Consider the following 102910-nt stretch of genomic DNA (forward strand, 5'->3'; position numbering starts at 1 on the left):
TTACAGTACAGGTTTTAAGGATATGCATGCTTGAGTCAAGATTGCTATATCAAATTGACCAAGGCGCTAATTAGGTCACGTGTGTTCAAGCATGGATATCCTTAAAACCTGAACTGTAATGGTGGAGTATGGGATCCAACAGAGAACAGGTAGACAGTGCTACCTATCCAACAGTGCTACCAGTGTCCCAAACATAATCAGCCCTCATGTACAAGTCTCCCAAGCCGTCTTAACCAGTCCTATGTACAAGTCTCCCAAATCCTAATGAGCCCCCATGTACAAGTCTCCCAATTCCTCCTAATCAGATCACATGTACTACAAGACTTTCAAGCCCTCCTAATAACCCCCCATGTACAAATCTCCCAATTCCTCCTAATAACCCCCCCCTTTGTATAAATCTCCCAAGCCTTTCTAGTCAGCCCCCATTTACAAGTCTCCGTCTTCCTCCTAATCAGCCACCATTTACAAGTCTCCCAAGTCCTGCTAATCAGCCACCATGTATAAGTTTCCAGACCCTTCAACATGAACGAGGCTGAAGTTGGCTTCTTATTCATTTCTTATTCACTTATTCAAGCTCCAGCTTCTTATTCACTTATTCATTTTCCAGCTTCTTATTCAGAAAATGTTATATTAAAACATTTAAATAAAGTTAGATCACTAAACTAACACAATGTAAACAAAGATGTGTGTCCCTCACACAGTTTTCAATTATTATTTTGCTGGCACAATAAGGATTTAGCATGACTAGGGCAGTAAAGCGGGCACAGGCACCACATTTTGTCATTTTGAATAAGAAGCTGTAGTTGTGCAGGGGTTAACTAGCTTCGGTCATCAAATGTTACACTTGAAACTCACAGAGGGTGGTCTGGTACATATGACCCACTTGCCATTTCCCTTGACCAACAAGGATTTTGGCATGAATAGGGCAGTAAAGCGGGCACAGGCACCACATTTTGTCATTTTGAATAAGAAGCTGTAGCTGTGCAGGGGTTAACTAGCTTTGGTCATCAAATGTTACACTTGAAACCCACAGAGGGTGGTCTGGTACATATGACCCACTTGCCATTTTCATTGACCAACAAGGATTTTGGCATGAATAGGGCAGTAAAGCGGGCACAGGCACCAGATTATCTCATTTTGAATAAGTAGCTGTAGTTGTGCAGGGGTAAATATCCTTGGTAAACAAATTTGACTCTTGGAACCCACAGAGGGTGGTCTGGTACACATGACCCACTTGCCATTTCCCTTGACCAACAAGGATTTTGGCATAAATAATTTGGGCAATGGACAAATGATCTGTATCTTGGTACCTGCACATAAACACAAAACAACAGCCACCTACACGGCTTCTCTATACTGACTTCTGTCTTTAGTGTTTACCACACACACTGGCATTGTGGAGCTTAGGGTGAAAGTTCACAGTTGCGCTCCCTCCCCCCTAAAAAAAACCCCAACTTTTTGTAGAAGACGTTCTGTGTGCGCTGAATGCGCACATGATTCCAGAAAGGGGGCGTGTCCTTGTGGATCACCCCCAATTCATCAAACTGTGGGGCATGCCCAGCACTTATGAAGGTGCTGGGCTGCCCCCAAGCTCTCCCCTCATGGTGAATAATTGCAATGTTTAGTAATGCGCCTTACACAGTATGTCTTACACAGTAATGCCCTTTATAAAACACATTATGCCACATGCAGTAATGTCCTGTATAACATATTATGCCACACGCAGTAATGCCCTGTATAACACATTATGCCACATGCAGTAATGCCCTGTATAACACATTATGCGACATACAGTAATGGCTTTTATAACACATTATGCCACATGCAGTAATGCCCTGTATAACACATTATGCCACACGCAGTAAGAACCTGTATAAAACATTATGCCACACGGCGTAATGCCCTGTATAATACATTATGTCACACGCAGTAATGCCCTGTATAATACATTAGGCCACACACAGTAATGGCCTCTATAATACAGTATCCCCAATTCAAATTACGCCACACATTAGTCCCTTATTCATGTTATGACACAGTGCCCCTTTTATACAATGCCCAGATTAGTGCCCCTTATACACAAGGCCCACAGTACTGAGTAGTAGTGCCCCTAATACAATGCCCACAGTAGTAGTGCCCCTAATACAATGCCCACAGTAGTGGTGCCCCTTATAGAATGCTCACAGCAGTGGTGTCTCTTACACAATGGCCCCTGTATTGGTGCCCCCCATGCAGTGCCCTCAGTAGTACTCACAGTGTTAATGCCCCCATTGGTAAAGTCCCCTATAGTAGTGCCCCCATTGGTAATGCCCCCAATAGTGGTGCCCACAGTAGGAGTGCCCACAGTAGACATGCCCCCAGTAGTAATGCCCCCTTATAGACATGCCCCCAGTAGTAATCCCCTTATAGACATGCCCCCAGTAGTAATGCCCCCTTGTAGACATGCCCCCAGTAGTAATGCCCCCTTATAGACATGCCCCCTTATAGATATGCGTCCAGTAGTAATGCCCCCATGCATCCCTTCTAACAAATAAAAAATACAAACACAATACTTACCTTAGGCCCCGCTCCTGCGTCCACTGCCGTCTGGTCCGACTGCGGCTCCACCACGGATCTATGAGAGAGACGTCATGACGTCCCTCCCACAGTGCTCTATGCGGGAGCCGGAGCTCTGGAGTGAACTTCGGCTGCCGCTGCAGAGAGGGAGCCTGGTGCCCGCTGATAACAAATATTAGTGGGCGCCGGCAACGCGGGGGGAGGGGGGGGTACCGGCGATGGGGTTTTTTTTTTTCTTATGGGATTATTTTTTTTTCCCTCCAGGGGACTCAGTGGCGCCCTCTAGGGGCCGGCGCTCTGGACAACGGCCCTGTTAGCCCGCCCCTAGAACCGCCACTGGGTGCGGTCCGCACTGGGTGACACCATCCGAAGGGTTTGACACCAAAATAACAGCTGTTCTGCTATTTTGGTGTCATCCCGTCAGATGGTGTCACCATGTTGCTAGGACGAGGAGAGAGGCAGGGAGAGACTGTCGGCTGCCCCAACAGCTGCAGGAGCACTGGGGAAGCCCACTGTGTGCCAAGAACGGGAGGCGGTAACGCAACCAAGATCGGCTCACATAAGGGGTGTTGCTTCACGGGCGAGGTCATGCCCCTTTCTGCGAAGCCACGCCCCTCCGGGAGCGCACGGCTATGGCGCGCAGGAGGACCAGGTGACACCAAGGTAGGTGACGCCTCTGACCACACACACCAACCTGACTACTCAGACATACACCAGCACCCTGCCAACAGCAATACAGGCTGGATGTAGTGCACTCCATATCACCATGCTACCCAACAATGTATCTACACCAATAATGCAATAATTGTTACAGGACAAGGGAATAATGCAGTTACAAAACATTACTACAGCCTGCCTTTTAATGGAGGCCTGATTGCAGTAGCTGATATGACGAGGTAACAAGGTTACAAACCACAATACATTCTTATCTATTGCCCACCTAACAATGGGTTAATGATGTGGATCCCAAGTTAACCCTATAGGGCCTAATGCCCCTTATACCTTGTGGGACTAGTGCCCTCTCTGGTTTAGGCTTATTGTCCGCTTAACAAAGGCCATACCTGCAGATTAGGGCTTAACGCCCACAGTGGCCACGGGCCTAATGCCTGACAATTAAAATAGCATGCAATCGAATTAAAATACAATGCAATTACATTTACCAGTCCAGTAGTCTTTGGCTGAACTAAGCCTAGTTCATCCACAATTACTATGTGTTCTTCACCCGAGGTGGGCCGACTCCCACGATCTCAGTGCTTCCAGTAGTCTTCACCTTGAGCTGGCAAACTCCCACTGCCACAGCAATCTTCACCCAGGTAGCAGTGACCAAGGGCCAGGGGCAGAACTATGGTGTTTGGTGCCCTGGGCAAGCTGAGAAGTTGGCACCTCGCTTATTTATGTGACCTGGGCCTATTGCCCAGGGTCAATTATAACTGTAGGAGCACAGGCCTAATGCCCGCCTATTTGTGCCACAGGCTTAAGGCCTGATGACCCCTATGTGCCTACTGCCTGACAACCTGGTGGTCTAGGAAGGGGTTAATGATGGTAAGGTCTCAAAGAGAGTCTACCTGTCCGGTGGGAGAGGATGCAGTGAGGATCTTCATTCGCTCTTTTACTTCCCAACCACTGCAGTACTCTCCGGTTCTCAGCCGCATTCTTCTGTCGCTGACCCATTCTAGCCAGTAGTGGCGTTGCCAGAGCTCTTCTCTATTGAGCCCAGTGTCTCCTAGCATCTTCTGCAGCCGCTGGAACTCTTCTCTTTTGAGCCCGGTGTCTTCTGGACTCTTCCACGGCCGCTGGAGCTCTTCACCCATTTCTGCCAAATTGACTCTTCCTCCCAGAGACATCTGACGCTAGACACCACAGGCGTAGCCAGCCATGACGTGGCTTACAACGATTGGCTCACTATGGCCGATTTCTATTGGCTGCTGGTGCACGCCGTGATTGGCTCAGATTGTGAAAATTGTCACCACTGTGATTGGCTCAAATTCAAATTGTCACCCCTCTTCAATGGCCGGCGGTCAATGAGCTGCACTCAGCTATTAGCTGGCGCCACATGTCAGGCGCTGCTGGGCCTTGACCGGCACTGAAAACAGACATACTGTCCCAGCATCGGACACTTATGTGTCCTGCTGGGGATACATCTCACCGGACTGCAGGACTAAGGCGCTGGGATCAAGCACTTGGTCACAGCACTGGCAGCGGCATAACTGGGGTATATGGAGCCCAGGACAAGTTTAAAAATGGAGCCCCCCCCTATGCGTGCGGCAAAAAATGGGCGCGGACACTTAAAAATGGGAGTGTCAACATGACACACATCCCTATCTCGTTACTCTGAACATTCCTTTCCATTCCATATGCACCTTAATGCAGTGCCCCTTATACAGTGCCCTCTGTAGTGATCCTCCCTATTCAGTGCCCCCAGTAGTGGTCCCCCCAGTAGCAGCCCCCCCCATGCAGTGCCCTCAAGTAGTGGTCCCCCGATGCAGTGCCCCAGTGGTAGTCCCCTCCCCAGTAGTGCCCCCAGTAATGGTCCCTCCCCCGATGCAGTGCCCCCAGTAGTAGTCCTCCAGTAGAGCTCCCCCGATGCAGTGCCCCCAATAGTAGTTACCTCCCTCCGTTAGCAGTAGTCCCTAGTAGAGGTCACCTCCCCCCCTGATGCAGTACCCCCATTAGACAAACACAAGTAAAAAAAAAAAATACCACTTACTTGAATCCCCACTCCTGCTCACGCTGCTGTCCGCACCACCGCAGTCCTCCCGGGCTGGCGCACTCTGCATTATGGGAGAGACGTTATGACATCTCTCCCATAACCCACTACAGGAGCTGGAATGCAGAGCTCATGAGTGAGCTCCAGCCCAGCTCTTGCAGTGTGCCCAGCAGCAGCAGACAATGAGAGTCTGTCTGACTCTCATTAGCTGCTGTAAATGCACTGGTGGCTCTATGGGCTAGCCTGAGCCCGCCTCCACACCCTTCGCCTGGCGCTATTAGGTAAGCCTCGGGGAGAAAAGGGGCGCGGCTGTGCAGCACAAGACAGTGCTGGGCGCAGGGAAGCCTAGCGCCAGTCCTGAGTAAATGCTGACCGCACTCAGGAGCTCATTCAGAGCCACTCGCGAGCGCACAACGCTTGCAAAAGGCTCGATGTTTGCGCATGCGCCGCTTCCAGCAGGTGCATGCGCGAGTCCAGCTGAGCGACTGAAGGTCAGTCGCTACGGGGCTCGCAACAAGACGGGACGGCTATCGATGTTGGCGTTCGCTGGCGTTTTTAGGAGGGGTTACTGACATCACTAGTGTCAGCTTTGCGAGCGGCCGGAGATAAAAAAAAACCACATGCAGAGCGAGCGGCCGCCAGCAGCGACCAACTCTGAATGAGCTCCTCACTGCGGTCGGCACTACACTGTTTAACTAGGATGGTCCAGTACCGTGGCTGGCGGTGCGGGGGCATTGCCGGCCACGGCGGCCCTGCCCTAGTAACGCTACTAAGCACTGGACATCGCCCTGGCCATCAGCTCCCCCCTCTGCCGGGCCTGTCAGATGGTGCCCAGGGCTATGTGCCCCACACGCACCTCCTTATAACGCCATTGTCGGTGTACCAGCTTTCCGAGAGATTCCAAAAATGTGCTGAATAGTTTGGGGCTGGTTAATGTGATGGCAGGAGGACACTACGCTAAGTGTGTCTCCCTGCTATATGTTACCCCCTTTCTCCCTATAACCAGCCTAGGGCTGGTTATCGGAATAAAAGGTGAACCCCACCCAGATTTTTTTCCTGTATTCCAATACCAGACCATTATCAGAGGTGTGGGGCTTTTAGGGAAAGACCCCAATTGTCAAATTTGTTGACCAAGGTTATTTAACCCTTGAAAAACTACAGGTACTTATTCAAAATTAAGAAATCTGGTGCATGTGCCCACATTACTGCCCTATTTATGCCCAAATCCTTCCTGGTCAAGGCAAATGAAAAGTGGGTCATATGTACCTGACCACCCTCTGTGGGTTTTAAGTGTAACATTTGATGACCGAAGCTAGTTAACCCCTGCACGACTACAGCTTCTTATTCAAAATGACAAAATGTGGTGCCTGTGCCCACTTTACTGCCCTATTCATGCCAAAATCCTTGTTGTTCAAGAGAAATGGCAAGTGGGTCATATGCATGTGACCACCCTCTGTGGGTTTCAAGTGTAACATTTGATGACAGAAGCTAGTTAACCCCTGCACAACTACAGCTTCTTATTCAAAATGTGGTGCCTATGCCCGCTTTACTGCCCTATTCATGCCCAAATCCTTGTTGGTCAAGGCAAATAACAAGTGGGTCATATGTACCAGACCACCCTCTGTGGGTTTCAAGTGTAACATTTGATGACTGAAGCTAGTTAACCCCTGCACAACTACAGCTTCTTATTCAAAATGAGATAATCTGGTGCCTGTGCCCACTTTACTGCCCTATTCATGCCAAAATCATTGTTGGTCAAGTGAAATGGCAAGTGGGTGATATGTACCAGACCACCCTCTGTGGGTTTCAAGTGTAACATTTGATGACCGAAGCTAGTTAACCCCTGCACAACTACAGCTTCTTATTCAAAATGACAAAATGTGGTGCCTGTGCCCGCTTTACTGCCCTATTCATGCCCAAATCCTTATTGTGCCAGTAAAATAATAATTGTAAACTGTGTGAGGGACACAAATCTTTGTTTACATTGTGTTAGTTTAGTGATCTAACTTTATTTAAATGTTTTAATGTAACATTTTCTGAATACGAAGCTGGAAAATGAATAAGAAGTGAATAAGAAGCTGGAGCTTGAATAAGAAGTGAATAAGAAGTGAATAAGAAATGAATAAGAAGTGAATAAGAAATGAATAAGAAGTGAATAAGAAATGAATAAGAAGTGAATAAGAAGTGAATAAGAAATGAATAAGAAATGAATAAGAAGCTGGCCGAATAAGAAGCCAACTTCAGCCTCGTCCAACATGACCCGTTACATCAGGTACAAAATGCTTTGCTCCTGGACTTCCCACTTTATTTATGATTGCAGTCAACTGTGTCAACAATACCCTTTTCATCAATTAACCTGTTGAGCATAGGTGACTGTAATTATAAAATAAATGAGAATCTCGGGAGCAGAGCACTTTGTACCTGGTGGAAGGGGTCATGTTGGAAGATCTGAGTTTCTCAAATACTCTTAAGGCGTTTATCCATTAGGCGATTTTAATGAGCAATTGAATGATTACGACATCGTAATCGTTCATTAATCGTGCACTATACTGTCGGAAACGACCAGCAATATGCCCTCTCGCTGGTCGTTTCCGACATCAATCATCGCCTGAACATGCCAGTCAATCTGCTGATAACAACAGATTGACCATGTTCAGGGATGAGGGGGGGGGTGCCTACACTGAACGACATATCATTCAGTGTAGGCACTACAGGGGATCAGGAATGACTACGATTACGATGTAAATGTACTGTCTTCCATAGTAGGGTAGTGGATTCGCACCTTTAATCAGCCCCGATTTACAAGTCTCCCAAATCCTCTTAATCAGCCCCATGTACAAGCACTCCTAATCAGTACCCATGTTCAAGTCCTCCCAACCAGCCCCAATGTACAAGTTTCCAAGTCTTTAAATTCAGCCCCATGTACAAGTCTACCAAGTGCTCCTAATCAGCCACCATTTACAAGTCTCCTAAATCCTTTTACTTAGTCCTCATGTACACGTCTACCAAATCTTTAAAATTAGACCCCATGTACAAGTTTCCCAAGTGCTCCTAATCAGCCGCCATGTACAAGTCTCCCAAATCCTCTTATAAGTCCCCATGTACTCCTAAGTCCTCCAAATCAGCTTCATGTACAAGTCTCCTAAGTCCTCCAAATCAGCTTCATGTACAAGTCTCCTAAGTCCTCCAAATCAGCTTCATGTACAAGTCTCCTAAGTCACCCAAATCAGCTTCATGTACAAGTCTCCTAAGTCACCCAAATCAGCTTCATGTACAAGTCTAATAAGTCCTCCAAATCAGCTCCATGTACAAGTCTCCCAGGTGCTCCTAATCACCCCCCATGTACATGTTTCCCAAGTACTGCTAATCAGCCCCTATGTACAAGTCTCTTAAGTCCTCTCAATAAGCCCCATGTACATGTCTCCCAAACCCTCCTAATCAGTCCCATGTACAAGTCTCTCAAGTCCTCCTAATCAGCCCCATGTACAATTATAACTAGCCCTCATGTACAAGTCTCCCAGATGCTCCTAATCAGCCCTCATGTACAAGTTTCCCAAATGCTCCTAATCAGCCGTCATGTACAAGTCTCCCAAGTACTAATCAGCACCATGATCGCAGTGCTTACATAAACATGGCTGCCTCCAACTCTCAAAAGCGCTGCACATTACACTAAATATTAAGAATGAAAATCAGTTCCAAAATGATCTGACTACAGTGCGCCTACATGACATCCTAAAATGCCCCACCATCCTTAAATGCCCCCACATTGCTCCCCAAAATTAAACCACATGCAACTCCCAACCACTTGCAACAAAATGACCCTATTGTACATGCACTGAGGGTCTCGCGCAGGACGCTCGCAAACGGGTCGATGGTACCCAAATGCGCATGCGCACGACGGAGGGAGCTCCGTCGTGCGCATGCGCGAGACCCTGCGAGCTCTATCAGAGCCAAAAGCACTCCCACTGACATCACTAGTGATGTCAGTGGGGCCAGCCCCAGACGGTAGGTGTTCCCATGGGAACGCCTCCATCTGGGCAGCCACGCCCCCGGCACGCCCACCAAAGGGGGCGTGCTGTCTATCACCGTCGACAGCACGCCCCCTTTGGTGCGAGACCCATAACGATGGCTTGGCCGTCGTTATTTGGGTCTTGCGCATGCACACGACGGAGCCGTCTCCGTCGTGCACATGCGCACTTGGGCAACATCGACCCGCTCGCGAGCGGGTCTGAATCAGGCCCATTGTACCATCAAAAAGAGCAAAGGTTGCATTATCTCAGGCATGCTAAAGAAAACCTCTGTATTTCGGAATATTTGGATATGGGAGACTCAACCTGTAGTTGGTATTTATTATGCTCCAAAATACAGGGAAGGGGCAACCATCTTGTCACCGGGCAACTAGGAAGAAGTTATATCTCTGTGTGGTTGAACTAGTACTGGTGGGGTTGGCAGAGAGATTAATTTGGAATCATATTATACACACTTGCTGCTGCCTGGACTGGTGGATTTGGGGACTCTGGCATTGCCAGAGATGTGATGCATATAATGAGGCATGAGGAGCCTCTGGTGTATAAAGGTTTATGCAGAGAAAAATATACACTGAACCATGAGTGCCACCAGGTTGCAATACTGTATGGAACTGTGGAACTGGGAGTGTGGATGAGGGAGGGAGCGCTAGGCTGAAGCTATGCCTAGGGTGCCAATAAACCTTGCACTGGCTCTGTGTGCATCTCCCCACATGTCGCTGGGTCTCCCCACATGTGCACCCTTTCACAGAAAAATAAAATGCTTATTTTCTCAGCTCTTACAAAAGGAGTGCACACAAAGGCTTCCTTCTCATCCTATCCGATGTGCTGCTACTTTTTCGTGCAGAGGAGCTCAGACAACACAAGAGCCAGTGGCTCGCTTTAAGATATTCTCTGCTAAGCTTTATAAGAAACAGCAATAGAAAGAAAGCTCTTGGTAGAGGGGCACTCGCCAAACAGTTTATTATCTATGACATAAATTTTACCTTTTTTATTGAAGATTTAAGTAAGATAGAGCTCAGTGGACTGTGTAACTAATTTAAACACAGTAAAATGTAAATTTTCTGAAAATTAGCAAATAGTTATACATAAATCTGCAGTTGAATAATTCAACATATGCAAAAGAAATGTAAATCACGTATATTATAAGCTAGCTGAAGTACTCTGTGTTGCCAGAGTTTAAATCTTCAAGTTATTAAGTTAGGTATCCCAGACCAATTGCCACCCCTCTGTGAAGTTTTTATCCAAATCCATCCAGTGAAAGGCCCAGAACAGGCTTCCCAGGTGAGTTCTGCCCAGCATACACCAATTGGAGGTCCGACGGGACCTAATCAAGTTATTGCCAGGCATCCCAGACCAATTGCCACCCCTCTGTGAAGTTTTCAATCAAATCCATCAAATGGAAGGCCCAGAACAGGCTTCCTGGGTCAAAGTTCTGCCCAGCGTACACCAACGGGAGGTCCAACTGGGACCTCAACACCTTAGTATGTCTTCTGGGATCCAATGTTACCACCAATGGGAGGTCCAACCGGGACCCTAACCCCCCTAAAATCTGGCCAGGATTCAACTGGACCACCTCGCATTGGTTTCATCCCAATTGGTGCAGGGGTGTCCGATTGCATAACCAGACAGACAAACAAGCAGATCAATTAATTTTATGTATAAGCTATAGGAAGATGAGGAAGTGTAGTGCAACTGTTTAACACAGACATAGGCCCCCATTTATCAACAAAGGAAAACACCAGCAGAATTTTTCGTTTATCACTGTGGTACAAACGAAAAAAATCCACTGGTATTTACCAATATTTACCCCTCCAGCGAAGTCCTCCTCGTCTACAAGATACTCTGCTGAGTTGCTGGCAGACTAACGCTGCCAGCGACGGGCTTCAGTGTAATGTGCATGCGCGATGGTCTGTCTGCGCATGTGCATGACACAAAGACCCGGCAGTGCAGAGACGGAAAGGCAGCGCCGCGTCCCCATTGCCATCAATGGGGACCGCATCGCTCTTGCCATCTAAAGTTGGCGAGAACGATGCTGTTACAAACAGCGGTGTATTATATATATATATATATATACATACACACACATTACCAGTCAAAAGTTTGGACACACCTCATTCAAGGTTTTTAGTTTATTTAAATTATTTTCAACATAGTAGCTTAATACTGAAGACATCAAAACTATGAAAGAACACATATGGAATTATGTTGTAAACAAAAAAAAGTGTTAAACAAATCAAAATATGTTTTAATTTTAGATTCCTCAAAGTAGACCCCTTTTGCTTTGATGACAGCTTTGCACACTCTTGGCATTCTCTCAATCAGCTTCATGAGGTAGTCTCCTGGAATGGTTTTGAATTAAAAGGTGTGCCTTGTCAAGAGGCACTCAACTCAGTAAAGAGAAACGACAGTCCATCATTACTTTAAGACATGAAGGTCAGTCGATATGGAAAATTTCAAGAACATTGAATGTATCCTCAAGTGCAGTTGCAAAAACCATCAAACGCTATGATGAAACTGGCTCTCACGAGGACCGCCCCAGGAAAGGAAGACCAAGAGTTACCTCTGCTGCAGAGGATAAGTTCAATAGAGTTACCAGCCTCAGAAACCGCTACTTAACAGCACCTCAGATTAGAGACCACATAAAGTCTTCACAAAGTTCAAGTAGCAGACAAAGCTCAACATCAACTGTTCAGAGGAGACTGCCTTCATGGTCAGATTGCTGCGAAGAAGCCACTACTGAGGATGAACAACAAGAAAAAGAGAATTGTTTGGGCCAAGAAACACAAGGAATGGACATTAGACCAGTGGAAATCTGTACTTTGGTCTGATGAGTCCAAATTTGAGATTTTTGGTTCCAACCACTGTGTCTTTGTGAGACGCAGAGAAGGTGAGCGGATGGTTTCTGCATGTGTGGTTCCCACTGTGAAGCATGGAGGAGGAGGTATGGGGGTGCATTGCTGGTGACACTGTTGATTTATTAAAAATTCAAGGCACACTTAACCAGTATGGCTACCACAGCATTCTGCAGCGCCATGCCATCCCATCTGGTTTGCACTTACTGGGACCATCATTTGTTTTTCAACAAAACTATGTAAGGTCTATGTGACCAAGAAGGAAAGTGATGGAGTGCTGCGTCAGATGACCTGGCCTCCACAATCACCCGACCTAAACCCACTTGAGCTGCTTTGGGATGAGTTGGACCGCAGAGTGAAGGAAAAGCAGCCAACAAGTGCTCAGCACCTCTGGGAACTCCTTCAAGACTGTTGGAAAACCATTCCAGGATATACCTAATGAAGCTGATTGAGAGAATGCCAAGAGTGTGCAAAGCTGTCATCCAAGCAAAAGGGGACTACTTTGAGGAATCTAAAATATAAAACATATTTTGATTTAACACTTTTTTGTTTACAACATAATTCCATATGTGTTCTTTCATAGTTTTGACGTCTTCAGTATTAATCTACTATGTTGAAAATAATTTAAATAAACAAACCATTGAATGAGAAGGTGTGTCCAAACTTTTGACCGGTACTGTAAATATATTATATATGTATTGTAACACGGGGTGAAGAAATGAGGATTCAAGATAGGCAGGTACTCCGTAAAGCGGTGTCTTTAATGGCAGCATACACTACACTTTAGCATACTTAGGCTTAGGCCTGGAAACACAGGTACATACAAAAAATAAACAAGTGAATTAAAAAAGTACTAGCACTCCACGTGCTTAGCAGTCAGCAGTGGCTTGCAGCCACAATCGGCCTTGCTCTCCCAGCATAACCCTTGGTCTCTGGCACTACAGTCACTTTGGCCTACTAACTGGCCTCTAACAGGCATCAGTGCAAAGAGCAACAGGCAGATGAGAGTTTTAAACTCTTCCTGTTCTCCAGTGATTATTCCAGGTGGGTTTGTGCAACTGTAAAAACCTGGAATTCTACATCTCCGCTGCTACTGCAGAATGCACAGGCATCACTCCAGGAGACAGCTGATCCCACAGGAATGTGGGCAATTCAGGTGAGAGACAACCTCTCTCACCACAATATATATATATATGTGTGTGTGTGTGTATCAGTGTGGGGTACACAGCCACAAGCTGGAGACTCGCCCGGTTGGCTGTTGCTCACCACATGTCTAAGAAGCGCAGAGTGACAGTTGCTCTGCCGCCTTTAATCACCATTGGAATAGTGCAGAATTTCCCAACTCTAATGTAGGACGTATTGCTTCAGAACTGCAAATGTTTACCAGTTACTCTTTTTTATGTTACTTAAAAAAAATTCCAAATAATTCATATAAAATTTGAAATGTGATATTTTTCAGACAGTGGTGAACAGCACATAGTTGTGGACTATGAAATGGGCATAACATCATCAACAGAAACTGTAATTTATTTTTTTATTTTTAATAAGTATTAATAATTTAAAATGTGCATTGCAATTCAAAATAGTCAACATCACCCAACAATTGGTTCTAAATCACCATGCAGCTTGAATATATTCAGACCTGGGAAGATAAAAACATTTTTCTTATGTGTTATATATATATATATATATATATATATATATATATATATATATATATATATATAAAGGATGTGCAGGCTCGGATAGGTTCGAGTTTGCACGTTGAGTTCGGATTTTTCCCTCCAAAAAAACAGAACTCAGAAAGAGGCAAAACGTCATCTTGCATGGACGAACATCATCATTCCTGGGACTATCAACTCAAAAGCTATTTCATGGACAGGTGTGGGCTATTCCCTCGCTATTTCATTATCAATTAAGCAGGTAAAAGGTCTGGAGTTGATTCTAGGTGTGACATTTGCATTTGGAATCAGTTGCTGTCGACTCTCAATATGAAATCCAAAGAGCTGTCATATATATACACACACACACACTGTATGTACCTTTATATAGAGAATATAATACTATTGCTGTGCTCCTCTTTCTTTTGGATGCTTGGTGTGCTAATTAGTGCAAGTGTGTGTGACAGGGTGCTGCCTGGGACAGATAGTTCTTTTTCCTCTTCCTAATGTTCTATAGTGAAAATAAGGGTTGTGTTTATCCCACTTAGTGCTCACCTGATTGTGTGAAAATATGTACCTATAAATGTTAAATGCGTAAAGCCACTGGAATAAAATATTTCAATTTCTTAAGTAAAAAATGTAGATCTTAGTTGTATAACTGTATGTAAAAAAAACAATACAAAATATATTCATAGAAATAAGTGATCATAAAAAGAAGACAATTTCTAATAGACAGTGATAAAAGACATATGCATATAAGAAGATAACAGCAAGTAAAACATGTATAAAATAGTTATAGTTTCAGTGAAGGGTTTGCTGCCTGAAACTTCTCCCATATTTGCAGTTCATTTGTTGTTATTAGTGAGAGCGTAACAGTAATTACAGGTCATGATAATGTATCAAATCCGTTCTGCGATTGCAGCAAGGTTTGTGTGAGCTTCTTCTCATGCAGTCCATATGGGGAAATAGTGTCTTTTTTCTTGCTTCTGTTCATATGCAGGCTACAAATGTACTGGTGCGATCTTATCGGTAAGATATCCGCCGTTTGTAGTGTATTGCACATGCGGTCCAGTTGCAGATGGATGTTGCTACTGTACCTCCTGCCACTGATGGGCTCCTTTCAGCGGTGTGCTAATTTCCTCCGTTAGGTCCGTGTCTTCCGGGGACCCCAGGGTCCAGGGTACAATGAGCGTTTCTCCCGGTCGTGCAGCTGGATGTTTGCAGGGGGAGCGGTATGTCAAACACGTTTCGCACGTGATCTCTGTACGTGCTTCGTCAGGGACTGTGTTTCTAGCAGTGGCATATCTAGACCAGGGCCACCGTGGCTCGTGCCCTGGGCGCCGTGGGACCAGCAGCGCGGGGGGGGCGCCGCCGGCCACGGTACAGGCCCGCCCTAGTAAGCTAATGTAGTGCAGACCGTAGTGAGTGTGGTCCGTACTACACTGTTACACACACACATCGCCGCCGGAGCTGGGTAGCACACTCGTACTACTCGGCGGCGATGTGTGTGTTTCAGCAGCCAATGAGAGTCAGACAGACTCTCATTGGCTGCTGCGCTCGCTGCCGGAGCCGGGCTGGAGCTCACTCATGAGCTCCACCTTCCGGCTCTTGCAGTGGGTGATGGGAGAGATGTCATGATGTTTCTCCCATAGTACCGAGCGGGACCCAGCGGGAGGACGGAAGAGCAGACAGTGGCAGGAGTGGGGGATTCAAGTAAGTCAAGTCAGTGTTATGTGTGTATGTGTACATATGTTTGTCTGCCTGTGTGTTTTATGCACTACAGAAGGCACTGTATAAGGGGCAACTCATAGGGCGGATCACTACTGTGCTGACGGCTGCTACAAACGGCTACTATTTGCCAACAGTGGGGGTTCATCATGCTCCCGAGCTATTGCCGGGTGGCTGGAGACACACGCGGCTTACACCACTGCCGCATTTGGAAGTTACAGGTCACACTGCTGGACATTGGATCGTTCCGGTTGGAGGTGAGAGCTTTACATATATATTCAGCATTCACCTCAAATGATCACCTGCTAATATTACCTGTGTGCCTGGCTTACCTGCACTATATTGGGATACTTGCCGTCCACAAGGATAAGCATTACAGGAGACCTCCTGAGGAGGGCAAAACGTTTAACATTCCAGCCTATACGGATTACTCCCTTTGGAAAATTCACCTATGAATCATTTATATGTTAGTCTTATCAGCTTTTCCAGCACTGGTTTCAGTTGTTATTTTGTATGCTCCTGCTTTTATTGAATTGCATTGAATTTGTATGCGCACATCATTGTTATAATTAATGCTAATTATTAAAACCAATTTTATTAATTAATTGTTGGTACTGAGCCTTTGCGCTGTGATCTTTCTACATATATCTTTATCAGTTCACTTGAACTCTATTGGGAGTTTTGACACTACTCCACACAGCTGCATTGACAGTACTTTATTAAGTACTTATTTATTTATAGGGTTTTTCTGGATTTCTGGGCTCCGAATACCCTAGCTACGCCACTGGTTTCTAGCTTCTCCGTGCTGTGTTTTAAGTTGGTTGCAGATTCCTCTCATTGGTTGGGGTATTTTGGGTGTGATTGAAGCTGTAAATCTTGTGTTGCTGTGCTTATCTATATGCGCACAGGGTTATACAACGTATACGCAAACAATGTATAAATGATCAAAAAATGTTGAATAAAAATACATTCATTTAATTAGTATACTAACAGGGGTATTCAATTTGGAGCAAAAAGTCCGTGCTGGACTTTTCGCTCCACATCGCTGATTTTCCTGGGATAAAATATCAGGCGTGCGCCCGCTTTATCCCCGTATTCAATTAAAAAGCTACGAAAACGGGAGCCGGCGAAATAGGATCAGTGGAAAAAAACGTGATTTAACTGGAATTGTAGGACCCCCCTAAAGCTGTCAAAACATGGGTGATCACTATGGGTACCCCGTTTTAGCCTGCAAATGAAAGTCGGGGTTTTAAATAGCTGCGGCAGGTGTTTTTTTTCCAACATGGAAGAAGTGATGCAGAAGAGCACTTAGGATATTTTTTTAAGTGGTCCCATCAAATTTGGGGTACATGAAAATGGGTACTAGCATATTTTTATGTTCCTAAAGTAATTTTTAAAAAATTCAGCAAAACTGCACCTGCCGCTAATAGCCTATTCTAGAAAACACCTGCCGCATACTTGCAGAATAGCCCAGAACCTATTTCCCTATTTTTAAACACTTTTTTCCAGTTGTTTTTTTTGCACCACAATTTTGAAATAATTTTTTTGGGGTGTCCCTAATTTTTTTTACTTTTTTGACACAATTTATTTTTAAATGACATTCCCAGGGTTGCAGGCTATTTTTTTTAAGCCTGCACCCCTAAACCCCATTTCTGCACTTTTTTTCGCCACCTATTCAGTGGTGAAAAGTTCTCCCCGTTTTTTTTCATAGACTTTTCGAACCTGCGAAAAGTCTTTGAAATTGAATACGGGGATAATTGAAATTGGCGAAAATTACGTCAACGGCGATAATTTATCGCCGATTCCAAAATTTTCCCTCCAAATTGAATACCCCTGTAAGTTTCTGTAATGGATTTCTTAGAATGTGTAATGCTTGCATTCTACAATGCAATTTTATCAGGAGGGTTTAGTGTGGGGGATTCCATGATTTTAGAGGCATCTGGTAAACTGCTAAAATGTATTTGATTCTTTATTCTAGTTTCCTATTCTTTTTCTCTCTCTATTTTTCTATCCTGATTATTATTTATTTACTAGGTGACAAAGTTTTTAAGTTGTATATCCAGCGACTTTCTGGATCGTGACCGTGTAATTTCCGAAATTGGTGAGACCACTTTCAGAAAATACATGGTCACGATCCAGAAAAACTGACATTTATGGCTATACAAAAAGTCAAACAACCCTGGTGGGAGGTCAATTATTTAGAGAGAATGTCACAGGAAGAAAGTCGCTGGATATACAACTTAAAAACTTTGTCACCTAATGGTCTAAAAATTGACTTCGAATTGGCAAGCTTCTTAAAAGAATAAAGTGGAGAATCATCGAAAAGGAAAAATTGCAGTGAAACCAGTATACATGGAGCTCCCAAGGGAATAATTACAATTAAAACCCCCCTAGTACGCCCAATCTCATCTGATCTTGGAAGCTAAGCAGGAGAGGGCCTGAGAAGTACTGAGGAGGGGGACCCCTCTGGAACATCAGGTATTGTATTAATTTTCCCTGGGGAAACTCAATGTGGACACTATCCTTCAAAGAAGACCTTGTGAGAGAATACCCTCTGAGAATATTGAAAGATATGAGTATATGAAGGATAACACACGAAAGGAAGAAGACAGAGAGAAAGAGAATGAAAAATGGAAAGTAAAAATAAAGAAGAAAATATAGAAAATCAGAAAATGAAAAAGGATAGATAAATAGAGAAAGAAAAAAGAATAGGAAACTAGAATAGAGAATCAAATAAATTTTACCATTTTACCAGATGCCTCTAAAATCCAAGACACCTTAAATAAATTTTGATTTTATATATAAAGAAATAATGGAATCTCCCACACTAAACCCCCCTGATAAAATTGCATTGTAGAATGCAAACATTACACATTCTAAGAAATATGAAGAATGTCCATTACAGAAACACACTGGTCTATTTACTAAGCAGTGTTAGGAGACAGAGTGAAAAGTGATAAGGTGCCAGCCAATCCGCTCCCAACTGTCATCTCACAGGCTGTGTTTTAAAAATGACAGTTGGGAGCTGATTGGCTGGCACCTTATCACTTTTCACTCTGTCTCCTAACACTGCTTAGTAAATAGACCCCTTAATATACTGATTAAATGAATGAAATTAATGTTATTCAGTATTTTTATTAAACATTTTTTGATCACTTATACACTGTTTGAGCATGCGCTGTAAAACCCTGTGTGGATATAGACAAGCACAGCAACACAAGATTGACAGCTTCAATTGTGCCCAAAATACCCCAACCAGCGAGAGGTATCTGCAACCGAATTAAAACACAGTCCCTGACAAAGCACGTACAGAGATCACGTGCGAAACGTGTTGGACATATCCCCTCTAACATCCAGCTACACGACCGGGAGAAACGCTCATTGTACCCGGGGTCCCCGGAAGACACGGATCTAACGGAGGAAATTAGCACACCGCTGAAAGGATTTCATCAGTGGCAGGAGGTACAGTAGCAACATCCATCTGCAAATGGACCGCAATACACTACAAACGGCGGATATCTTACCGATAAGATCGCACCAGTACATTTGTAGCCTGCATATGAACAGAAGCAAGGAAAAATACACTTTGTATTTCCCCATATAGGCCCGTATTCAATTTGAAGCGTTAAGTCCGGATCTGCGTTAAGTTACCGCCGATGATGTCATTTTCGCCTGTTTTAGTTTTCCTCCGTATTCAATTTGAAAGACTTTCCGCCTAGGCGGAAAGTCAATGCAATGTAATAGGCGGTAAAGTATCGCCTATGAATGGCAGGCGGAAAAAAGTGCAGAATTGGGGTTTTGGGGTGCAATGTTTTGGGAACCCCCCTGCAGCCTTCAGACAGCCCCCCAAAGGTAATCTGTGTAAAAAAATATAGTATGCCCCAAGTGTTTTTTTGATTGCAGGTGTTTGCGCCAGGTTGATTTTTCATGATTTTTCAACTTCACTTTAGCAACTTTTAAATATGCTGACCCCCATTTTCAAGTACCCCAAATTTGCTGGGATAAGTTATTTTCTGGAAAAAAATACTCCTAAATACTGTTCTGCATCAGGTATAGAAAAACGCTATTTAGCATCTATTGAGCCCATTTAAAAACACCAAATACCTTCAGCAAGCCAAATCGGGGGGTACCATAGTGTACCCCCATGTCAGAGCATCATTTGGGGGGTGACAGGCTGATTTCCCCAAAAATTACAGTACTTTCCGCTTGTTACAGTATCGCCGAGTGTCGTTTACATGTACCTTCAAATTGAATACGGGGTAAAGCGTGCATGCGCGCGATACTTTAACGCCTACAAAACAGGCGAAGTCAGCATTAAGTCCGGGCCGCGTTAAGTTAAAGCGGCTCCGCTCAAATTGAATACGGGCCATAGACTGCATGAGAAGAAGCTCACGCAAACTTTGCTGCAATCGCAGAAAGGATTTGATACATTATCACGACCTGTAATTACTGTTACGCTCTCACTAATAACAAATGAACTGCAAATATGGGAGAAGTTTCAGGCAGCAAACCCTTCACTGAAACTATAACTATTTTATAAATTTTTTACTTGCTGTTATCTTCTTATATGCATATGTCTTTTATCACTGTCTATTAGAAATTGTTTTCTCTTTATGATCACTTATTTCTATGAATATATTTTGTATTGGTTTTTTTTTTACATACACAGTTATACAACTAAGATCTACATTTTTTACTTAAAAAATTTAAATATTTTATTCTAGTGGCTTTACGTATTTAATATTTATAGATACCGGTACATATTTTCACACAATCAGGTGAGCGCTAAGTGGGATAAACACAACCCTTATTTTTACTATGTACCTAAATATGCCTGCGTGATTACAGAGCTTTCATTTTGGAAAGGTAACGCCCCCATTAGCCAGGGTTTGCTGCAGTTTCAAGAGACTCAATTTGGGCTTCTTATTCTGCCAAATAAACTTACAAAAAGCACTATAAACTTCTCATCCGCCGCAGCCAATAAGACCATCAGCATCTGGAGTGGGTAGAGGAATTTAGAGAACATAATCCTGCCCAAGTAGGATAGCAGTAAATGATTAAACTTTGAGAGTCCACAATCGTTTCTTTAATAGTTTTGGATATATTTAAACTATATATATATAATCTATCATAAATGTTTTTGGGTATATAGACTTCTAAATATTTTAAGAATCTAGAGACCCAAGAGATCCGAAGATCCCTACCCCAAGAGGGCTGCATGACCCAGGAGTAAAGCTTGTCGGTATTAATAGTGAAACCGCTTACGAAATCAAACTCAGCCAATTTAAGCAATATAGAGGATAAGGTGGATTCCGTGCGGGAAATATATAAAATCAGGTCATTGGCAAAGGCCATCAGCTTAACCTCCTGATCCCAAAACTGGAGAATTCTCAAAAGGGGGTCAAGGGCAATATTAAATAGCAAGAGAATTAAGGAGAATGCATACAAAATGTATTATAGATGGTACCTGTAACCCGCTTCATTAAACAAACTGTACAACTCCGTCTCATATGCTTGTGGGAGAGGTTACGGCGAGGTGGGCACTTACATGTTTGGTGCTCATACCCAAAGATAACCTAATTTTGGGATGAGGTTACCTGTCTCCTTTCAGAAGTTCTTCAGGTACCAATAAATAAGTTATCCTAGTCATCTCTCTTTGGTTGTCCATTAGAGGGCCTCAATAAGCATACTGATAAGCTTTCTTAATTGCCAGACAATGGTGTACTGACCCTCCTTCTCATCAGCAACTCATAAATAAAATTTGGCATTTGGCCACACATGGAGAAAATATCTGCTTATCGTCACAATACCTCCCCTAGGTTCCTCATGGTTTGGTGTGACTGGTTTATATACAATAACACCACAGCAAATTTAGCTCTTCCCACTGGCTTTTCAGACCTCCCACTGTAATGTTGCCAAGTTTCCCTCTTACGATTGTTGCTATTTGGGGAATTTTCACTTGGTTTCCCCTAGAATATAATGTAGACCCAGATTAATGTGTAGACTATTCACAGTGCAAAAACTCAGTACCCTCAATTCAATATATAAAAGATATTTTAATATCAATATAAAATGATATAATATAATTGAACATGTAAATACAATGAAAAGCAGATAAAAATATATAACCTGTAAAAAGATCAAGACCAAAAAAACAGTGCTGAGATAGCAAGTAGTGCTTGCATGCATAAATGAATAATGGGTCAATGAGTATAATCCGGGTAAGCTGGAGAGTTGGAGTTCTGCCCCCACTGGAGGTCTCCTGGATTACTTATCCCGGAATAACGGTATATCCCAATAAATGGTAAATGGGTCAGATGTATAGTGCTTGAAGCTGGACTTGCAATAGGAGAGTCCTGTAAGTTTGAAAAAGAGGGCTCTCACCTATATGATGAATGAATGTCCAGCAGCGTACCTGGTCTCCAATGACAACAACCTGGATAGCTGCGTGCATCTCCAGCTGACCGGCCGATGCTGGTAGCAAGTAACACCGGCGTGGCTGGGGTCCAGGTGCGGCAATAAATCAAGCCGTGATGGAATCCAGCTGGTTAGCAGCATAATGGCAGATGACAGCCTGGTAACCCAACAGCCAGTTGGATGAAGTAAGTCTATGCATGCAACAATACAGCAGTGTGAATCAATGGTCCCTAGGGAATGAAGAAATCCTGGCTGCCGGCAATAAAAAGCTGATATAAGTAGCCATCAGCACCCAGACCCAGATTAAGCCTCTTTCTCTCTTCCTATAACCCCCCCCCTTTCTTCTGCCCCCTCCTTCACTCTCTCACCTTCCCCCTCCCCTGGTCCCATGTTTCTCTTATGTTTCCATTCTGTGTTTGAACTGTTATTTTTGGCCTCCTCAGATGTGTGCCTTAGTATTGAGGGTTTCCTATCCCCCTGCACCTACCCCAGCTTAGCTCTTTACTAAAATTGTTCATAATAACACAGAAAGTCATGAACATCTGCACACATCAAAATATACAAAAACAACCCCCTATTTATTATATATATATGGTGGGGGGGTGCTGCCGAATGACACAGGGTATAGTACATTACAGAGCAGAAAGAGAAGATGTGCCTATCGTACGGCGCACAAAATTATTGATTAAAAGTTATCAATCTTTATTAGGTGTACATTAAAATGTCCCATTCAGGGTCTATTATTTTATTTCACATTTCTTATTATTTTTCATCACACTATTGACTTAATTTTTAACCTCTATTTCGCTGGTTATGACCCTGAATGGGACATTTTAATGTACACCTAATAAAGATAGATAACTTTTAATTAATACTGTTGTGCGCCGTACGATAGGCAGATCTTCTTTTTCTTCTCTGTAATTTACTAAAATTGTTCATCCATGTTTGTATGACATCTTATGTATTATGTTTTGTATACTATCAATGTTTTATTTGCCCATGCAACCAATATCTCTGTAGTTTCTTTAATCGTAACACCTTACATAAATACTTTTTTATATATATATATATATATATATATATATATATATATAGGTAAGGGAGATAGAGGGCAGTCTTGCCTCGTTCTCCTGGACATCAATATGGTGGCACTACACGTTCCATTTATAATTATAGAGGTGGTCGGTGAAGAGTAGATATCTAACAAATTGAGAGAATGTTAGTCCAAAAGCTCTAATTTCAAAGATTTTCAGTAAGTGGGTTCAAGACATCATGTCAAATGCCTTTTCAGCATTGAAGCTTAAAAGCAGATCAGGATTCAGGGCGCTCGCAAGCCGGCTCAGTCGTGTGCATGCGCGAGACCCGGATAGTGATGGGCAAGCCGTTGCTCCGGGTCTCGTACCAAAGGGGGCGTGCTGTCGATGGTGAGTGACAGCACGCCCCCTTTGGTGGGTGTGGCTGCCCAGATGGAGGCGTTCCCATGGGAACGCCTACCGCCTGGGGCTGGCCCCACAAGTGATGTCATAGTGGCCGGCCCCAGACGGCCACAAGTGATGTCAGAGGGAGTGATTTCGGCTCTGATAGAGCCGAAAGCACTCCAGGGCTTGCGGCAACGAGACCCTACCACAAGGGTCTCGTCGCAAGCCCGATGGTTGCGATGGTCTTGACCATCGCGACCATCTTCCTGGTCGCTCGCTATAGCTGTGGGTGGTCACCCACAGCTATACGAGTGCACAGCTGCCCCTTAAAATGTGCCAGCCCATGGTACCCCATAGAGTGCGCCGTGGCCCACAGTACTGAAAACAATGCATTAGAGAGAGCATTCACTTCCCCCTGGCTATGCCACAGTAGTTACACTAGATACTTCCAGGAAAATACATGCAGTCAGCTCTTTTATAGTGAGCATATATCATAGCAGTGAGGAGGATGGGTTGCGTCAGTTATGCCAGCACAAAGAGCCCTAGTATTCACAATATTGCACGGGCATGTCCCACACGCTTGGCAAGGCCCTGAATGAAAAGTTTTGAGGGGAAAAAAGAAGGAACTGCAACAACTTTATTAATTGTCCAACCATCTACTATATAATACAGTACACGCACACACCTTGTTGCTCTGTCACAGCACGCACATGATTAGGACCCTGCTTAATTGCACCATGATGACGAAATCAGACACACTCAATCTCCATTTTTTAATCTTCATTCAGCAAACAGGTATTATTGCCATATGTGTTATTAATGTCGTTTTCTAGAATTGGCTGAATACCGCTGTATACCTCTTACTCCACCCAACAGCACATAACTAAATAGCAATATCCCCTCTTGGTGGATTCAGCTATGCGGCTGACAATATAAATACATTTTAGCAACAGATCAAAATGTTGTGTGGATAATGGTGTTGCATTCTCTACCCATTATTTGCCTTACGTAGGGCATTTGAAAAAAATACCATAACACTTACTGGTGACAATTAATGAAACATAACTGGAGAAATCCAGACAGGTAACAGTAAAGATCATCAAAATCAGAAGTCCATTATAGCTGTCACCCCCAACTGCTCCCTGACACTTGGAGAGTGTTGTCCTATGGTGCTGGCAGTTATGTGGGGATGGTGGTTACACATTGCCTGCAGGAGATGGGCGCAGTTTGCATTTATCCACTCCAGAGCAGCCTTAAGATGATTTGTTCTTGGAATTGTATTTCTTGGTTAAATACTTGTTATATTACCTCTTTTGTGGTTTTCTCTGCCAAGTAAAGCGTTGTCCCACTGTGAGTTACAGTACTACTAGAGGCACACCCTACATATCTAGACAAAAGACCAATATATATCACACACACAATGTTCATTTTATTGCTAACTATAGAAGAGAAACATCCGAATGGCCATTTAAAAACTATATCTAATATTATTAATTATCCCAGGGGTGAGACTCCAGCTGCTGTGGAACTACACATACCAACATGCCATGTCATAGTTTTAGCATGCCATAACAGTAAACCTGTGGCAAGGCATGATGGGATGTGTAGTTCCACAGCATCTGGAGTGCCACAGGTTGCCTACCCATGAATTGACCAATCAAAATGTTAAACTTCATTTTTCCACACCTCCCTGCACATTCTGCTTCATAAGTCGGTGGTGCAGATATGGGTGGCTTAGCAGGGATTGGGAGGCCCACATGACCTAAATGATGGAGTACAAGTAACTCCTACTATTATTTCATTATTATAAAATAATAATGCTGCCTTTAATAAGCCTTCAGAAAACTTAAGACGGAAGGATACAATGGCCACTGGAGCCTCATAATGAGCTACAGGTCGTGGAATAATAAATGGAAACAGCAATATAGAGTCACTTATACCCTTTTCAAACAGAGAAAAGGAATTTGTCGTGGCAAGCCAGGTCCTTTTTCTGTGTGAAAGGGTCAGCCTAGGTGGAAATTTCCGGGACTTTGACCATGGTCCCTATCAGGGTTACTCCTGGGTCAAACCCGGGTAGCCTCCTGTGTGAAAGGCATGATTGGGGTCACGATGACCCGGTTCATGACTAAAACGAGCTGACTGGGGGGCACAGTGGGTGCTTGGAGATGACATCATCTCCAAGTGCCTACTGAGAGACAGAAGTGTACGGCAACGACCCGGGAATAACCCAGGTCCATCTGCCTGTGTGAAAGAGGGTAAGTACTGGAACCCCGGCTTCAACCCGAGTTCAGTATCCCGAGTTCCAGCCAGGTTAAAGCTAGTTTCTGTCTGAAAGTGGTACATGGGCCAACATGTGCAGTCAATATAGCCTGCATTTTCCATGGCATTTAAGTCTATATACAGCACCATTCTTCCATGTTACTCCACTGATGCCTGGTTGATACTGGTGGAAAACGCTGGCTCATGTATTGTCCTAGAGTCCAATGGTGGTGAACCCTGGCACTCCAGCTGCTGTGGGACTACATATCCCAGCATGCACTGCCAGAGTTTTGCTATTAGAGAATGCTAAAACTGTGGCAGGGCATGCTAGAATATGTAGTCCCACAACAGCTGGAGTGCCAGGGTTCGCCACCACTGTATAACCTAGACTATCCCATAAATGGCTTTAGATATGGAGCCTGAATAAGATCAGTGTCATGCTCATCAAACCATTGGGCTACCACAAATGCTCTGTGGATGGAGGCAACCAATGTGGTTATGTGGGATGAAGATTATTACTCATTTTCATTAAGTTGTGAATAATATTGGACCATGCTTTATAAGGGAACGACTGCATGAAAAACACGCCAGAGTAATCCACCCCCAATATTACAGAGCCAACTAGTCCCTTTACTTTTGGAAATTCATCCATGTGTCAACAATGGTGCAGGATGATTTATCACCAAATCATCTTCCTCCACTGTTTAGAAGTCTACTTCTTTTGCTTCTTTGTACCACTGAACTCGATAACAGACTCTGCCAGCTGTGATAAGCATTTTATGGACAGCAACCTGAATCTGATATCCGGAGTATATCATAAATGATGGGTTCATATATGGTGACTGAGAAGACCATAACAGATAATTAACATCAGTGCCATGGTAATCAAACCATTAAGAGACCACACATGCTCTGTGGATTTGGTCACGGTCATCCTGAAAGACAGCTGTCCCATAAGAAAATCAATGCTGTAACATGGGATGAAAAAGATTACTCAGTACCAATAAGCAGTGACATGGAATGGCTGCATCCAGGAAAATCCCCCACTCCCCAACATTACAGAACCACCTGGATTCTTCACTTTTGGGAGAAAGCTATCAGGCTGTAGAGTTCAATACGTTGCTGCCACATGTCCACACATTATTTACAAAAACATGGTGAAGAATGGATCATCTGACCTTATCACCGCACTCCACTACTCAACAGTCTATTGCCTGTGCCCTTTGCACCACTGTGTTCGCAACCGCCCATTGCAAGGTGTGATGGGCAGTTTGTACACATCAATCTGGATATGATATCCTGGTCTTTGCAGTTCTGATCAGATTGTTTTTTTAAACAAATTTTCTTTATTGAAGCATGGACAATAAATACAACAAAATTGATCAGATTGTTTTTGATAATTAAGTGGCTTTGTTGCAAGAGACAATGTAAAAGTGCATACACACTAGACCACAGGTTCTCAAACTCGTTCCTCAGGACCCCAAACAGTGCATGTTTTCTATGTATCCTTATTGAATCACAACTGAAATAATTAGCTCCACCTGTGGATCTTTTAAAATGTGTCAGTGAGTAACGAATACACTTGTGCACCTGCTGGGCGATCTGAAAAATGTGTACTGTGTGGCGTCCTGAGGACCGAGTTTGATAACCACTGCACTAGACGATATTTTGCACGATTTGCCCGATTTCGATGCATCAGAACGACAATTCGCATAAAGTGTCCACTCACGATTACGATGCTAATGCTCGTACCGGCGGGTCGTACTGCGCATCTTCAGTTATTGTCTACAGCAGGCAAGATCTGGCAATCTCGTACACGATCCGGCGGCATATCGTTCAGTGTTTATGCCTAAACGACATGTCGTTCGGATCCGTATACAATGCCGATGTCACTTGCATGCACGGATCAGGGAGATCCGTGATGCATGCATCTGTGTAAAATAAAATGAAGCACAGATGCATGGACGGATCAGTGAACTCAGTCTATGCATCTGTGTTAAAAATAATCAATACAAAGTGTATAAAAAAAAAAAAAAAAACAGCGTGCTTCCCCCCACCCCCCAAAGCACAACCAGCACCAGCCCTGGTTGCCAAAATACAGGGGACAAATGACGTAGGGGTCCCCTGTAGTTAGCGCAACCTGCACTGGGCTCTGATCTGGTCCTGGTTCAGGAAGTACAGGGGGAAAAATGAGTAGTGTTCCCCTGTATTTACCAGAACCAGCACTGGACTGTTTCTAGCAGGGGGGGGCGGTAATCACACAGCCAGGGAAACCTTTCACCGGGTCCCCCAGCCAAAGCATTACCCCTGTATTTAGCGCAGCCAGCAATGGGCTCTGATCCAGCCTGTAATGCCCCGCATGCTGGTACTTGTGGTTCTCCAAGTACCAGCATGCTGAGAAGGCTTGCTGGGACCTGTAGTTCCACAGCAAAAGACAATATTTTTAACTATTTAAAATGCACCACACTACATAATCAACCCTGCCCCCACCACTGGCCAAGGATAGCCCCAGGGCTATCAGCCTAGGCCTGGGCTGCCCTGGAGAGGGGGACCCCTTTATTGGGTTGGGTCCCCAACTCCCCAGGGATTTCCGGCCTGCGCTGACTAGTGGTCAGGGGTAATGCTTTGGCTGGGGGACCCGGCGAAAGGGTTTCCCTGGCTGTGGCATTACTCCTCCCTGCTAGAAACAGTCCAGTGCTGGTTCTTGTAAATAGAGGGGGACCCTACTCATTTTTTTCCCCTGTATTTCCAGAACTATGACCATATCAGAGCCCATTGCTGGTTGCGCTAAATACAGGGGACCCCTACATCGTTTGTCCCCTGTATTTTGGCAACCAGGGCTGGTTCTGAATAGCCTGGTGCTGGTTGTGCTTAATACAGGGGACCCCTATGTCGTTGTTTGTCCCCTGTATTTAGCACAACCAGTACTGGGTCTCCAAAGCCCGATGCTGGTTGTTCTTTTTTTTGGGGGGGGGGAAGGGGGCCCACGCCGTTTTTAAAAAAACATTTACACAGGTTATTCATTCTTTTAAACACAGCAGCAGACGGATTTCACTGATCCCGTCCGTGCATCTGTTTATTTTTTTTACACACAGATGCATGCATCACAGATCTCCCTGATGCGTGCAAGCATCTGTGTCTCTGCTATCGTGCAGGTCGGCAAATCGTTAGATCGTGCACGATAGATCTTGTGTCACATCGTGCAGCTTTTGCTGCACGTGTCCTGGAGTGCCGGGCAGCTGCCAGGGAGAGTTCTAGGGAAATCGCTCACTATATCGCATCGTGAGCACATTGTCTAGTATGTACGCACCTTAAGTCTTCTAGCAGCATGTCCTTTTCACTGTTAGGATTCATATGTGTATTACTTTTAGTGTATGCAGCAATAAGATGACTCTCTACACATCCTCTGCTTTAGAAAAATGGCTTCTAAATCATGACAGCACTACGTTCCATTGACTGATTCAACCAGTTCAATTTATTCTCAGCAGCATGAAAGGAAAAACAATCTTCCGTGATTCCTCAAAGGAAGTTAGGGGGAGGATGCTCTTGGGAGGGGGAGGGGGACAACACTTATCAATCTACTTATCATTGTACTGCAAGAAATAGCCAGGAACTTGAACTGTTTTTTTTTTGCTGGCTCCTCAAGTAGCAAAAAGATAAAGACAGAGCTTGGCATAAAGGAAGTCTGACATTTCATGTGCAAAATCCATCCTCTCCCTGTTTCTGCCTCACAAGCTTACACACACTTCCCCTGAGCTGCATCTCCAGTTTGCCAACGGGCATAGTCAATGTCATAAAATATATTGTCTAAGACATAGAGTTCATGGAATACGAATGGGATGTAATGGCTAAAGTTTACCTAGAAGGACAATAAAAGTATTATTACACTCCAATGAAAGTGAACGTTAGTTTCCCTGTGTAATGTTCCGAATTTACAACATCAGGGCTTCAGTAAAACCACAAAGGCGATGTAACCATCCAATTGCAGCAGTCATTTCACAAATGAAAGCTAACATTAGATTGGCTGATGTGGACTACAGCACATTTGTGCCTATTGTGTATGAGGTTTTACATGTGACTTTGCTATATCATCATACATATGTATAGGTAACACAGGGATGCGTTTGAGACTGCATATAGAAACAATATGTATTTTTCTTTAATACCACAGGGAAACTGACGTCCTGCCATTAGGGATTTCTGTATGGTGTCAAACCAATTTGCACTTCTCCATTCTGATGACCAGCTATCAAGGTCATTACAGTCGCAGCACAAGATCTGGTTTAGTTGAACTGTTCCTCTTGCCCAGTAACACACAAAGCCTGTGTGGCCCCGATCACGTCAAGCTTGTGAGGAAAGTGAGGAAAGTTTCACAAAGTTGGGATTTTTCTTGAGGTTAAAAAAAAAAAAGATATATATTATACGTATATAAAAAAAATCAATATAAGGAGTTCAGAATGTAAAAACCTAAAAGTGCTTTTTCTAGGGCGAGTGACCCCTTACACTGGAGGGGTTGGAGGAGACCGTAACATCCCACTTTGCTCTCCCACCCACTCAAAGTCCCTGGAGAGCGCGAGGGTGAGGTAAGGCTGCATGTGTCTGCGAGTCTCTGGGCACTGCTCCCCCCTCTGATGAAGCTCATAAGATGGTGCAGTAGTATAGGTAACTGGACCAGGAGGAGGGAGCTGAGGAGGAGTCAGATGTCAGAAGGTCACAGGCATTGCCGGCGAGCGGGGGACAGGGCTGCGGCGGGGGCAGCGCTGTGTCAGGAGTAATGCGTATAATGAGGCAGTGCGTGCACAGTGCCGTTTTGCTGTGCGGGCTGGCGGGAGGCCATGTATTCCATGTAACTGATTGTCACCTTCTCACTGCGGTACCTGTACCAGAAAACACAGTGTTACAATCCCAACAAGTGTACATATGATCATTAACAATTTTATTGTAGCTTAATATAACATTAGAGGGGGAATCGTCTGTACACGTCCAGTCACATGGATGCACCCATTTTATAGTTTATAGGCTGAACTAACATTCATGATAATGCATCCATCCATCAATTCACTAGGAATTTGTGACATCACTGTAGCAAAGTGTCTTGGCGATATCCCCAGTTCCTAGTGAATTGGTTGGCAGCAATTTCATGCATGTTGATTTAGTATAATACATGTCTGCAGAGCCGTAACTAGACTTTTTGGTGACCTGTGCCAGAGAGAGCATTGGCGCCTCCCCCCCCCCATTTTTTAAATAGGGACATAAGATAGTACACCTGAAAAAGGGCCAGGGCCTCATGGGGAAGGGCCAGGGAAGAGATAGGGGATGCCAGGAGATGCTGGGGATAAAAGAAGAGGAAGCTACAAGTGAGAATGCTAGTAAAAAAGAAAAACAACAGGCCCAAACAGCGCCCCCTGCCCTGCGGTGCCCTGTGCCATGGCACTGGTCGCACCACCCTAGTTACGGCCCTGCGTGCGTGTGTGTGTGTGTGTGTGTGTGTGTGTGTGTGTGTGTGTGGGCAAAGGGTGCCAATCAGCAGCTGAAGATTCACCCCTGCCGAAATGTTGTACCGTTTACACATATTCTGTACAATTAAAGAAATATGAGGACCATTTGCAGGTATTTATAAATACATATGCAACGTTTTAGGAGCATGGCTGCACCATCATGCTTGTTATCATACATTATTCACAGAAGAAAGCATTCTATACCTGGGCACCTGGGTGAGTGATCCTCCAGCTGAGATTACAGGTCCTGCTTATATAATAATTTTTTATGATAACTAGTAACTTATAGAATGTACTGTAGTTTAAAGGAGTGAGTAACCAAGCAGAAGGAATACGTGAGGAAATGCTTAGTATAAGCTATGTGTAGATCACAGAATTATACTTACAGACAAGAGAATAATGGATAGTACTAAAGTATGATTTTACAATTACAGACATTCTGTGACTAGGCGAACTGTATTAGTGCCTCATATAGGATGTAGTTACTATCTCGGTGCAGAAAATGCTGGTGGACAGAATCCTGGCACCGGAATCCCTACAGCAGTCAGAATTCTGGGTCCAGAATCCTGACGGCTGCGATCCCAATGGTGAGTATTAGGGTTAAAGTTAGGTTTAGGGGTTAGGCACTAAGGGGAGGATTAGATTTATGTTGCTGGAGGGGAGGGTTAGGCTCAGGGAGGACAGGAACAGTTAGGGTTAAGCTGCGGGAAATGTTGGTTAGGGGAAGGGTTAGAATACTTATCTGCAAGCGTCGGGATTTCCACCATCGGGATTACACTGCCGAGATTCTGACCACCGGCATTATCAGCACGGGATCGCATACCCAACCCCCTCATACACTATAGTATACTTTAATAAGGGATATTACTGGTGGATCAGAAGTTACTCACCTTGTGAGCTTGATGCTTTTTCTAAACTCATTAGTAATGGGAGCTTTGAAACCACCTTTCCTGAGCAGGGAGTCTATTGTCTGAATCTGATCCCAGTCTAAAATGAGATACATACATAGACAATCAGGCACATCAAGAGGTTTTATGCACTTTGTACTGAGGTTCCCCAGCACTTATTAAGCTGTAAGTATTATTATACAGAAAGTGGTCATTGTATACTATACAGTGTTTGTGTGTTCTGGTATACAATAATAATGATGATATTAACTTCAACACATATATGTAGTAGTTTTTGTGCATTTTGCATGTGAGTTTTCGTTGTTTCCATTTCAAAACATCCAAAGTAAAGATATGATCTTATATATACGCAACCAAGAAGATGGGATGATTAATAAGAGATTGACAGTCAGCAAATATAGAAATATAGATTTTCATGGATAACATGTTTGTTTCAGTGAGTTACTTTAATCACTTGACCAAACTAATTTAATTTTAGTTTTTTAACTGGTCAGAGTAAATTTTTTTACATTTAATTAAGGTTAAAACATTTTAAATATATATTTCAATATTTTCATGAAAATAAAAATATGCCATTGTGTCTATAGGACTCCATTGTAACTGTACCTCTCCCCCCCCCCCTCCCAATGTCAGTAGATCCCCCAGTGTTAATAGATACCCAGTGGCATTACCCTACCCCCTTCCTCTGCCACACACACACGAATCTCACATCAACACGCTCTCCAGATGTTTCTCATAGAAATCTATCATTTACGTCCTATTAGCTCACATAAATGGCCTGTTTAGACACATTCAATGGTTCAAGAAACCGCCTCACAAGCCATTACACTACAAAACCCCACTTTTGTTACATTTAATGTTAATAATTTTATTTTACATTTGCAAATATAGTTGTGCAACCATTCTTCATGTAAAGTGCTGTCCTTAATCATAATCAAAATTGTCCTTAGAGAAATGTATGAAAAAAAAGAAGAAGTTTGATGGGTTGTTTTTGTGAGTAATTTGGCAGATGTAGTGTAATGCATGTTATATATCTGTTAAATTTTGAAGTCAACCACAATTTTGATGTTAATATTTAAAAAAATAAAGTGTGTTCTATATGTTTTTTTCTTTAGCAAATGAAAGAATGAAAAATATGAGCATACATTTTGTTTAATTAAATGTAATATCCATCATCAAATCTACGCCAATACCCCACTGGAAAAAAAATGTCTACCTCGTATATCTTTGGTAGCCTTTTTACACGTTAGGTCGGGAAATTCCACCTGAAGTGCTTGACAACCCTCTCCTTATGGCTATGAGGAAAATTTGGTTGATATTAAAACATAAATCCAAACTAAACCCTAACTATTCTATCCACTTACCCTACAGAACCCAATATTTCAAAATGGTGAGGCCTCACATAATTTTGGGACAAGAAAGGGCTATTTATACAGTGGGTCAACTCATTGATCATTGGTCTCACAAGCCATTGTCACACTCTGAAGCTGTTACTAAATTTCCTTTTATAGGCACCTTTGGATTTTCTTACCTCCATAGTATGCGAGCAGAAGATCTAAATTAATTCTGGTTGGGGACTGGGACAGCTCTCTAGACACTTTATTATTGCAGCCTCCCTTAAGAGAGCTATTTCTTCATATTATAGATTCCTCAGGACCTGTTTGGGACACTCCTCTTTACATACGGGCATGGCCCAATGGTTGGAAAAGTTTTCCTCACGGACTACAGATGACCTCCTTGCCATGTACATTCTATTAATACTTTTCCGGCAGTCAAATATACCGAAATGTATCTTTATATTTTTCATCAGTCCTATATTTCTCCTCACAGGGGATTTTTTAATGGGTACATTAGACAGCTCTATTTGTCCCAAATGTAGTCAACCCTCTGCTGACCTCACTGTTTCCGCAATACTCTGTGGTAGGAAACTCGTATTTATTTAGGTGACCCTCCAGTATACTCTTAATGATTATGTATTGTTCGGCTCAGCTCCAAACTCTTCCTAATGTATGTATGATTTGATAATGTGAATTTGTTATCACTCCTGTCTCAAATATTTGATGATGTTATGGATACAGATTGAGTCTCCCATATCCAAATATTCTGAAATACGGCATTTTTTAGTTTGACTGAGACAGTGACACCTTTGCTTTTTGATGGTTCAAAGTACACAAACTTTATTTAAGGCACAAAAATATTAAAAATATTGTATAAAATTACCTTCAGGCTTTGTGTGTTTAAACACATAAAAACATAAATTAATTTAATGTATGTACAAAAACTTTGTTTGAGCCGCAAAATTATTGAAAATATTGTATAAAATTACCTGCAGGCTGTGAGTATAAGGTGTATATAAAATATAAATGCATTCTGTGTTTAGATTTGGGTCCCTTTCCCAAGATATCTCATGGTATGCAAATATTCCAAAATACTTAATATTCCTATATCCAAAATACCCCTGGTCCCAAGCATTTTGGATATGGGAGACTCAACCTGTACTGATTTTTCCATTTACACATTGCCATAATTGGATAATGTTATTGTACTGTGCTTCAATAAACAACATTATTATAAAAAGGAGACTTATGTCTTACCTGATAAGTCTCTTTCTTCGATTCCACAGGGGCAACTCTGGGTATAGCCTGGGGAGGAGAGTGTGGGCACCAAACAGTTAATGCAAAATACCCACAAGCCCAGATTCCTCTCCTCTATACCCCACTCCCAGGCATTGGACATCAGTTTTTGGTTTGCAAGCCCACGACAAGAGAGAGGCAGAGGAGAAGAGAAGGAAGGCCGGCATACATAGAGAACCATACATATCATGGAAATAAAGCCGGACCAGTCATCGAGGAAACACCCCCCGGCAGGCAGGTGCGCCAGGGTGGGTGCCCTGTGCCCCTTATGGAGTTGAAGAAAGAGACATAAAAGATAAGCCGTAAGTCTCCTTTTCTTCTCCCTCCATTAGGGGGCACAGGGACAACTCTGGGCCTACATAAATCTGTCCCCTATGGGCAGGGACGCTCCTTAGCAGCAGTGAGCACAGAACACCTGTATGCGGCGTTCAAGGATGCAAAAGTATCAAAAACGTAAAATGTGATAAAGGTATGAGCAGACGACCATGTGGCAGCCTTACAGAGCTGTTCTGCAGAAGCCCCACAGCGTGCTGCCCACGAAGTCCCCACTGACCAGGTGGAAAGGGCCATCACCACGGCAGGGGCAGGTAGGTTCACCAAGGACTAAGCTTGGCGAATGGTAAAACATAGCCACCGGGCTAAGGTCAGTTTTGCAGCTGGCCAGCCTTTCTTGTGAAAATCGTACAAGACAAATAGAGAGTCCAACTTACAAAATCTCTTAGTCCATTTCACATACAAACGGAAAGAGCCCTCATCACATCCAACGAAGCCTCAGGGTGAGATGGATCCGATGACTGAAATACAGGAACAACTATTTCCGGATTAATATGAAAACAGGACACTACCTTGAGAAGGTAGCCTAAGTGAGTCCTTAAGACAGCCCTGTCGGAATGGAACACAAGAGAAGGAGCGCAACACCAGGGAGCGCTCAAATCCGATAGCCTCCGAGCCAATGCAAAGGCTAATAGAAACACCGTTTTCCACATGAGTCAACACAAGTCGACTGACTGCAACGGCTCAAATGGAGCCGACTGGAGAGCACAGAGAACCACAGGAGCAACAAATGGTGGCTATACATAGAGAACTCCCTGGAAAAAAAATGCGCACCTCAGGAAGCAAAGCTATCTGTCTTTGAAAAAGGACAGACAAGGCCGAAACCTGGACCTTCAAAGAGGAGAGCCGAAGGTCCAAATCCAGACCTGTTTGCAAAAAAGAAAGGATACGAGAAAGGCAGAAACACGGTTAAAATCCCTAGTCGGACACCACGAAAAGTAGGTACGCCAAACTGGATGTTAGATACGACTCGAAGACTGTTTCCTTGCCTGCAGCATGCAACAACCCTCCTGGAGAAACCCTTCGCTCTTAATATGGATGTCTCAAGAGCCACCCTGTCAAAGTGAGACGAGCTAGATCCGAATAGAAACGGGACTGGAGACAGAAGATCTGGCCACAGTGGAAGGCCTGTTCATAGACGCAGTGGGGCATCTATGAACAGGCCCAGAAGATCTGCGTATCACACCCTACAGGGCCAATCCGGAGCCACCAGGATCAGAGTGCCTCCTTCCAATTTGAACTTGTAATGAACCCGAGGAAACATGGAGATCAGTGGGAAGATAAATCGGTGGAACGGTCCAGGGAACTACAAGTGCATCCACCACGAGAGCTTTCGGATCCCTATTGCAGGAACAAAACCTCGAAAGCTGATGGTTGTAGCGAGATACCGTCATGTCGATGTCTGGTAGGCCTCAGCGACTAACAGCTGGAAGAAGTCCAGATGCAACGTCCACTCACCTGCATGGATATCTTGACAACTTAGGAAGTCCGCTTCCCAATATTGGACACCCGGGATGAAAACTGCGGATCGTGCTGGAAGATGACGCTCCGCCCAGCGCAAAATCTTGCTGACCTCTTGCATGGCCCCTTGACTGCGAGTGCTGCCCTTGTGATTTATATAGGCCACCGCGGTTGTGTTGTCGGACTGTATCTTCACGGGCGACCCTGAAGTAGGTGCTGCACGAAGTTCCAGGACGCTAATGGATAGCTGGCTCTCCTGACTTGTCCAACGTCCCTGAAATGTTAGATGACAAGTTACAGCCCCCCACTCCCAAAGGCTCGGTGGCAAGATGGACCCAGTCCTGGATCTAAAATGGACGTTCCTTGTCTAGATGAGAACGATGGAGCCACCACAGTAGAGAGAGACGAACTTCCTGGAAGAGAATTAGAGTCTGAGCCTTGAGGTTCGGACTTGACTTGATTCAGCGCCTCAGAATGAGCCCTTGGAGAGGCGGGGAGTGAAACTGACCGTACTCCACCATTTCGAAAGTTGACAACAATTACCCCAGAATTTGCCTGCACAAGTGAATGACACTCGCCGCTGACTGAGAAATGTGCGAATTCTGGTTTGTAATGACACAATCTTGTCCGGAGGGAGGAATACTCTCTGAGCTCTGGAATTCAACAAGGCGTGGATTTTTTCCAAATGATGAGCCAAGAGAAGCAGGTCGTCCAGGTATGGTATGATTCTGATGCCCCTGCGGCGCAAATGTGCTGCCATGACCTTCGTGAACACCCGAGGGGCCATGGATAATCCAAAGGGTAACGCCTGAAATTGACTGTGTCTGGTTTGAACAGCAAACCTGAGAAAATGTTGATAATTGGTTCATAGGGATATGTAAATAGGCATCCTCTATATCCAAGTCCCCTGCTTCCAAAGCTAGAATGATAGACCGCAGGGATTCCATGCGGAATTTGGGAATCCGGAGAAATGCTTTAAATTGAGGATGGGTCGGCAAGAGCCGTCTGGCTTCTGAACTAGAAATAGATTGGCATAAAAACTGATTCCTATCTGGGATGGGGGAACAGGAATAATGACCCCTGAGGCCATGAGAGAGCGAATAGATGCCTCGAGAGCTCCTGCCTTTTCCGGCTGAGTAGGAAGGCCGGTGGAAAAGAGCCTTGAAGGTGGACGCTTACTAAAGATGAGAGCGTATCCCTGAGACACCACGCCCCTGACCCAAGCATCTGTTGTGGTCTGCATCCACACTGACGGAAAAACGAAGAAGCCGGCCTCCCACTCCAAGGTACCCAGAGAGGAGGCCCGCCCCATCATGCGGCTGGCTTGTCCGTTGGTTTTGAAGCTGGACCAGGGTTGTTTACCTTCTGGGCTTGGAACTTTTAGGAGCAGAACCCTAGGTTCTGGGGAATGGCTGACCTCTGGCCTGAGGGCAAGAGGATCGAGATGCTGAAGACCTGGGTCTTGTAGTGGTGACAGATGGTAAGAAAGCCGATTTGGATGCTGCCAACGTAGTCACAATCTTATCTAATTCAGGACCAAATAGAACGTCACCTGAAAAGGGAAGGGCTTCCAGAGCCTTTTTAGATTCTGTGTCCGGTTTCCAGGTGCGCAGCCAGAGAGCTCATCTGGCCGCCACTGCCGAAGCAGAAACTTTAGAGGTCAAAATCCTTGAATCTATAGATGCTTCGGACAGATAAGAAGCTTTGTATGTGCCAGAGGTGAGACCTTCTTCCAAAGTGTCTGCCCAGTGGCCCACAGCTTTAGCTACCCAAGCCGATGCCAGGACTGGACAAGCCAGAGCCCCTGCATTTACATAAATGGCAAATTGGAAAATTTCTTAAAGACCATCTGTAAGATCTTTAAGAGATGCCGTGTTAGGGATAGGTAGGAGGGATGACCGAATAGGTTGAGTAATGTAGACATCCACTGGGGGAGGAGACTCCCACTTGGCCTTATCCGCAGCCGGGAGAGGACTAAAGGTAGCTATAATGCTTACAAACTTGGAAGCGTCTGCTAGGGTGAGTCCACGTTTCCGCCAGTAGATCTTCTAGTTGTGCAGATGATGAAAATTCTGCTACTAACGTCTTCCGTCTTTTAAATACAGGTGTCGCGCGCCAGCCGGGGCGCGAACTCGCGATCTAGGAGGTTGTTTCAATTCCTCCACTAGCAGAATAGTCTTAACTGCTCTGATAAGAGCCATAGGGGTCTATTTACTAAGCAGTGTTAGGAGAAGTGAAAAGTGAAGAGTGAAAAGTGATAAGGTGCCAGCCAATCAGCTCCCAACTGCCATCTCACAGGCTGTGTTTGAAAAATGACAATTGGGAGCTGATTGGCTGGCATCTTATCACTTTTCACTCTTCACTTCTCCTAACATTGCTTAGTAAATAGACCCCTTAACGTCTACAGGAGACATAGCCTCTTCTGGGACAGAAGATGTTTTCACGAGGTAATGGAAGCGCTATCCACGCCTGAGGATATATCTGAATCTGAAGCTCCAGGGGATAATGGAGTGGAACTTTCACGTGGAGCAGGTCTATGCCTAGGAGCCTTATCTCTATCCAGCATCTGCTGAAAGGACGTGGACACCTGAGCTAACCCCTGGACAGACTGGAAAAAAGTTTGCATCCAGGGTGGCTCTGCCATGGGGCTGTGGCACAGCAACAGGGACAGGTGGCATTGGTACTGACATACAGTCTAACATCTGTGACATTACCTGAGTTAGCTGAGACGCCCAAGGCGGTTCTTGAGAAGAAGCCATAGGCGAAATGAACTGTTGCACGGCCGCAAAGCAATTGACACACAGACCGTCATGCTCCAGATCCTGAGGAGAAATGACACTAAGACATTGTTTGCAACAGCGCGATGCAGTAGTGCCAGCCTCCTTAGTAGCTTTATTTCTGGACATACTGTAAGTCGCAGAAAAAAAAATACACACAAAACAATTTAGTAAGGTGTAAGCAACCAGGGTCTTTTAGTGCTAGTATAAAGTGAATACACCTGTACTAGAAATATACCTGCTTTTCCTGTAGCAACTACCAGCTAGGTATACAACTTAAAATAGTACTCACCCCTGCAAGGGATGTACCCTCAGTGACCAGCCCCAGGAGCACAGATATGAGAAAGAAGACTTACATACACCATACACTCAGACCAATCGATGCAGTATACATGGGCGAAGCTCAACAAACCAGCGAAATGTAGCAGGAAGGAGAAGGAAAGTAGAGCAGATGCTGGGAGTAGGCTATCAGAGGAGACAGGAGCCCCTGCTGCACTCTCCAACGCTGAGACAGGCTATTGCTAAAATGGCCGCTCAGTGATCTGGTGGGGGAGGAGTGAAGGGAAAATGTGCCTGGGGCTTGCTGGCCTTAGAGATAAAGTGCACCCGAGGGAAGGGGCGAACAGGGAAGCGCCAGCCTTCCCTGCCTGGTCTAACCCCCAGGGAAATGGCCGCCGCTGCAATAAAGCAGCCCCTGCTCCAATACAAAGTCCCTGGTGGTCTAGTGGTGAGCACGGTCAGACCGGATGGCCCACAATACCAGCACCGCCGGAGGTCTCCTGCTGCGCCGCTGACAGCTGCTGACTCGCGGCGCCCTGCATACAGGGAGCCGTCTTACCTGCGTATCCCCCAATGCACGCCGGCTGTGACTGATGGCTCCTGCTGTGCGGGAGTCCGCGGCCAAATTCACTGACCCAGTCACCAGTGCTGCGGCCACCGGCGCTGGGTTGGTGGAGCGACAGTGGGGGCGTCCTATAAGACGCCTTACACTGCCCACTCAAATAAACTACAAAAAAGTAATAAAATAAAATAAATAAACAGTGGGGAACCACCTAAAGTAGCCCCCCTATAACCTGGTGCCCAGCTCCTGCCAGTGCTTGGGAGCAGGGTATAGAGGAGAGGAGCCTGGGCTTGTGGGTAATTTGCAGTTAACTGTTTGGTGCCCAGACTCTCCTCTCCAGGCTATACCCAGAGTTGTCCCTGTGCCCTTTAGTGGAGGAAGAAGAAATAAACTTAATATCCAAAAAATAATTTTAAATCACAACAGATTTACTGTTAATTATATTTTTTTCTTGTTTGTTCTGTATTTTCATACTGTAACTCGGAATAAGAACATGAGACTTTGAAATGCATGAAATGAGTCTGACATAATTGAAATGAACTACACTGAAGGCGCTGATTCTTACTTTCGTTTCCTTAACGTCTGTGACTTTTGAATATATTTATTCTTGAAGAGTCTAGCAGCCACCTTATCAATGAGAGAGTGTATTATTTATTGGATTTTCATTAATGTTTTTGAATAGACTATATTTATTGCACAGTATATATGTTTTTTGCACAGGACACTTTTGTAATAGTACAGTTGTGCTTTTTACATCCCTTATTTATTTATGTATCTGTGTGTAAACATATATCCACCTCCCTAATATTGTGTAGGTCTCTTTCATGCTGACAAAACAGCTCCCCCTCTGCACCCATCAAGGCATGGAATCCACAAAACTTCACTTGTCAGTGCATGTATGTATGTATGTATAAAATAACCCCCACTGCCCCCCTAGTACCAAAAGATCATCCCCCCCATTGCCCCCTCCCCTTTCTGCCCTCATCCTGCAGAGCACAGCAGAGCATGTCTCAGGGGGTACTGATCGTCAGTAACTATGTTGCCATCCTTGTTTTTTAGTTCTCTGTGCATGCTGATCGCAAGTCATTCTCAGGCATGATTTCGTTAGTGACTTTGGTGGTCAAAGGCCACCACATCACGGCCAGGTTCCGAAGCAGCAGGAGGAAGTCCATTCTGCTAAGATTTCCTCAGTTGTAGTGAGGGGACGGACACGGACGGTACAGTCGCATGGGATGCGAGCGCGTCAGCAAAAGCCCAGCTGGCTGTGGGCACAGCCCAAGCAACTGTGCCAGTTAAGTGGTTAACGAAATTTAATTATCTGGATATTGCTGCCATCATTTACTTAAATAATGGCCTCCCATGTTATTCCTACATTACATATTTTTTATATATATTTCAAAAACAATAAAAGGATTGTCGTTGCCTTAAGCTTTGTGGTGCCTCTAAGTTGCTGTTTTTGTGTATGTTAGGATAGTAGTGTAGTACTCAGGATTTTGCAAGTACTAATGTTTCAATCTCTAAAAAAACAAAACTATTCTTAGTAACAAAACCATTCCTAAATTACAGGAATGAAAAATTAAGTTTTAGCTGAGCTCATGTTAACAATATTTTTATTGTGTAACCTCAAACATCACACACTAACAATAAGGTGTTTCCGAATGTAACAGCTGACACTAACAATAAGGTGTTTCCGAATGTAATAGCTGACACTAACAATAAGGTGTTTCTGAATGTACGTCATAGAAAGATACATTTAATTTGTAAATCTTCTTAACATTCCTAGTTATGTACTGTAACAGAATAGAGAAAGACACACCTTGTTCCTTGGCTACTTCAGGCAGGTAGGTGGCTGTGCGTTTTACCCCCTTCTCATTTAGGAACTCAATCCGGATCCCATGAACTCCAACCTGAAAGAAGGGAACCAATGGATTTGTACATTTAATCTTCAGATTGGAAATAATAAGGGTGTGGTAAAATTTGGCGACATGGGCGGGAGGTTGAGATGTCACAAGTCACCAATCATAAATGTGGACATGTGGCATGCCAAGCTTGCGGCTGTCCAATCCGGAGGTGAGTTTGTTTGATCCTACCGCTAATCCTAATCGCAGCCAAACCCTAACATTGTTCAAAGATCGTCTATCTATATTCCATAGCCGAAAATCACAATGAATGTTGACATGATAATGCCGTGCTGACATTTTGTCATTGTCAACATACTGAATGTCAACATTCTTGTGTCGACATTATGAAAGTGTACCAATAATAATAATACATTTGTATGAAGCATGTGTCTTCACCAACTCGTATGATGTTATACATGTTGATGGGACCTGTCCCACTGGTCTCACGCATAGTCTCTATTTCCTCCAATGGTGTCACACAAAGGCTATAAAACAAAAGTATAGACTGAGACTGTCACCTCTACACAAATAAAATTGCAAAAACCATCCTTAGAATTATCCAAGTCTCATTGTATCTTCCAAACACTATAGAAAATCACAGTACATCCTCCATATACTACAGAGGAGCTCAACAGCATCCTCCAGGAACAATGCCGTTACATCCTTATAATACTACAGAGAAACTATTGATATTCTCTAGTTCACAGGTTCTCAAACTCGGTCCTCATTACCCCAAACAGTGCATGTTTTCCGGGTCTCCTCACAGAATCACAAGTGAGATAATTAGCTCCATCTGTGGATCTTTTAAAATGTGTCAGTGAATAATGAAAACACCTGTGCACCTGCCGGGTGACCTGGAAAACATGACCTGTGTGGGGTCCTGTGGACCGAGTTTGAGAACCACTTCTCTAGTTAATACAAAACGAGCGACTCAATTGTTATTGAAGCACCCTGCTGGGTGACAAAGTCCAGGAATGATGATGTTTGTCCATGCAAGATGACGTTTTGCCTCTTTCTGAGTTCCGTTTTTTTTGAGGGAAAAATCCGAACTCGGCGTGCAAACTCGAACCTATCCGAGCCTGCACATTCCTACTTCAAAACATCATCCTGATACAGCAGAGGAGCTCAATATATCCTCTTATTACCACACAGGATCTCACTACACCCTTTATTTACTATAGAGGATCATATTACAATCTTCAAATACAAAAGAGTATCACACTGCATCCTCCAAAAGCTGCGTCATCCAGATACTGCAGAGGACCTTCCTACATACACCACATCCCGATACTATAGGGAAATGTTTCAAACTCGGTCCTCATGAAAACCCCAAACAGTGCATGTTTTCAAGGTATCCTCATATTGTCAATTAACACACCTTTGCTCCAGCTAAATGATCTGGAAACATGCACTGAGGGTTCCTTGAGGACCGGATCTAACCCCATACCCCCACTGCTATAGGGGATCACACTACATATGCTACAAATGAGCTCACTACAGTCTTGTAGGATATGGATTTAGGCCTGGCCTGGATCATAAGGAGCTTCTTACCTCCCAGTCCAGGAAGTCACCTACGTCCTCAAAGTTGGTGAGCAGAGACACGGAGCAAGACAGCTTGGGCAGCTCCTCACGGGTTAGAGGAGGGAAGCGGCTGTCCTTAAGGGCACTGTAGGGTGACATATTATATACTAAGTGACATTTATACTGTGTATATGTGTGTACAGCCATGGCCAAAAGTTTTGAGAATGACACAAGTATTGGTTTTCACAAAGTTTGCTGCTTCAGTGTTTTTAGACCTTTTTGTCAGATGTTACTATGGTATACTGAAGTAAAATTACAAGCATTTCATAAGTGTCATAGGTTTTTATTGACAATTACACTAAGTTGCAGAGTCAATATTTGCAGTGTCGACCCTTCTTTTTCAAGACCTCTGCACTTCGCCCTGGCATGCTGTCAATCAACATCTGGGCCACATACTACTGACTGATGGCCGCCCATTCTTACCTAATCAATGCTTGGAGTTTGTTAGAATTTGTGGGTGGTTTTTTGGCCACCCAGTGGCGTCACAAGGGGGGTGTGGCCGGCAGCCGGGTGTCATTCGCCGAGGGGTGACACCAAGGTGCAGACTCCCTCTCAGTGACAGAAGCCTGGTGCTGCACTGTATAAATAAGTGCAGCACTTGGCTCCTGGCACTGTGAGGGAGCCGCCACTGCAAACAGGGCAGTAACTCCGCATCTCCCATTCCCCACTGTCTGCACACTGTCACTTACTGTAACTACGGGGGTTTGGGCCACAAGGCCCCGTCCCTTCCAGGGTGGGCCCGCCCCCGCCCCCGCCCCTGTCAACAAGTTCACGGCCCCTTTTTGTCATCACGAGGCTCCGCCACGCGCACAGCATCCCTCCCCGCACCAGGTGACACCGCGGGGAGGGATGCCACTGTGTCCACCCACCTCTTGCGGAGGTCACCAAACTGTTCATGGATGGTTGGGAGAAGTTGCTCTTGGAGGATGTTTTGGTACCATTCTTTATTCATGGCTGTGTTCTTAGGCAAAATTGTGAGTGATCCCACTCGCTTGGCTGAGAAGCATCCCCACACATGAATGGTCTCTGGATGCTTTACTGTTGGCATGACACATGACTGATGGTAGCGCTGACCTTTCCTTCTCTGGACAAGCGTTTTTCCAGATGCCCCAAACAATCTGATTCATCAGAGAAAATAACTTTACCTCAGCAGTCCAATCACTGTACCTTTTGAAGAAAATCAGTCTGTTCCTAATGTTTTTCCTGGAGAGAAGTGGCTTCTTTGCTGCCTTTCTTGACACCAGGCCATCCTCCAAAAGTCTTTGTCTTGTGTCATGCCAACAGCAAAGCATCCTGAGACCATTCATGTGTGGGGTTTGTCGAAACTGGATTATTGGCTGAGACAAGATCAGTTTAAAATTGAATCGCAGCGACACCATCTTGCGACTGGCCGCAAGACGCCGTTTTGCAAAATGGCCGCCTAAGCGCCATTTTAGATAAACTCACACTTTAGTACATGTGGCGATAATACTATTAGCATCATGCGAATGCATCTGTGACCATCGCCATAGGTTACAGCGATTCACCAAAAGCCCATTTCATTACTTTACGTATTATAAAGGATATATATTTCAGAAATGGCTTTACAGTATGCCAAAATTGATTGCATTAGCTGAATAAAGCAAATGACCAAGTGACAACTAGCTTGTGTAGATAAGCTTCCTGGAATAACGTCTGCTCCCACTCCAGGTGGTCCGGCTAGAATACACACCTTACATTAGCAAGCTTCCTGCAATGACATGATTTCAAAGACTAGAGTGTCATCTTAGGTCTGTCTCTTGTAGCTGGGCTATTTGCATTTCACACAAGAGACTGGGAGAATAAAGAGTTTTTTCTTTTGAAGTCTGGGACAGGTGGGGGGGCTGCTGACAGAGTGGGCATGTGGAACTATCTGGCTCAGCATGTCACACTGCTAAGATGTTCACTTAGTGAGAGTTAAGTGCACCCTTCTTCATACACACATTAATACGTCTTTATATCAAACCCCGAATACTCACACATTACATATTCACACATAAGGTTTAATAAGTTTTAAAGTATATGATTTAAGTTGGTTCAGTTAGTTTAAATGCTGAGAAATAAAGATATTTGATAACTAAGGTTCTATACATGTTAAGACAGCCGTGTTTGGTTTCGAACTGATGCGTACTCTTTCAACAGACTTCCGGTACTATCGGTGTGGAGATCGCATCAGGCATTCCAAACTTATGGACCGCAGAGACTACAAGCAACAAAATGTATATTTTGGGAACAACTGTTAGGATGCAGCATGGGGAGGAGGGAGGGAAAAGACCCTCAGTTGTTAGAGGCTGGGCGAGTCTATTTGAACCAGCCTGTTAAATGCACTGTAACATATGCTTCTCCCCTGGGAACCAATGGCATAAGCAAGAAACTTCTCTATTGTCCTGTCTATTCTGGGGGGGGTATAAACATGTGTGCTCAAACACTGGGTCTTTAGTCTTCTTTCTGAATGCTGATTGACGGAGGTTTTCTTTCTGAATGCCGGGATCTGGTCCAGAGGCGCTGCGTATGTATACTGTACTTGGGTCTTTATAATTCCTTTGCGCTAAATTGTACACAGATCATAGCGTGTAACTGACTGTACTTTTACTTGAATAATACTTTGTGCTTCGGAACCACATGTTCTGAGTCTGGAGTCTTTATTTATTGTATGACTGCGTACGCAAATTAGCTTAGAGGTTTATAGGAAGGATTTTAGAAGGTACAGGCAGGGGTATATAGAGGTTAATTTAAATATCGTCAGGTTGCTTCTCAACCAAGGGAGTGGGATCACTCACAATTTTGCCTAAGAACACAGCCATGAATAAAGAATGGTACCAAAACATCCTCCAAGAGCAACTTCTCCCAACCATCCATGAACAGTTTGGCGATGAATAATGCTTTTTCCAGCATGATGGAGCATCTTGCCATAAGGCAAAAGTGATAACTAAGTGGCTGGGGGGATCAAAACATCAAAATTTTGGGTCCATGGCCAGGAAAGTCCCCATATTCTAATCCCATTGAGAACTTGGGGTCAATCTTCAAGAGGCGGATGGACAAACAAAAACCCACAAATTCTGACAAACTCCAAGCATTGATTAGGCAAGAATGGGCGGCCATCAGTCAGTATGTGGCCCAGAAGTTTATTGACAGCATTCCAGGGCGAATTGCAGAGGTCTTGAAAAAGAAGGGTCAACAGCAAATATTGACTCTTTGCATAAACTTAATGTAATTGTCAATAAAAGCCTTTGACACTTATGAAATACTTGTAATCTAACTTCAGTATACCATAGTAACATCTGACAAACAGGTCTAAAAACACTGAAGCGGCAGACTTTGTGAAAACCAATACTTGTGTCATTCTCAAAACTTTTGGTCATGGCTGTACGCTGAATAGTCAACTATAAATGATCCAATTATAGTATAACTGTGAATATTCATTACACAATTACTATTTCATCATGTATGTCTTATTTTGACACACATTATCTAGTTACATATAGAATGAAGTCATGTTTGGAGCTATAAAACATATTAGACCCTCTGAACATCAGTCTTCAACATTTTTTGAGCTTGAAATAGTCAGTAATCAGAAGTGCTGGTCTGACGATAGCCTTACAGTAAGGAATAGGTAAGTATCTGCACTTAGCAAACGTACATATAGAATACTTATACAGTCTTGGTATGTGCTTAACATGCAGGATACATTTGCTGTCTGGGTACCTGGTTAAGGTGTATTCCCTGAGTCCTGAGTGTAGATTCATGGCAGAAAAGGTCCCAATACAGCCACGTAGACGTTTATCACGTCCAGCTTTCCATGTGACAAACAAAGGGCTGGAGATAAGAAAGGTGAACAAAATACCAAACTGAGATAAGACAATCAATAAATAACAAGCAGAATATGTATTGCTATGCACAGATACAGAACGAGCAGTGACTGCTGCAGCACTGACTCATCTGACTGCCATGTGCAGCATAGACACTACTGCCAGCATCGAATAAGAGGGGAGCAGCAAAGGACCTCGGAGAGACAGGATTCGTTTCTAAGGATAGGGAGCAGAGAGGGGTCTCTCCAGGTACTCCATGCTCCCCGGTAGATATTAGAAGCTGCCTGTAATGTCATTCATATGTAAAAAAGTTTTAATAATGTAAAAAAGTGAAAAATTTGAAACATATAATATAGATACTGTATAGCACATTCATTCTGGGCCAGGTATGTTATGACATCAGATTTAGCTTTATATATTAGGCTTGGTGCAAGATAAGGCTCTGCACATTAGTAATTGCACCAAGTATGGCTGTGTATATTAAACAGGAATAGACTCCATCAGAGCCTGCCTCCCTAGCTGTTTAATGCATCAGAGCTGAACCTGGAAGCTGCTGCAAAGACACATGCTGTCATCTCTGGTATAAATAGCATAGGTCACGTCAGGCACCACCAGTCAATGAGGGAAACAAGAGATGGCTACTATAACATTATAACGTACTAAGGGCCTACTTCAGACCCGCTCGCGAGCGGTCGATGTTGGCCAAGTGCGCATGCGCACGACGGAGGTGGCTCCGTCGTGCGCATGCGTGAGACCCGAATAACGACGGCCAAGCCGTCGTTATGGATCTCGCACCAAAGGGGGCGTGCTGTCGTTGGTGAGTGACAGCACGCCCCCTTTGGTGGGCGTGCCGGGGGCGTGGCTGGCCAGATAGAGGCGTTCCCCTACCGCAAGGGTCTCGTCGCAAGCCCGATGGTCGCGATGGTCTTGACCATCGCGACCATCATCATGGCCGCTCGCTATAGCTGTGGGTGGTCACCCACAGCTATGCGAGCGGCCAGGAGGCAGCTCTTAAATGCAGAGAGACGGCCCTGATTCAGAGCGAGCGCTCTGTCAGAGCGTCCGGCTCTGAATCAGGGCCTAAGATACATTATTATAATACAGTACACCCTCGCACCTCATTACACACTATTGCAGCTCAGACATGATAAGGACTCTGCTTACTAAGACTATGGCGATGTAAACAGTTATAACTATACCACGTTCTCCATTTTTTTATCTTTCATTCTGGAACTATTTTTGCGGTGTTATTAATGTAGTTTTCTGTAATGGGCTGCATAGCCCTGTATATAGCTCTTACTCCCCATCAGCAGCACATTATTACAATGCAAGGTGTCCCCTTGTAGATTCAGCTATGATAGGAAAGTGCATGTTACAAATGTTAGCAACAGAACAAAATGCTGTATGAATATAATGGATGACCTCTGTCTATGTAAGAAGCTATGACTAGAACCAGAACACTTACTAGGGATCATTGGTGAAACGTGGCAAACGTGGCTGTGGGAAACCATGCAAGTGGCAATAAAGGACATCAAAGCAGTAGCAGCCCATTTCAGCTGTCACCACCAACTGCTCCCTGCCGCTTGTGGTCCCGTTGGGGCGGGAGAGTGGGGTGAGGGCACCTGGACCCACCGTCTTGTCCTCAGGGGGCTGGCAATTATGTGGGACTGGGGGCTGAACACTGCCTGCAGGTGATGGACACAGTTTGGGTTTCTTCACTCCACAACAGCCAGAAGATGGCTTGTTCTCTGCAGTCGATACACAGCGTCTCTTCCCCATGCTGTGAGACAGCCTGTAAGTAACAACAAGGACCAACATTAATAGACATGATTGTTTCTTTCCTTTTATGTTTGCTGGCCTTTATTGACAGCAATAGTATGTTAGTCATTGGCTTTTGGCAGTACAATAATGTAGGCATAACTACATTAACTCCTCATAAGTTATACTAATTATATATAGAAAAGGATGCAATGTATCATGTCTTATCCTTGGATAAGAATGAAGGGAAAATCATATGTATCTAACTTAGTTAATATCTCCTCCTGCCACAGCCCAGCAGGGTCAGATTTCACAAAATAAGCTTACAATTTCAATGGAGCATTATAATGCACAGAATATTAACAGTGTGTTTAGCTACAGATACAAGGATACACTGCTGATACACATTGCGGCAAAACAGGTTCTATATACCAAATTATGTTTGTATCTTACTTGCCTACTTTTGAAAATGCATTTCAGGGAGATTGTGAAAGCAGCACCTATGAGCGTGGGCAGGGGCGTTTCTAGAGAGGAGGGGGCCCGTGTGCAGTCTCTGACACGGGCCCCCTCCTCTCCGCCCGGCGGCCGGCAGCGCATTGAGCTGTGCGCGGCCAGCGCCGGAGTTATAGACTCTGGGCACTAGAGTGTGCCCAGAGTCTATAGTGTATGCACAGGTCACCGGGAAAATGGCCGCAGCGGCCATTTTCCCTGTACTGCGCATGCGCAAACGACAGGAAAATGGCGCCGACGTGGGACTCCGGAGAGGTAAGTTTTATTATGAGTGCAGGGTGTGCGGTGCGGGGCCCCACTGGACCCAGGGGCCGTGTTCCGCACACCCTGAACCTATTGTAGATACGCCCCTGAGCGTGGCATTAAAGTGGACGTGTGCTGGTCCGTCTGAGAGGTGTGCCGTAAAACTGACTTACGTCCAAATGTAAACGAGCCCCAAAATTGTTAGTAAGATCTATTTGTTGATGAAAAACACACTGATACTTTCCTTGCTCATGTATTGAATTTTACAAGTGGTTCCATATAAGTGACCACAAGAAACCTTATATGAAAATGCATGTAACCATAGGGATCATTGTGCCTTATAACCAGTGCAGGGAAAGGGCACTGATTATACCATTTGAATAATAAAATATATATCTCTCATTTTTTTTTATTTTCCCCAAGTATATACCAGCTACATAATGGGGGTAAGGTGCCATCAGGGAGATTGTTAGTCTCTTCAGGGAGATTGCTGTTATTTCAGGGAGTCTCCTTGACAATCAGGGAGAGTTGGTAAGTATGGTTTGTATATTAACAGCTAATTATTTTATTTTTTTTATAGACTTGGGTAACGCTGTAGCTGTAGCAATGTAGAGATATGGAAATTTGCTAATCTTTAAAATGTATGGGTAGTACAGCTGCACAGCATGGGATCATGAGTTCAATTTTCAACTTATCTGTGTGGAGTGTGTATCTATTCTCAGTGTCTGTGTGTTTCGTCTGGGTGCTCCGATTGCCTCACACACTCCAAAAAGACACTGGTAGGTTACTCGGATTATAATAAAATGAACCTTATGTATGCGTCTATGAGCACTTGTGTGTTGGGAAATTTAGACTGTGAGCACCAATAAGACAGGCAGGGACTGATGTGAATGACATATACAATCTGTACAGTGCTATGTAAATTGGGGATATAAAAATAATAATAAAATGTAAATATGCATATTATCTGCATTTTTTCATGCAGTTTTTGCTAATGATTCCCTACTGATGATTTTACATGCCTTTTGGTAGAGCTCTTTTTTTTATACAAATTAAACAATGTTATACAATAACATACACCGCATAATCTTTAAAGGTCTGACATGAGCACAGCACAATTTTCTCCATATTCCTAAATTAATTTAGGTTTAAACTAAATTTTGTAATCATTATGACAAAAATATACATATAGTATTATAAGGATCATATCTAAGCTATTTATATTTTTTTTTAAAAAAAGGAAACTTATGTCTTACCTGTTATGTTTTTTTTTTTTTCCGACTCCATAGGGGGCACAGGGATGACTCTGGGTATAGCCTGGAGAGGAGAGTCTGGGCACCAAACGGTCAATGAAATTTACCAACAAGTCCATGCTCCTCTCCTTTATACCCCACCCCCAGCCACTGGGACCTCAGTTTAGTTTGCAAGTTCACGGCAGTGAGGCAGAGAAGAAGAAGGAAGGCCGGCATACATACAGAACCATACTTGCCATGGAAAGTACAGCCAGACGGTCACCAAGAAAACACCCCCCGGCAGACAGGTGTGTCAGGGCAGGCGCCCTGTGCCCCTTATGGAGTCGAAGAAAGAACTTAACAGGTAAGACATAAGTCTCCTTTTCTTCCTCCACTAGGGGGCTCAGGGACATCAGTGACATCCTAAAGCTGTCCCGCCCGAAGGCGGCGTCCGAGAGCGCAAAAGTATCAAATGCATACAACCTGATGAAGGTATGAGCAGAGGACCATGTGGCAGCCTTACAGAGCTGTTCAAAAGAAACCCCACAAAGTCCCCACTGACCAGGTGGAATGGGCCAGGGGTAGGTAGGATTGCCAAGGAGGAAGCTTGGCGAATGGTAAAGCGAAGAGAGCGGGCCAAGGTCTGCTTAGTAGCCAGCCAGCCACCCATATGATCATCATATAAGACAACAGAGAGTCCGACTTGCGGATCTCTCTGATCCTCCTGACATAAAGCCGGAGAGCCCTCACCACATCCAACGAAACCTCCGGTTGAGATGGATCCGTAGTCTGAAATGCAGGAACTACTATGTCTTGATCAATATGGAAGTGGTATACCACCTAGGGAAGGTAGCCCAGGCGAGTTCTCAATACAGCCATGCCAAAGGGAACACAAAAAATGGGAAGCAAGACGAGAGGGGGAGCTCAAATCCGACACCCTTCGGGTTGACGCGATGGCTAGTAGAAACAAAGTGTTCCACGTAAGCCAACGCAATTCCACAGTTTGTAACGGTTCAAATGGAGCTGAATGGAGAGCTCGAACAGGAGAAACGAATGGTGGCTGAACATGGAGAACCCCCAGAAAAAGTTTGCACTTCCAGCAGCAGAGCTATCTGGCTTTGAAAAAGGATAGACAAGCCGAAACCTGGACCTTGTAGTAGGAGAGACGAGGGCCCAAATCCGGACCTGACTGCAGAAAAGAAAGGATACGGGAAAGGCGGAAAGACCTGGGGTTTAAACCCCTAGTTGAACACCAAGAAAAATGGTGCGCCAAAATGATAAATACGTGCCAATAAAGGCTTCCTAGCCTGCAGCATGGTCTGAACAACCCTCCTGGTGAGTGCTTTTGGTCTTAGGATAGACATCTCAAGAGCCAACCCGTCAAAGCGAGATGAGCTACATCCAAATGGAAGCAGAGGCCCTGAGACAGAAGGTCCGGCCGTAGTGGAAGACGCAGAGGGGCATCTATGGAGAGGCCCAGCAGATCTGTATACCACACCTGCCAGGGCCAATCCGGAGCCACCAGGATTAGAGTGCCTCCTTCCAGTTTGAACTTGCGAAGGACCTGAGGAATCATTGAGATCAGAGGGAAGATATAAATTAGAGGGAAGGTCCAAGGAACCGCTAGTGCATCTACCAGGAGAGTTTCTGGATCCCTGGTGCGGGAGCAATAGCTCGGAAGCTGATGATAGTAGCGAGAAGCCATCATGCAAATATCCGGAAGGCCCCAGCAACGAACTAATAGCTGTAAGATGTCTATATGTAAGGCCCACTCGCCTGCATGGACGTCCAGATGACCTAGGAAGTTCACTTCCCAAGTTTGAATGCCTGGGATGAAGACTGCGGACAGTGCTGGAAGATGTCGCTCATTCCAGCTAAGAATTCTGCCGACTTCTTGCATGGCACCTTGACTGTCCGACTGTATCTTCATCAGACGTCCCCGAAGGAGGTGCTGTGCCTGACACAGAGCACTGTACACAGCACAAAGTTCCAGGATGTTGATGGAAAGCTGGCTCTTTAAATGCGTCCACTGGCCCTGAGAGGTTGGCTGACAAGTTACAGACCCCCCACCCCCGAAGGCTTGCATCGGTGGTGAGAAGGACCCAGTCCTGGATCCAAAAAGGATAGTAGGGAAAGCTTACTTACGTCCTGGGGAAGACTTTGTGCCTTGAGGTTTGGGCATGACTTGATCCAATGTTCCGAAATAATTCCCTGGAGAGGCCGGCAGAGAAACTAACCCTACTCCACCATGTCGAATGTCTAAACTAACTACCCCAGAATATGCATGCACGAGTGAATGGACACTCACCATTGACTGAGAAAGGTGCGATGTCTGGCTTGTAATGACAAGAGCTTGTTTAGAGAGAAGAAGACTCTGTGAGCACAGGAATCCAACAAGGCTCCAAGGTGGACATTCTCCTGGGATGGAGATAGCGTGGATTTCTTCCAATTGATTATCCATCTGTGTGACTGAAGAAGCTCTACCTTCAGATGAATGTGATCTCTGAGAACTGCTGGAGTTTTGCTTCTCTTAGCACAGTCGTCCAGGTACGGTAAAATTCTGATGCCCCTGCGGCACAGATGTGCTACCATGACTGCTGAGACCTTCGTGAACACACAAGGCGCTTGCGGACAGACCAACGCAGTGGTAGCCAACCCTGGTCCTCAAGAGCTACCAATGGTGCATGTTTTGCAGGTCTCCTCACAGAATCACAAGTGATATAATTAGCTCCACCTGCGGATCTTTTCAAATGTGTTAGTTAGTAATGAATACACCTGTGCACCTGCTAGGTGGTCTGGAAAACGTGAACTGTTGGTAGCTCACGGGGACCGAGATTGGCTACCCCTGGACCAACGGGTAACGTTGAAATTGGTAGTGGTTGGTTTGGATAGGGATATGCAAATAGGCATCCTGTATATCCAACGAGAGTACTGCTCTCTCCCTCTCTAAACAGTCATATTTCAAGATCCTCATCTCCTCTCAGTCCTCTAATCCCCAGCGTCTCTTCACCACTTTCAATTCCCTCCTTCGCCCACCCCCTCCCTCGTCTCCCCTCCTTGCTCTCTGTCCTTGACTTTGCTACCTACTTTACATCTAAAATTGATTCCATACATCAGGACATCATATCCAACCTGTCCCCCAGCTCTCCACCTCCTCCTTTCCCAGATCACCCCTCCCCATCAACTTTACCAACTCTAACATCCTTCTCCCCTGTATCTGGAGAGGAAGTCATGGCCCTCATCCGGTCCTACCCCCCTTCCACCTTGATCCTATCCCATCCCCGCCTCCTCCACTTCCTCTCTCTTTCTGCCTGCTCCCATCTTGCCCACCTCATTAACCTCTCCGTCTCATCAGGCACTGTTCCTTCTGTATTCAAGCATGCCCTTGTCTCCCCCATTTTTTAAAAATATACCCTTGTTCCTAACCTTCTTTCTAACTACCGACCCATCTCTCTCCTCCCTTTTGCCTCCTTGAGCGGATTGTCTACAACCGCCTTACCGCTTTTCTTTCCTCCCACTCCCTCCTTGACCCTTTTCAGTCTGGCTTCCGTTCTCTCCACTGAAACTGCCCTTACGAAAGTCAGCAATGACCTCCTTGCTGCCAAATCCAAAGGCCACTACTCTCTTCTCATTCTCCTTGATCTCTCTGCTGCTTTTGACACTGTGGACCACTCTCTCCTGCTGCATATCCTTCACTCCCTTGGTCTACGTGACACTGCCCTCTCCTGGCTGTCGTCCTACCTCTCTGACCGTTCTTTCTCAGTTTCCTCTCATGACTCCTCTTCCCCTCCACAGCCTCTTACAGTAGGTGTTCCCCAAGGTTCTGTTCTTGGACCTCTCCTATTCTCCCTCTATAATTCCTCTCTAGGTGAACTCATCAGCTCTTTTGACCTCCATTATCATCTCTATGCTGGTGATACTCAAATCTACCTTTCCTCCCCTGATCTCTCCCCCTCTCTTCTGACTCGTATCTCCAACTGTCTCTCTGCTATCTCTTCCTGGATGTCCCAGCGATTTCTTAAACTTAATATGTCTAAGACAGCTGATCGTCTTCCCACCCTCCCACATAACCTCACTTCCCACTATTTCTTTATCAAATGATGGAATAACTATCTCATCTAGTCCCAAGGTGTGCTGTCTTGGAGCTATCCTGGACTCATCCCTCTCCTTCAAACCACATATCCAGAACCTTTCACAGTCCTGTCGTTTCCATCTCAAAAGTATTTCTAAGATCAGACCCTATCTCACCCAAGATGCTACTAAAACCCTCATACACTCACTGGTCATCTCCAGATTGGACTACTGTAACCTCCTCCTATCTGGCCTCCCCAAATCCCATCTCTCTCCTCTCCAGTCTATCCTTAATGCTGCTGCACGGCTTATCTTCCTCTCTAAACACTCTACATCTGCCTCCCCTCTCCTACAAGCCCTCCACAGGCTCCCCTTCCCTTTTAGAACCCAATTTAAGGTTCTCATGCTCGCTTACAAAGCCCTCACCTAATCTTCTCCCATATACATCTCTGATCTCATCTCCCTTCACTCTCCTCTCCGCTCTCTTCGTTCAACTAATGCACGCCGTCTTTCATGCCAGCTGATTACTTCCTCCCACTCGTGCCTCCAAGATTTTGCCCGCACTGCTCCCGAACCTCTGGAACTCTCTCCCACTCCCCATCAGACTCTCCACCTCTTTGCAATCCTTCAAACAGGCTCTCAAGACCCACTACTTCATGAAAGTCTTCCAGCTATCATTCTAACTCCCTGCTACATGCTCCTTCCTCCCCATCTACCCCATCTGTGTCAAACCTGTTTGTCTTCCCCATCCTTTTAGAATGTAAGCTCTTCCGAGCGGGCCCTCTACCCTCTTGTGCTTCTCCCTACTTTAGTTTCATCTACTTCTTACTCACCACTAGTGCACCTAACACTTGGTTGCTTATGCTCTGTTGCTTATCTGGGTGTTATGGTCGCTAATGTAGCAATATATATTATCCATGTCCTGGCCCTGTATTGTATTGTTCTGTAAGTCGCTTGTCTACAATTTGTTTATGTACTGTGTACGGCGCTGCGGAACACTTGTGGCGCAATAAAAATAAATAATAATAATAGTAATAATAATAAAGGCCCTCATTCAGACCCGGTCGCAAGCGCTGAGCGCTCGCAACCGGGTCGATGTTAAGGCCCTGCTCACGCGCAGCGGCCACTGCACGTGCGCAAGCCCCGGAGCGAGTGAGAAATTCTCTCGCTCCGGAGCTCGCTACAAAAGGGGCGGCTATCGATGTTGATCGACAGCTCGCCCCGTTTTGTAGGCGGGGTGGGGGGGTGGCTACACAAATGGAGGCGTTCCTTAAGGAACGCCTGCCGTTTTGTGGGCGGTCGCACTGACAGCAGTGATGTCATTTGGGAGCTTCCTGCTTGATCAGAGCAGGAAGCCCCCTGGGGCTTGCGTTTGCAGAGACCCAACCTTAGGGTCTCATCGCAAGCCCCGATGGTCGCGATCATCTTGACCATCGCGACCATAAACCTGGTCGGTCGCTAAAGCTGTGGGTGTTAACCCACAGCTTAGCTAGTGACCAGGAGGCCGCACTTGAAACGTGAATCGGCCGCCCTCATTCAGAGAGAGCGCTCGCTTCTTGCGACCACCTCTGAATGAGGGCCAAAGTCCCCCGGTTCCAATGCTAGAATGAACGACTGAAGGGACTTCATGCGGGAAGAAATTTGTTTAGGGGTTTCAAATTGAGAATGGGTCAAAAAGAGCCATCCGGCTTCTGAAACAAAAATAAAAGCCTAACCCTCTCTGGAACGGGGGAACAGGAATAACGACCCCTGAAGCCAAGAGACAGAGCAAAGAGATGCCTTGAGAGCTTCCGCCTTTTCTGGCTGTGTAGGAAGGCCGGTGGAAAAAAAACCTAGAAAGCATTGAGGCACAACACCTCTGACCCAAGCATCTGTTGTGGTGTGCATCCATACTGCTGAAAAGTGAAGAGGCCTGCCTCACACTCCGAGGACCCTCGGGAGGCGGCCCGCCCCATTATGCGGCAGTCTTGTCCACTGGTTTGGCAGCCGGACATTTAATGGACCAGAGTTGCTTACTTCTGGGCTTGAGATTGTTAGGGGCCGAATCCTGGCTTCTGTGAAAAGACTGACCTCTGGAGCTCGTCTCCCCCGGCTGTGGGCGAAAGGAACGAGAGACAGAAGTCCTAGGACTCGGTGTGGCAACTTATCCAATTCCGGACCGAAAAGGAAGTCAATTGCAGAAGCCAAAATTTCTGAAGTTATAAATCCTGAATCTATGGCTTCTTCAGAGATGAGAAGCAGCCTCTCTAACATGTGCAAATCATAGAGGCCAGGACACCTCCGTGCATGCCAGAGGTAGGTCCTTCCTCCAAAGCATCTGCCCAGCGGCCGACAGCTTTAGCCACTCAAGGAGATGCGAGGGCTGGACGAGCCAGAGCACTTGCATTGACATAAATTGACTTTAAAAAACATAGGATCTTCAGAAATGCCGTGTTAGGGATAGGCAGGAGGGATGACCTAATAAGATGTTTAATATGGGCATCCACTGGGGGAGGAGACTCCCACTTTGCCCTCCGCCAGATAATCGAGAGGAGCTTTCACAAGGAGCCAGCCTACATCTAGGAGCCCTATGCTTATCTAGCATTTGCTGAACAAGTGTGCAATACTGCGGTGCCTACCTCCTTGGTAGATTTGTTTCTGGACATCCTGAGAGTCGCAGAAAAACGCCACACACACCAATAATAAGTGTTGGGCGCAAAGTCAAAAGGGTCTTTAGGCAGTGTCAGTATATATACAGATATATATAAGCTGTGCCCACCCCTGCCAGGGATGCTCCCTCAGTGACCAGTAACCACAACAGGTACAGGGACACAGGCAAGGTACACTTACTTTCAAACACACAGACCACTGAATGCAGAATATGGGCTAATGAAGCTCAACAAGCCAACCGTAAGTAGCAGGAAAGAGCAAATTAACTAGCTAGCTGCTGGGAGCAGACTATGAAAGGAGACTGGAGCCCACTTCACTCTCCAGCACTGAGGCAGGCATTGTGGTAAAATGGCTGCTCAGAGTCTGAGAGAGAAGATCTCCCTGGGGCTTGCTGCTGCGGGGGAAGAGCGCGTCCCAGGGTCAGGGTAGGGGTTACAGGAAAGAGCTCATCTCCCCCGGCTGATATAACCCCAGGGAAATGGCCGCCGCTGGTATTAAGCAGCCCCCTGCCCATATAATATTCCCTGGTGGTCAAGTGGGCAGCGCGGTCAGACCGGGAACCCCCACTGTCAGCACCACCAGAGGTCTCCTGCTCAGGCGGTGAAAGCCCTAACTCCCTGCATGCAGGGAGCCCCCCTAACTTCTTCCCGGTGAGCGCCGGCTGTGGCTTCCAGATGTGAAGGAGACCGCGGCCGAAGTCACTGACCCAGTCGCCAGTGCTGCGGCCACTGGCGCTGGAGCGGCAGAGGGGGTGTCCTATAGGACGCCTTACACTACTCACTCTAAGTAATAAAACACAATTAAAATGAAAGTAAATAAAATTAAATAAAATACGGAGGGACATCTAATACCCCCTGAAATGGTGCCCAGCTCCTACCTTGCCACCAAACTCAAAACGGATGTCCCAGTGGCTGGGGTATATAGGAGAGGAGCCTGGACTTGTGGGTAAATTTCATTAACCGTTTGGTGCCCAGGCTCCTCTCCAGTCTATACCCTGAGTCATCCCCTCTGCTACCCTAGAGGAGGAAGAAGAAATAAATCACCTTGGAAAGGAAAGACAAGAAATAGGAAAAACAAATTTCCTTTTGCCTCTCTTCCTTCATTTTATACAATTTAATAAGACTCTCTGTCTTATTAAATTGTATAAAATCTTAGAATCTTAGTGAGACGGAAAACCACTGCGTATAAATTCTGTGGAGCACACCAGGAGAGGTATGCCTTCTAAATGCGGTGATATGCTTTAACTGAAATAGGTTTCCTGGAGCAAAGAATAGTACTGACCACAGCATTTGAGACTCCTCTGGCCTTCAAGAGGGCTGTCTCAACAGCCACCCCGTCAAAGCCAGTCGTGGAAAATGACGGAGGAAAGGGCCCTGCAAGAGAACATCTGGCCAGAGAGGAAGCACCATGGGGGTGATGAGAATGATATATCACCAAGGAGAGATGGTAAGAGTATACCAATGAAAAGGCATTATAACAGAAAATAATGATAAATAAGAGGAACTGACATGGGGGCCAAATCATCTTCAGACGGCGCTTGCTCTCGTAGCCCTGCTCCTTCCTATGGGAAGGAGTTCCGGGGATGCAAATAAGAATCCCAGCGGATCCCTTTGCCGCCTTCCCCCTGGACTCCCTGGCAGCTTTGCGCATGCATGACCTCGGATCACGCATGCGTAGCTGGGATGACAGGGAAGAGGTAACACAGCTACACTTCTGTAGCTGCGATACTAACCGAAGGGACAGCTGCTTTTTTCAGCTGTCCCCGCATCGGAGCAATGTTGAATTGCTCCGGTGTAAACTATCCCCTGCTGCGAGTTGGATACTTAAGCATTAAGCCTCCAATGATGAATAGGCCCCATGGTCTGGTAGTGATAAGCAAATGGTGTGCCAATAACTGAGGTATAGTCCTAGTCATGATAAACTGGATTACAATAAGTGAAAAATAGGGACATTGTTTTAGTTTAATTAAATATCTTTCATTAACCAAACAAATGTGCCCAGAGACAAAACGACAATGAATGAGGAACAGTGTCATAAAGTGATAACTTAGAAAGACATGATTTTAATTCTTACCTGATATATACCAGCTATACCATGGGCTATACCATGGGGTATAGGTGTTGCTGGAGAAGTCTGGGCACTAAAACGGTATCTTTGAGACAGGTCAGGCTTCACCTAATCTGTAACGTGCCCCCTGCCCAGGGAAGGCAGTTTTCACTAGCAAAAGCCCAAAAGACAGAAAGAAGAGACGAAGAGGAGAACAAAACATGGCACACAAACACATCCTGAACTGGAGCACCACAACCCGAAACAAACACCCAAGCAAACCCGGGAGTAAATGGGAGGGCATCCAGTGTCCACCATGAGGACATCCCAAAGACAGTCCGCTAATGGAGGGAATGCTCCTGAGCTGTGCATAGGACCCTTCGTCTGAAACTACTGTCCCTGGAAGTATGGGTGTAAAAGTGGTAGAATCAGATAAAGGTGTGTGCTGAGGACCAAGTGGCAACTCTGTAAATCTGATCTGCCGAAACACTACCCCAAACCAATCAGGAAGTCCCCACCAGCCAAGTCAAATGAGCTGTCACCGATGCTGGTACCAGCATGTTAGCCAAAGAGTAAACCTGACAGATGACCTCCCAAATCCAATGGGCAATCATCTGTTTGGAGGCAGGCCGATCCTGTTTGACAATAGAATATAGCACAAACAAAGAGAGGGCGACTAAATTTTTTAGATCCAGACAAATGCGGAGAAGATTGTAAAGACGTAAAAGTCTTCCTTAGCAGGAAAGGAAGGGCCCACAATATCCTCATTAATATGAAAACAGGAGACCACCTTCAGAAGAAAAGCTTAAGTAGTCCACAGAACCGCCTGGTCCGGATGAAAAACCAGGAACGGAGATCTGTGAGACAATGCACTTAACTCTGAGACCTGAAAGGCCAAAGAAATCGCCGGGTGGAAATTGTTTTCCACATGAGCCATTTGAGTTCCCTGACTCCAAAGATTCAAAAGGAGGGTGTTGAAGAGCCCGGAGGACCAGAACCATGTCCCAGGGTGCAAACAGAGGGACAAAAGTTGGCTGGATATGGAGTATCCCTAGGAGAAAGGTCTGTACAGCAAGGACTGCTAATCATCGTTGAAAAAAAAAGCTGGAAGAGCAGAAACCTTTACTTTCAGAGAAGACAGAAGGAGGCCCAAATCGAACTCCACCTGTAGGAAGGAAAGGACAGAATCTTAGTGAGACGGAAAACCACTGCGTATAAATTCTGTGGAGCACACCAGGAGAGGTATGCCTTCTAAATGCGGTGATATGCTTTAAATAGGTTTCCTGGAGCAAAGAATAGTACTGACCACAGCATTTGAGACACCTCTGGCCTTCAAGAGGGCTGTCTCAACAGCCACCCCGTCAAAGCCAGTAATGGAAAATGACGGAGGAAAGGGCCCTGCGAGAGAACATCTGGCCAGAGAGGAAGCACCATGGGGGTGATGCCAACGGGCGCCTTAGGTCAGCATACCACGCCATGTAGGACCAATCTGGAACAACTAGGATGACAGTCCCACCTGCTTGCTTCAGCTTGATCCGAGGCAGTAGGGACATTGGAGAAAAGAGGTAAATTAGCTGAAAGGTCCAGGGAGCGAACGGTACATTTACTAGAAAAGCTACCAGGTCTTGGGTCCTGGAACAGTAATGGGTCAGCTTACGGTTCAGATGGGACGCTAACATGTCTATGGATGGGTGGCCCCAGAGTTGTTGGAATACTTCTGGGTGAAAAGATCATTCTCTGGGATGTACATCATGACAGCTAAAATAGTTGGCCTCCCAATTGTCGACTCCCGGAATGCACTTCTTGCATGGCTTGAATGATTGATGATTTATGTAGGTGTCAGCTGCCAAGTTGCCTGAGCTGACTTTGACCAGACAACCTTGGAGAAGATGTCTTGCTTGACACAAGGCATTGTAAATTGCCCGGAGCTCCAAGACACTGATGGTAAATTGGGATTCCTGGCCCATCCAGTAGCCCTGGAAGGTTGTTGCAGGAGTGACTGCACCCCATCCCTGATGCTGGCGTCCGTCATAAGTAAAGTCTACTCCTGAATGAGGAATGGATGTTCCTTGTCCAAGTGAGAGGTTTGAAGCCACCAGAGAAAAGAGTGATTGGTCCCCGGAGAGAACATTATCAACTGGGACTTGATCTGAAAGTGAGATCTGTTCCACCAGATCATAATATCCGATTGAAAAGTCCAGGAATGGAACTAGGCAAACTCTACCATGTTGAAGGTGGAGACCATTTTGTTGAGGACACGATTGTAGAGATGTAAACAGTGAAGGGATCGTACCAACGTCTGAAGGGAAACAATGTTGACCTAATGGAGAAAAAACCCTGGACTTGAGGGTCCCCAAATGTACCACTGGCTGAGAAGGCACTAGGCTGGATTTGCGCCAATTTAGGAACCACCCATGAGAACGAAGGGATTTGAATCATCAGTTTCGGATGCTCCTGCGAGATATCTGCCGACTGGGCTGCTAAGAGATGTTGAGATAAGGTATTATCCAGGTTCCTCGAAGCCCCAGGGTGGCTGCCATCACAGACATTACCTTGGTGAACACCCGCGGAGCTGTCGACATCCCAAAGGGCAAGGCCTGAAATTGGTAATGGTCCAATAGGACTGCAAAACATAGCAAACTTCGATCTATATCCCAGATCAGGATATGCAAATAAGCATCCATGGCATCCAGGGACATTATAAACTCTCCTGGTTCCAAGGAGTGCATAATGCAACCAGAGTGACTCCATTTTGAACTTGGGAACCCTGAGAGAAACAAACATTCAGATATTTCAGATAGAAGATGGGACGGAAGGAGCCATCCGGTTTTCCTACAAGGAATAGGTTGGAATAAAAATTGGTCCCTCTTTGATGTGGAGGCACAGGGGAAATGACGCCTGAAATCCAGAAGGGACTGTCGAAGCTGGATAATTGGCTGAGACAGAATCAGTTTAAAATTAGATTGGAACGACGCCATCTTGCGAATGGCCACAAGACACCATCTTATAAAATTAGATCTGCACAACACCATTTTGCGAATGGCTGCCCAGTGCCATTTTAGAGAAACTCACACTTAAGTACAGACATTAAATACACAATGTTGCGCTGTTAACATGACGCACATTAGCGAATGCATAATATCCTGCATGCGAACGCTGTCTAATATCTTCATGCGTACGCATCTTCCCTAAGTTAAAAGTCCTCACTATATAAATCTTACTAGCGTCTCTTCCCCAAACCCCTCATACTTACACACTGCACACTCACATAAAAGGTTCCATAGCTCCAAAGTGTAATATTCAAGGTTTATTCATTTCTTACTAATGTTGTGAAATAAAGACTATTTTGATATCTAAGATTTAGTACATGATAAGCAAACCGTGTTTGGTGTTGTACTGATCTACTCTGTCTCAACAGCTTTCCGGTATCATCGGTGAGAATATCGCAACATGCATTCTCAACTTATGGACTGTAGAGAGTTAAAACACTAAAATGTACTTTGTAATGTTAGCAGCTTAGATTTGCATGCGGTGGGAAAAAGGAGACAAAAGGCTGTCGGAGGCTGACCTGTGTCCATTTGAATCAACCTGTTAAATGTCCTGTAACAGAAGCACCGTGACTGGGAACCAATGGAACCATACCAAACTTGCCTATTGTGTTGCTTATCTCTGTAAGGGTATAAATGTGCGTACCGCCTCCAATCTGGAGTCTTCTTGCTGATGCTGTTGACGGAGGTTTCTTGTTGATGCCGGTAACTGGTTCCAGTGCGCGTGCATATGTATAACTGTACCTTGGGTCTGTATGATTTCTTTGCGCTTAATTGTCTTTAGATCACAGCGTGTAACCTACTGTTTTTATGTTGAATAATAACCTTTGTGCGTTGGAAACACATTTCAAAGTCTGAAGGTATTTATTTACTGTATGACTGCGTACGCAAATAGCGACAATTCTAGAAGGTATAGGCAGGATTTAGAAGGCATAGGCAGGAGCGTATAGAGGTTTAAATCCAGTATCCTTAGGACCTAAAGCAAACTTGCAAGGCCCTGGTCATGGAGGGGTTGTGAGGCAGACCTGTGGTAAAAAATTGTCTGGGAGTAAAGTCCTTGAAGCTTAGGGCTTAGCCCAATCTTCCAATGCCTTGTACACAATGTCCTCTAAGACCATTCTTCGCAAAATAACTGACATTGGCCTCCCACCGTGGGAGACCCCAAGAGGAAGTCCAGTATGTCATGTGGACTGTCAGTGTGTTTGCCACCTGTCCAGGACTGTCTCCCTTTTGTTTTACCACCTCGGGAGGAAGAACTTTGGCCACAAAAGGAAGGCTGAAACCAGGGCTGCTGTTGAAGCAATAATTTTGTCCAGTTCAGGACCGAAGAGCATCTCACCATTGAAGGGAAGAGATTCAAGGGCCTTTTTGTATCCTGTGTTGTCCCACCAGGTGCGGAGTCTGAGTGCACGCCTGGCTGACTCAACTGAAGCTAAAACTCTGGCCGAAAAAAGTCAAGAATCCAAGGCTGCCTTACCCAGAGCAGTTGCTGTTTCCTAGACGTTTTCAACTGTGGACAATAATTCAGAGTGGGATGCACCTGAACGAAGGCCATCATACAGGGAGTCCGCCCACCTTTCCAAGGCCTTGGAAACCCATGCCAAGGCTAGAGCTTGTCGCATGGATGTACTGGCTGCCAAGTGCTGTCCTGAGGAAGAGGATGCGTTCCCTGAAACGTCGATCACGTAAACACCCGAATTTGGATAAACTGTTTTTAAGTCTCTGAGTGCTGCCTATTGCTTGTGGACAATATGTTGGAGGGCACTGGCCCCCGAGGAAGGCACCAGAGCCAGCTACACGCATGATGTGAGAAGGTGATTGGAGTGCCGGGGCATTGTGGTGGTGGTATATATAACAATAATTACATGTCAGAAAATTAGATAATATACAATGCAAACAATTAATTTGCAGGATATAAGACAATATATAATTCAAAACAAACTACTTTGCAGAATATTAGGCAATATACAATGCAATAACAACCTCAATATATAATGCAATAGCACCTTGCAGTTCAGGCTGGTGACTAATAACAGTAATTGTGCAGTACAGATCCTGTGCATGCGCCAAAATTCTGACGTCGGAGTAGTACGCAAACCATCGGGTTTGCATACTACTCTGAATCAGACCCATTAAACTTTATTATTCTCACTTAAATATTATGTTGTACTTTAATTCCTGCAAGATCCATAGGTTAAAAAAAAAAAAAATTAAAATAAAGTTTGAGAAAGAATACAGAATGTTGAGAACAAGCGATTACAAAAGTTGCTCCTTAGGTACACTTCCTATATTCAACGCTTTGTTGTCTGCCTTATCCTTTTCTTATTTGTATATTTTAGGGGATGCTAGAGGCAGCATTCATTAAATCCTCCATATAATTATATGGCAGATAATATTCTTACATATTATTGTACACTTAGGGGCATACTGATCAAAAAAATATTTGCAGGTTATCCCAAGGATCCCCTGAATGTATGTACGGGGGACCATAGCAGATATCTCAAAATCCCCCGTTTGGATTGCAAAAGCAGCCCCGCTGAGTTTCTATGGGGGCTGCTAAAATGCTGAATTTACCAATGGTAAATGTTCCATTTCTTAGCAGCACTAACAAATTCTAATTATCGAGACCAAATCCCCATAATTAATAAATATGCCCCTAAGTAGTTTAAATGGTAAAACTCTCTAGTTATATTTGTCCTGAAATGAAGGTTCCGACACTGATGGGGCGATTCAATTGTAGCCCGCGCCCCCTGCTGTGTGTCTATGTGAATAGGCGTCTACCGGAGCAATTCAATTGTTGCTCTGTTCGATACCTAAAGCTGCCTGGGGGAAGGGGACGGACAACTCATTACTTCTTGCAGCCTGTTGAGGTGCGAGAAGAAATCTGTCTACAGTCCCGTTTTTTGGGCGGCCCGATGGTTGTTTGGGCGCCCAATCGGCTGTTTGATCACCCTAACCTCTTCTTTAGATGGGATAAGCCGCTATGCGCGGCTAAACCTGGTGCTTGTGGGCGCGGTAAATGCTAATGGGTGTCCGAACGGAGAAATAATTGAATTGCTTCGTTGGGCGCCTATTCGCATAGATGCCCAGTAGGAGACGCACGCCACAATTGAATTGCCCCCTATGTGTCAGCTATGCCTTCCTCTAATCTGGCAGCTCGAATATCAAATATTCATCCATGAATGGTAGCTAGATTTTGCATCATTACAGTACAGTTGTAAGTATTTTATACTGTGTGATGATGTTTCCTTGATAGATATGGCAGTGCTAGTATCTAATATTTACCATATACAAAACAGTCAAGTAATGAAGTTCCTACAGGAATTTAGTTGGATCCTCAATCCAGCAAAAACATCTGGTGCCTTCCCAAAGCTACAATTCTTGTTAGTCTGTCACATGCCAGAACTTCAGGTGCACTACTGACAAGAACTCAATGTGATGTGATGAATCCAATACAGTTAGTACGGTTTTACACTAACACTGACAATGGAGGCAAAGCTGGATTACCGGCAAGGCGGTAAAGGCCCACCCACCAATGGCATGCATCCAAGTTCTCTTTTTTACACTATTAGGCAGTAAATTTACTAAAGTAAGAGTTTTTAGAAGTGAGTTTTAGAAGAGATGTTGCCCATAGCAACCAATCAGATTCTACTTAACATTTAACTAGCACCTTCTAGAAGATAATAGCTAGAATCTGATTGGTTGCTATGGGCAACATCTCTTCCAAAACTCACTTCTAAAAACTTTCACTTTAGTAAATTTACCCCTTAGAGTGTGTCCGGCCAGACAGCTATTGTGCATGCAAGTGAGGTAGTGGTGGGCTCTTTGCAATTTGCCAGGAAGGATTATTTCATGTAGAGCATCCAGGGAGGTTATTGCAGCTCTCATAATGCTGAGTCAATCAAATGAGACGCTGCGCAGAGGAGATTGTGCTGAGCTCATCACATGCTCTTCTAACGAACTCAGGCCCTGATTCAGAGCCGGACGCTCTGACAGAGCGCTCACTCTGAATCAGAGCCGTCCTTCTGAATTTTTAGAGCGGCCTCCTGGCCGCTCGTATAGCTGTGGGTGACCACCCACAGCTATAGCGAGCGGCCAGGAAGATGGTCACGATGGTGAAGACCATCGCGACCTTCGGGCTTGCGAGGAGACCCTTGTGGTAGGGTCATGTTGCCGCAAGCCCTGGAATGCTTTTGGCTCTATCAGAGCTGAAAGCACTCCCACTGACATCACTTGTGATGTCAGTGGGGCCGGCTCCAGACGGTAGGCGTTCCCATGGAAACGCCTCCGTCTGGCTAGCCACGCCCCCGGCACGCCCACCAAAGGGGGCGTGCAGTCACTCACCAACGACAGCACGCCCGCTTTGTAGCTAGACCCATAGCGACGGCTTCCCCTTCGATATCCGGGTCTCGCGCATGCGCACGACGGAGCCGGGTACGTCATGCGCATGCGCACTGGGCCAACATTTACTCACTTGCAAGCGCTCAGCGCTCGCGAGCGGGTCTGAACCAGGCCCTCAGAGATCAGCAGCATGGTACTGATCTTATTCAGAAAAGGGAGACCACTGCCTTGGTAGTATTGTTTTCTATCATTATAGTTATTTTTTTTACATATAAAATTATATATAATATGTGTACACTGTACATTAAAGTTTAGGCATTAATAGGTCTCTTGCACTATTAATATAGGGCCTGATTCAGACCCACTCGCGAGCGGCTGTCCGCTCGCAAGTGGGTCGATGTTATGGACTGAGCATGCGCACGACGGAGGGAGCTCTGTCGTGCGCATGCGCCAGACGCGACGAGCGAAGGAAAGTCCTTCGCTCGTTGTGTCTGATGAAAGGGGGCGTGCTGTCGATGTTGATTGACAGCACGCCCCCTTTGGTAGGCGTGCCGGGGGCGTGCCTCCCTGACGGGAGCGTTCCCACGGGAACGCCTCCCGTCAGAAGCCGGCCCACTGACATCACTAGTGATGTCAGTGGGAGTGATTTTGGCTCTGATAGAGCCAAAATCACTCCAGAGCTTGCGGTTGAAAACCTCAACCGCAGGCTCCGGCTCGCAATTTCGATGGTCGCGATGGTCTCGACCATCGCGGCCATCAAAATGCACGCTCGTATAGCCTGTGGGTGGTGACCCACAGCTATACGAGCGGCCAGAAGGACGCTCCATTTTCATGGAGGCCGGCCCTCATTCAGAACGTGTGCTCTGCTCAGAGCGTACGGCTCTGAATGAGGGCCATAAACTGTAACGTCTGTGGTTAATTTAATGGACATACAAGTTGCTCTTTGAAATACTAAGATAGATCAAATAGTTTATTGTTATAACTAATAGAAAATTTAGCTATGCCACAAATGGGTTTATAGTCAAGAACTCTCTCTAAAGTCGTCTCTTAGAGGATCAATTTCTTACATGATAATTAGATTAGCTGTATTTGTTTTAATATGTTTTATATGGAGAAAAGGATATTAGGTGTGTTGATTAATTTATAATCATGATTTATTAAGTTAGTTAAACTCAAGAAGACTCAGAATAATCAGCTTTGATAAAGTCTAAAATACGCCAGGAGAACTATTGTGGTTGCTCTCTGCAAGTAGAGGGACATTTTAGTTGAAATGGAGGGGTAAATGTAATAGAGCGCGAGTTTGACATATGTGCGAAATTCCGGTGAAATTGGATTATCTGGGGTATATTTACTAAGGTGGGATATTTAGAAGTGGAGATGTTGCCCATAGCAACCAATCAGATTTGAGCTATTACGTTCAAGAAGGTGCTAGGCAAATGTTAAGCAGAATCTGATTGATTGCCAAGGGCAACATCTCAACTTCTAAAAACCCACACTTTAGTAAATATACCCCTCTGTATGTAATAGGATGTAAGTTCATGCTGACTGGGCTGAATCTCGCATCAACCATTCTCGCTGTGACACAACACGCCCTCCAGATGTTTCTAATGTTAAGCAGCTCGCTGGATGTGATAGGCAGCAAGTTGTAAACTCGCCAAATAATAGAGTGTCCTCACGCCAGTGAGATTGATGAAACCTTACATTTAAGTCCTATTAACTCACATTGGGCCATATTCAATTAGTTTCACATCGGCGAGAAAGTTCCGCCTGCCTGACCTTTCGCCGCCTTCGTGTGTTTCGGACGCAAAAACTTTTCGTGTGTGTTCCCGATTTACTCCGTATTCAATTGCCAAACAGGATCCAGTGAATGTGAAACAGGCGAAAAGTGCAGGTTGAATTGGGAAAATCACCCTGTACCCCTGAAAAAGATGGGCTGACTTCAGAAATCATTATGGTAGTTTAGTATTAGCCCTAACTGAACTAGTTAGGGTACTTAAGTGGTGGTAATTGCTTGCTATTAGCGTCTAGGTAAAAGTGGTGTAGAATGGCATAGAGCAGTGTTTTGTGGAGCAAATAAATAGTTCCATCAAATTTGGGGTGCTTGAAAATGGGTACCAGCATATTTTAATGTCTCTAAAGTGAAGTTTTAGAAAAATGAAATTCTTCCGTCATACAAGCACCTGCAATCCCCAAAACACTTAGCCCCTTCTTAGAGCACCCCAGAAGCTTATTTCGCGTTTTTTCAGTTGTCGCCCCACTTTTTTCATTTTTACCCCAAATTTCTAATGCGTTTTTTGGGGTGTTCCTGGAATTTATTTATTTTTTTGAATGAATTGTCCTTTAGGGGAGTGTACGAAGGGTTCTGAGTTGTTTCCCAACATGGGCAGCACAGACGGTGTGATAGTGGGTTCAATTCCCACTACGGCCCTAACTGTGTGGAGTTTGTATATTCTCCCTGTGCCTGCGTGGGTTTCCTCCGGGTGCTCCGGTTTCCTCCCACACTCCAAAAATATACTGGTAGGACGATTGGCTCCCTACAAAAAATAACCCTAGTGTGTATGTGTGTGAGCATGTGATAGGGAACATAGAATGTAAGCTCCACTGGGGCAGGGACTGATGTGAATGGCCAACTATTCTCTGTAAAGCGCTGCGGAATATGTGTGTGCTATATAAATAACTGGTAATAAATAAATAAATCTGCACCCCAAAATATAGATTTTGCACTTCTTTTCTCCTGCTATTCTGTGGAGAAGAAGTTTCACCTATTTCAGTTCATTGACTTTTCGCATAGGCGAAAATAGACTGGAATTGAATACGGAGATAAATTTTCAGGCAAAATTTTTGCCAAAAACCATGTGAGAACGGCTTTTCGCTCCAAATTGTATACGGCCCATAAGTGGCATATTTAAACACATTCAAAGGCTAAAAAAACTTTAACTACAAAAAGAAAATGTTATGTTTTAATGATAAGAATTTTATTTTAAATACATTTGCAAATATAGTTGTGCAACCATTCCTCATGTAAAGTGCTGTCTTTAATCATAATCAAAATTGTCCTTTGAGAAATGTCTGAAAAAAAGAAGTTTGATGGGTTAATGTTTTAGTAATTTGGCATATGTAGTGTAATGCATGTTATATATATATATATATATATATATATATGTATATATGTTACATTTTTAAGTCAACCACAATTTTGATGTTAATAATTAAAAATAACGTGTGTTATATATGGTTTTTAGCAACTTAAAGAATAAAAACATGTGAGCATGCACTTTAATGTTGAATAACACTAAAATGTAATATAAAAAAAAAACCTTAAATCACACAACACATTTAATTTTTGTTATTTGAATGCGCCTCAGCACCTGAACCTCTGCACAAACAAGGCTTATACATCAGAGCTCGACAAATCCCGGGCGCCATGGCGACCAAGATTTTAGTCCTGGCGACTAGGTTTTGCAGTAGAAGTAAAGCTAATTGAAAAAAAAAAAGCTCCTCCTGAGACGGTTACAGCAGGAGGCGTGTGCGTGCCTGCCACAGGAGGAGGCGTGTGCGTGCCCGTCACAGGAGGAGGCGTGTGCGTGCCCGTCACAGGAGGAGGCGTGTGCGTGCCTGTCACAGGAGGAGGCGTGTGCGTGCCTGTCACAGGAGGAGGCGTGTGCGTGCCTGTCACAGGAGGAGGCGTGTGCGTGCCTGTCACAGGAGGCGTGTGCGTGCCTGTCACAGGAGGAGGCGTGTGAGTGCCTGTCACAGGAGGAGGCGTGTGCGTGCCTGTCACAGGAGGAGGCGTGTGCGTGCCTGCCACAGGAGGAGGCGTGTGCGTGCCTGCCACAGGAGGAGGCGTGTGCGTGCCTGCCACAGGAGGAGGCGAGTGCGTGCCTGTCACAGGAGGAGGCGTGTGCGTGCCTGCCACAGGAGGAGGCGTGTGCGTGCCTGTCACAGGAGGAGGCGTGTGCGTGCCTGTCACAGGAGGAGGCGTGTGAGTGCCTGTCACAGGAGGAGGCGTGTGCGTGCCTGTCACAGGAGGAGGCGTGTGCGTGCCTGTCACAGGAGGAGGTGTGTGCGTGCCTGCCACAGGAGGAGGCGTGTGCGTGCCTGCCACAGGAGGAGGCGTGTGCGTGCCTGTCACATTTAGTCAGTGTGGCTCCGCCTCCTCCCTCCTGCAAGGCAGCGTGTGGTGTTAGAAGAAGCCAGAGCCGCCTCACTACAGCGTGTAAGTGGGGGGGGGGGGGGGACACAGACGGACGGAGAGACCGACCGCCTAACGGGTCATGTCACCGCGCTGTGACTGTCCACTAGAGTGGATGGAGCCCACCTGGTCTGACTGTTGCTGCAGGACTGGAGTAGTTCGCCGGCTGGATTGCAAGGTATTACGGATGTGCGAGAGGGGAAGTGGGCGTCTACATGTCAGTGAGAGTGCTTTGCGATTGCAATTATTAGCATACTTTCGCAGCAGAACTGTGTTTATGAATGTTACCGCATTGGCCCTACAAGTCCAAAGTTTGCAGCTCTCATCTACCTACAGAAGTAATACAAGGAGTCTGAACCCAATGGGTGGATGCTTTCTCTGTGCTTTCCTGATTAGATTCAATTTATATATTGTAACTCAGATACCTGGAACACAGAACACCTTTGTTCTTTCCACAGAAGAAAGAAAAGCTTGGAGCCAACTAAACAGACTCTCTTGATGAAACAGAGAACACATGTTCATCTATAAAAAAGACCAGATGTCCTCAAGGCACAAGCAACAAGGGACAGAGGGCCTGATTCAGACCCGCTCACAAGCAGGTCGACGGTGGCCCAGTGCACACGTGCGGGAGCCCCGGAGCGAGCGCAAATAGCACTCGCTCCGTGGCTCACTACAAAAGGGGCGGCTGTTGATGTTGATCGACAGCTCGCCCCGTTTTGTAGGCGTGGCGTGGGGGTGGCTTCACAAACGGAGGCGTTCCCATGCGAACGCCTGCCGTCTGTGGGAGGCCCCACTGACACCAGTGATGTCAGTGGGAGAGCTTCCGGCTCTATTAGAGCCAGAAGCTCTCTGGGGCTTGCGGCCACATGACCCTACCAGAAGGGTCTCGTCGCAAGCCCCGATGGTCGCGATGGTCTTGACCATCGCGACCGTCATCCTGGCCGCTCGCAATAGCTGTGGGTGGTCACCCACAGCTATGCGAGCAGCCAGGAGGCCGCACAAAAAAAAAAATGCCCAGATTCAGAGCGAACGCTCTTTCAGAGCGTCCGGCTCTGAATCAGGGCCAGTGTCAGCTCAGGTTCAGGTACTGGTGAAGGATCTCTGCAAGGCAGCAGCAGGGGCGACGATATAAAAAACATGTTTTGTTCATTTACAGTCAGGTCCATAAATATTGAGACATTGACAGAATTTTCAGATTTTGGCCTCTATTCACCACGACAATGGTTTTGAAATGAAACAAACAAGATGTGCTTTAACTGCAGACTTTCAGATTTAATTTGAGGGTAATTACATCCAAATCGGGTGAACGGTGTAGGAATTACAACAGTTTCAATATGTGCCTCCCACTTTTTAAGGGGCCAAAAGTAATGGGACTATCAACTCAAAAGCTATTTCATGTACAGGTGTGGGCTATTCCCTCGTTATTTCTTTATCAATTAAGCGGGTAAAAGGTCTGGAGTAGATTCTAGGTGTGACATTTGCATTTGGAATCAGTTGCTGTCAACTCTCAATATGAGATCCAAAGAGCTGTCACTATCAGTGAAGCAAGCCATCATTAGGCTGAAAAATCAAAACAAACCCATCAGAGAGATAGCAAAAACATTAGGTGTGGTCAAATCAACTGTTTGGAACATTCTTAAAAAGAAAGAATGCACCGGAGAGTTCAGCAACACCAAAAGACCCGGAAGACCATGGAAAACAACTGTGGTGGATGACAAAATAATTATTTCCCTGGTGAAGAAAAACCCCTTCACAACAGTTGGACAAATCAAGAACACTCTCCAGGAGGTAGATGTATATGTGTCAAAGTCAACAATCAAGAGAAGACTTCACAAGAGTGAATATAGAGGGTTCACCACAAGATGCAAACCATTGGTGAGCCACAAAAACAGGAAGACCAGATTAGAGTTTGCCAAACAACATCTAAAAAAGCCATTACAGTTCTGGAACAACATCCTATGGACAGATGAGACACAGATCAACTTGTACCAGAGTGATGGGAAGAGAAGAGTATGGAGAAGGAAAGGAACTGCTCATGATCCAAAACATACCACCTCATCATTGAAGCATGCTGGTGGTAGTGTCATGGCGTGGGCATGTATGGCTGCCAATGGAACTGGTTCCCTTGTGTTTATTGATGATGTGACTGCTGACAAAAGCAGCAGAATGAATTCTGAAGTGTTTCGGGCAATATTATATGCTCATATTCAGTCAAATGCTTCAGAACTCATTGGACGGCGCTTCACAGTGCAGATGGACAATGACCCGAAGCATACTGCAAAAGCAACCAAAGAGGTTTTTTTAAGGCTAAAAAGTGGAATGTTATGCAATGGCCAAGTCAATCCCCTGACCTGAATCCGATTGAGCATGCATTTCACTTGATGAAGACAAAACTGAAGGGAAAATGCCCCAAGAACAAGCAGGAACTGAAGACATTTGCAGTAGAGGCCTGGCAGAGCATCACCAGGGATGAAACCCAGCGTCTGGTGATGTCTATGCGTTCCAGACTTCAGGCTATAATTGCCTGCAAAGGATTTGCAACAAAGTATTAAAAAGTGAAAGTTAGATTTAGGATTGTTTAGTTTGTCCCATTACTTTTGGCCCCTTAAAAAGTGGGAGGCACATATAGAAACCGTTGTAATTCCTACACCGTTCACCTGATTTGGATGTAATTACCCTCAAATTAAATCTGAAAGTCTGCAGTTAAATCACATCTTGTTTGTTTCATTTCAAAGCCACTGTGGTGGTGAATAGAGGCCAAAATATGAAAATTCTGTCAATGTCCCAATATTTATGGACCTGACTGTACATAAGTATATACCTTGAAGTCTTTGTTTATTTATAGCCCTCCCTATTTATTGCTTGGATACATTCTATATTATAGCTGATATGGAGGACAGGACATAGTCTTATTTATAGCCCCCCCTATTTATTGCTGGGATACATTCCATATTATAGCTGACATGGAGGACTGGACATAGTCCTGGCTCTTTATTTATAGCCCTCCCTATTTATTACTTGGATACATTCCGTAGTATAGCTGACATGGAGGAATGACCAGTAATTCTGTTTCTTTGAAGTACTCCATGGCAGCCTGCAAATTACCACCCAGTTTGTTTTTTTCTATGAGAGATCTGGTTTAATCTAAGGGCCGTATTCAATTAGACATGAAAAGCCGCTTTCCGTGAAAAAGTATCGCGGATGACTTCATTTCGCCAGGCGGAAACTTATCTCCATATTAAATTCCAAAGACTTTTCGCATACGCGGAAAATCAATGCAATGTAACTGACGGAACAGATTCGCCTCTGAAAGCAGGCGGAAAAAAGTGCAGAATTGGGGTTTTGGGGTGCAAACATCGGGAAACCACTCAGCACCCTTGGGACAGTCCCCCAAAGTATAACTGTGTCAAAAAATCCCTAAAATAAATTGAGGAACACCCCATAAAAAGCACTTTGAAAAAGGGGGACAAAAAGTACAAAGATGGGGTACAAATATAAAAAGTAGCGAAATAGACTTTTGGGGGTCAGCAAGTATGGGGGGAGGTGTTTTTATGATTGCAGGTGCTTGCTGAAGGAGTGTTTTTCAAAACTTCACTTTAGCGGTTTTAAACCATGCTTGCACCCATTTTCAAGTACCCCAAATTTGACAGTACTACTTATTTTCTGCAAAAAAAAAAAATGCTTTATGCTATTCTTCACCACTTGTGCAAAGACGCTAATTAGAAGCAATTGACAGCACTAAAGTACCCTCAAATACCTTTATGGGGGCTATTCAGGGGTATCTATATTTATCCCCAATGTTAGTGCTTCTTTGGGGGGTGTCAGGCTGATTTCCCCATTTTTTACAGCACTTCCCGTCTGTTCAAGTATCGCCGGGACGCATTTTGTGTCCTTTGGAATTGAGTATGGTGGATAGTGGGGGTGCGCCCGATAAGTTTTCGCTTGTGAAACACGTGATGTAGGCGGAAAGTCGGACAGGCGAAACTTGTCCTACTTTTCGCGGCTAATTGAATAAAGCCCTAAGTCGGAAAAGACATGGGGTAAAGGGAGTCTATACAGAGGAAGTTGGCGATGTGATAATTTTCCCTGTCTCTATCCTGTGGGAAAGGGTTACTAATCCACAGCGAATCGGTATGTAATGCCTGCCGTCGGGATACCTCCTTTCAAAATACCGACAGTGGTATCTCAATGATTGGTATACTTACCCTTCCCCCTTCTTCCACCTAACCTGCACCCTAACACTCCCCGTTAGTGCCTAAACCTAACCTTCTCCCAGTGGTGCCTAATCCTAAACCTTCCCCCTAGGGGTGCCTAAGCCTTCCCCCCCCCCCTCCGGAGGCTAGCACAAAATGCACCCCGGATTTACCTCGTTCGGGCTGTCATCCTCCTGGATTCCAGCATCGGGATTAAGATAGGCATCAGTATTTCGACGCCTATCTTAAGTCCTGTGTCAGACTTTCAGTGTCAGGATTCAGAGGCATGACGTCCGCTGATCTGATAACTACATTCCATCCACAGTATGGCTGCCATGGAGTACATAGAACAGAATTAATGGTAAGACATCCTCTTTTACTTACCTTACATGCAGTGGCGTAACTACCGTGGGTGCAGGGGGTGCGGCTGCTATGGGGCCCGGGCTGCTTCCAGGGCCCACCGCTCCCCCTGCACCCAGTAGTCACGCACGGATTGGTCACCACTCACCTGTGAGTCCAAGGCACCCAGTCAGCCGGCCAGGGAATGAATAAGAGTAGCACTGGCACATGGGATTTGTAGTTTATCTTCCATAGTTCAGACTCTGAGCAGTTAAAAATTAACTACAAATCCCTTGAGGCTATGTGTAAGGGTCGGGCTAGGCAGCATCGGACCGTGGCCGCCGCACCATCATGCCGAACAGCATCTGTCATATGCTGTGCTCCGTGAAGGCAGTCGGGCGGGGGTGATCGTGGTGACTGAGCTGTCCGGCTGCCGCTGATTATCGGGGCTCCCTGCTTCTGCTGATTGGAAGGTATCCTGGACCCTGAGACCTGAGCCTCCATGCAGTGCCTCTGACTAAAGGTATGCCCTGCTCCCTCTATGAGTGCACCGCGACACACACACACACACATTCTTTGTGAGAAAAGAGTGCACTCACCAGGGACAGTAGTAAATATTGTATTTTTCAAAATTCACAGCATTGTAGTTTGGGGGAGAGGGGGGGCCCTGTCCGTGTTATTAATCAATATTTGTACACAAGAGGTGTTCCTTGAAATTCAGAAGGGATTTAAAAGACATGCAGGATGTTATCTAGCCAAGATATAACTAGAAGACGGAGCACAGCACCAGTTTCCTTTGGTCCTTTCATATATATTTTTTTGCAATTAAATATTAAACCGTTTTTATTCATTAAAGTATAGGACAAGACCAGATATCTGCCAATGCAGCTATCTTGCCTGCAAACTATATTCCCTAATGGAAATCTAGGTCACCTGTTCAACACAAGGTGCACTGTTGATATTGTGTGGTTTACACTGGTTAAATTACAGGCAAGCACACATTTTATGGGTGTGGATCATTAGATCGGCCGTGTCTAGATAGACAATAATCAGGTCGACCACGCTAGTTAGACAGGGAGTGTAGATCGACTTACCGTGGATCAATAGTAACATTAGACTGTAATATAGTCAAACTTGACAATAGATCAATATGTAATAGCAAATATCTAAGATTGACAGGTATATAAGGGCGACAGTACTTCGATCGACAACTAATAGTTAGACAATGTAAAGTCCGACAGTAACAATAGACCTATGCTTCCTAGATCGAAACTAAATAGGTCGACAGTTAATAGATCGACAAATAAATGATCGACACATTACAGTTAGACAATACTAAAAGGTATACATCCTAGATGCTGCCCTGCTAATAGCGCATCCCCGCCACTACAGGTCCCAGCAAGCCCTTTCAACCCTGCAAGTACTCCTGGCAATGCAAGCCCCAACATCCACCCAGCAGCCCTTGTCCCAAATTGCTGGGCACCCCCATGCTCTGCAGTGCAGCCCTTCATTAACCCCTTCCCCCCGTTATTCCTAGATGCCTGGACCTAGGCGCATCTTCACTCCGGCAATAATAAGTCGTCCAGCTTAAGACGCTGCCTGTTAATAGCGCATCCCCTGCCGCTACGTTCAACCATGGCACTACAGGTCCTAGCCAGCCCTTTTATCCCTGCAAGCGCTCCAGGCAATGAAAGCCCCAACATCCACCCTGCAGCCCTTGCCCCGGATTACTGGACACCCCCATGCTCTGCAGTGCACCCCTTCATTATTCCCCCCCCCGTCCCGATGTTAATAACACACAAATTTGCTTAAAATTATGACCAACGGTACTTAATGAATTGGTAGGCTGTCTTTGAATTAGGCTAATAATGGTTCAACTTACAAAATACAGGTACTGTTACATATTTTTAATGGCAAGAAATCAGAGCATTTTAATCACAAACTGTCTATTCAAATCTTGTTTAATTGATAGGACTCTCCATAGAGTAGGCAATGTGTCAGAATGTTACAAATGGGAAATACATTCCAAGTGTCAATTTGTTATTACTGGTCATAAAACATTTTCTTTATTTGTATTGGACTTTGTGTAGCTAATAAAAAAAATAATAATAATAATAAAAAAAATATATATATATATATCATCACATTAGAATATTACAAAGTGCTGCTTGGTGCCTTCAATGTGACACAAGTGCTTTGTGTTTCTTAAGTGACAGTGTCAATATTAAAATTAGGGAACCATTGTCTCTCCAAAAGCTGGGGAAGTGCCAGTATGTCCTCTCAGACAGGGATTGCTCAAGCAGGGCATACATACATGCTTGTCTCAAGCCATCATTTAGGAAGTAAATGCAAGGTAAAAGCATTGGATCAGATAGTTGCCCTTTTCAGGGAATATTTGACACACAAAACACACGAGTTACTGAGTTTAAAACCAAACAAAAGGTATCTCAGGGGTCATGGAATGCTTTACATACAGAATTATGAGCATGTATTGTAGCTGTGCGTCACAGATATTAACCTATTTGTCAGGGTAAGATAAGATATACAACATAGCCATGTGATGATTTATATGCTTATAGTAGTGGTCCTGATGGAGTGAAGTTACTATAAATGTTATCACCTGTCCACAGATTCTCCCCACTATACCCCTCGCCTGCTGGGAAGCCTTAGTTACATTTACAAAGTCCCACAGGACAGGATAAAGGAATGAACAAGGATGTGAAGAACACCAACCTCCTCTTAAAGTGCTAAACAAGAAACGTAACAAAGAACAAGAGTATAAAGGCTGTGCACCTAGTGTCCCCCAAAGGACTTTTCACATAAGTTTAAAAATACTCTTTTCTTAGTTATCCATTAGGGACACTGAATGAAGACAGTCTTCTTCTGGAGACGTTGCAAAGCTGGAGTAACAATATACTTCAAGGTTGTGGATAATCCGTGTGTGGGAAATCGGGCCAGGAGTGCTGTTTGCTGTGGCCAGGTATTGTTGCTGCAAGAAGGTCTCCGACACAAGTGTGATTCAAATCACTGCTGTATACTTTCTTATCTAGCCCCTGAAAGAACCCTGCAGCTGGCGCACAGCCCTGAACTTGGTGCCTGTGTGAACCTGATGATTCCAGGTGGGGAGGACCAAGGAGTAAAAGAAACCTTTTGGGGAATGTAACAAGTTTATTTTTGGTGAGTATCTTTCCATTAATCAGAAAGTGAAGGAACTCAATGGAATTTGCGTATTGAGGGGGAGCATTGAAGAAACCTTTGCAGTGAATGTCGTTCACCTATTTATAGTGAATTATATCCATATTGGAGTGGGAAGTGGAAAAGTTAAGAAAGAGAACAGAGTGCTGGACAGGATTGGAAAAGACTGTATAGAAGAAAGAACTTCAGTCGTATTAATTGAATAATTTTTATTGGGACAGCGCTTGTGGACTATTCCAATTTGTTTTGTCTTTCTTTCAGTGGATAAAGGTTGCGTGTACCTAGGAATAGGACAAAGCAGCACTTCTAGGGCGCAAGTTGCAGCTACTTTCAAACTGGTCATAACCAGGGTCAAGGACCAGAGATACACAACCCAGGTTGACCCTTTCACACCAAGCCAGGACCTGGTTGCCCCGGCGATATCCTGGGTCAGAGGCTCAGTGTGAAAGGGATAAACTCCACATCTGCTTCCTAGTACTTAATTCACAGACTTTAGTGTGCAAAGCCATTTAACATAGAAATTCTCACACTATCATGACCACCATCAAAAGTCACATCACCCACAACCTCCAATGCAATCCTGAGACAGTTCCACAAAGCTAAGCAACTCTGCCCTAGTTCTGTGAGCCCTCAGAGAGCGCTATACATTCATTTGTATAACACCTTAATCACTGATGTGGAAGCAAAAACAGGCCAAACTAAGGACACAATGGCAACAAAAATGGAATTAAGAAAGTCCTTCACCTCCCAATCTGTGCCATTTTTAAAGGAATGCATCCTTAAAGAATGGTGGTAGAACTGGACAACCACTGCTGACAAAAGGTCTAATTCTCAGATATGAGTGGAAGTCTGAATCAGGCGCCACTTAGCCCTCCGTATGGGTTGAAACATCAGATCCTAACTAATACAATGCCTGAAGCTCAGGCAGTCACTCATGCTTTCAGGAATTAGCCAGGACTTTCAAAGTATTTGGCAAGGAGGAATCAATCCCTGCCCAGATGAGGCAAACCTCAAACCAAGTCGGTTCTGCCTGAGCAGCTGCTAAGGTACCCAGATTCTCCTGGTCAACCAAACTTGGGGGAATAAAGACTGTAACTGAAGCCTCCCCTTGGATCAGCTGGGTCAAGGGAACCCACACTAAACTCCCAGGAGCTAAATACCAACTGTAAAAGATGAGCAATGGCATCAGCCATGGACTGGCCCAAGATGGTCCCATCAGCTTGGATGGATGCAGCACCCTCCTGTCATGGGCAACAGTTGATTCTCAGGTTAGCAGACTGCGCAAATACCAAAACACCTGATTATCCCGCCGGAAATAAGAGTGGTGACTGGGATGGTTAAATCCTGCAATAGAAGTTCCCCTCGCAGCCTATGTTCTCTTGTGACATGATGCAGCAGAAAATTAACTAACATTCATAGAACAACAAGAACACAACCAGAAAAATGATAGTGAACTTGCAAGAAAGCCCACAGGGGATGCGGTCAGAATCCTGACCGCTGGGATTCCGGCGGATCAGAATACCGGCGCAGGCATCTCGACTGCCGGAATCCCAAAGGTAAGTACTGGGGTTAGAGGGAGAGTTAGGGTAAAAGGTTAGGGTCAGGCTCTGGGGGGATGTTAGTTTTAGGGTGCAGGGAGGGAGGGTTAGGTTTAAGCACTATGGGGGAGGGAGGGGGGTTAGGAGTACTTACCTTTAGGTGTCGGAATATTAACCTGGTCAGGATGCCGGCGTCAGGATTATTATCGTTGGCATCCCGAGTGCCGGCATCCTGTACCCATCCAAGCCCACAGATCAAATTAAACTGAGGCAACTAACCAGTCTGAAAAAAACATACCCCCAAATCTGGTGACTCACTACAGACAGGGTATAAAAGGGGAGTGTTGGACCTCAGAATATGGCTGCTGCGTCTAGCATGCTTCTTCAGAGTGTAAGAGCCTGCCAAGGAGGAAGTGCATATATATGGAGAAAACACCTCCCACCAGGATCCAACCCCAAGATGGCAGCCTTCCAGAAGAAAGCTACCACCTGCCCATCTTAATCTCTATTGGGGTTTAACTGTTGTCAGTAAGTCCCAGTTGACCCAACCCCAGATACCCTGTGGTCTGTACCCTTAATAGGTACAGTCCCCTGGAACCCGAGCCAAACCCAAAAATAGACTGTTTTCCAGGTATGGGAGAGGGTGCACTTACCTAATAGTCATTCCTCCAGTGCATGGTGGTGTAGTAGTTGCCAGCAAGCAGATGGTACACATGAAACCCTGTCACTGCCCTCCATGGCAGCAGAGAAGGAAAGAGGTATGGTACCTCCAGCTGTGATCCCGTAAAATAAAGTTGAAAAAGGGAAAAGTACAGGGAGAAGGATTTATGGACACTCCACCAGGACCACCACTATACCCCAACGTTCCCAAATAGATCATTAATAATTAGAAAAGATGTACCGCTGCCAGTGAGTGAGCCATGAAGACAATGGGGCAAATTTACTAAAGGTCGATTTATATCGATCTAAATCGATGTTGTGTTTCTGGGGCTAAATCACACATTTTTTTTACTAACATTTAAAAAAAAATCTAAAATGGTCTGTTAGCAAATGTGTCATTTAGTCCCAGAAACACAACATTGATATGAAATCGATTAAACTCAACTTTTAGTAAATTTACCAAATGTATCCACCAGAGCGTGCACTTAACAATAGATTAAACAGGAAGCATACATTGGTGATTAGACAAAGAGAAGATTATTAGTATTGGGGGTATATTTACTAAAGTGCGGGTTTTTAGAAATGGAGATGTTGCCCATAACAACCAATCAGATTCTACTTAACATTTATCTAGCACCTTTTGATTGGTTACTATGGGCAACACCTCCACTACTAAAAACCTGCACTTTAGTAAATATACCTCCTAGTGTCAGTTAATGCGTGCTGAAAAAAAATTGGTCAGTGACAGGGAGTATGTGGCATACAAGGTAAGTGTCTGGGAATGTAAACCAATAAAAGGATAATCCATTACAGGGCGTATTAGATACATGGTGACTATTAGGGTGTGTATGGGACGATCAGTATCAGGGAGTGTAAGACAGGGATGACCAATAGTGTCAGGGAACATGTGACAGGGTTGGTTAGCGTCAGAGTGGGTGACGCAGGGAACGCCGGCGTCATGGAGTGTGTGACAGGAAAGATCAGCGTCAGGGAGAATGTGAAGCCGGGGCGGTCGGCGTCATGGAGAATGTGAAGCAGGGGCGGTCGGCGTCAGGGGGGGAGTGACGCAGCAGGGCGGTCGGCGTCAGGGGGGGAGTGACGCAGCAGGGCGGTCGGCGTCAGGGGGGGAGTGACGCAGCAGGGCGGTCGGCGTCAGGGGGGGAGTGACGCAGCAGGGCGGTCGGCGTCAGGGGGGGAGTGACGCAGCAGGGCGGTCGGCGTCAGGGGGGGAGTGACGCAGCAGGGCGGTCGGCGTCAGGGGGGGAGTGACGCAGCTGGGCGGTCGGCGTCAGGGGGGGGAGTGTCGCAGCTGGGCGGTCGGCGTCAGGGGGGGAGTGACGCAGCTGGGCGGTCGGCGTCAGGGGGGAGTGACGCAGCTGGGCGGTCGGCGTCAGGGAGGGAGTGACGCAGCTGGGCGGTCGGCGTCAGGGAGGGAGTGACGCAGCAGGGCGGTCGGCGTCAGGGAGGGAGTGACGCAGCAGGGCGGTCGGCGTCAGGGAGGGAGTGACGCAGCAGGGCGGTCGGCGTCAGGGAGGGAGTGACGCAGCAGGGCGGTCGGCGTCAGGGAGGGAGTGACGCAGCAGGGCGGTCGGCGTCAGGGAGGGAGTGACGCAGCAGGGCGGTCGGCGTCAGGGAGGGAGTGACGCAGCAGGGCGGTCGGCGTCAGGGAGGGAGTGACGCAGCAGGGCGGTCGGCGTCAGGGAGGGAGTGACGCAGCAGGGCGGTCGGCGTCAGGGAGGGAGTGACGCAGCAGGGCGGTCGGCGTCAGGGAGGGAGTGACGCAGCAGGGCGGTCGGCGTCAGGGAGGGAGTGACGCAGCAGGGCGGTCGGCGTCAGGGAGGGAGTGACGCAGCAGGGCGGTCGGCGTCAGGGAGGGAGTGACGCAGCAGGGCGGTCGGCGTCAGGGAGGGAGTGACGCAGCAGGGCGGTCGGCGTCAGGGAGGGAGTGACGCAGCAGGGCGGTCGGCGTCAGGGAGGGAGTGACGCAGCAGGGCGGTCGGCGTCAGGGAGGGAGTGACGCAGCAGGGCGGTCGGCGTCAGGGAGGGAGTGACGCAGCAGGGCGGTCGGCGTCAGGGAGGGAGTGACGCAGCAGGGCGGTCGGCGTCAGGGAGGGAGTGACGCAGCAGGGCGGTCGGCGTCAGGGAGGGAGTGACGCAGCAGGGCGGTCGGCGTCAGGGAGGGAGTGACGCAGCAGGGCGGTCGGCGTCAGGGAGGGAGTGACGCAGCAGGGCGGTCGGCGTCAGGGAGGGAGTGACGCAGCAGGGCGGTCGGCGTCAGGTATTGGATGACAAGGATGGTCAGGGAGTGGCTGACACAGGAATGTCAGTGAGTGTTTGACATGTCAGAGAGTGGGTGACACAGGATGGTCAGTGTCAGGTAGTGAATGACATAGGGATGGTCAGTGTCAGGTAGTGGGTAACACAGGGATGGACAGTGTCTGGGAGTGAATGACACAGGGATGGTCAGTGTCAGGGAGTGGGTGACAGGAATGGTCAGTGTCAGGGAGTGGGTGACACAGGGATGGCCAGTGCCAGGGAGTGAGTAATAGGAATGGCCAGCGTCAGGGAGTGGGTGACACAGCGATGGTCAGTGTCAGGGAGTGGGTGAGACAGGGATGGTCAGTGTCAGGGAGTGGGTGAGACAGGGATGGTCTGTGTCAGGGAGTGATTGAGACAGGGATGGTCAGTGTCAGAGAGTGTTTGAAATGTCAGAGAGTGGGTGACACAGGGGTGGTCAGTGTCAGGTAGTGGGTGACACAGGGGTGGTCAGTGTCTGGGAGTGAGTGACACAGGGATGGTCAGTGTCAGGGAGTGGGTGACAGGAATGGTCAGTGTCAGGGAGTGGGTGACACAGGGATGGCCAGCGTCAGGAATCGGATGACAAGGATTGTCAGTGCCAGGGAGTGGGTGACGGGACAGGGAGTGTCTGACACAGGAATGGTCAGCGTCAGGGAGTGGGTGACACAGGGATGGTCAGTGCCAGGGAGTAATAGGAATGGCCAGCATCAGGGAGTGGGTGACACAGGGATGGTCAGTGCCAGGGAGTGAGTAATAGGAATGGCCAGCGTCAGGGAGTGGGTGACACAGCGATGGTCAGTGCTAGGGAGTGGTTGACACAGGGATGGTCAGTGTCAGGGAGTGGGTGAGACAGGGATGGTCAGTGTCAGGGAGTGGGTGAGACAGGGATGGTCAGTGTCAGGGAGTGGGTGACACAGGGGTGGTCAGTGCCAGGGAGTGGCTAACACAAGGATGGTCAGTGCCAGGGAGTGGTTGACACAGGGATGGTCAGTGCCAGGGAGTGGTTGACACAGGGATGGTCAGTGTCAGGGAGTGGGTGAGACAGGGATGGTCAGTGTCAGGGAGTGGGTGAGACAGGGACGGTCAGTGTCAGGGAGTGGGTGAGACGTCCCTGTGGTTGACACAGGGATGGTCAGTGTCAGGGAGTGGGTGAGACAGGGACGGTCAGTGTCAGGGAGTGGGTGAGACAGGGACGGTCAGTGTCAGGGAGTGGGTGAGACAGGGACGGTCAGTGTCAGGGAGTGGGTGAGACAGGGACGGTCAGTGTCAGGGAGTGGGTGACACAGGGACGGTCAGTGTCAGAGAGTGGGTGACAGAGGGACGGTCAGTGCCAGAGAGTGGGTGACAGAGGGACGGTCAGTGCCAGAGAGTGGGTGACACAGGGACGGTCAGTGTCAGGGAGTGGGTGAGACAGGAATGGTCAGTGTCAGGGAGTGGGTGACACAGGGGTGGTCAGTGCCAGGGAGTGGGTGACACAGGGGTGGTCAGTGCCAGGGAGTGGGTGACACAGGGACGGTCAGTGCCAGAGAGTGGGTGACACAGGGACGGTCAGTGCCAGAGAGTGGGTGATACAGGGACAGTCAGTGCCAGAGAGTGGCTGAGACAGGAATGGTCAGTGTCAGGGAGTGGGTGACACAGGGGTGGTCAGTGCCAGGGAGTGGGTGACACAGGGGTGGTCAGTGCCAGGGAGTGGGTGACACAGGGGTGGTCAGTGCCAGGGAGTGGGTGACAAAGGGGTGGTCAGTGCCAGGGAGTGGGAGACACAGGGATGGTCAGTGTCAGGGAGTGGGTGACAGGAAAAGCCAGTGTCAGGGAGTGGGTGACACAGGGATGGTCAGTGCCAGGGAGTGAGTGACACAGGGATGGTCAGTGCCAGGGAGTGGGTGACACAGGGGTGGTCAGTGCCAGGGAGTGGGTGAGACAGGGGTGGTCAGTGCCAGGGAGTGGCTGACACAGGGGTGGTCAGTGCCAGGGAGTGAGTGAGACAGGGATGGTCAGTGTCAGAGAGTGGGTGACACAGGGATGGTCAGTGTCAGAGAGTGGGTGACAAAGGGGTGGTCAGTGCAAGGGAGTGGGTGACACAGGGGTGGTCAGTGCCAGGGAGTGGGTGATTCAAGGGTGGTCAGTGCCAGGGAGTGGGTGACACAAGGGTGGTCAGTGCCAGGGAGTGGGTGACAAGAGGGATGGTCAGTGTCAGGGACTGGGTGACACAGGGATGGTCAGTGCCAGGGAGTGGGTGACACAGGGGTGGTCAGTGCCAGGGAGTGGGTGACACAGGGGTGGTCAGTGCCAGGGAGTGGCTGACACAGGGGTGGTCAGTGCAGGGAGTGAGTGACAAGAATGGTCAGTGCCAGGGAGTGGGTGACACAGGGGTGGTCAGTGCAAGGGAGTGGGTGACACAGGGGTGGTCAGTGCCAGGGAGTGGCTGACACAGGGGTGGTCAGTGTCAGGGAGTGAGTGACACAGGGGTGGTCAGTGTCAGGGAGTGAGTGACAAGAATGGTCAGTGCCAGGGAGTGGGTGACACAAGGGTGGTCAGTGCCAGGGAGTGGGTGACAAGAGGGATGGTCAGTGTCAGGGAGTGGGTGACAGGAATGGCCAGTGTCAGGGAGTGGCTGACACAGGGGTGGTCAGTGTCAGGGAGTGAGTGATAGGAATGGTCAGTGTCAGGGAGTAAGTGACACAAGGGTGGTCAGTGTCAGGGAGTGAGTGACAGGAATGGTCCGTGTCAGGGACTGGGTGACACAGCGATGGTCAGTGTCAGGGAGTGGGCAACACAGGAGTGGTCAGTGGCTGACACAGAAGTAGTCAGTGTCAGGGAGTGAGCGACAGGAATGGGCAGTGTCAGGGTGTGAGTGACAGGAATAGTCAGTGCCAGGGAGTAGGTGACACAGGGGTGGTCAGTGCCAGGGAGTGGGAGACACAGGAATGGTCAGTGTCAGGGAGTGAGTGACAGGAATAGTCAGTGTCAGGGAGTGGCTGACACAGGGGTGGTCAGTGCCAGGGAGTGGGTGACACAGGGGTAGTCAGTGCCAGGGAGTGGGAGACACAGGAATGGTCAGTGTCAGGGAGTGAGTGACAGGAATGGTCAGTGTCAGGGAGTGGCTGATACAGGGGTGGTCAGTGCCAGGGAGTGGGTGAAACAGGGGTGGTCAGTGCCAGGGAGTGGCTAACACAGGGATAGTCAGTGTCAGGGAGTGAGCGACAGGAATGGTCAGTGTCAGTGTCAGGGAGTGACAAGAATAGTCAGTGCCAGGGAGTGGGTAACACAGGGGTGGTCAGTGCCAGGGTGTGGCTGACACAGGGGTGGTCAGTGTCAGGAGTGGGCGACACAGGGGTGGTCAGTGTCAGGGAGTGGCTGACACAGGGGTGGTCAGTGTCAGGGAGTGAGTGACACAAGGGTGGTCAGTGCAAGGGAGTGGGTGACACAGGGGTGGTCAGTGTCAGGGAGTGGGTGACACAGGGGGTACATTCTGTATATGTGATTGCTCCCCCTATACACCAATTACTGCTCTCTGTTATCAGTGGTGTGTGTGGCTGATGCATATTTCCTATAAGAACGGACATACACAATCTCACCCGCTCCACCCCGTGCTGGCTCCGGTTCCGGTCTTTTCCAGCACTCAGCCCGGACTCTGCCATCCGCAGCCGAACCGAACCGGGCCGTACCCAACCGGAACCGGAAAACAGCTGCCGGCTACGTCACCGCAGCGAAGGACCAATAGACAGCTTCTATGGTGTACTTGGATAACCTATCACAGGCAAACGTCGCTCTCCGTCGGCCAATCAGTGGCGCGGAGCGGGGCTCGACTCGTTCTGTAGGAATGTGGAGCAGGGATCGAATGCTGGCTGCTGGAATGTCCCGTGATCTGTACTCCCTGTATACATCCCGGGGTGTGAGCCGGCCTGGACCGGAGGTCTGTGCTCCTCCTCGGGCGGGGCTGTACCTCTAGCTGTAGAATACAACGCACCCCCAGGCTGCTCTTCTCTGCATTAGGTGCGCCTTATAGCTAAGGCTGTTTTCTTAAGCAAAACTGTGAGTGAGCCCACTCCCTTGGCTGAGAAGCAACCCACCAGGGGCGTAAATTCGTCCCAGACGCCCAGAGGCAAGTTATAATTTGATTCCCCCCCCCCATCACAGCCGCTGATACTGTAGCAATTCACATGCAGATATGGAGCTCTCCACTAGTGTATGGTGGCTTCTCAGGTGCCGGGAAGGGGTGCCATGTATTGGGCAGCCGAGATAGTACACGCCGGGTACATAGTTACAGCCCTAAGCAGGGTGAATATGTTGTGGACAATGGAAGAGGTGCCACTTCAGAGCTGGAGCCCGGCGGCAGGCGCCTCCATTGTCTCCCATAGTTCTTCCCCTGAACCCCACACATGAATGGTCTCAGGATGCTTTACGACATGACACAGGACTGATGGTAGCACTCATCTTTCCTTCTCCGGACAAGCGTTTTACAGGATGCCCCAAACTGAGAGGGGATTCGTCAGAGAAAATAACTTTACCTCAGCACAATCCCTGTACCATTTGCAGGATATCAGTCTGTCCCTGATGTTTGTCCTGGAGAGAAGTGGGTTCTTTGCTGCCCTTCTTGACACCTGACCATCCTCCAAAAGTCTTCGTCCTGTGTCCTGCCAACAGTAAAGCATCCTGAGACCATTCATGTGTGGGGTTGCTTCTCAGCCAAGGGAGTGGGGTCACTCACAATTTTGCCTAAGAACACAGCCATGAATAAAGAATTGTACAAAAACTTCCTCCAAGAGCAACTTCTCCCAACCATCCATGAACAGTTTTGGTGATGAACAATGCCTTTTCCACCACGATGGAGCACCTTGCCATAAGGCAAAAGTGATAACAAAGTGGCTCGGGGAACAGAACATCGAAATTTTGGGTCCATGGCCAGGAAACTCCCCAGACCTTAATCCCATTGAGAACTTGTGGTCAATCCTCAAGAGGCGGGTGGACAAACAAAAACCCTCAAATTCTGACAAACTCCAAGCATTGATTAGGCAAGAATGGGCGGCCATCATTCAGTATGTGGCCCAGAAGTTGATGCCAGGGCAAATTGCAGAGGTCTTGAAAAAGAAGGGTCAACACTGCAAATATTGACTTTTTGCATAAACTTAATGTAATCGTCAATAAATGCCTTTGACACTTATGAAATGCTTGTAATTATACTTCAGTATACCATAGTAACATCTGACAAACAGGTCTAAAAACACTGAAGCAGCAAACTTTGTGAAAAACAATACTTGTCGCATTCTCAAAACTTTTGGCCATGGTTGTACATAGAGGCCTATTAAATTATAAAAGGATCTCCTGGATGTACCATAACAGATTTCTTTGATATCTGCTGCTGTCCCTCCATTTCTGTCAGCAGATACAGCCCCCATAGTTTTCTTTACCAAGCTCTGGACTGCAAAGAATTTGGAAGCTAGACCCAGGCAGCTAATGCCATTAGCCTGTTGTAGTCTATGGGCTACATTCGTAAAATTAATCGGAAGAGGGATCCACATGTGCCATTGGTCAGTGATGCGTGGTGGCAGTTGGGATGCCGACCGTCGGCATCCCAACTGTTTAATCCTGGCAGGGGTCTAATGACAGGCGTCGAGATCGTGATGCCTGTCCTTTTACTTACGCCAGGAGCCCAACGCCCGGCATACCGATCGAAGATAAGGCGGGTGCGGACAGCCGTGTGGGGGGAGGGTTAGGCTAGGGGCTCCTGGGGGGGGGTTAGGCACCCCCCCTTCCCCCGAGAGGGTTAGGCTAGGGGAAGTGGGGGTTAGGCACCCCCGGGGCGGAGGTTAGGGTTAGGCAACCCCCTGGGAGACTTAGGCTGGGGAAGGAGGGGTTAGGGTTAGGCACTCCTAAGGGAGGGCTAGGTTAGTAAACAGTAAAAATACTTATGCTGTCGGTATTCCATACCGGTCCCGTCGATGTATGTGTAGCTGGCCAATGCAGAAAGTAAAGTGAACGCCGGAATGGGCTCCTATCCAGCCCCTGTTCCAGGGACTGAGGATTAATACATTCAGGCGAATAAGGATTCCTTACTGTGGCAAGTAGGAACTGGGACCACGGTCTGGGCACCTAAATAGGCACCATCAGGTCAATGGCTGTGTGGAAACCTGCGGGCAACCGTCCTGCCTATAATCAGTCCCTGTATCTGTATAACCGCATCACTGCTATAACATACACTTGTTTTTCTAGCTCACTTATACCAGCCCTATTCTTGGTGCTTGAAATGCCATGGAAAAGAGGCGTAGTAATGCTTGGTATGGCATGTAGCTATCACAAAGTAACCAGTCAGTGGTTTAACCATCAATTGTTATTTGGTGTTCATTCACAAAGGAGCTGTGTGGGGACACCGCTTCTGTGTTTATGCTGCTGAATTTGCTTAGATAAAATCAGATGAACCATCAGAGACCAGCATTATTCTGGAAACCATGGCAATCCTAGCATCGAATGAAAAAAATTTCCATCGATTTAGGAATATCGATGGTTGTGGTGTCCATCCCTCATTTATGCATACTCACAACTCTGCATAGCTCGTAATTTTAACTACATGCCCTCATTAAGTTTTAAGTAACTTTTTTCTTCCCATCGTTCTGATACAGGTTAATCATAGTTTCATCTGTCCAAAGAATGCTGCTCCAGATCTGGGCAAACACGGGTTGTGACAGAGGGTTAGTATACTTACCCAACCCCTGTCGGGATACCAAGCGTTGGCATTTTGACAGCAGGCATCCTGACTGCTGGTATTTCATACACAACCCGTCCATGATACAGCTTTTAAATCAATTGTCCAAATACTTTTGGTCCCTTGAAAAAAGGGGGCTACATATTATACAGTCGTAATTCCTAAACCTTTCCTCCAAATTGGATGTGAAAACCGTCATATTAAAGCTGATAGTCTGCATTTTAAACCATATTCATTATAGAACTGTAAATTGAATATGTTTTGGTAATCAACTAAAATAACAAAAAATTGTGTATTTATCCAAATATATATATATATATACAATCAGGTGCATAAATATTGGGACATTGACAGAATTTTCAGATTTTGGCCTCTATTCACCACCACAATGGCTTTAAAATGAAACAAACAAGATGTGCTTTAACTGCAGACTTTCAGATTTAATTTGAGGGTAATTACATCCAAATCAGGTGAATGGTGTAGGAATTACAACAGTTTCTAAATGTGCCTCCCACTTTTTAAGGGGCCAAAAGTAATGGGACTATCAACTCAAAAGCTATTTCATGGACAGGTGTGGGCTATTCCCTTGTTCTTTCATTATCAATTAAGCAGGTAAATGGTCTGGAGTTGATTCTAGGTGTGACATTTGCATTTGGAATCAGTTGCTGTCGACTCTCAAGATGAGATCCAAAGAGCTGTCACTATCAGTGAAGCAAGCCATCATTAGACTGAAAAATCAAAACAAACCCATCAGAGAGATAGCAAAAACATTAGGTGTGGCCAAATCAACTGTTTGGAACATTCTTAAAAAGAAAACGCACCGGAGAGCTCAGCAACACCAAAAGACCCGGAAGACCACGGAAAACAACTGTGGTGGATGACAGATGAATTATTTCCCTGGTGAAGAAAAACCCCTTCACAACAGTTGACCAAATCAAGAACATTCTCCAGGAGGTAGGTGTATATGTGTCAAAGTCAACAATCAAGAGAAGCCTTCACAAGAGTGAATATAGAGGGTTCACCACAAGATGTAAACCATAGGTGAGCCACAAAAACAGGAAGACCAGATTAGAGTTTGCCAAACAACATCTAAAAAGCCATTACAGTTCTGGAACAACATCCTATGGACAGATGAGACAAAGATCAACTTGTACCAGAGTGATGGGAAGAGAAGAGTATGGAGAAGGAAAGGAACTGCTCATGATCCAAAACATACCACCTCATCATTGAAGCATGGTGGTGGTAGTGTCATGGCGTGGGCATGTATGGCTGCCAATGGAACTGGTTCCCTTATATTTATTGATGATGTGACTGCTGACAAAAGCAGCAGAATGAATTCTGAAGTGTTTCGGGCAATATTTTATGCTCATATTCAGTCAAATGCTTCAGAACTCATTGGACGGCGCTTCACAGTGCAGATGGACAATGACCCGAAGCATACTGCAAAAGCAACTAAAGAGTATTTTAAGGCTAAAAAGTGGAATGTTATGCAATGGCCAAGTCAATCCCCTGACCTGAATCCGATTGAGCATGCATTTCACTTGATGAAGGCAAAACTGAAGGGAAAATGCCCCAAGAATAAGCAGGAACTGAAGGAGGGAGCTGAGGGAGGCTATGGTAGAGAGACACAGAGTGGGAGCTGAGGACCATGAAGATACATGGGGTAGGGGTAGCTGAGGCCATGAAGAGACACAGTAGGGTGGGGGAGCTGAGGGAGGCCATGGAGAGGCACAGGGTAGGAGCTGAGGGAGCACATGAAGAGACACGGGAGGAGAGCTGATGGAGACCATGGAGAGACACATGGGGTAGGGGAGAGCTGAGAGAAGCCATGGAGAGACAGTGCTCTGAGGTGGACAGTGAGTGAGTTGTGTAGGGGTCAGTGACTGCTGTGAGGTCAGTGTGTGCTGCAAGTGGCTCAGTGTTGTATGGAAGAATCTGGCAGTGAAATACAGCTATGGAGGGGGCAGTCAGGGAGAGCTGGTAGAAAAGCCGGGGACACTTCATTCCATTTTCCCCAAGGCTAAGAGTTGCCAGCCCCTGCATGGGGATATTATAGTTGGAGAGATCCAGGCATCAAACAGTTAAAGCTTCAGCTCCCAGGATGCCTCAGCTCCTCCATATATACCCAGCTCCTAGCCATAGGCCTTCAGTTCGTTTGGTGCAGCAGGATCAAGACGCACCTTTGTAAAGGGACTGCTCAGGCAGTCCTAAGCTTTTATCTTTTATTTTATTCCTATGTTTTTGGGTTGGCAGTACTAAGCGTCTGAATTAAGATGCATGTACTGCGACTCCATCTACCTCCGCCATTAACTGGGCTGGTGATTCCAGCCGGTCACGGCTCAGCTTGCTAGTAGCAATGCTGTGACCCGGACTGCAACCGGACTTACGAAGATGTCAGGTAAGACGGTTCCTCGCTTACAGGGAGTTGTGCGCAGCAGTCCTTGCTTCTGGTGTCAGAGACGCACCAGGAGCCGCTGCAGTCAGGGCCCGGGATTGTCCGCGTCCTCACTAGACCACTGGGGTGTTATCGTCTGACGCTGGGGATCGGCAGCAGGCGCTTCCGCTGCCACAAGGCCAGTGTACCCAACTGGTTGACGCAGCTTAGGGGAGGTAGGGTCTCCCCTCGGCAGCTCTAACCCAGACGCAGTCCCTACGAAGGGTTTTACACATCTGGGTTACTCCCCCTACCCTCCATGTGTATATGAGATGCTCACGGCCCACTATCAGTGCGCTGCTGTAGCTGTTGGTCTCAGGAGGGTTTGGGTCAGTCTCCTTGCATACCTCTCCTGTGGTTAAGATACTGTATATAGGGTTCTATATCCTACCATTCCTGGTGTTTGTGTAGTTGATTTAGAGTCCATTGTAATTATATTATATATGCATTGTATGTGACGGTTTGTTAGCTGCTATTGACACTGTCTTTTACTTCTGTCTGTCAATTATAACTATTACTATTTTTTTCTCTCTCCATCCTTTTGGGGTGGAGGTTTTTCTTTGAGTACTTCGCATTTATTTAAGCTTTTGTGAAGACTGTCACATAGCATTTCATTTTATTACCTTTATTAAACATGTCAAAAGATAAAGGGAAACAGGAGTGGGAGCCTGTGCTGGTTGCATGTAAATCATGTATGGCTTATGTGTCCTCTCAGGACATAAACAATGGTTTGTGTGTTGTCTGTTATAAAGAGCCACCTCACCAGTCCAGTTTGCCTGTCTCTGGACAAGAGCCATCTTGTCCCAGGTAATGAAGCAGTTTGTGGATCGTATGGCTGCTCCTATGATGCCTCCTTGAATGGGCTGTCCACAGCATGCTATGTTTGCACCTCCTAGGCATCCTTCCTGGAAGGATGTTTATGGTCATTCTAGTCAGTGAAGGGTACCATCTAATGTTGAAAACAGACAGGTAGTTACTAAGGCGCCTAAGCGCAAGTTATCTTTTTATTAGTCTGCTCAACATATGGATTCAGACGCATCATCAACGGAATCAGATGATGCACAGGGTTCCTCTCCAGGGTCTAGCTCGGGGTAGATGTTAAGGCTCAGGTCAGATAATTGGGTATTAGTCCCGCTATGGCCTTGAGGGCCGTATACCTTGGCTTGATGCGGCCGTGTAGCAGCCTTGAGGGCTGAAGATAACTGATTGGCTGTGGCCTGTGAGCCAGTAGGGTGAGGTGCGGCCTTTGGGCCAGAAGCAGACTTGAGGGCTGGAGGTGCCTGGTTTGCTGAGGCCTGTGAGCCAGTCAGATGAGATGCGGCCTTTGGGCCGGTAGCAGCCTGGGCTGGTTTTGGCCTGAGGGCCAATAGGGTGAGGTGCAGCCTTTGGGCTAGTAGCAGCCTCTGGGCTGGTTGTGGCCTGAGGGCCAGTAGGACGAGGTGCGGCATTTGGGCTGGTAGCAGCCTCTGGGCTGGTTGTGGTCTGAGGGCCAGTAAGATGAGATGCGGCCTTTGGGCTGGTAGAAGCCTGGGCTGGTTGTGGCCTGAGGGCCAATAGGGTGAGGTGCAAACTTTGGGCCAGTAGCAGCCTCTGGGCTGGTTGTGGCCTGAGGGCCAGTAGGATGAGGTGCGGTCTTTGAGCCGGTAGCAGCCTCTGGGCTGGTTGCGACCTGAGGGCCAGTACTAACAGTCACTAAAAGGAGTCTCAGCCTCCAGGCTGTGCAGCAGCCTTGAGGGCTGGATGAACTTGGCAAGGAGATGCTGGGGTGCACTGAGTGCCACCGGGATGACACCAGCGGTTGTACACTGGGTAGTGTACTCTGGACGCTGAAGTGCGCTTAGTGCTGCCGGGATGACACACAGGATTGCGTACTCAGGACGATGAAGTGCGCTTAGTGCCGCCAGGATGACGCCAGCGATTGTACACAAGATTGCGTACTCAGGACACTTAGGTGCACTTAGTGCCGCCGGAATGACACCAGCGATAGTATACAAGATTGCGTACTCAGGACGCTGAGGTGCGCCCGTGCCGCCTGGATGACACATACGGCAGGAGACAGGAATGCAGACCGAGCCGCCTAGATGACACAAGCGGCTGGTAAAATGGGGCTGACTGGACACAGGTAACTTGACTGAAAACAGGAGACTACACTGGAACCGGAAACACGTGGAAGGCTATCACCGTCATGGAATGAAAGGCTGGCTGGATTATAACAGAAACAGGGCCCAACCAGAGCAAGTCTCCCTAATGACAGATTATTGAGCACCTGGGCTGTGCTCAGACAGGAGAATCAATCAGTGTGCACCTGATAGTGCACATAGACAGGCAGTAATTAGTGCAGAGGCTCAGCAGCAACCAGGACTGGAACTGTAAACAATATGCTGCTAACCACAGATCCAAACAGGAGGAAGGAGGAGACTTCAGCAAACGCTTGCCCGGCGTTCACCCCACACAACATTGGCAGTGCGGCAGCTTGTGACAGTAGGAGGACCATCCGTCCACAGTGGATGTTCCTTCTTTGTTGAGGGTGGTTAATTCAGTGCTAGATATTCAGAATGATGAACCAGCTCATAGTAAGAAGGCTCCAATGAAAAAGAAGGTGGACAAAAATGGAGTTTCCTGTATCTGAACTGCTCACTGAGCTTATTGAAGAGACATGGGGTAACTCAGATAAACGATTTTATGTGAATAAAACATTGTTGTATCCTTTCCTAGCTTCTGTGTGTACTAAGAGGGAGGTACCTTCTACTGTGGATGCTCATGTGATGCATTTAATCAGAAATGCTACATTACCTATTCCGTCAGCATCTTCTCTGAGGGATTCCACAGATTGAAATATTGAAGTATGTCTTAAGGCAATATTTTCATCAGCTGGAGCTGTTACTCATCCAGCTATGGCTGCAGCCTGGGTAGCTAAAGCTGTTGGACAGGGGCATCTACCAGATGCTACCACAGAACAGATGATGTTTAACTCCCACATACGGGAAGCGACTTCCTATCTGGGAGGAGCTGCTGTAGATGCTGGAATTTTAGCTTCTAAAGCATCAGCAGCTTCAATAGTGGCACGCAGGGTCCTTTGGTTAAGATCCTGGAAGGCTAACACAGGATCAAAGAGGGTGCTGGAAGTCTTACCTTTCTATGAAAAGGTACTTTTTGGAGCAGAGTTAGATAAAATAATAGCTACTCTGGCAGCTTCAAATTCAGCTGGTCTGCCATCTACGGCAACTATAAAGTCTAGTCAGGTTTCTTTTCAGTCCTTCTGTCCCCAGGGACGAGTAAGGGAACAGTCTTCCTCTAGGCCGACTAATTTTTGCAATACAACAAGGCGACAAACTAAGAGGTCTGGCCTGGCAAGACGTCCAGCTTCTAAACTGGACGACAAACTGTCGGCCTGATGTGGCGGGCCTCCTCCTTGGGGATCCCAGGGTAGGAGGCTGACTTCTTCAGTTTGCTGATTATTGGCATCATACAACAACAGATGCCTGGGTCCGAGAAGTGGTCTTTCAGGGGTATGCCCTCAATCTCAGGAGGCATCCCCCCTCAAAAGTTTTGTTGCACACATCAGATACGATCAACACCTTGGCCTTTCAGGAAGCCATTCACTCCCTGCTGCAGGCGGGGATGATAGTCCTGGGTCCTGTGTCGCAAGAGAGATGGGGTTATTATTTGAATCTATTTCTGGTTCAGAAACCGAATGGGGCCTATAGCCCTATATTAAATCTAAAAACCCTCAACAGGTTTATCCATGTACCCAAGTTTCGTATGGAAACTCTCCGGTCAATTATTTTGGCAATGGAGCTAGGGGATTACATGGTTTCCTTGGATATTCAGGATACATATGTACATGTTCCTATTATACCATCCCACCAACAATTTTTAGTTTGCTGTCTGTCAGCAACATTACCAATTTCAGGCTTTACCCTTTGGACTATCTACGTCTCCCTGGGTATTTACCAAAATAATTGCAGTCATTACGGCCTATCTCAGGGGTCAGGACGTCAGAATTCTGCCATATCTGGATGATCTTCTGATATTGGCACAGACTCTGGTTGTTTTACAAAGCCATCTTCAACTGACCATAGCCTACCTACAAAAACACGGCTGGATAATCAATTGGAAGAAATCATCACTTTCTCCAACACAGCAGATGGTACATCTGGGAGCGTTGCTGGATTCTCAGGCACAAACAGTGTTTCTGCCAGAGGACAAGATTATGGCCCTGTCATTGCAAATACACAAGCTGCTTCGCAAGCAAAAGGTATCCATTCTGTTAGCAATGCAGGTCCTGGGATCAATGGTATCCACCTTCGACATGGTGGGGTATGCTCAGTTTCATTCCAGGCCTCTGTAAAACTTGATTTTCTCCAAGTGGAATGGATAGTATCATCTAATAAGGTCTCAGGATAATTCTCACTACAGAGGTTTGTCACTCTCTCCTGTGGTGGCTGAGAAAGGATCATCTGAACAAAGGGTGCCCATTCTGGATTTCAAATTGGGTGCTTCTCACCACAGACACCAGTCTTCACAGAGGGGGGGCAGTGACAGGTCATCACACCTTTCAGGGAAGAGGGACAAATCAGGAAAGTCATATGCCAATAAACATTCTGAAACTGCAAGCAGTATACAAGGCACTTATCATGGCACAGGACCTGCTCCAGGGCAGGACGGTCCAGAATCAGTTCAACAATGGCCTACCTCAATCATCATGGAGGCACGAGAAGTTACACAGCCATGAAGGAAGTCACACTTGACTTGGGCAGAACATCATCTTCCAGCCGTCTCGGCAATATTCAAACCGTGAGTAGTCCATTGGGAAGCAGACTTCCTAAGTCACCAGGACATACACGCCGGAGAGTGGGCTCTCCATCTGGCAGTGTTTCAGCTCCTAGCAAACAAATGGGGTCTACCAGAGATAGATCTCATGGCATCAGGTCACAACCACAAGGTCCCCAGGTCCAGAAACCCATCAGCAGCCTTCGTGGATGCTGGTTTCTCTCCTCCCAAGAGTTCTCAGGGAATTCAAGCAGGAAGGCAGAACTGGTGGCTCCGGCTTGGCCCAGACGTCATTGGTTCACTGAATATGTCCATAGACAGTCTGTATCCTCTTCCTCTATGGCAGGATCTGCTAACGCAGAGTTCCTGCCGGCATCCAGACTTACCTCGTCTGGCTTTGATGGCGTGGCTCTTGAATCTTCCATCCTAAGAGCAACAGGTTTTTACAGCTCTGTAATTCAGGCGATGCTTAGGGCACGGAAGCCTGCCTCTGCCCGCATCTATTACAGAGTTTGGCATTGTTTTGGTCAATGGTGTTCCCATAGGAAGTATGATCCTAAGGTGTTCAGGATTTTCCAGGGTACTGGATTTTCTTCAGGTGGGGTTAGACAGTGGTCTCCGCCTGGCCACTTTGAGAATGCACTGTCAGTCTGGTTCCAGAGGAAGATTGCCTCATTACCAGATGTTAGAATTGTTTTCCAAGGAGTTCTGCGAGTTCAGCCTCATTTTGTTCCACTGGTAGCACCATGGGATTTGTCTTTGGTTCCTAATGGGCTACATGCTCCCCCATTTGAACCTCTAGACTCTAGATTTGAAGTGGTTGACAGCGAAGACACTTTTTCTTCTTGCTATCTCTTTTGTTCACAGAGTCTCTGATTTGGCAGTTCTTTCTTGTCGCTCCCCATTTTTTTTTCACCAGGATAAAGCTGTTTTTCTTACAAGGGAGGGTTACCTTCCTAAGGTAGTGTCCCATTTTCATGTAAATGGAGAAATTGTAGCTTCAGCTTTTCAGGCTCCAGATGTTTCTGTAGGTGAAGCCTTCCTGGATGTAGTTTGTGCTCTTCGTATTTATGTGGAGCATACAAACTCTGTTAGAAAATCAGACGCTCTTTTTGTATTATATGGTTTTCACAAACGAGGATGGCCAGCTAACAGGCAGACTCTGGCGAGATGGCTATGCATGACTATCTCAGGTGTATCTCTCCCTGTCCCAAGCATGGTTACAGCACATTTTACTTGGTCTGTAGGGCCATCGGGGGCTTTTAGTCATGTTGCCTCTGCTGAAAAATTGTGCAAGGCAGCCATGTGGTCTTCTGTCCACACTTTTCTTAGGTTATATGCCTTTTATACTTTTGCATATCCGGATGCTTCCTTTGGGTGATGAGTTCTCCTTTCTGCTGTCGAAGCTGGATTACTGGCTGAGACAAGATCAGTTTAAAATTGAATCGCAGCAACACCATCTTGCGACTGGCCGCAAGACGCCATTTTGCGAAATGGCTGCCTAAGCGCCATTTTAGATAAACTCACATTTTAGTACATGTGGCGATAATACCATTAGCATCATGCGAATGCATCTGTGACCATTACCATAGGTTACAGCGATTCACTAAAAGCCTATTTCATTACTTTACGTATTATAAGGGATATATTCCAGAAATGGCTTTGCAGTATTACATTAAGCAAGTGGCCAGGTGACAACTGGCTTGTGTAGATAAGCTTCCTGCATAGTGTTTGCCCACAACGGGTGGCCTGGCTAGAATAAATAAGCAAGCTTCCTGCAATGACACAGGAAAGGTGGGAGGGCCTGCTGACAGGATATGTAGAACTATCTGGCCCAGCATGCTAAAATGTTAGAGACAAATGCACTCATCTTCATACACACATTAACTAGCGTCCTTATATCAAACCCTGAATACCCACACATTTCATATTCACACATAAGGTTCCTTAAGCATCAAAATGTATGATCTAAGTTGTTTAAGCTAGTTTCAACGCTGAGAAATAAAGGTTTTTGATAACTAAGGTATTATACATGATAAGCAAGGTGTGTTTGGTCTTGTTCTGATGCGTACGCTTTTTACAGCATCCCGGTGTTATCGGTGGAGAGATCGCCTCATGCAAACTCAAGTTACGGATCACAGAACTTACAAGCAACAAAATGTTTAGCTGTTGGATTGTTACAGGAGGTGTTATTAGAAAGATTCCCCTGCTGTTAGAGGCAGGGGGAGTCTATTTGAACCAGCCTGTTAAATGTGTTGTAACATATGCTTCTCCTCTGGGAACCAATGACATCAGCAGGAAATTTCCCTTTTGTCCTGTATTAGTCTGGGGGGGATAAATACATGTGTCCGAATACTGGTTAGGAAGTCCATGCTGAATGCTGTATGTACTGAGGGTCTCTAGTCTGAGGTCTATCTCTGGGTCCGGAGGCGCAGCTTATGTATAACTGTACTTGGGGTCTGTATAATTTCCTTTTACACTTAAATTGTGTATGTATCAATTGCGTGTAACTGACTGTACTTTTACCTGAATAATAATCTTTAGCGCGTTGGACCGCTATTCAACTGTCTTAGAGTTTTATTAATGGTATAATTAAACACAGCGCTAATTAGCGACATCTTGTGGTTTTAGAAGGTATAGGCAGGTTTTGTCTTAGAGGTTCTAGGCAGATGAATCTTAGAGGTTTATAGGCAGGAATGTACTAAAGGTTTACATTCCTGCCTATAAGGTTTATCACGTTATCTGATACACGGTAACACTCGGTCATTCTCTCTCAGCAAAAGGGTGGAGGCGCCTTTTGAGAGACGCATTAGTCTTTCATTACCACAGTGTTGCTGAGAGCGTACTGCCGGTTATTGTGTAGAGGAAGCGTTGATCAGAATCCAGGGACAAGAGAGGAAAAAAAAATTTTTTCTTTTCTCTCTGTTGATAGAACCTTACGCTTAGAGGGGTGCCGCAGTATTGAGTATGCGACTAAAACGCATTTTTGCGTATGCAGTTAAAAAGTCATTATACGGTTGTGTGGTAGTCGCATTAATGTGTATGCGGCTGGGTGCACAATAGCGTATACGCACTTCCGGTTCTGCTGCCACGTGTTTGAACAAAGCCATTGAGGTTTACATTTTTTTTTCTATTACCAATATCTGGGTTCAACGTGTATTTTTCTGTACAGGAAAAAAGTGTGTAACAGTGAATATTTGTTGAACAAAGTTAAGGGTATCGTATGATCCTTAAGGGCTAGGTGCAAGGGTTAGCCTAGTCACTCGGTAAGCAGCTTTACCGTTCTATACACAGTAGCAGGTGTACATGTTGTCTTTGTTGTATAGAGGTGCGTGAGAGTGGCCGACATATAAACTCTCATAGGTCTGGAAGTTACCTTACTAAAGCTTATCCGGGTGTGGAAGTCGCCTGTTTCAAATCTTATCCAGGTGTGGAAGTTGCCTTACTAAATCTTATCCAGGTGTGTGGGCGCCGCCGACTTAAAATCGTCCACAGGTAAGTGAAAGTATCTTGATTGTCTTTCACCAGTTTACATTTTTATTGAAAAGCGTAGGAGTTGTCTCAGAATGGGAGCCACGCAAACAGTAGAGATGTTAGGCAATGATGTGCTGCTAATGGAGGCTCCGATTGGATCGGCCCGTCGTATTATGCATACTAAGTACGGTACTTATGCAATAAGGTATTGTGATTTATGGTTTAATATGATGAGGAAGAGTGTTAGACCGTTTCCCTGAATTGGTAGTTTTGACAAAAGTGTGTTAGACAATGTCCAGGATCACATCAGTATGGTGCAATCCAGAGAGAAAAAGATTAAGTATTTTGAATGTTTAAAACTATGGCAGCATGAAGGGGATGCTTGGCTTAAGAATGTGCAAACGATGCAAACTAGCGTTGCGAGCGCATTGCCAGAAAATACGTCCGCGACGCTGAGTTGCAATACCGGTGAGCCGCAAATTGGCGCGCATGTGCGGCAAGGTAGTGTCGTGGAGAGTATTGCCAGCAGTTCACGCTCACCTCCCCCACCTTATGTGGATGGAGGTGCAAGTACAGTTACCAAAAATACCCATAAAAATTTAACAAGTAATTTGTACCCCCTCTTAAGTAACCATTAAGAAAATGTTTATGATGTAGATGATGAGCCTATTGTAATGTCTGCCATTTCCCATGCTGTGCAAATGATAGATGCTGCATCACCACAATCACGGGTGGTACCGCCATCTCCATTGGTAACAGCAAGGGAAGTGTTAATACACTCTGCACCCATTGAGGAAGTTGTTAATACCATACGTAGCAGCAGCAGATTAAACCCCCAGCCAGGTAACCAGGTCAGAGGTAGCAACGCTGCCGGTCTGCATCCCATTCGAACAATAACTGTCCCGAATGGAAATGCGGATGCAAACGGTGTAGTGCCCACGAGGGAAGTAGTAATGCATTGTCCATGGACAAGGGCAGAACTAAATTCCATCATAAATGATTTCCCTGATCCAAAAAAGGAATTAGCCAAATGTCAAAGATTTTTGAGAAATTTGGGTAGTTCTCATGAGCCCACTAATAAAGATTGGCGTGTGGTGTTTAAGGGCCTGTCTACCACGCAATACCAACGTGACAAAATTTATCACGGATTGTGTATTGGATGGCGACGTTCCCTTAACAGACCAAGTAAACCAAGGTAACATTTCCCGCATTGTGACTCAATTGGGTGTATATTTTCCAGTAGTAGTTAACTGGAACAAAATCTTCACAATCTAACAAAAGGAGAGTGAAACTGCAGAAGACTATTGCGACAGGGCTCTGCAGGCTATCGCCCAGTACACTGGGATAGAAGATATTAAAGATAGCATTCACCACAGGGGAATGATAGTCACGATATTGATGGACGGTTTAAAAGAGAATTTAAAAACACGGGGTCAGACCTCACAGCCTGGCTGGAGGGGACTTACAATAGATAACCTCATAGAGCCTGCCATAGAACATGACAAAAACATCTCAAAAAAAGAGGGAGACCCAGAGCGAAAAATTAATGGCTGTCAGTATACAAGCTCTGGTGGGAATGACGGTAACATCACAGGCAACAGACACACTTGCACTTGCACACACACTCATGTCAGAACAAGTTGCGCTCACTAACCCCACTCAACAACAAACACAACTCTATCCCACTAACCCAATGCAACCACAGGTCCCAGGATATCCACCTACTTCTTATCCCCCACAATATCCTTACCCTCCCTATCCTTACCATATCCACCACCTTTACCCTCTGCTCAAACTTCACAACAACACATGCTTTCACCTGAATCAC

The 102910-nt window shown here is 46.1% G+C and overlaps 1 protein-coding gene across 5 annotated transcripts; it reads right to left on the reverse strand.

Moving 5' to 3' along the window:
* Positions 1-29078: 29078 nt before the first annotated feature.
* Positions 29079-87442, reverse strand: LOC148517010 (AMMECR1-like protein). 5 transcript variants are annotated; one of them, XM_088479190.1, is made up of 8 exons: positions 87277-87432; positions 81394-81513; positions 48852-49178; positions 47283-47393; positions 43530-43644; positions 41894-41984; positions 32015-32111; positions 29079-30503 (listed from the first exon to the last, which is right to left on the reverse strand). In XM_088479190.1, the coding sequence occupies exons 2-8, from the start codon at positions 81453-81455 to the stop codon at positions 30392-30394; spliced, it is 915 nt and encodes a 304-aa protein (XP_088335316.1). In that variant the 5' UTR covers positions 81456-81513; positions 87277-87432; the 3' UTR covers positions 29079-30391. The 5 variants fall into 5 exon arrangements, with proteins under 5 accessions (XP_088335316.1, XP_088335317.1, XP_088335319.1 ...); XM_088479191.1 differs by having other exon boundaries at positions 87267-87432; XM_088479193.1 differs by lacking the exon at positions 81394-81513 and having other exon boundaries at positions 87267-87431.
* Positions 87443-102910: the final 15468 nt, after the last annotated feature.

This window comes from Taudactylus pleione, unplaced genomic scaffold (genome assembly GCF_031769625.1).
Source record: "Taudactylus pleione unplaced genomic scaffold, aTauple2 ptg000229l, whole genome shotgun sequence".
In the NCBI taxonomy this organism is placed as follows: domain Eukaryota; kingdom Metazoa; phylum Chordata; class Amphibia; order Anura; family Myobatrachidae; genus Taudactylus; species Taudactylus pleione.

Bases quoted from the DNA above. Each gene is read 5' to 3' on its own strand.
- LOC148517010 (XM_088479190.1), bottom strand. From the start codon at position 81,455: ATGTGTACCATCTGCTTGCTGGCAACTACTACACCACCATGCACTGGA. The intron at 49,179-81,393 runs GTAAGTGCACCC...TGTTACTTACAG, and splicing joins ACTGGAGGAATGACTATTAG to GCTGTCTCACAGCATGGGGA. The intron at 43,645-47,282 runs GTACCCAGACAG...GTCACCCTACAG, and splicing joins AGGGAATACACCTTAACCAG to TGCCCTTAAGGACAGCCGCT.